Source organism: Pholcus phalangioides, unplaced genomic scaffold (genome assembly GCF_987345545.1).
Source record: "Pholcus phalangioides strain wild (caught in Gottingen) unplaced genomic scaffold, Ppha-v1.0 ptg000020l_1, whole genome shotgun sequence".
Classification (NCBI taxonomy): domain Eukaryota; kingdom Metazoa; phylum Arthropoda; class Arachnida; order Araneae; family Pholcidae; genus Pholcus; species Pholcus phalangioides.
The window spans coordinates 3,600,748-3,727,128 of record NW_028301613.1 but is presented as its reverse complement, the minus strand read 5'-3'; the positions used below and the strand labels follow the sequence as shown (position 1 = coordinate 3,727,128).

General features: G+C 41.0%; 5 protein-coding genes across 6 annotated transcripts; 3 read left to right on the top strand and 2 right to left on the bottom strand.

The window, feature by feature from the left end:
* Positions 1 to 4,932: 4,932 nt before the first annotated feature.
* On the bottom strand, positions 4,933 to 7,355 carry LOC149070768 (uncharacterized). The gene has a single exon (XM_089248518.1). The coding sequence runs from the start codon at positions 7,239 to 7,241 to the stop codon at positions 5,058 to 5,060; it is 2,184 nt and encodes a 727-aa protein (XP_089104644.1). The 5' UTR covers positions 7,242 to 7,355; the 3' UTR covers positions 4,933 to 5,057.
* A 20,583-nt stretch (positions 7,356 to 27,938) lies between these two features.
* On the bottom strand, positions 27,939 to 35,211 carry LOC149070767 (uncharacterized). Its single transcript, XM_089248699.1, has 2 exons — positions 35,038 to 35,211; positions 27,939 to 28,470 (listed from the first exon to the last, which is right to left on the bottom strand). The coding sequence occupies exon 2, from the start codon at positions 28,464 to 28,466 to the stop codon at positions 28,086 to 28,088; it is 381 nt and encodes a 126-aa protein (XP_089104825.1). The 5' UTR covers positions 28,467 to 28,470; positions 35,038 to 35,211; the 3' UTR covers positions 27,939 to 28,085.
* Positions 35,212 to 41,646: 6,435 nt separating this feature from the next.
* On the top strand, positions 41,647 to 57,437 carry LOC149070766 (uncharacterized). Its single transcript, XM_089248653.1, has 4 exons — positions 41,647 to 41,797; positions 52,226 to 52,515; positions 54,651 to 55,060; positions 56,475 to 57,437. The coding sequence occupies exons 2-4, from the start codon at positions 52,228 to 52,230 to the stop codon at positions 56,620 to 56,622; spliced, it is 846 nt and encodes a 281-aa protein (XP_089104779.1). The 5' UTR covers positions 41,647 to 41,797; positions 52,226 to 52,227; the 3' UTR covers positions 56,623 to 57,437.
* A 4,876-nt stretch (positions 57,438 to 62,313) lies between these two features.
* Positions 62,314 to 85,920, top strand: LOC149070765 (uncharacterized). Of its 2 annotated transcripts, none has more exons than XM_089248726.1 (3): positions 62,314 to 62,919; positions 79,319 to 79,873; positions 83,941 to 85,920. In XM_089248726.1, exons 2-3 carry the CDS (start codon positions 79,329 to 79,331, stop codon positions 84,149 to 84,151), a joined length of 756 nt encoding a protein of 251 aa, XP_089104852.1. In that variant the 5' UTR covers positions 62,314 to 62,919; positions 79,319 to 79,328; the 3' UTR covers positions 84,152 to 85,920. The 2 variants fall into 2 exon arrangements, with proteins under 2 accessions (XP_089104852.1, XP_089104851.1); XM_089248725.1 differs by lacking the exon at positions 62,314 to 62,919 and adding an exon at positions 75,412 to 75,576.
* Positions 85,921 to 97,142: 11,222 nt separating this feature from the next.
* Positions 97,143 to 116,147, top strand: LOC149070764 (uncharacterized). Its single transcript, XM_089248696.1, has 3 exons — positions 97,143 to 97,213; positions 110,636 to 111,268; positions 115,685 to 116,147. The coding sequence occupies exons 2-3, from the start codon at positions 110,655 to 110,657 to the stop codon at positions 115,914 to 115,916; spliced, it is 846 nt and encodes a 281-aa protein (XP_089104822.1). The 5' UTR covers positions 97,143 to 97,213; positions 110,636 to 110,654; the 3' UTR covers positions 115,917 to 116,147.
* Positions 116,148 to 126,381: the final 10,234 nt, after the last annotated feature.

The window sequence follows — 126,381 nt, the reverse complement described above, 5'->3', positions numbered from 1 at the left end:
AATCGGTGATTATGCATAATCACTGATTTACCAGTTTTCCCGTAACGTTAATGGGTAAAAAATTGTTTAGAATGAAATATTCTAGAGACATTCAACATCCTAGTAATAAAAAAAAAGTTGAATTTTAACAATGTGAATACAGCCCCTATACTGTGCTGATTCACTTATAGGAATGAATAAAAGAAAGTAGAAATATAAGGGACATGGTTGTGCGTAAATGTCACCAAATTGCACTGCGGCGAAAATGATTCCTTGTGAAAAACTAATATGGAAAAGTGTTTTTCGTTTTTTGATCGGACGAATATTAAGTGAGTTATAAGCTTTTAAAATTTGGTGACGTGTCATTTTTCTAACGGTCAGTTATATGCCAAACACCGAACGAAAGTACATTTCTCCGCCAGTAGCGGGTTGTCACTTCTTAAAAATGAACTGAAATATTCAATCCAATTAAAAGCCAAGTTCAGCCTTCTTCCATCACGATTGGCGCTTTTACTCTTAATGCAGTGTGATAGTATAACCTCAATGTTACGTGTAATTACGTATTGGGTTCATTCACTATATTGGCAAATTTATCACCAAATTTTTAAAGTGTTAGCCAAATGATAGCTACTTGAAATTTTTTTTAACCAAATCAACACTTTTTTGCCAAAATGTGGTAATTTGTTTTTTTCACTATCAAGTCAACATTTTTTGGGGAACGTGCATACAGCGCGTTGTGATTACTACGCGATCGTTTTATACGCTGCCGTTTTAATCAGCTTACATATTGATCAATTAAACAGGACAATATTTTTTGAGTTATTTTAAAATCTCATCGAAACACAGCCACGTGTAATAAACTTCAAAGAAGATTGCAAAAATGGTAGTTTGACGAAGGTGACTTGTGAAATCACTAAAATAATAACAACGCTTCGATGCAGAAATATTTATGTGGCATTTCATAGTGAGGTGAATCTCGGACTTTGATTTATGATCACCCGTTAGAATTTTATGAATTTTAAAGTTTGAAAAAATTTAAAAATTTTCAAAAATATGAGAAAATGTTCAATATTTGTTTCAAAAAATACTAGGGCTAACTTCGAAATCCGAAGTTCATTTTACGCCAAGTTATACATTTGGTGAATTTGGCCGGATTTTTAAGTGACGTCATCAATTTTTAAAGCGTTATATCTCATTAATTATGGGTCAGATCAAAAAACGGAAAACACTTTTCCATATTAGTTTTTCACAAGGAATCACGTGTGTAATTATTGGGCGGTCGATAGTGACCACCCTGTATATTTATTTTACTGTGCTTTGTAGAAGAAGTTCAAAATGAAACAGGTTAATATTTGAAAATAATTGTATTTAATGAAATACGATGAATATTGTGATGAAAAAAATGAATACGCGATTCTAAAATTTTTCACCTTGAAATTGAAAAAAAAAAATTCAATAACGACGCTCAATAACAGGGAAAATTTAATTTGATGTAAAATTTAAATTAAATTAAATTTTTTCAATCGATTCAAAAATTTGTTAAATAAACGTAAGGAACACTGGATGTGCGAAAGTGATCATACAAAATATAAACATAATTGAATGAATTCCGAAATAAAAAAATGATAAATTATGAAGAACAACTATATAAAACTGATAGGCATGACATTAATAATGTACAGAAATACAGAGAGTATAAAAAATTGGATACCCTGCTGAAATAAAAATCAAATTCGTCGAAGAAAGATATTTTCAAAATGAATTTACCTCTTAAATGAGGTAGAAACAATAGAAAACAATGGAGATTAGTGAACATGATTGTTAAGGGACATCGTCCCCGGGTTGTTTTACCAGAATCCCTAAATGATGTTGAATTCACTGAGGATTTCAATCATTATTTCCATCAACACAGTTGAAAACATTTCTCCCGATCTAGATGTACACATGAAACATATTACACATTCCGAAAGAGATTCAATGGTATTCAGCACAATCAATGATAAAAAAAATTACAAATGGCAATAAATAGTTTGGATAATAATAAAGCATGTGGTTATGATTGTATTACTGCAAAGATGTTAAAAATAGTGTATAATATCATTCTAGATTCTTGCTCTATCGTGTAAACCCTTTATGTATTAGAAGGGAAATTTGTGCAAAAATTCAAATACGCAATTGCAAATGCCATCTATAAGGCCAGAAATAAAAATAATTAAACTAATTTTCGTCCCATTTCGATTTTGCCCATATTCTCAAAAGTAATCACATCAGTTGTTAGAAAATGTATACAGTAGAACCTCTCGATTATGGACACGCATGGGACTAAAAATTTTGTCCGCTATTGGGGAGGTACGATATACAATATAGCCTCGTTTATACGACTTTCACATTTAAACGACGTTTGGCTTCAGTCGCAATTGGTTCCAATGTATATGATGTATGTAAAAATGATACGACGGTCTCATTTGTCAATCATTAATCGTCTCTATAAGGAAAGTTTGGTCAAATTTCACTTTTACTGGTGATTAAGCACACAATTTCCAAACAAAGTTTGATTATATATGGAAAAATTTATAATCTTTTTTCACTTCGTTAAAACCATTAATCATTTTTACCCGTACGTGGTACGTGCTCTACACATATTTCGCAATGAAAATTAAATTAAAATAAGTGTTAAGAAGAAATTGACGTTCATAACAACATTATCAGTCTTGTAATGGTGGTTTTCATCACACATAAAAACATGTGCAAACGAAACCCACATTACCGTTCGGAATCGGCATCCTGGACCGCAGTTATGTTCAGTTAATCAAGTAATTAATTGACGGATTATCATATTCACCAATACCAGCAATATATTGCAATACGCTTGGGATTATACATAATGAACGTTGTGAATATGATGAATTCCCGATATATGGTCAAAAATTCACAAATTAGAGTTTGAAAAAAAAAATTAGTTAGTCTAATTTTACTGTCCGTTATAGAGAGTGTCTGTTAACGAAGACTGAAATACATTAAAGCTCTATTCCACGGGACCGGGGATCCGAAGAGTGTCCGTTAATGGAGGTTCTACTGTATATATATACACTGAAGTGTCTGAAAGTGACACTGAAATGTCTGGGATTTAGGTGGCCAGCGGAAGTATCTAAAGTCAGAAGAGTGTTCCTGAAGCCACTTTGTAGCAATTCTGGACGTGTGAGGTGTCGCATTGTCCCGCTGAAATTTCCCAAGTCCGTCGGAATGCACAATGGACACGAATGGGTGTAGGTGATCAGATAGGATGCTTACGTACCTGTCAGAGTCGTATCAGAGCCAAAAAAACTGGTACTCCTGCCTAATATCGTGTAGGGTCCCCGCGAGCACGCAGAAGTGCCGCAACACGACGTGGCATGGACTCGACTAATGTCTGAAGTAGTGCTGGAGGTAATTGACACCATGAATCCTGCAGGGCTGTCCATAAATCCGTAGGAGTAAGAGGGGGTGGAGATCTCTTCTGAACAGCACGTTGCAAGGCATCCCAGATATGTTCAATAATGTTCATGTCTGGGGATTTAGGTGGCCAGCGGAAGTGTCTAAAGTCAGAAGAGTGTTCCTGGAGCCACTTTGTAGCAATTCTGGACGTGTGAGGTGTCGCATTGTCCTGCTGAAATTGCCCAAGTCCGTCGGAATGCACAATGGACATGAATGGGTGCAGGTGATCAGACAGGATGCTTACGTACCTGTCAGAGCCGTATCTAGACGTATCAGGGATCCCATATCACGCCAACTGCACACGCCCCATACCATTACAGAGCTTCCACCAGCTTGAACAGTCCCCTGTTGACATGTAGGGTCCATGGATTCATGAGGTTGTCTCCATACCCGTACACGTCCATCAGCTCGAAGCAATTGGAACCGAGACTCGTCAGACCAGGCAACGTGTTTCCAGTCCTCAACAGTCCAATGTCGGTGTTGTCGGGCCCAGGCGAGGCGTAAAGCTTTGTGTCGTGCAGTCATCAAGGGTACACGAGTGGGCCTTCGGCTCCGAAAGCCCATATCGATGATGTTTCGTCGAATGGTTCGCGCGCTGACACTTGTTGATGGCCCAGCATTGAAATCTGCAGCAATTTGCGGAAGGGTTGCACGTCTGTCACGTTTAATGATTCTCATCAGTCGTCCCGTTCTTGCATGATCTTTTTCCGGCCGCAACGATGTCGTAGATTTAATTTTTTACCGGGTTCCCGATATTCACGGTACACTCGTGAAATGGTCGTACGTGAAAATCCAAATTTCATCGCTACCTCGGAGATGCTACGTCGTTCCCATCTCTCGTGCGCCGACTATAACACCACGTTCAAACTCACTTAAATCTCGATAACCTGTCATTGTAGCAGCAGTAACCGATCTAACAACTATGCCAGACACTTGTTGTGTTATATAGGCGTTGCCGACCGCAATTAATATAATATCTTTTCAGCTGCAGCATAACCAATTTATTCGAAATTCGAGTGAAAAATGTTTCGACATTTACGTGCAATTAACTCAAATCCACAACAATCACATTCCAAACATTAACAACTCCCATAAATTCTGAAAATAGTGAGAATTTATTAAACATTTTTAACAAATTCCATGTCAATGCATACAAAAAAAAGCACTGCAAATAAAAATATAAACTTATTTCAGACTATGCGCATTTATCAGAAATATAAAAGAATAATATATCGCGGATATTTATATACGCGATTGGAATCTCAATAAAAACAATTGTCCGAGTTTATTGGAAACACGTGAGAATTAATAAGAAAAGCATTTGCGTTCATTCTTTGAATTTTAAATCGAAATATCTGGTTTTGAATTCATATCTGAATGTGAATGCGGTTGAAAGCTACAATATCTGCCGAAGTAATGAGCGATGGAACAAAAAAAATAAGATATGAACGAGGAAAATTAATCAGATAAACTCATGAGTGATCATGATTGGACCATATTTGACTTGGAAGTGCGAGGGTGAAGTTTTCTTTTCTGCTAAATCAGCTATTTTGCGTCACGCTCGTGATTCTTTTCACATGTGTGGACTTTAGTACGATGATATTTTAAACCCGCAGTATCTTTGAACCTGTTACCACAAACTTCGCACTCATAGGTTTTTCACCCGTGTGAACTCTCGAGTGCTTTTTCAAATCTTGACTCTGATTAAACCTTTTACCACAAGTTTCACACTCATACGGTTTTTCATCCATGTGAACACTTGAGTGCTTTTTCAAATATTCACTCCGAGTGAACCTTTTACCACAAGTTTCACACTCATACGGTTTTTCACCCGTGTGAACTCTTGAGTGCTTTTTCAAATTTTCACTCTGAGTGAACCTTTTACCACAAGTTTCACACTCATACGGTTTTTCGCCCGTGTGAACCCATGAGTGATTTTTCAAATCTTCCCTCCGAGTAAACCGTTTACCACAAGTTTCACACTCATACGGTCTTTCACCCGTGTGAACCCGTGAGTGCTTTTTCAAATCTTCAATCCGAGTAAACCTTATACCACAAGTTTCACACTCATACGGTTTTTCACCCGTGTGAACCCGTGAGTGCTTTTTCAAATCTGCACTCCGAGTAAACCTTTTACCACAAGTTTCACACTCATACGGTTTTTCACCCGTGTGAACTCTTGAGTGCTTTTTCAAATTTTCACTCTGAGTGAACCTTTTACCACAAGTTTCACACTCATACGGTTTTTCACCCGTGTGAACTCTTAAGTGCCTTTTCAAATCTTCCCTCCGAGTAAACCTTATACCACAAGTTTCACACTCATACGGTCTTTCACCCGTGTGAACCCGTGAGTGCTTTTTCAAATCTTCACTCCGAGTAAACCTTATACCACAAGTTTCACACTCATACGGTCTTTCACCCGTGTGAACCCGTGAGTGATTTTTCAAATCTTTACTCCGAGTAAACCTTATACCACAAGTTTCACACTCATACGGTCTTTCACCCGTGTGAACCCGTGAGTGCTTTTTCAAATCTTCACTCCGAGTAAACCTTATACCACAAGTTTCACACTCATACGGTTTTTCACCCGTGTGAACCCGTGAGTGCTTTTTCAAATCTCCACTCCGAGTGAACCGTTTACCACAAATTTCACACTCATACGGTGTTTCACATGTGTGAATTTTCCTGTGTGTCTTCAAACTCGAAATACGTGTAAACCTTTTACCACAAGTTTCACACTCATACGGTTTTTCACCCGTGTGAACACTTGAGTGGCTCCTCAAATGTTGATTCTGGGTAAACCTTTTACCACAAACTTCGCACTCATACAGTTTTTTGCCCGTGTGAATTTTTGCGTGTTTCTTCAAACTCGAAATTTGTGTAAACCTTTTACGACAAGTTACACCCTCATACGGTTTTTCACCCGTGTGAACTCTTGAGTGCCTTTTCAAATCTTGACTCTGAGTAAAGCTTTTACCACGAGCTTTAAACACATAAGATTTTTCAGATTTTTCACACATGTGAATTCTTGAGTTCGTCTTGAAATTCATACTCCATGTAAATCTTTTACCACTAACTTCACGCTCGAAGGGCTTTACACCTGTGTTGACATATTTTTGTGAAATCGTATTCGGAAACCCTGCACACTTCTTACCAGAAACATCGCACTCGTATGGTTTTTCACCAGAATGTAGTTTCTTGTGCATCTCTAAACTCCTTTCCTGTGCAAACTTCCCACCAGAAATATCACACTCATATGGCTTTTCACTTGCGCGGACTCTTTTGTGACTGTTTAAAGTCCCAATTTGCGTAAACCTCTTATCAAAAACACCACATTTATACGGTGTATCTCCAGTATGAGTTCGTGTATGGATCTCTAGCTTCCAGGGCTTTGAAAAAATCTTACCACAAACATCACATTCATGTGACTTCAGCCTAGTGTGACCCTTTTTATATAGTCGGAACTTTTGATCGCACGAAAACTTATTACAGCGAAGATCACACTCATGTGGTTTTCTCACAACGAGAGTTTTTCGAATGCTCGTATTTGAATCAGACAGCTGTGGGACAGTCTTACTGCATATGTCACTTTCGCGTGGTTTTTCATCGGTGTGGATGCTATTACTGATTGGATTGACATTTGTTTCATTTGGTTTTGGTGCTGTAGATGACTGCTCATCCTCCTCATCTGATGAAAACCACGTCGTCATGAAGGACATGTCACTCGAATCATTTTCACATTCCTTGCCCGGGTTGTACTTTAGCACCAGTGATGGTAAGTGTTCCATATTAGTGGACTAAAAAATGACCGTAAGCAAAGGTGGTTCTGAAGACAGGAAAATGGAATCCGTTACTTGTCTGAAGTTCTCAGCGAAGTTGATATTTTACGAAACATCAATTCAATATATAATTCCATTCGAAGTATCGATCTCTTCATCAAATGTCGTTTCAAGAAAAAAGCCTCGTTGAAGCTCTTTAAGGACCTAGTGGATAAGAGAAGAAAATCATCTTATTGGTAATGCAGACAAGAATGTATAGCGGAACCTTACATAAAAAGACTCTCAGACTTTATAGGAGGTTTGGGATCAGAATTTCCAATTAAATGAATAATGCTCAAAGGTGGTTTTACTAGTTCTTAAGGGGCCGTTCAAGTATTACGTAAGAAAATTTTTAGCCATTTTTGACACCCTTTACCCCCTTGTCAGCAAAACACTGACCCCCCCCCTCCCCCTCCTTGTCAGCAAAATTTCGTCATCAGCTCTGCCCCTCTGAATCCTAACGCATATTAGTGGAATCAGAGACGTACACGGTGGGGGAGGGCATAGGGGGACTCGGCCCCCCCCCCTCTCACGATTAAAAATTTATTTTTTAATGCAAAAAAAAAAATTTAATTGGAATTTCAGAAGGAAATACCTTTATATGTTATTATAATCAATTTCTGTTAATTTCAATGTTATTTGAAGGCTATGAACGCAAAATTTATCTTTAATAAATTCATTGCGACCTACCCTCTAAGCCATACAATGATAACTCGTATACAGACCCTTGGCCCGCAGACCAAATATGGCAACGGGGGGGGGGGGTTATCTGATGCGGCCTGCCCTCCTCAAACCTAATTTTGTAAAAAATAAACTAAGCGGCACATCTACACATCTTTTAAGTGTACCGCGGCACATTTCAGATCACTTAAATGACCCGGGACACACTTCCAAAACACTTAAGCGATCCTTAGCACATTTAGAGATCCCTTGAGTGACATGTCACGTAGTTTTAGAGCACTTAAGTGGCCCCCAGTGCGGTTCTACATCACTCATGTTACACGCGGCCCATTCTCAGATTATTTAAGTGATCCGCGGCATATAATGACGGATCACTTGAGTGATTTGCGGCACAGTTCCAGAGAACTTAAGCGGCCCCGGACACATTTCCAGATCACTTGGATCTGCGAAAAATGTAGTGTAGATGGGCCCAAGCGTTAAGACGGCACTGGTTGGCAGGGACCACCTGTTTCTCCAGATGCCGTTGTCTTTACTCTTTGGATAAAATAAGCGAGAGAGGGGCCCCACAGTGGTTTAGGCTTGCATGTTTTATCCATTGTATCTTGAATGCAAAGAAAACTCAGCAGAGAGAAAGGGTTACGCGATTTCTCGGCTAATAAAGATGGATTCAAACAATGAGGAATAATGTTTGCACATAATCAACATAAAACGGAGGAGCTGGAAGAACCTTACAGGAAATTCAAAAAATAACTTTTGCTACATGCGGCAATGACGTCACGAGCACAGATTGCAAAAATAAAGCTTCAAAATCATTGAAAGATTTAGTTACGGATAAGGTAGAGATAACGGAACATATATATCGATACTCAACAGTTTTTTAAACTATGAGTATTTACCTCAACTCATAGAGTGTGAAGTGTAATGAATGAATAATTACAACGTTGTGTGTAAACCTGTTGCTCTCCCTGCGGAGAGACTTTTTAACGAGGGGATCGCCTCGAAGTTGGGAACCGCAGAAAACCAACTTCAGCCGATCACCACTGCGGCGAGGGTGGGGGTTTGAACCCTCGCGATGCAAGTTCGTCACTGTGTCCGCTCGAACACCACAGCGGCACTTAAGCGATCTGTAAAATCTGCTTAGTTAATTTTTACAAAATTCGGTTTGGGGTGGGAGGAGGAGCAAGGCCAGGTTTGGTCCGCGGGCCAAGGGTTTATCATATATGGCTTAGACGGTGAGTCGCAATGAATTTCTTAAAAAAAAAGCCTTTCAGTTCTGGAAATAGCATTGAAATTAACAGAAATTGATAATAATAACTAGGGCTCGGGTTTTCTCGCCCCTAAATATGAGACGTCGTTGCTGATCAGCAAATTCCGGTTCTTTTAACCTATCAGCAATGACGTTTCATTTCTAGGACATAAAAATTTGAGCCCTAATAATAACATGTAAAGGTGTTTTCTTTCGAAATTTCAATTTTTTTAAATTTTGTTTTCCATCAAAAAACTAAATTTTTGATAGTCGGGAGGAGGAGGGGGGGTAAACGAGCCTCCCCCTCCGCGTACGTCTCTCATCCCACCAATATGCGTTAGGAGGCAAAGGGCAGAGCTGGTGACGAATTTTGCTGCCGAAGGGGGGGGGGGTCAAAAATAGATACAAATTTGCTGAGTTTGTCTCTGACTTTGACGTGCGAAGGGAGGGTTCATTTTCCAAGGAGGGGAAACAAACGGGGGCGAAAAAGGGGAAGAAAAAAACTCGCTAAAATAGCGCAAAAGATTTTACCGAAAGAAGATAAAAATGGAATCGCCCGTGTCGCGTGACGTTTCATGACGTAGCCAGAGGCCAACTCAGCGTTGGTGCACAATACTTGAACGGCCCCTTGACATAAAAACAATATTTCATAGCCCGCAAGTGAACATTTTGACAGGGGGGGGGGGGGGTAGAGTAGTGCGTTGCATTGTTTATCATATATTATTGGGGGGGGGGGAACTCAACCTCCTCGCAAAATTTATTTGAAGCGCAAGTGGCCTCAGCCTCCCCCCCCCCCCATAGGCTCTGCACCTATGGTTAGAGAATTTTTTCTTCTATATGAAAATGATCAGGCTGCTACAGAGTGCCTTCTTGCCCATGATGAATTATAATATTTTCCAAATAATATACTTCTTTAAAATTTATAAAATTATATAAAATTTATTAAAATATACAGAAAAAATTAAAATGTCACTTTGATGAATTATTCATAAAAATTTACGACTTCAATATTAAGAAATGAAAAGTTATTGAAAGATCGCTAGAGATTAGAAATGTTGAGAGATGTAAAGTTTTGAAGATGCCCTCAGAGAGACGCATGCGCAGAGAGAGATACGCTCTGACTACGCACATGCGCACCACCTCAGAATATTCCTGCATAAAATGAAGGAAGAAAAATGGCTTACCCGTAATAACGTATGGAGTCGTAAATCCTCTTTTTCTGGAAGCGAATCTGTCCAAGAATCGATCGATAATCTGTTCAATGAAGTCCATTCAGTGATAAAACTGGAATTACAAATCGCGCATCAGCCACGTCTGTAAACAAAAGACTAACGCGGCTGGCTGACACAATGGCGGTAATTACTTCTTCAGCCAAACCTTGCAGCTTCAACAACGTAACTTGGCACGCCTCTTTTTTTATTTCGTAAGGTATACTAGCGTCATCTTGTGACGAAATTAACTACTTCAAAGGAAATTTCTCATAGAGAAGAGTGAAACTCTTTCTCATTCAACGCCATCTATATTTGCTAGACTTCAGTATGTCATGAGGATGAATCACAAAATGCCAAAAATATTATTTCTAACAAAAATTTTTCAAAACTTTCTTGATTTCAAATAAAAATATTTGCTCATTGGAACCCCCCCCCCTCCCCATTTTTACAGTCCTAGAGAATTCCGTGAGTTTCGCAGACCTAAGAATGTACTTTTGATGGTCAAGACCGGACATGAAAGGCCTGTAAATATTTTGTGAATAATAACCGTCTTCACTCTAGTTATCATTTTCGGTGGAAGTATGTAAACCGAAGAGCCAAAAAAACTGGTAAAGGCATACGTATGCAAATAAAGAGATATGGAACCAATCAGAGTACGGCGCTGCGGTCTGCAACGCCTATATAACACAACAAGTGTCTGGCATAGTTGTTAGATCGGTTACTGCTGCAAACAATGGCAGGTTATCGAGATTTAAGTGAGTTTGAACGTGGTGTTATTCATAGTCGGCGCACGAAGATGGGACATAGCATCTCCGAGATAGCGATGAAATTTGGATTTTCACGCGTGTACCGTGAATATCGGGAATCCGGTAAAAAATTAAATCTACGACATCGCTGCGTCCGGAAAAAGATCATGCAAGAACGGGACGACTGACGAGAATCATTAAACGTGACAGACGTGCAACCCTTCCGCAAATTGCTGCAGATTTCAATGCTGGGCCATCAACAAGTGTCAGCGTGCGAACCATTCAACGAAACATCATCGAAATGGGCTTTCGGAGCCAAAGGCCCACTCGTGTTCCCTTGATGACTGCACGACACAAAGCTTTACGCCTCGCCTGGGCCCGACAACACCGACATTGGACTGGAAACACGTTGCCTGGTCTGACGAGTCTCGGTTCCAATTGCTTCGAGCTGATGGACATGTACGGGTACGGAGACAACCTCATGAATCCATGGACCCTACATGTCAACAGGGGACTGTTCAAGCTGGTGTGATGGTAAGGGGCGTGTGCAGTTGGCGTGATATGGGACCCCTGATACATCTAGATACGACTCTGACAGGTGACAGGTACGTAAGCATCCTGTCTGATCACCTGCACTCATTCATGTCCATTGTGCATTCCGACGGACTTGGACAATTGCAGCAGGACAATGCCGCACCCCACACGTCCAGAATTGCTACAAAGTGGCTCCAGGAACACTCTTCTGACTTTAAACACTTCCGCTGGCCACCTAAATCCCCAGACGTGAACATTATTGAACATATCTGGGATGCCTTGCAACGTGCTGTTTAGAAGAGATCTCCATCCCCCCCCCCTTACTCCTACGGATTTATGGACAGCCCTGCAGGATTCATGGTGTCAATTACCTCCAGCACTACTTCAGACATTAGTCGAGTCTATGCCACGTCGTGTTGCGGCACTTCTGCGGGCTCGCGGGGGGCCCTACACGATATTAGGCAGGTATACCAGTTTTTTTGGCTCTTCTTTTCCATGACTTTTCCATAGCATAGGCGGAGATAGACTTGAAAGTCTGGGGGCCACGATGATGATGTCAATTCATATATGCATATATACATTAGATCAGTCATCTTCAATTTTGATGCTGGGGGGCAATGCTCCCCCCCCCCTGTTTTTTTGTCCCAAGATTTTCCAGGTTTTTCCTGATTTCTTGTTTTTTCATCTTTGCCAGTCCTGGGTACTCATCGTAGAAACACGAGCTTGGGAAGTTGTTTGATCTCTTTAGGCTCCGATGTTTCCTTGATTTTCCCAAAGTCAATGAAGGCGTTCTGAAAAGTTAGGCCCTTGTTACACGCTTTGGAAGACGTGTCATTAGCTTTTAGTAGAGAGCTATAGTCGTCTCCGATGCTATCGAAGAAGTTTTCCATCGACTGGACATGTTCTGCTATGGCCTTCTGCGATTGAAATTCCTCTATGAGCTTATGCCAACCAATGTTATCTGGTTTTGCCAGAATTTCGTCAAAAAAACACACTGGGATAATTTTAATTTCGTTTGAAAGGGCCATAACGCGAAAAGTTTATAAGAAAACACTGCTAAAGTTAGGGAAAAAGAGGTACATGGGTCCAGCTGAGTACGGCCCGTGAAGCTGGCATGAGGAGCAGAATATTTGCGTTTCTATCACCATGGGTGTCTGGCGACGTAATTAGTAAAGAAGAGATAAAGCAGAACCTATACGTGACCAACAACATTTTATTATACATACACAATTATTTTACACAACCATTAATCAAAAGTACAAATTTGAATTAACACAGCCATAGTATTCAATTTTTTTTGTTTAATTTCAAACATCTGTTCAGATGTCTCTGATTACTCAGTTTTTTCATGGAGTAATACCTTTATATAGTTTTCTTGTGATCTATAACGTTTTCAAAATATGTTCAGTAGAGGTCACTAAAATCAAAAGCTTTCATTGCAAGCGCCATCTATTGAGAAAACTTTGAGGTATGAGAAATACATTCTACACTAATTTCTAACCACTTAGTGTGATTACTAGAGCCCGGATTATATGCACTAAAAAAGTGGTAAAATATGCTCTAAACATATGTAAATATGCACTTAAAAATGCAAAAATATGCAGTTAAACATACAAAAATATGAAGTTAAAAATGCAAAAATATGCAGTTAAATAATGCAAAAATATGAAGTTAAAAATGCAAAATATGCAGTTAAAAATGCTATAATACAAATAGTGGATTTAAAATACCAAAATATGCATTAAACACCCCAGAATATACACTAGAAATCTTGAAAAAGTAAAAAAATTTGAAATATGTACAAAAAATGCGAAAATATGCTTTTAAAAAAATTGCCATGAAAAAAAAGGAAGCAGATGTGTTTTTAAAATGCATCTTTTCTATTTCTTGGTGCATGCGTATTTCATTTACATAATAAATATCCCCTAACATACTGTAATAATCTACCGCATATATGCAAATAACTTCTACATATTTTTTATTCGGGCATTTTTTACTTTTCAGTCTGTTGTAGCTGCTCAATAACGGAAATACCAGTAACAAAAGAATTTCGAAAATTTTTCTAAAAAAAATTTAATACTTTGACGTGTCTCTACAAATAGCCCCTTTACAATAAAACGGTTAATATTCGTAAAATGCTTTACAAATATGTACTAACCACTAAATATCACCTGCCGGAAAAATAACCGATGTTATGAAAATTGAAAATATTATGAACAATAGTTATTAAGAAAATTGAGTGAGCTTATATAAACCTTCAAAAATATGCACTTATACTGAAAATTTTGTGCATTTATATGCATTATTGCTAAAAGAAGCCAAAATATGCAAATGCATATGCTCATATGTATTCGCATATAATCCGGGCTCTAGTGATTACCGATTTTGCACGAAAAGTCAAGCCGTGGTTCGTTGGATGAGAGGATTCCCCCCGTGTCATTGGTGTAGTATTTTACTACCTTGACATTAAGATATGGCGCTACAATGCTCTTGTGACCATTGCTTGCAGAAAATCTATTCGGGAAAAGAGGGAAACATTCTTCGATCCGGGCAGGGGCGGGGAGGGGGTGATCGCCCCTTCCAACAGCCTTCAAAAAATAGGCGATGGAGGCGATCGCCCCTCCCAAGAGCCTTCAAGCAAATATAATTCCGGTTACTCTTTTTTTTTCTTTATTAATCCTTAATTTCTTTTTTCTTCCTTGTTTTCCTCAAATTTCCTTTCCCTGAAATTTTGCGTACCCTAGGAAGTGTGACCTTAAGTTTTCTTCGGGTGAGATAAGGTCTCAAGACAATAATAGCAACCATAGCTCTGGGAAGGGCAGTTGCCTAGGTTCTGTAAGAGGATTCCATTCGGCCGTCACGATGCAATTCCCCCCTAGCGCCTAAAGCCGGGTTTTCCTAGGAGTGGAATATCTGCGCAGTGTGCAGCGTAAAAACGATGATTGGTTAAAAACTGGAAATTCAGGTTATTTTGACCAATCAGAGTTTTCACGCTGCACGCGCTGTAGAAACCCGCTCCTAGGAAAACCCGGCTTTAGAGCACATAAGAGCAAACGTACAATAATCTTCAGTTCAAAAATGAACACATCAAAAAATTTCATCAAATCGAGATTCGAGCCCCAGATTCTGTAGGGGACGGACGTGTTTCTGAACGCTCCGACTAGGGAGCCATTTTCTTTTCTTCCTGTCTTTTTAGGTACCTATCATGGCAAGGACCAAGAAGAAGCCGAGACAAGCCGCTTCTAAGCCAGCGCCTGCTCCCGTGAAGCAATACAACTGCTACTTACACCATGGTGCTTTCTCAAAGCACTCCATTGAATGGTTAAAATACTTCGCGGAAGTGGACTCTACTCGGCGGAATTGGAATCTACGTACTCGAAAGGATGTTTGGTCTGACCCTCACCTCCAGTGCCAAGCAGTAAACCTACTGGGCGACCACGCCAAGGACACTAAATCATGGATCGACAAAGAGATTCGATGTGAACTTGAGCGAGCCTTCATTGAACTGGTCAATGATCATACCCGTCATAGCTACTGCGAAGACCTGGTCGTCAAACTCAAGGACTTAGAGGGAACCCCTGCATCCTTTACGAGGACAAACCTCTCTCCCAAATCCTCACGAACCAGGCTCAGCCTGATCCGCCCGAGGTCAGCTCTTCTCTTTTCAGATCCTCTGAACCAGGTGCTAATATTCCAGCACCTGAGGAAATCGCAGTTGACCTAACGACAACCAGAGAAGCAGATCCAAAAATCCAGACAGCTCCAGAGGTGCTACGGGAGGAGATCCGTCCCGTCCCGTATGCTTCTCACGAAGGACACATGGTAACAGCTGATATGGACTTTGTCAATCCCGAGACAGCCTCGTCAACCTCGCCCGGATGTGATTCTCCATCCGAAAATGATACGCCTCCCCTCATTGGCCAAGCCGAACCCACCAGCCAATCAGGTCAAACATCGAAGAAATGGTCCATCTCCATCGAAAGTAGAGGAAATTGGATTGGAACGGACATTCACCTCTCGAGAATTTGCTCCGATTCTTTTTCAGCTACTATCATTGATGACCAGATTGGAAATCCAATTTCAGTCAGAAAGTGATCTTCTCCTGGCCCGGACCTGGCTTTAAAAGGAAGGGCAGCTAAAGATGCCCAAAGAAAAAAGATCCAGCTTTTTCTCGATCCTTCTCCGGGGTCTTGAAAAGAAAGCCCGTGCCCAGGACATTGAAACAGCTCTCGAAACTTTGGGTTTCACGACCAAAAAAATCGAACTGTTCAAAAAATCCAATCACACCAAATCTGGAGTTTGGAAGATTTCCCTTCCCAAGAACGAGGAAAACAGAAAAATCTTCCAAATCAGGTCTCTTCATCACCTAGAAGTCCCAGTGGAACGCTACGTGAGGAACTTCCACACTTTTCAGTGTCACCGGTGTCTTGGATTCTCGCACTTTGCGGCCTCCTGCATCCTGCCTTTTAGATGCGTCAAGTGCACGGAGTCCCATGAACCGGGGCTATGCCGTAAGGTGCGGGGAACCGATCCCCCGGAGTGTGCTCTATGTACAGGCCCCCATCCAGCCAACTTCAGAAAATGCCCCGTATTCCTAGACATTCAGTCCCAGAAAAAAAAAGAGAGACTCATCAACCACGAAAAGAACTTTCCCATTCCATCCTTGTCCTTCTCCAGGAGTAACCGGCCATCCAAGGAGTCCGCTCTCCCGAAGGAGGTCCTAAAAAACTTTGCTTTTTTTCAGAAGTCCAAAGAACGTTCTCTTCCAGCGGTGAGTGCCAAGGCACCCCCCGGCCTAAGGGTCACGGGGCCTCCACCGGCCAGCCTGCCGCCAGCTCTGAGTCCAAACACCGTCTCATCTGCCAGCTCAAGAAGTGAACCGAGATCTCTAGCCACAGTCATATCGGACTTTTCTCATACCGTCGGCATCATGGCAGCTGACAACATCATAGACGGCATTGCTCTCGAGGAACTTCGTGCTTTCTACCAACAGGCAGAACGACTGAAGAAAAGATGGTCACCTGAGATAACTTAGGCCTATTCTGAGTTATCTAACTTCCTTTATTTTCCTGGTATCCCCTTTCCAAAAAAAACCAATAATCTCTTCAAAAAAACCTAATAATCCAAAAAAAAAAAAAAAAAAAACTTTTCCATTTTTTAACTAACATTTACTTTATTTTCTAACACTTTTCCCTATCGTCTAGGAACCTTGTCTTCCAAATTTCCGAATAAGATGAATCATCCATTTTCAGCCCGTCTTTCCCTCCCCCCTTTTTTTTGGCTTCATCCGTTTCAGTTAAACCAGCGCCATCTTTAGCTATAGAGAAGCTATCCAGACCAGACCAGAATTAAATTTTGGCTGATTCCCAGCCCTTATGGGCCGCCTGTCAGCATACAAACCGGCCATGAAGGCCTATGAACAAAAAGAGTATATATTGTTTGTGTAAAGAATTATGTTGTGCATGTTGTGTTTGTGCTTGATTTGAAAAAGTCCAATCGGTCATGGTCTGTCTATTCCAACACACTCATTGCCACCACAAAGCATCACCAAGGGAGAAGGTCCGTTCGATCGTAACATCCGTTCTGGGTGAAAAGGGGTAAAAAACATCACATAGGTGTCGTGTGACGCAAAAAAAAAACCCCTTTCAATTTTGTCATCAAAGTTCAAAAAGCATACATGGAAGTTCTGTTCAAGTATTCAGTGCAGTGCCTTCAGAAAAAATTTTCCCATGCAATCAAAAATTCGACGAACATATCCAGGTTGTTATTTATGTTCATTTTCTCGAAAATGTCCAAGTATGAAAAGTCCAATTCTCACTTCTTTTATTTTTTCGACAGTTTCATCAATAAGGTGATTAAATGCGATTAAGAAAAACGAAAAATACGACTAAATATGGGTAAATGCAGAGAAAAAGTTCTATCAGGACACAAAATACAATTGTGTGCAGTTGCTGGCTCCTTAAATTTACAAACTACAGAGATGAAAATGAAAAGTATGTACAATATTTACAATAATGCTCCTTTCTGAGAAATAACTTGTGTTGTCTTATAGCAACTCCCAGTCCAAGTGCATTCATTATCCATCTAGGTTTCTCTATTTGTCCTTAGGATCCCTATGTCGTAATTCACTATTTCTTTGAAAATTTCCCTTTTGACTAAATTTCTCCCACGCATTCAAAACATGTGCCGCCATCTAGCGGGGGATATACGTAATCAAAGAATTTTTCAATAGAAATGTATGCATTACTGCATTAATTTTTTTTTTTTTTTTTTTTGCAAAAATTCTTTTGTTTGATGAACTGGGTGCAGGTGATCAGGCAGGATGCTTACGTACCTGTCACCTGTCAGAGTCGTATCTAGACGTATCAGGGGTCCCACCCATATTACGCCAACTGCACACTCCCCATACCATTACAGAGCCTCCACCAGCTTGAACAGTCCCCTGTTGACATGTAGGGTCCATGGATTCATGAGGTCCTTCCCTTCCCTTCACCGGGGGTCCCCAAGGGACCCCCAGCCCTTATGTTGGCTAATGGCCCAACTTAAGGGCCAGTCACCATCGTTAAAATCTGAGTCTGGTCTGTGGTGCCCCAAAATTTTTCAAGTCATCAGATCTACATAAAGAATTGGGTATCGAGTCAGTATTCAAGTTCATCAAGAGGACTTCAAGAAATTTTTACGAGAAACTTGAAAACTCAAATTCGCATCATCTCAGCGAAATAGCAAGATACAATGAATATGAGAGACTGACTCATCTCAGACCAAAGAATATATTGCTGAATCAATATAGAAAAGAGTTCTGAAATCCACTCAAATAGGGAAGTAAGTATTTCAGAATATTTCTTGTATATATTATAAATAGTACTTAAAACATTAGCCACCTTATAATTGGCCAGTAGAATTTCTTATTTGATATAAAATTTGCATTTTGTTAGAAGTTTTGTAATTAAAATTGAATTATTGCAATTGATGAAGATTGATTTTAGGTAGTACAAGAAATGTACATATTACTGGTGTACAATATTTTTAGTTAATAGTATGAGATTAATTACTATGGAATGTTGTGTCTTTTATTTTCCATATATAGAGAACATATATTCTTTTCTTTAGTGGTAAGAAAGTTAATTACTATATTATCTAAGTTTATTTTATTTTCACATATAGAAAAGATATGTATTTTTTGATTTGATAATTTATCGTAGATTTTGATAATAAGAAAATAAGGACAGATTTGGATTGAAAACATTGTCTAGAGGGAAAAAAAAAACAACCATGATTGTTTAGGAATGATGCTACAATAATGATTGACCGATCCTGCGTAATGGTTGAAGAAGATTTGAAAATCTGAGGGCTGGAAGAAGATTTTGAAAATCTGAGGGCTGCGATTATCTGGGGGGGGGGGGAAGGGGGGGTGTGGATGGGTAAAATTGAATAAGAATATAACGTAAGGTCTAATTTAAAATTTTTTCACGTTAATAGTGAAAACCCATGATGAAGGAGATGTAGATCTAAAATTTAAATATTATTTGATCTGGCGCGCTCTGTATCACTTGTTCACGGTCACTGTTGGCGCTGTGGCTATTTTCTGCAATCTGTTTCTTTTCGTTTTAATTTAGTTTAACACCAAAAGAATTGGATTCCATGCCATTTCTAGAAAATAAGGACAAATGTCAAATAACTGACTGACGATGAAAATAAGGACAAATGATGATGGTAGGATGTGGTAGTGGGAAAAATGCAGCTCTTTACCAAAAAAAAATTCTCTCTTCAAATGAACCACGGTCACGGCTTTATTTTTCATGCAGCTTTGGTAATGGAGGTTTTTATAAATTACCTTCACCAGAGATCATCTTGATGTGTAAAACGCTATTACCCTCTAAAGAGAAGTCCTTTAAAATGTATTTCTCATGGACTTCAAATTATTCTCTCTAGATGGCGCACGAAAGAAAAATAGCTATTTTTAACTGCCATCTATTGATTCCACTTTGAAAACTTTATGGATCACGTGAAATGTTACTATATGAAAACTGGAAGCAATCTAACATTTCTAAACCATCATTTTAGAAATAAAAAAGTGTACGTAAATCCAAATTTAGTTGTGATTGATTGTTGCGGAAGATAAATATCTATATATAATAAATTATCACTTGCGATCGGTCTATCAATATAGGAAGACTTGCCATCTCCTGGTGGAGGCCTAAGCGTTGTGGAATCAAGTAGAGCCTTGCACTTGGTCAATGGAGATTGCATCATTGCCGGGCTCCTTATTGTGAGGAAGTGAAAAAAAATCAGCGTCAATGAAATGACACTGATCTGAAATGCGAAAAAAGAACAAATATCTTTCGAGTACCGCTAGGGAGGCGGCATAGAAACCTCCCAGCGAAGAAACTAAAATGCACAAAGGCAGGCACAGGAACCGTTCCCCATGGGGGAAAATGGACAAACGTGCTAACGCTCAATATCTGTGGACACAGTGAATAACAAACACACATGAACTGTGCTGCTGCGTTGAAAAACTGTGTCAACGCAAGAATAAAATGTGCCTGGACCGAGACCACCTCACGAAACTTAAAAAAAAAACCACCCCTCTCCCCCCAAATCAGCCCAACAAATGACGCGCTGACACCTACCTTCTCTGAGGAAAAGCATGACCATTTATAGTGCATAATTATAGTGACTCGTGATAATTCTCTTTCAGTTGTGGATATGGCATTTTGCCTGAAGTAATCTGTTAAACGAGCTTAGAGTCCCGATTTTGACTTAAATTTCTACACATACAGCTACACACACTATTCATCACACACACTTTACACAACAAAATAGGCCAAGTACTTCTTGTGCCCACTGCTAAGACCGGTAGAACGGCCATCAAAAATTGTGCCGCGGGACCGGCGAATCAAGTTCCGCTCAGCTCAGCAAAAGCTACTTGAAGAATCCTTTCCTTGGTCACGCTTCACCGCAGGTTGTTGACGTATCGCATCGTCGTCTGCTTCACTTAGTATTTAAACACTAACATCTGAGGTTGTGCCGTCGCTTTACTTGCAAATTCAAGAATTGTTAAAGCCAAGAACCATTAATCGTAATCGGAAAAAAAATTTCTACTCCCAATTCATACACGCACTTACACCGTATACATACATTACTCGTCTTTCTCTTCGCCAGGGGACGCAAGTGCCCCCAGCCTGTATGATAGATGGCCCGCGTTAAGGGCCAGGCATCCCCTTAAAATTCTAATTCTGGTTCTAGCTCTGCTCTGTTATTTGCGGATCACCATTGTTAAACCACCGTGTGAATTTTTGAAAGTTCACGTGGAATAGTAATTAGAGATGGGTAAAGCGGTTCGTGCACGGTTCTCGATAGAGTTGATCTAAAGTCCCTTTTACACGAGCACTTCGAAATTTTGCAATTATTTTTCTCCTTCATCCCCTGATTCAGTGGTCATAGGCATTCTAGAGCTATTCTTTGGTGGTTTAATCTAGAGCACCATACAATATATATTTAGTTTAGACTCAATATCGTGTAAAATATATGTGTAGGTATCGGGGGTAGGGACACCAAAACTATTCAAGTGCTTAGGGCTTTCAAACGTCTTAATCCGGCCCTGAGTGAACGCCGTACGTAGATAACGCTGTTTTATAACATTATTTAGTTTCAAAAGTTCAAAAAAAATTAAAATTTAAAAAATAAATATTTAAAATAATTTTAAATATTCAAATTTTAAATAATTTTAGATACTTAAATTTTTTAAATAATTTTAAAAATTAAAAAAAATAAATTTTTTTAGTTAAATTTAAAGTTATTAAAGTATTTAGTCAATTAAAAATATTCGTAATAAATTACAGAATTTCTTATAATTTTGCGCCCTTCAGTTCCCGGTGTTGGCGGGTTTTATTGTATAAAATTCAATTTCAACGAAATTTTGAAAACAGTGAAAATTTTTTCATCTCTGGAAAATTCTTTCATAACGAATTCATAAGTCTGGGGGGGGGGGGGCAAGGTCATTATTGCTGGGGAGCGCACGATGATGATAATTTCAGCTCATATATACAGATAAAGATACAACTATCACAGAAGGAAAAAAATACACTGCAAGCCTAAACCATTGTGGGTCTCTCTCTTGCTTATTTATATTTATCTGGAGAGACACTGAAGGGGCGTCTGGAGGAACAGCCTCTGCTGTGGGGGAGAAGATGGCGTTGGTGTGGGTGAAAAAGAGGGTATTACTTATGTCAACACCCTGTATTGGAATTCAGAAACCACCCATATCCTACGAATCACTCATGCGGCCCGGAGCACATTTACAGATCGCTTTTGTGATCCGTGGCATATTTACAAATTACTCGAGTAGGCCGCGAGACAGTTTCAGAGAAAAATCGCAACTTTACTAATTTTCAGGAATTTGAATGACTAATTAATTAACTAATTATGATTTCAATCAGCATCAGGATAGCAAATTTTAAAATATCAGAAAATTCACAATTTTACAAATTTTTACTAATTTAAATGACTAATTAATTAACTAATTATGATTTTAATTAACATCAGGATCGTTATGATTAATAAATGGCATGCTTTCAAATTTATGAAAATGAGAAAATTCACAATTTTACAAATTTTCTTAAAAGTTGCTAAATTTCAGCATTTACCAAAGTGCTTGGTGAAAGTACGAAGTGTATTCGTTTACAAGCGTTTTTCGTCCTTTTACCGTAACATATATCTATATAAATTATATATAATATAAATATATATATATATATATGATATACATTATACCGTGCCAAAGGCGAAATTATTTTCGGCATGCGCGAAAGTGTCGGGACCCTTCGTCCGTCTAAGATTCGAAATTGTTTTCGGCACTTGAGCATCTGTCGCGACCCTCCGTCCGTGCCAAAGGCGAAATTATTTTCGGCATGTGCGAAAGTGTCGGGACCCTTCGTCCGTCTAAGATTCGAAATTGTTTTCGGCACGTGAGCATCTGTCGCGACCCTCCGTCCGTGCCAAAGGCGAAATTATTTTCGGCATGTGCGAAAGTGTCGGGACCCTTCGTCCGTCTAAGATTCGAAATTGTTTTCGGCACTTGAGCATCTGTCGCGACCCTCCGTCCGTGCCAAAGGCGAAATTATTTTCGGCATGTGCGAAAGTGTCGGGACCCTTCGTCCGTCTAAGATTCGAAATTGTTTTCGGCACGTGAGCATCTGTCGCGACCCTCCGTCCGTGCCAAAGGCGAAATTATTTTCGGCATGTGCGAAAGTGTCGGGACCCTTCGTCCGTCTAAGATTCGAAATTGTTTTCGGCACTTGAGCATCTGTCGCGACCCTCCGTCCGTGCCAAAGGCGAAATTATTTTCGGCATGTGCGAAAGTGTCGGGACCCTTCGTCCGTCTAAGATTCGAAATTGTTTTCGGCACGTGAGCATCTGTCGCGACCCTCCGTCCGTGCCAAAGGCGAAATTATTTTCGGCATGTGCGAAAGTGTCGGGACCCTTCGTCCGTCTCAGAGGCGAAATTGTTTTCGGCACGTGAGCATCTGTCGCGACCCTCCGTCCGTGCCAAAGGCGAAATTATTTTCGGCATGCGCGAAAGTGTCGGGACCCTTCGTCCGTCTAAGATTCGAAATTGTTTTCGGCACTTGAGCATCTGTCGCGACCCTCCGTCCGTGCCAAAGGCGAAATTATTTTCGGCATGTGCGAAAGTGTCGGGACCCTTCGTCCGTCTCAGATTCGAAATTGTTTTCGGCACGTGAGCATCTGTCGCGACCCTCCGTCCGTGCCAAAGGCGAAATTATTTTCGGCATGTGCGAAAGTGTCGGGACCCTTCGTCCGTCTAAGATTCGAAATTGTTTTCGGCACTTGAGCATCTGTCGCGACCCTCCGTCCGTGCCAAAGGCGAAATTATTTTCGGCATGTGCGAAAGTGTCGGGACCCTTCGTCCGTCTAAGATTCGAAATTGTTTTCGGCACGTGAGCATCTGTCGCGACCCTCCGTCCGTGCCAAAGGCGAAATTATTTTCGGCATGTGCGAAAGTGTCGGGACCCTTCGTCCGTCTAAGATTCGAAATTGTTTTCGGCACTTGAGCATCTGTCGCGACCCTCCGTCCGTGCCAAAGGCGAAATTATTTTCGGCATGTGCGAAAGTGTCGGGACCCTTCGTCCGTCTAAGATTCGAAATTGTTTTCGGCACGTGAGCATCTGTCGCGACCCTCCGTCCGTGCCAAAGGCGAAATTATTTTCGGCATGTGCGAAAGTGTCGGGACCCTTCGTCCGTCTCAGATTCGAAATTGTTTTCGGCACGTGAGCATCTGTCGCGACCCTCCGTCCGTGCCAAAGGCGAAATTATTTTCGGCATGCGCGAAAGTGTCGGGACCCTTCGTCCGTCTAAGATTCGAAATTGTTTTCGGCACTTGAGCATCTGTCGCGACCCTCCGTCCGTGCCAAAGGCGAAATTATTTTCGGCATGTGCGAAAGTTTCGGGACCCTTCGTCCGTCTAAGATTCGAAATTGTTTTCGGCACTTGAGCATCTGTCGCGACCCTCCGTCCGTGCCAAAGGCGAAATTATTTTCGGCATGTGCGAAAGTGTCGGGACCCTTCGTCCGTCTAAGATTCGAAATTGTTTTCGGCACGTGAGCATCTGTCGCGACCCTCCGTCCGTGCCAAAGGCGAAATTATTTTCGGCATGTGCGAAAGTGTCGGGACCCTTCGTCCGTCTAAGATTCGAAATTGTTTTCGGCACTTGAGCATCTGTCGCGACCCTCCGTCCGTGCCAAAGGCGAAATTATTTTCGGCATGTGCGAAAGTGTCGGGACCCTTCGTCCGTCTAAGATTCGAAATTGTTTTCGGCACGTGAGCATCTGTCGCGACCCTCCGTCCGTGCCAAAGGCGAAATTATTTTCGGCATGTGCGAAAGTGTCGGGACCCTTCGTCCGTCTCAGATTCGAAATTGTTTTCGGCACGTGAGCATCTGTCGCGACCCTCCGTCCGTGCCAAAGGCGAAATTATTTTCGGCATGTGCGAAAGTGTCGGGACCCTTCGTCCGTCTAAGATTCGAAATTGTTTTCGGCACTTGAGCATCTGTCGCGACCCTCCGTCCGTGCCAAAGGCGAAATTATTTTCGGCATGTGCGAAAGTGTCGGGACCCTTCGTCCGTCTAAGATTCGAAATTGTTTTCGGCACGTGAGCATCTGTCGCGACCCTCCGTCCGTGCCAAAGGCGAAATTATTTTCGGCATGTGCGAAAGTGTCGGGACCCTTCGTCCGTCTAAGATTCGAAATTGTTTTCGGCACTTGAGCATCTGTCGCGACCCTCCGTCCGTGCCAAAGGCGAAATTATTTTCGGCATGTGCGAAAGTGTCGGGACCCTTCGTCCGTCTAAGATTCGAAATTGTTTTCGGCACGTGAGCATCTGTCGCGACCCTCCGTCCGTGCCAAAGGCGAAATTATTTTCGGCATGTGCGAAAGTGTCGGGACCCTTCGTCCGTCTCAGATTCGAAATTGTTTTCGGCACGTGAGCATCTGTCGCGACCCTCCGTCCGTGCCAAAGGCGAAATTATTTTCGGCATGCGCGAAAGTGTCGGGACCCTTCGTCCGTCTAAGATTCGAAATTGTTTTCGGCACTTGAGCATCTGTCGCGACCCTCCGTCCGTGCCAAAGGCGAAATTATTTTCGGCATGTGCGAAAGTTTCGGGACCCTTCGTCCGTCTAAGATTCGAAATTGTTTTCGGCACTTGACCATCTGTCGCGACCCTCCGTCCGTGCCAAAGGCGAAATTATTTTCGGCATGTGCGAAAGTGTCGGGACCCTTCGTCCGTCTAAGATTCGAAATTGTTTTCGGCACGTGAGCATCTGTCGCGACCCTCCGTCCGTGCCAAAGGCGAAATTATTTTCGGCATGTGCGAAAGTGTCGGGACCCTTCGTCCGTCTAAGATTCGAAATTGTTTTCGGCACTTGAGCATCTGTCGCGACCCTCCGTCCGTGCCAAAGGCGAAATTATTTTCGGCATGTGCGAAAGTGTCGGGACCCTTCGTCCGTCTAAGATTCGAAATTGTTTTCGGCACGTGAGCATCTGTCGCGACCCTCCGTCCGTGCCAAAGGCGAAATTATTTTCGGCATGTGCGAAAGTGTCGGGACCCTTCGTCCGTCTCAGATTCGAAATTGTTTTCGGCACGTGAGCATCTGTCGCGACCCTCCGTCCGTGCCAAAGGCGAAATTATTTTCGGCATGCGCGAAAGTGTCGGGACCCTTCGTCCGTCTAAGATTCGAAATTGTTTTCGGCACTTGAGCATCTGTCGCGACCCTCCGTCCGTGCCAAAGGCGAAATTATTTTCGGCATGTGCGAAAGTGTCGGGACCCTTCGTCCGTCTCAGATTCGAAATTGTTTTCGGCACGTGAAGCCGGGTTTTCCTAGGAATAGGTTTGTTGCACAGCGTGAACCGAATTAGACTATTTCGCGCCGACAGAACCGTGTTACATAATCACGTTACGCGTTTGTGTTTTCCTAGCGAGGCGCATCAGATCAGGGCTATATAAAATAAATGGCTTTGGCATCAGCTACTCTGTCGTCTGCATGCTCCGGTTTGAAGGGAAGGAAAAGAAAACACACAAGAGTGAAGAGAATATCGGCAAAACCGCGGCGCACGGCGCATTTGACTACTCCAGAAGCAGTCGGCCAATCACGCCCGACGTAAAGCGCTGTCGTCATGCGTATTGCGCTCTGTAGGAAAACAGTCATGCTGGTTTTCTTACTGGTGAGTGGACGGCGTGTCGCGCTGGGCGAATCACGTTGCGCGCGGCAACGTGAAACCTGCTCCTAGGAAAACCCGGCTTGAGCATCTGTCGTCCGTGCCAAAGGTGAAATTGTTTTCGTCATGTGCGAAACTGTCGGGACCCTTCGTCCTTCTCAGAAGCGAAATTTCTTTCGGCACTTGCGAACCTCTCGGGACCCTCGGCTCCCTTTGAATCATGCTTTCTTCTCATGACCCCCCTGTCTTATAAAGGGCACGCCCCCCCCCCCCTGTTTTGTTCTCATCCAGCGAGACTACTTATTGGATTGAATTTATTCAAAATGATCCAAAATTTTATAAATTAGGGCGATGCGGATCCCAGAGCCAAATTAAATGTTAAAAAAATGGTCTGTCCCGTAAATATAGGAGGATTTGACTACTCCAGAAGCAGTCGGCCAATCACGCCCGACGTAAAGCGCTGTCGTCATGCGTATTGCGCTCTGTCGGAAAACAGTCATGCTGGTTTTCTTACTGGTGAGTGGACGGCGTGTCGCGCTGGGCGAATCACGTTGCGCGCGGCACAGGAAACCTGCTCCTAGGAAAACCCCTGCACAATAAATCTCCCCTCCAAACATATCCCCTAGATTTGCTCCTACCCTGAGCTAGAGTTCAGTGAGCTTGTGCTTCTTGTAGGAATTTTACTCGGGGCCGTTTCAACATCAGAAGTACTTAGTCAAAGTGATGCCTCAGTGGGGCCCGTACTTGTCTGCAAGTAAAGGTTGACATGTTTGCCAACTTACTCGAAAATTAGTAGTACCAGATCTCATCACATACGTCTTCTATGGGTATAGGTCCCCGGGTCATGCCCGGATCAGTCACGCTTTGAGACGGAGCAGGTTCTACGGGCAGCTCTGCTCGATTCTGAAAGTATAGTCACATTTTTTTCCACCATAGCCCCCTCCCAGGATGCTTCGTATCCTCACAGCCGAATGATTTTTCCAGCTCTCTGTGGCACCCTAGCCACTCTTCGTAGCTCCCTTTTGATCTTAATTTCACCCGTGCCCTCCCCCTAGAATATCCCAGTACCACAAGAGGGGCCATGTGGTCCCCGGTTGAGAACCAATGCATACTTAACGTGCTTAGTACGTATGATTTGATACTTGATATAGTATATGAATTTTTGTTGAAAAATGAAATTTCTTCCATAAATTGCTCGCCATATATGATTTTTTTTCTTCTTAAAGGGTGTCCCAGAACTGTAGCTCAAAAAATGAGCGGGAGTGATCAAATACGCTGGGAAAATGTCACGGGTGTTCGTATGATTTTGTTCATCTCATGGGCGGAGACATGGGAGATCATTGCACCCCCCCCCCCCTACAAAGGTGGAGTCAACTGATCAATGTATATGTGTGTATATATGAATTCACATCATCATCATCCCTCCCCCCCAGACTTTCAAGTCCATCTCCGCCTATAGGCTCACCTCCTGTAGATTCGCGTAGTGAGAGACTCAAAACTGAACACAGAGATCGTAAATACTATAGAAAGACACTTTATTGATTATCTATAAATGAGCTAGCGATTAAAAATACCCGATAAATATACATATATATTCTTTGGTGCCATTAAAGTTACAGCCGATAACCTTCTACGAATTTTCCAGTTGCCCAGTCTGCCTACTGATCAGCCGATCCCGTGCCTGGAGAGTGGTGCCACGCTTCCGTCGGGCATCCTGTAACCGACCAACGTCTGCTGGACTGGAGATCTCTTGCCGACCATGGCGTACAGAGGGGCCAGCACCAGGTCCAGAAGGCTCTTCTCCCACTCGGCCCTCATGACGCGCAGCACGGCCGCGGCGTGCTGGACGTACGACTGCCTGGCCGCGTCGAAGTACATGGCGTGCCGCAGCTTGAACCCGATGTCTTCGTACGGAGGCGGATCGAACGTCGACCTTTGTGGGAAATGCCACTCCCTGTGCGGGAAGTACCAGTACGGGAAGCCCAGTCCAGCCGGAATGCGCAGGCACGCCAGCAGTACCAGCGCAGGAGCTACGCGCAGGGTCATCGACCTGTGAGAAAGAAGAGATCGGTAATCACTTACATAGTTATGACATGAACTTACATAGTTGTTGGTTGGCCATATTTTCCCGAGAAAGGTACGGAAATCGGTATCCCAAGCACGAGAAATCGCAGTTGTCGCCAAAAGAGAGCAGACTGGCTATTTGCAGCTGGAATCACAAAATAAAAATCGACAATGGCGGCAAATGAAGCTCTACTACAAATCGCAGTGGATTCATATTAATTCCAAGGAAAAAAAAAGAACGTTCAAACATGAGGCAAACATGTGAGATGAATATGTTTATAGCGTAATTGTCATTATCAATGTTATTATCATATTTATAGCATAATCTATACATATAAAATTGATTTTCTGCGTGTGTATGTTCTCTATACCAATCTGCAATTTTCGATCGATCGTCGCCAAACTTTGCATATATACCAAACGGGATCCGACTTGAACGATATAGGTTACTTTAAAAGTTCGTCAGAGCAGGGCAAGTGCCCCAAATGGGCAAAAAACTGTCGGGCAACAATGGTTTTTGAGCCTCAATAATCACTTTCCGAACGTTTATTTTGGTTCCCTAGCAATGCATTTCAGACGTGTATATGCCTTTACAATGGTTTGGCCCTTCTCTAATCTTGTTAGCATATGTATAATAGTTCAAGCCTTTATAATGGTTTGCCACATTTTCAATACTCTCAGTAATGAGGCTTTTGGAATAGACGTCATAATCATCATCAGCATCGCTTTGAGGGTCAGGAAAAGGGTGATCCTCATAGAAATCAGTGTTAAAATTGCCGATTTTACTGCAGAAATGGGGAAATTTAGTGAGGGGGGGGGGTTGCCTGCCACATCAGTAATTTTAAAAATTGTATTAAGTTTTCCATTTCTGAAATATTGAGTTCGCTTAGAGATATACGATGCCTAGGAGATTAAATATGAAGTAATTAGCCGGGCCTACTTTTGAGTTGGACATTCATGCAATGGCATTGATTTCAACTTCTTATTTACATCTTCTCAAGCATGAAAATTAATGTCTCCGTATTGTTTTTTGATATTCAACTGCATAAATTGATATTGTAGGAAAACAGTCATGCTGCTTTTCTTATTGGTGAGTGGACAGCGTGTCGCGCTGGGCCATTCACGTTGCGCACGACACAGGAAACATGGTCTTAGGAAAACCTGGCTTAAGCCGTCGAGTATTCCTAGGAGCAGGTTTTCTGTGCCGTTCGCAAAGTGAATCTCGTAGCGCGACACGTCGTCCACTCACCAATAAGAAAAGCAGTATGACTGTTTTCCTACAGAGCGCAATACGGCTCACGGCAGCGCTTTACGGGTGGCGTGATTGGCGGACTGCTCCTGGAGGAGTCAAATGCGTCACGCGCTGTGCGTTTCACCGATCTTCTCTTCATTTTTTTGTTGTGTTTTTTTTCCTCCCCTTCAAACCGGAAATGCAGGCGACAGCTGCGGCATCAGCTACTCTGATCAATATAGCCACCCTGATCTGATGCACCACGCTAGGAAAACACAAACGAGTAGCGTGATTATGTAACACGTTTCTGCCGACGCGAAAATATGTATTTCCGTTCACGCTGCGCAAAACACCTATTTCTAGGAAAACCGGGCTTTAAAGATGAAACGTCGATTCGTGGATTTTTATGGCCCAAAAGTGAAACGTCAATCAGGATTTTGAAACGTTGATTCGAATTTATATGACATTTAAATGTGAAACATCGATTCGGATTTTTATGACCCACAGCAGAAATGTCGATTCGGATTTTTATGACCCGAAGACGAAACGTCGATTCGGATTTGTATGACATCAAACGTGAAACGTCGATTCGGATTTTTATGACATCAAACGTGAAACGTCGATTCGGATTTTTATGACCCACAGCAGAAATGTCGATTCGGATTTTTATGACGCACAGCAGAAACGTCGATTCGGAATTTTATGACATTAAACGTGAAACGTCGATTCGGATTTTTATGCCCCAAAGCAGAAATGTCGATTCGGATTTTTATGACCCAAAGCAGAAATGTCGATTCGGATTTTTATGACCCACAGCAGAAATGTCGATTCGGATTTTTATGACATTAAACGTAAAACGTCGATTCGGATTTTTATGACCCAAAGACGAAATGTCGATTCGGATTTTTATGACCCACAGCAGAAATGTCGATTCGGATTTTTATGACATCAAACATGAAACGTCGATTCGGATTTTTATGACCCAAAGCAGAAATGTCGATTCGGATTTTTATGACCCACAGCAGAAATGTCGATTCGGATTTTTATGACCCACAGCAGAAATGTCGATTCTGATTTTTATGACGCACAGCAGAAACGTCGATTCGGAATTTTATGACATTAAACGTGAAACGTCGATTCGGATTTTTATGACCCACAGCAGAAATGTCGATTCGGATTTTTATGACCCACAGCAGAAATGTCGATTCGGATTTTTATGACCCAAAGCAGAAATGTCGATTCGGATTTTTATGACCCACAGCAGAAATGTCGATTCGGATTTTTATGACCCACAGTAGAAATTTCGATTCGGATTTTTATGACATTAAATGTGAAACATCGATTCGGATTTTTATGACATTAAATGTGAAACATCGATTCGGATTTTTATGACATTAAATGTGAAACATCGATTCGGATTTTTATGACATTAAATGTGAAACATCGATTCGGATTTTTATGACATTAAATGTGAAACATCGATTCGGATTTTTATGACATTAAATGTGAAACATTGATTCGGATTTTTATGACGCACAGCAGAAATTTCGATTCGGAATTTTTTGACATTAAACGTGAAACGTCGATTCGGATTTTTATGACCACAGCAGAAATGTCGATTCGGATTTTTATGACATTAAATGTGAAACATCGATTCGGATTTTTATGACATTAAATGTGAAACATCGATTCGGATTTTTATGATCCCCAGATGAAATGTTTAAGGCTCGAAGACGAAACGTTGATTCGGACTTTTATGCCCCGAAGACGAAACAAATGAACATTTGCCGTGGCCCTCACAGGGGGTATACCCGATAAGCTTCCGAGTCAGGGACCCCGTTTCATTTTGGGGGCCCTGGATGAATTTCATTCCCTTATGTTGTTTAACATTGTAGAATTTGCAACAGCGGAAGCCAGAGATAAATCCAGTCTGGGTCCCCCACTAAAAATCTGCGTATTGGGTCCCCGTTACTGGATGTGGAGCCCTCGATTTTATTCGTTTTAAAATTGATAAAAACAAAAAATTTTCGCGGCCTCTCACAGGGGATGGAGATGTCTGAGAAGCCTCCTGGTCGAGGTCCTGTCAGGCATCTTAAACCAGTTGCTCGCGAGCACCACGATGCTCCCTGAAACATGCAGAGTGCTCGATGCTCGTGTCCGATTTCATGCTCGCGAGCACTTGACCAAATTTAAAATTAAGCAGCTTGTACAAATTGCATTCAAGGATTGAAATCAATCCTGATCTCAAGCATTTGTATGTCGAACTTGCCGTAAGGGTGCTCTTCTTTTGATGATAGATACAGGCAGTGCTCGCGACTAGAAAAAAGGCTGAACACCTCTGACATGATTCATGTTTCCACTCTTTTGATGATTCAAACGTTTACACATGCTCTAAGGAACCATTTCAGTGAGCGACCAAAGAAGTGACCTAGAGCGTGTGCAATATGTGAGTGACCAAAACAGTGACTAAATCAAGCATTTGAGCGACTAAATGACTAAAAGAGTGACTTATCGAATGTGTGAGCATGGGAGTGACTAAAAGAGTGACTTGGAGACAAGGGTGTACTTGGTGGGGGAGCAGGGGGGTGGGAGCACGCAGGGCCAATTCAAGAGCATCATGGGCCCCCGGGCCAAGTGGTTTTTCTGAGGCCCCTACCTTGCAAATTCTAGAAAATTTCAACCGGACCTCATTTTTGTTAGGGCCCCGGGGCAGTGCCCGGGTGTGCCCTTGCGTTAATACGGCACTGGGAGCACGCGGGTCATAGCACAAGGTGGCGAGTTCGAGGAAAAAGTCGTAAAAAGAAATTCGACTAGAATGGAGCGAAAGGGTGGCAAAATTCGTGTAGCCCGCAGGCGACAAAGCCCTTAATGGGCGCGAGTCATGGTCGATATTTGAAGGAGGGGGGGGGGGGATTTACGAGATAAATGTCTATCAGTTCCATTCGTCCCGTAATTTACGGGACGGAGAGTATGATTTTCATATTGTTTTAGCTCTTAGGGAGGCGATGGATCTGCACTTGCAGGGACACAACTAGATACTTTGTCAGCAGGGGCAAGCACGCATTTTGGACATCCCCCCCCACCCCGTCCAGCATCCAGGACAAAAAAAACTGCTGCCCCCCCTCACCAGTTGCGACCCTGGATACCTACTCTGTAGGTAATCCTTTGATCGCTCACAGACTTTCACACACACTCTATTCATACTTTTGGTGTCTAACTCACGGGGTTATTCACACTCTGGGGCACTTCCATGCCCTTACATACTCTCTAGGTCACATACATCCTCTTTAAGTTACTCACTGACTTAACCCCTTATTCTCTCTAGGTCATATACTACTAGGTCACATACTAGGTCACATCCTCTTTAAGTCACTCACTGACTTAACCCCCCTATTCTATAGGTCACATACATCCTCGTGAAGTCACTCGCTGACTTAACCCCCTTATTCTATAGGTCACATACACCCTCTTCAAGTCACTCACTGACTTAACCCCCCCCTATTCTATAGGTCACGTACATCCTCTTTAAGTCACTCGCTGACTTAACCCCTTACTCTCTAGGTCACATACATCCTCTTCAAGTCACTCACTGACTTAACCCCTCATTCTCTAGGCCCCTCTTTAAATTACTCACTGACCTGGCGAATTGCTCTCTAAGTCTCTCTTATGGTCGCTCACATGCTTGCATACTCTCGGGTTCCCTCTTTCGATAGCTCACATGCTTGTACACTGTTCTTAATCACCCACTCGATGCATTCCATGCCACTTTTTTGATTATTCCACACGCTTGCACACTCCATAGGCCATTCTTTCGGTAACTCAATACATAATAACATGGTTACTCGCTCTATAAGTCACCCCCAAATTTACCCACTCTCTGGGTCACTCTCGTGATTGCTCTTATGCTTACAAACTCTCTAGGTCACTCGTGTTGTTGCTCATTTCTCTGCATAATCTCTTCGTCACTCTTGTGGTCATCGCATACTCGCAAACTCTCTAGGTTATTCATTCTTATGGTCATTAACTGACGTGGTTAATGCTGCAACTAGAAACATTGTCATCTGGCGCATATTGCGCCCCCACAGCCTAGCGCCAGGGGGCATGAGACCCATCTGCTACCCCCACCCCAGTTACGGCCCTGTGCACTTGGGATCTATCCCGTAAATCTGGGCATAATTTTTCTCGCCCTTCTCCCATTTTAGTCTAACTCTATTGACTCAAATTTGTAGCCCTGTGTCATAGACTCTTGCCCCCCCCCTCCGCCCCCTGTAAATACACCTATGTCACCTAGGTCGCACTTATGGTTACTAACACGCTCATACACTGTTTTGGTATGCATACTTGAACACGTCCCAAGTCACTATTTTGGTCACTCTAAGCTGGTCCCTTGATCTCTAGGTTTACTACCTTGCTCCTACACTCCTTAGATCACTTTTTTTGGGTCACTCACTGACCTGGTGTCTTGATCTCTTGATCAACCCAACGCTCACATCTCCTTCGGTTACTTTTTGGTCGCTTATTGACGTAGTCTCTCGCTCTCGAGGTCACTCTTCTGGTCATTCACATGCTTACAAACTGTTTTAGTCACTCTTTTGGGCATCCACATGCTTACACACTGTTTTGGTCACTCACATGCTTACACACTGTTTTGGTCACTCACATGCTTATACACTGTTTTGGTCACTCACATGCTTACGCACTGGTTTGGTCACTCACATGCTTACGCACTGGTTTGGTCACTAACATGCTCACGCCGCACCGTTTCGATCAATCTTTGGGTCATTCACATGGTTACACAATATTTTGATCACTCACTCACTGGCCCGGTCCCTTAATGTCCAGGTCACTCTCACGCTCAAACACTCTCTAGGCCACTTCTTTGGTCGGTCACTGATCTCGTCCCTCGCTCACTCTTTTGGTCACTCACTGAAACGTTCTCTGTTCTCTTGGTTCATTCTTTTGATCCCTCAACGCGCTTGCATACTCTTGTTCGCTCACATGCCTGCAAGCCCTGTAGGTCACTCACTGCCATAGTCCCCTCTCTCTCTCTTTAGGCAGAGGCGAACATGGTTTCCACCACTTGTGGGCGCGCTTTACTCATTCTAATAATTTCCTTTACTACTCATTCCTCAAATTTGCCGCCCCTCCGGACTTCCACCTTGGAGGCCAGCTGGGCCCCCCCCCCTCCCCTGTAAATACGCATCTGGTGTGCGGCCCACAAAATATTCTGGTTCAACATATGGCGTTGCCCCCCACCCCCATATCCCACCAAGCTATAATTATTAATTATGTAATATTAAAAATTAAAATAACTCAACTTACGATCACTTGTGGTCAAGCTTCCGACGACATTAGGCCGCCGGCCCTCCAAACACTGCCATAATCGATCCACGTGTTGACGTCAATATTCACACAACCAAATGAACAAACAAGAGTGTGTGGGGGGGCCTAGAAATGTTGTCTGGCAACCGTTGGCAACGATCTTCTTCTTTTTGCATGAAACGAACGGGTTAGATGAAGAACAACAACAACAAAAAAAGCTTGTAAAGATGCGGCCTTTGCCAGGCCTAAAGGGTATTAAACAGAGAGAGAGATGCTCTTTGACACACTTCCTGTTAAAAAAGAAAAGAAAATGATGTTTTTGGCCTAGTGACCTTCGGCCGGAATTCCCCCCCCCCCCTTCCTTCTTCATCATAGGCATCAAAGGCCTAAGCCAGTTTAGCTCTTTCAATTATATATATATATAAAAGGCCGTAGATCTCTAGGCGGTGAGTCAGTTTCTTTTTTGGTGTTTTTTTTGTTTTTTTTTTTGGCGTTCTAGGCTTACTTTGGCCTTTATTAATGCGCTATTAATTATGCACTTCGAGCGTTACGTAGAGGTTAGGCCCGACCGATGGGCTCATTATGCGCAGCGTGCATTCATTCTCTCCGTCAAATCCCGGAAGAGTTGAAATGACGATTCCGGTCATTTTTGTATCTTTATTATGATTTCCGGGGGCGCCTGAAGCCTTTTGCGGGCCACTGTTTTTTGATCGCATGATATGCCACCTATCGACAACATTTTCCAATTACTTTTTCTTCTTTCTCCTTCTCTTTCGTGAGAGTGTCTGGCCAACACCCCCTCTTATCTATAGGGGATATTGGTCTGGCCCCCAAAAGCCTAGGAGCCCCCCCCCCTAGAATGTGGGGGGGGGCGGCATGCCCTTTCCCCCGACCGAATAAAAACACGCAAAATCCTTCTCTATGTAATATTTTTATTAGGATAACCAATCACTACCCACCCAACTTGGCCACCATGTAATGACCTGATTGTTTGTTTTAAGTGCCCTCTGGAAATACTTAAGAGGCTTGTGAAGCCCCTACATCAGAGGTCTCCAACCTTTCAGACACCGCGGGCCACTTTGAAATTGCCGGAGAAGCCCACGGGTCGCCAACTCGCACTCAGGTATTCATAATTGTTAGAAGAATCCACACACACACACACGGGATCCGGAAATTTCACTTCCGACATTTCGCCCCCTGAAATTTCGCCCTGACATACATTTTACCTGCCCTGACCCTATAAGTATAAGTGTTTGAATGATACGTGAGTGGCCATATGTGAGAGAGAGAGAGACTGTATGAGTGACCAAGTAAGTATGCAATTGACAGCATGAGTGAGTGACCAAGTAAGCATGCAATTGACAGCATGAGTGAGTGACCAAGTAAGCATGCAATTGACAGCATGAGTGAGTGACCAGGTAAGCATGCAATTGACAGCATGAGTGAGTGACCAGGTAAGCACGCAATTGACAGCATGAGTGAGTGACCAGGTAAGCACGCAATTGACAGCATGAGTGAGTGACCAGGTAAGCACGCAATTGACAGCATGAGTGAGTGACCAGGTAAGCACGCAATTGACAGCATGAGTGAGTGACCAAGTAAGCACGCAATTGACAGCATGAGTGAGTGACCAAGTAAGCATGCAATTGACCGCATGAGTGAGTGACCGTATGAATGACCAAGTGAGTGGCCGTATAAATGACCAATTGGGTGACCGTATGACCGTCACTCACTCGGTCATTCACACGGTCGTGTGCTTGGTCACTGCTCATACTTGGTCAAGGCAGGTGAAATGTCAGGGGGTTAGATGTCCAACTCATACGGTCACTCGCTTGGTGACTCACATGGTCAGGACAGGCGAAATGTCGGGGATATATGTCCAGCTCACTTGATTGATCACTCATGCGGTCACTCACATAATCATTCACGTGGTAGCTAATACGGCAAAGGCAGGGCGAAACGTCGGAGATTTGCTGATTCCCCCCCCCCCAGCATCCATGCAAGGCTTGAACAACCCTAATAGTGCGTAGAAATATTTTTCAAGTTTTATGGAAGAATTTTTATAAAACTTTTATAGTTCGGCCTTAAACTATGAAAGTTTGATGAAAGATCTTTTACGAAACTTGAAAAAAAAGAACCGTTAAGCCTATTGATTAAACAGACGTGCTTATTGATTGCATTTTTCAAGTTTTATGAACGAACTTTTATCAAACTTTTATAGGTCTGATGACCGGTATTGCACTATAAAAGTTTTACAGAAAGTTCTTTTACAAAACAAAAAAATTCATACAATAAGCTGGTTGGTCACACTCGCGTCAATGTAACCAAAACACTCGTTCGTTGCATTTTCAAGTTTTATAAAACTTTGATAAAAGATCTTTACCAAAACTTGAAAAAAATTTTTTTTCTTTTGTAAAATATATTTTATACATATAGAAAAATTGGAAAAAACAGCCAATTGATTACATTCGCTCGAATCCAACCGATACGCTTCTTAGTTGCATTTTACAAGTTTTATAAAATAAATTTTATCAAACTTTTACAGTGTAATCCCGGCCTTATAGAGAAATAAAGAATAAAAAACTAACACAAAAATTACGTTTTTCTTAGTGTTGCTGTGGTTTTATAGATGGCGCCACGAATTTTTCCCATTCCCATGCTTCAATTCCAAAGGCCGATTCAATGAATGAGATTGAACTGACCATATATCCTTTAGAAACATACGGGACATCACCAAAACTGATGCCAAAGTTGAGTGAAGTTCCCAAATACTTCCTCACACACTGATAAATAGCTATTTAATAACAGCGTTACTGCTATTGCAGTGGTGGATTAAAATGAACTACTCCACGAATGCTATGCCAGTTTATAATTACAAGTATATGTAGGCTGACCATATTGTCTCGAGAGAAATACGGGAAATTGGGATTCCAAATAAAGGTAAAATACGGGACATCGCCAAAAGTGAACAAAGTTGCCAAAAATTGCTGGAATTACGGAAAATAGCAATGGCGGGAAACGAAGCGTTACTGCACATTGCAGTAGATTAATTAAACTGAATTGCTCGAAATAAAACGTTCACCAAGACAAATATGGCAGATTAATGTTCTTATTTATAGTTGCAATTATCATAATATAATTTATGAGTTGTTAAATAATTTCAATCTTTGACTTCAGTAAAGAATAAAAATCCAAGCAGGCGTCGTGTAAAAAACGGGAAAAACCGGGACACTTTTGCCGAAAAAGTCGGGACGGCCGGAAACCGGGACAGTCCCGGGAAATACGGGGCGTATGGGCACCCTAAATATGTGAGAAGAGTGTTCTTATTTGTAGTTATCGTAATATAATTTATGAGTTGACAAAAATGATTCAACAATTGATTTCAACAAAGAATAAAAAGTCGAGTAGGCTCAGTTAAAAATACGTGAACAACTGGGACATTTCCCCAAAAAACAGTCAGGACGGCCGAAACCACGTGAATGTCCCAGGAAATTTGGGACGTATGGCCACCCTAGACATGACAGAGATTTTTGTCCCTTAAATCTTTCAAAATCGGACATCGGGGTTGGTTAACACTTGCATAATAAAAACACGCGGGGGACGCTTCTTAAAAATTCATTCATTGCGACCCACCCTCTAAACCACAAATGCCAAACTTATGGCCCACGGGCCAAATGTGTCCCTCCGGAATATCTGATATAGTCCGCCACCACCTCAATCCCAATTTTAGTAGAAATGAACTAAGCGGCCCATTTACAGATCGCTTAGTTAAAAATACGTGAACATTTCAGAAATGTATGAAAAAACATTTCATACATTTTCAGAACACTCGAGTGTTCCTGTAGCACGTTCACGGACCACTTAAGTGACCCGAGAAATATCTAGAGATCTCTTGAGGTGACTCACGGCGCAGTTCCAGAACACTTAAGATGTCTGTGGCACATTTAGCGATCTCTTATGTGGAGTGCGGCACAGTTCTAGAGCACTTAAGCGGCCCGCAGGGCAGTTCTACATCATTCAAGTTACCCGCGGGATATTCCCAGATTGTTTAAATGATCAGTGGCATAGTTACAGATCATTTGAGTGACGCGCGACACAGTTCCAGAGCACTTAAGCGGCCCGCTACACATTTCTAGATCGCTTGAGCAGCCCGGACACATTTCTAGATCGCTTGAGCAGCCCGGACACATTTCCAGCTCACGTGAAGGATCAGTGGGGGCATTTAGAGATCGCTAAAGTGATTGATTCTATAGGGGACTTATCAATAGGAAGAATATGTTCATTCAGATGCCCATAAACTAGCGAAAGGTTCTTCTCGATTTTGGTACGCCCAGTAGGATGCCATTAAGAATATCTCATATTTTTAATAAAGGGTGGATGATGACGTAAGCATTATTCATCATCCCCCCCCCCCCGTCATCAAAAGTCAGCAAACCCGGAAACCCCCTCCCCCCCACCAGTAGATGCTGACGTAATACTTGAATGACCCCTTACGAAGGAACAAAGTCGTCAAGCAGGTGCTAATATTGCGGTAGAACTCCCAACGCTGCCGCAATATTAGCACCTGTAAACGGGGCTATTGAGAAAACGTAGGCCACCTGTGTACCCACGTGAAGTAAGTTGCCTAGAGAGATACGTAGTTTGCTTGTGTACACCTGTAAAATATGTAAGGACTCTTACGGGCCCATGGAGATGCACAGGACGCTTCTGTATCCTCGTGAAATATGTAGGACCCTTATGTGTCCGTAAAGATGCGTAGGTTGTGTACCTCAGTGAAATACGGGATCAAAAATGGCCGAAATAAACAGGCAAAAAGCACTAAAAATTCCAATAATAGGCACCAAAAAAGACAATTTATGGTAGGAAGAAAAAATAACCAGAAACTATAATGTACCCCACCCACGTTTTTCAATCCCATCATGCTCCTTCCCGATGAGGGAGAACCTTACAGAACCCTTTCGTCCCATCGAAAACGGACGTCATATTGGGAAGGTCGTCATACCGAAAGTAAAACATACATGATAGTAGTTCTGTGAAAATATTTAGGACTTATCCCACCGGTCATTGTAATGGAATGGTCGTTATAACGAGCGTCTCGACTGCAATTATCATTTCTGTAGTTGAAACATAGCTGCCTTGTTCTATTGTTGTAAAAAAATTTTAACTTTTATATATATGTATATTACCACACATGCGGGACTTCTTCAAACGCGGGGCCCTGTTCAGCCTCACATGTCGCACACCCCCCTCCCCGAGGGCGAGTCTGGTAAATTTAATCGAATACTAAACATGTATGTAAAATAAATAGACATGGTTGTTTTCAGTTCATTTCTGATGTAAAAACAAAACCAAAACATGGGGGTCCAGGGCCCTGTCTGCTCCTACCCCACCCCCTCCTTGTGTGTGCCATGACGTCAACTGAAAACCTCTCGGTCGACTATACACATGTCATGCAGTCCCCAATTTCCTTGGCGAAACATGTTATGTGAAGCATTTGGAGAAACAAATTTCTCATTTTCCTCTGTTTTTCTAACACGGGCTGCGGTTCGTCCGAAACAAAATCATTCACGTCTAACACCATCCCGTCAAAGCGAAGTAAATGCACGACAACACCAAGTTCCCTATCACTTATTCACGTTTAAATGGGGCTGTGGTGGTGGTGGTGGGGGGGGGGAAGACAATTATTTTGTTCTCGGTGCTTGAAATATCTAAGTTTTACAGATTATGGCCTGCAAAATTCACTAATATAAACTTAAAACTGTGTCGGAATAGGCATTTATGGCAGGAAAATTTCAAAGGGAACAAACACAGTTCGTTTTTACCAAAAAAGTTCGAAGAAATAGGCAAAAAATTTATTTTTTTGACATTTGAGGCATTATTGGCATGATTTTGAGATTTTGACATGATTTTGAGATTTTGACATGATTTTGAGATTTTGACATTTTGACATTTATGGCATTTTGCCTAAACTTCTGGGCTCTACCTATAGAAGAGATGCATAGGTCACTTTCGTACCCTCATGGGAATTCGTGAAGCATAGAGAGATGCGTAGTCACGCAAGCCAACTATACTTGCGTGTACATACTTAGTCGACATATCTACGCCCATCTCAGTCGAAATTGATAATTTTGAAGCAACACCTTAGGCAGCATCCCCCATAAAACAAAGCCACCACCACCAGCCCCAGAACATAGTCCTCGATCTGTCCCCCCAAGGGGACTTAATGCGGTTGGACAGACGAAAAATTACAGTTGGATAGACCCCAGAAAAACAGCAGAGAAGATTCGACCTTCAAATTTCGTATGGAACGAGGTCGCTGGCGGAAAACGATAATAAGTTTTCTTTCTCCCTCAATAGTGAAAACCCCGACGGTATAATAGAGAACGTATATAATCGTTCCTTTTCTGAAGCGAAAATGTGGAGAAATCTGATGTTGTCCCGCATAAAAATGATGCGAACGTGTTTTGATACCCTTGATTTTCGTTTCTGTAACCCCGTTTTTCTTTCATCTCTCACTCTTATTAGAGATAGATAGATAGATGTCTGGTGGTGAATGAACATCTTAGAGGAAAACTTCGCATCCTTCCTTGAGGGGATGGGGTCCATGGATGGAAAAACGAAACTGGGTCGAGTCTTCCCCTCGAATGGAGAAAACGGGTCCGAAGTTCCGGATTATAAAAGCGATGGTCACTGGTTTCCTTAGTGGGTCAACGTGTCAATCTCGAATGCGTCAAGGTCGGCCTATGCTCTCTGTGCGAAGGTAAGTTCGATTTCGAATTTGTCTATTGATTATATTGCTTTAAAAAAAAAAAGTTTCGTCTGTGTGTGTGTGTGGGGTAGGCCCGGTAGGTGGAGGTAAACTATCCGTGGAGATGGACCGGAACTGTGTGCGGGGTTGTTGGGAATTCCATTTGGATGAGATCAGTGAAAGTTACGCTGGGCGTTCGAGAATAACATCAGTATGGATTCGTTTTTGGTACGTCACCATACTCTACACCAGTGTTTCCCAAAGTGGGCAATTTCGCTCCGGGGACCGATAGAAGCTATGGGTATAACATGGGATCCTATGGGTTTGCTTGAGTTGGGGGGCGTTGAGAGAAAAAAAAAATTCTGAAGAAGGGGCGATGGAACAAAAAGTTTGAGAAACTGTTCTGCACTTGATAGATAGACTAACTGCTCTACGCACGTTCGATAAGGCTCATGGCCACCTTTTCAAACGCAGGGCCCATTCACGGGATGGTTAATTTTCACCGACATTACATTAGCAAACGCAGGGTTCTTTGGCGGGACGCGTAGTTTCCGTTGAGATTCCTCACCAAAAAATCTGGCCATCATTTATCCAGCGTGTGAAACAGCCACTGCCTCGTTTGGTCCTGTTTAACCATGCTATGCCACTGCTTTGACTGTTGTTTTGAATCGAGTATACAGCGTGTGAGTCCATGTTCCACCCACTGTGAAAAATCAATGCCAGAAGTCTTCAAGGTTATGACTCAATACCGACGAATTTTCATTTAAAAAAAGTGTCGGTTCGAACACGCACACACTCATTTCGCTTTCGATCAAACTTGACCAACCCCGGCAGCCATCTTGCGCAAAAGCTTTTTTCATTTCCAATTTCTCATGGAGAATATTTTTGGAAACCCTTACCATTAATAGGATGCTCAACTACCTCCAGCAACGTCAATCTGCGATTTTCCGTGACAATACCAACGACTTTTTTTTAATGATTTCCAAGGTGGAGGCCTAAACCGGGCACCCAGAATGCTCTTCTTTTTTTTTCATTGGATGTGCAGGCATTTTCGAAATAACTGCCCCATCCCAAACTTGAAACGACGCCAAAAGATAAACTACAAACCTCTTTGTGATCTAAGTCAGTGATGCGCAAACCGAGGGTCGCGCACCACTGGGGGGGGGGGGGGGAGTCGCGAGCGATTCTCCAAAATAAAAACTTTTTTTTATTTAAAAATATGGCAAAACTAAAGAATGCCTTTATTCAGCTGAGCTAATCACCGTACAATGTAATTTCCTCAAATTCTACTCGCACAATAATCAATGTATCGGCTCCGTCGTGCCAGAATCACCAATGTGCAATATCCTTGCAAAAAAAAATTAACGTGGGGAATGACGTTTGAATGTTTACTCTACCCATGTTACTCTATGGAAGTTATTTTCCTAAGATGTTTTGTAACATGTGTTTCAATAAGGACACGTGCGTTTCAGGCACAACTTAGATAGCCAAACAAAGTATCCAAACAGCTAATAAAAAACGGGGGAAATTTGTACATACGTGCTTCTGACATGCGCGGACAGTATCAAGTTTTCACATGGTGACTTGGAGAGAATCACCGATTTCTCAAAATTGTACATTTCTTAAAAATGAAAAATACCGAATATATAATGATAAGTAATATGTGAATATGCGGGGGAAAATTTGTCTACCTTTTTTATCAACAATTTTTTCTTAATGGTCGATTTCAAGCGTAGAATCATTTTGAAATTGGGGACGATTCTTTCTTAATCACCCTGTATACGAAAATCAAGGACCGTACACTCTCGCTACACTTTCATCCTGCATAAGGGCCACTAAGTACATCAAAACACAAAGTAATCTATGATATTACAAAAAAAATTAATTATGTTTGGACCAGGGGCGTAGCCAGAAATTTCGTTCGGGGGGGGGGGGGACCAAAGTGACAGAACAATGGATTTGGCCATCTTTTTCCCTTTTTTCGGTCATTTTCTCACATTTCGGGGGGGGACCAGACCCCCAAGTCCCCCCCCCCCCTGGCAACGCCCTTGGTTTGGACGCCAATATCGCCTAGTTAAAATCGAAAACAAGCGTTCGGGACAGCACATGTGTACTGGCAAAAAAATCGAAATGTCCCGGCAAATCGGGACATATGGTCACCTTATGTAGGAGTCGCTGACAAATTTTTTTGGTCAAAAGGGGGTTCGTGTTTCAAAAAGTTTCGTAACCACTGCTCCAAGTCACAGGTTTTCAAAAAAAAACCATACTTCTAAATGACTACGTATAATTGTCTGAAAACCTAACTAAAATAAATTCTGAATTAATGGAAAGACAATTTTTTAGAATGAATGAAAATTCAGAATCAATCCAAGGGCGGATATACGGGGGGCGGGGCACGCCCCCCAGCTTCAAAGGTGAAGTCGACTGATCTAATGTATATATGTATAGATGAGCTGAAATCATCATCGTCGTGCCCCCAGCAATAATGACAACGTCCCCCAGACTTCCAAGTCTATCTCCGCCTATGAATCAATCAAAGAAATTATTTCAGAATAAACCAAAGAAATTATTTCAGAATAAACCAAAGAAATTATTTCAGAATAAACCAAAGAAATTATTTCAGAATAAACCAAAGAAATTATTTCAGAATAAACCAAAGAAATTATTTCAGAATAAACCAAAGAAATTATTTCAGAATAAACCAAAGAAATTATTTCAGAATCTTCAGGAAAATCAGAATTACCCAAAGATATCATTTCAGAAGGATTATTCAAAATTAATCAGAGGAATTATTTTTAAATCAATTGAAGAAATTATTTCTAAATCATTTGCAATTTCAATCGCAATGAAAATTCAGAATTAATCTAAGAAATGATTTTAGAATCGCAATGAAAATTCAGAATTAATCTAAGAAATGATTTTAGAATCGCAATGAAAATTCAGAATTAATCTAAGAAATGATTTTAGAATCGCAATGAAAATTCAGAATTAATCTAAGAAATGATTTCAGAATTAATCTAAGAAATGATTTCAGAATTAATCTAAGAAATGATTTCAGAATTAATCTAAGAAATGATTTCAGAATTAATCTAAGAAATGATTTCAGAATCGCAATGAAAATTCAGAATTAATCTAAGAAATGATTTTAGAATCGCAATGAAAATTCAGAATTAATCTAAGAAATGATTTTAGAATCGCAATGAAAATTCAGAATTAATCTAAGAAATGATTTCAGAATTAATCTAAGAAATGATTTCAGAATTAATCTAAGAAATGATTTCAGAATTAATCTAAGAAATGATTTCAGAATTAATCTAAGAAATGATTTCAGAATTAATCTAAGAAATGATTCCAGAATCGCAATGAAAATTCAGAATTAATCTAAGAAATGGTTTCAGAATTAATGTAAGAAATGATTTCAGAATTAATCCAAGAAATGATTTCAGAATTAATATAAGAAATGATTCAGAATCTAAGAAATGATTTCAGAATCGCAATGAAAATTCAGAATTAATCTAAGAAATGATTTCAGAATCGCAATGAAAATTCAGAATTAATCTAAGAAATGATTTCAGAATTAATATAAGAAATGATTTCAGAATTTCAATGAAAATTCAGAATTAATCTAAGAAATGATTTCAGAATTAATATAAGAAATGATTTCAGAATTAATTTAAGAAATGATTTCAGAATTTCAATGAAAATTCAGAATTAATCTAAGAAATGATTTCAGAATTAATCTAAGAAATGATTTCAGAATTAATCTAAGAAATGATTTCAGAATTAATCTATGAAATGATTTCAGAATTAATCTAAGAAATGATTTCAGAATCGCAATGAAAATTCAGAATTAATCTAAGAAATGGTTTCAGAATTAATCTAAGAAATGATTTCAGAATTAATCCAAGAAATGATTTCAGAATTAATATAAGAAATGATTCAGAATCTAAGAAATGATTTCAGAATCGCAATGAAAATTCAGAATTAATCTAAGAAATGATTTCAGAATCGCAATGAAAATTCAGAATTAATCTAAGAAATGATTCAGAATCTAAGAAATGATTTCAGAATCGCAATGAAAATTCAGAATTAATCTAAGAAATGATTTCAGAATCGCAATGAAAATTCAGAATTAATCTAAGAAATGATTTCAGAATCGCAATGAAAATTCAGAATTAATCTAAGAAATGATTTCAGAATCGCAATGAAAATTCAGAATTAATCTAAGAAATGATTTCAGAATTAATATAAGAAATGATTTCAGAATTAATATAAGAAATGATTTCAGAATTAATATAAGAAATGATTTCAGAATTAATATAAGAAATGATTTCAGAATCAATATAAGAAATGATTTCAGAATTAATATAAGAAATGATTTCAGAATTAATCTAAGAAATGATTTCAGAATCGCAATGAAAATTCAGAATTAATCTAAGAAATGATTTCAGAATCGCAATGAAAATTCAGAATTAATCTAAGAAATGATTTCAGAATCGCAATGAAAATTCAGAATTAATCTAAGAAATGATTTCAGAATCGCAATGAAAATTCAGAATTAATCTAAGAAATGATTTCAGAATTAATATAAGAAATGATTTCAGAATTAATATAAGAAATGATTTCAGAATTAATATAAGAAATGATTTCAGAATTAATATAAGAAATGATTTCAGAATTAATATAAGAAATGATTTCAGAATTAATATAAGAAATGATTTCAGAATTAATATAAGAAATGATTTCAGAATTAATATAAGAAATGATTTCAGAATTAATATAAGAAATGATTTCAGAATTAATATAAGAAATGATTTCAGAATTAATCTAAGAAATGATTTCAGAATTTCAATGAAAATCAAAAGGAATGATTTCAGAATTTTAAGAAGTTTTAGAATATCGTAATGGAAAATTCAGGATCAACGGAAGCTTTTTTAGTAACTTTCGTTCCCTGTTTGATCCGGGATCTGCGCCCAGGGTCCCAGTGACCCGCCCAACCGTTACAAGACAACCCTGCTCGTGGTGCGGGGGGGGGGGGGAAGATCATGAATAATTCACAATCTCACATGGAAACCGATCGGCACACATACCGGGCCAACTGCATCAAAAGTGATCGATCAGCCCGCGGGCAATAAATGCCTCAATAAAGGAAAGAGTCATCGTCTCTCTCAGAAAACCGAAACAAGTTTCTGTTTCTGTTCGTCTGGGCAAAAACAAAAAAGGAAAGAAGGTCAAGGTGCCCATTGGAGTTCGTCGAACCCTTCGAGAGAGAGAGAGAAGCGAGGGCTCTTTCGGTGACGGTCACGCAGCTGTAATGAAACGCTCACGTAACATAACATAACGCTTACGGCATGTCAATTAGTGGGGGTTCTTAACGCAATCCGTTATCTGGAACTGGACTTCCCGAGAACCCTTTAAATATTCATATCTTCGCTGATTATGCGGCCTTAAATTAGGCGATGGTTCCGGTGGATTAGGCCAAGGCCTCGCCGACATTATCATCGGCGTTCTCGCCCGTTTGCGGAACCGACCTCATGTACAGCTGTGGAGTCCAAAACTTCCGTAATGCAACAAACCCCTTCTATGGAAGTACAGTGCAACTTCGGTTAACGAGCTTAATTCGTTCCGCCAACGTGCTCGTTATCCGAATAGCTCGTTATTCGAATCAAACAAACTTCCCCCATAGGAAATAATAGGAACTCGGATAATTCGTTCCACATCTATTCATTCGTATAAAAATGACTAATAAAAAAACGGCATTCAATCAATAATCAAACACAATAATAATTATACGCAATTCGATAAGATATGCAAAATGTAAATAACGTCATAAATAAACATACAAAATACAATAATGTTTACAAATTAATTTATTCCATGAGACGAGAGAGAGGATTACTATCGTTTGGAACAGCGGTTCTCAGCCGGGGCTCCGTGTGCACTTCCCAGGGGCTCCGCGGCCACTCGAGGATAATAAAATAAATCAATAAATTTCATAATTAAACAAAAAAAAAGTGGCCTAAAGGGGGTATTGCCTACACTAAAAGCTAAATAATACACTAAAACGGGCTCCTCGAGTTAAACAGGGCTCCGCCATACAAATTATACACTGAAAAGGGCTCCGCTAGTCAAAAAAAGTTGAGAACCGCTGGTTTAGAACATTGTTTCCCAACCTTTTTTGTCCCATCTCGCCCCCTTCTTCAGAAATTTTCATCTCCCATCGCCTCCCCCCCCCCCTTAACGCAATGTAACCCATAGGATCCTATGTTATACCCGTAGCTTCCACCGCCTCCCTGGAACTTTCCATCGCTCCCAAGGGGGGCGTTAACGCCCACGCTGGGAATCACTGATTTAGGACGATTTAAAGACTCACATTGTTGTTTGCAAACGTATTCGCGCGTTTTGCTTGAATTTCGGAAAAAGAACCTTATCCAATGACACTTGCTTTTGCCTCTTTTTTTAGGATTTCTGGGAAATGGGAAATTGCAGTGTTCGTTGGAGAGATTGCACATTGCTTGCACATTGCTACAGCTTTATTTGGGTGGTTCTTTTTCTACAGAGGTTTGCACAGGTTTCCACACATTCTACACATCTCTCTAATCTCATTTTATGTGAGGAAATACTTACTTCTGTCTTCCTCAGCTGAGATAACTTCCATAAACTCTTGCTGGTGCGTTCATGAGAGACCCATCACTTTATATACCGTAAACTTCTAGACATTTTCCATCACCAGTTCTTGAATGTCATCCTCATGCACCTGCAGTCCATGGTTTTCCCCAAGCACATAATCTCTTCTACAAGTAGTGGCTCTTGTTCATGAGCAAACCCTCCTCAAAGTCACGTTCAATAATACAATCACCCCACAGTTTTCTCCAAGTAAAATGTAAAAAAATCTTCGAGCGCATGTACGCATAGCTGCAATGCTACATGTAGTTCCGCATCGTAAATATTCACACTCTCGCACGCGTGTTAATTTTCCGAGTGAGGCACGCTTACCAGAGAGACTTTAGGGGAGCATATTACCCACAATTCCATAACACATGTGTGGGCGAAAGCAAAAAAAAACCATCAGCCCAGTTGTGATGACGTGAAAATAAATAAAACAAATAGCAAAATTTTTGCACGTAATGCAATTCATCGCTCGTAAACAGAGTCGCCTAAATGGGCCATTTTGGGCCCGAAGGTGGAAGCTAAATGTAAATTCTTGCACGGGGCACAGTAACGGCTGGTTACGGCACTCGGCGTACGTACCTGTTTGAAAGGCGTAAGAAGACTGCGTATCCCCTAAAGATGAAGTAGCCCGTGTGTCCACAAAAATGAAATAGCTTGTGTATCCCTAGAAATGCGTAAGAAGCCGGCGTATCCGTGGAAAAATGATTCTTCACAGCTTAAGCCCGGTGGGGTCACCAAGAGCACTCGTGGCTCTCGAGCAAGTCTATGTCCCTCTGTGCAGGGGCGTAGCCAGAAATTTCGTTCGGGGGGGGGGCCACTTTCATTTTGGGGGGGGGGACCAAACCTGACAAAACAATGGATTTGGCCATCTTTTAACCTTTTTTCGGTCATTTTCTCACATTTCGGGGGGGGGGGACCAGACCCCCAAGTCCCCCCCCCCCCTCGCTACGCCCTTGCCTCTGTGAGTATGGTCTCCAAAACCTGGCAGCATACTCCAATCCAGGACGCACCCACTAAACAACGGAAAAGTAGAAGGATCACTTTGGGACAACGCGAACAGACGTTCTTAAGAATGAAACCGAGCATTTTCTATTCGATTTTTTTTGACCCGCCGCCTAACAATGTTCAGGGTTTTCTGAACATTATTCAGCGGAAATGGGAAAGCCTTATCAATGACTCATGCTCTCTGAACACGAAGCGTGCGAAGCCTACATATTTCCAAAGATGCTCAAAAACCCTGCGTATCCCCTACGAAATGCTTAACAGGTAGACGCATCCGCAGAAATGCAACAAAAAAGTTACGTACTCTTATAAAAAATGCGTTGAAGGCTTAGGGCCCGTTCAAGTATTACGTCATCATCGATGGAGGGGAAGGGGGTTCCCGATTTGCAAACTTTGGATGACAAGTGTGGGGGGGGGGGTTTGGATAATGCTTACGTCATCAACCACGATTTATGAAAGTATGAAATCTTTTTAATGACATCTTACTCGGTGCCCCAAAAACGAGAAAAACCTTTCGATGGTTTGTGGGCAATTGAAGTGACATCCCTCCTATTCATGAGCGCCCTACTGAGCCACTTTAGTGATCTCTAAATTTTTCGCGGATCTAAGTGCTCTGGAACTGCGCCACGCATCACTCAAGTGATCCGTAATTACATGCAACGGATCACTTAAATAATCTCAGAATGTGCCGCGGGTAACATGGGTTACACATAACCGCGGGAACCGCACTGGGGGGGGGACCACTTAAGTGCTCTAAAACTACGTCACATGTCACTCAAGGGATCTCTAAATTTGTCACGGAGCGCTCAAGTGGCCGCTTATTTGCTCTGGAATTGTACCACGGGACACTTAAGCGATCTGTAAATTTGCCGCTTAGTTCATTTTTACAAAATTAGGTTTGAGGAGGGCGGGCCGCATCAGATGACCCATAGGGCCATATTTGGTCCACGGGCCTTTATGCGATTTATCATTATATGGCTTAGAGCAGTGTTTCTTAAACTTTTTTTGCCCGTGGCCCCCTTTGAACCACGTGTTTTTTTCTCGTGGCTCCCATGTCTCATGCTCCCATGCTCCCCCCAGAACCTTCGACGAAGATTCTGGGTAAAGCAAGATCCTTTATACGTATTGGATTTTTCAGTGAATTTATACTGAACGAAAATTTTGCAAATAAGATTGACCTCCAGACCCACTGGCCTAGAATTTATTGAGCTCCCCGCTAGTCCGAGTTCTAGATTCAGAGCCGTTTCAACATCATGGGCCCCCTAGGTAAAGTGATGCTATGGTAGTCCCAGTGCCGTCTTAACGCATGGGTCCACCGGGCACGGCCCGGAGGCCTCAAGAGAAGTGGGGCCTCACAAAAATGTGATCCGGCTAAAATTTTCTAGAATTTACCAAGTACTAGAAAAAGGACTTGGCCTGGGGGCCGATGATGCTCTTAAGACGGCCCTGGGTAGTCTCACACTCAAGTGGAAATAAACAGCCTACATATTCCCTACTTATTTTCAAAATTTATTGTACTATACAAAATATCATGAAGTGGGGTCACTTATGGACATGAGACCCCCCCCCCCCTCAAAGAGTGGGACTGACAGAGCTGCAGCCCGTGGATGGGGGGAAGGGAACCCGATATGGTTTTCATCATTTTTTGTTTTTTCACACTGTAAACTTGATATACAGGGGCCTGCGAAAAACCCCCATCCTAGGGAACCTGCTGCAGAATGTAGGCGTGGAGGCCCGGGTGGGTCCATGCCCTAAAATGGCCCTGGTTTCATGGGTAGTTCCGTTGGATCCTGTAAGGGTCCGGTCAGTAATATAAAAGCTTTATTTCTTCATTTCTTCACACCTTAATTTTTCTTCTCAGTTCTCTGGAGCCCTCCGAACCACCTGTCACGGACCCCTTTCTCAATTTTCTTCCGCGGCTCTCCCCCTTCAAGTGTCCCAGTACCACTAGGGGGGTTCTTATGGGGGTTTCAATGCAAAAAATATACAGTATTTTGCATTGAAAAAAATACATTTTCGATCGTGGGGGGGGGGGGGGGCACGAGCCCCGCTATGCGCCTCCTCTTCCCCCCTGTTACGTCTCTGATCCCACCAATATGCGTTAGGTTTCAGACGGGCAGAGCTGATGACGAATTTTGCTGAAAGGGGGGGTCAAAAATGGCTGCAACTTTGCTGACGTAATACTTGAACGGTCCCTTATTACGCAACTTCTTGGAATGCGCAGATCACATACGTCACCTTTGAAGTGCGTAGAAGACCCACGCAATGCTGGGAAAGCGTAGAAAGCACAGCAAAACATAGTGAATCCAGGGGCCGACGACGCTACTGCATTTGGCAACGACAGGGGGTCGATGGAAGTCTCGGGGTGGGGGGGCCTATCTTTCTTTCTCAGTTTATACATGAGCTGAATGGACGAGTTAAACGCTTACGACGGGAACATTCATAAAAGTGCAACCTGGTTGCCCTCGGTTCACCAGGCATGGGGCCCATCCGGGCACGGCACGGGGCCTCATGAAAACGAGGTCTGGTTGAAATTTTCGAGATCAGTCATGTAAATTGATGGGTAGGCATTTTTAAACAGGTTGAGGGCCTCAGAAGAATCATTCTGCCCGGGAGGGGGGGGGGCACACATTGCTCTTAAGACGGCCCTTGGTTCACGAGGGACCCCCGTAATAGCATTTATTACGCAATTAACGTTGAGCACCATCTTGAACATCAAATGTGGTTTTTGATACTCTCATAATGATTTGCGTGTCCCGTTTCCAGAGATGCAAGGCTCACGGATAGCGACGTTGTTACTGGTGGCGGCCATCTTGTCGGCGAGTTCCCTGTTGGTCCGGACGCAAGGTGACGATGGACGAACGGGAGGAGCCAGTGGTGGCGACCCGCTGGACCTGTGGTCGGCCCTGCTGTCGCCAACCGAGTCCAGGCAACTCCTGCCGTCGCAGTTCTCGTTGGCGGCCACGAGGTTCATAGTTATGCTGCCGTTTCTGCCGCTGCTGTTCGCGGTGCCCGGGGCCACTGCCATAGCGATGCCTCTTGCCATGGCGATGCAGGTGAGTATCTGATGTACTTGACTGAGCTACACCAAGCGCGGATCCGGGGGGGGGGGCGATCGCTCCTCCCAAGTACCGAATAATATGGGGGGAGGGGAAAATTGTGTGTCCCATAAAATACGGGATGTCACAATTCGCATCTCCCGACACACAGTGCCGTTTAACGCATGGGCCCACCCGGGCACGGTCCGGGAGGCCTCAAGAGAAAAGGGGTCTTAGAAAAACCAGAAGTAGCTGAATTTTTCGGGAATTTGCCAGGTAGAGCCTCGGAAAAATCACTTGGCCCGGGGGCCCATGATGCTCTTAAGACGGCCCTGCCGACACATCGTCCCGGACCCGCGCCTGAGCTAAATACCAACTACCCGACTTACGAATACGATCCGTTTCGAACATGGTATAGAAGTTGAAATCACGCCAATTCGGTGATAACTCACGAATTTTTCCACTGATACCTTCAATATCACTGTTTTCCCCGAAGCCTTCAAAATAGTTAACGGTACTTTCTTTAAAAACCACTTCTTGTCCATTGGGGCCCAAATCTTGGTCTAAGGGGCTCCCACTTCGTCCTATCTATATGCTATATTACGAATTGGCACAAGCAAGCTCAAACAAACGCAGCTCTGCATAGGGCGAGAATTAGCCTCTTTTTCTCCCAGCGGTAGGGCCGTCTGGATGCATGAGGAGCCCATCCGGGTACGGTTTGGAGGCCCCAGGTGCACAGGGAGGGCCCCCGTGATAATGAGATTTGTCACTATGATTTTTAGAAAGTAAGCATGTGAATTATTAGGCTGGTGCTTTCAACAAAGTAGAATGCACTAGGTCACATTTCGCCCGAGGACCAAAACGCTTAAAGCGAACCCGGGAATGACCCCACATTCTAGATGGCAATGACCCGTGGCCCTTTGAATATCCCTGGGTCCGAAGCAAGGGCGTAGCGGGGGGGGGGACTTGGGGGTCTGGTCCCCACCCCCCGAAATGTGAGAAAATGACCGAAAAAAGGGAAAAAGATGGCCAAATCCATTGTTCTGTCACTTTGGTCCCTCCCCCCCCCGAACGAAATTTCTGGCTACGCCCCTGGTCCGAAGGGAGTCCGTACGAGATCCAGGTTGAGAAACATAGGCGCAGATGGAGCACATGAATAAATCTTATGCAGTATATATATCCCTCAAAAACACGTGAAAACGGGACGAAGATGGGAAGAGCAGGAAGAGTCTAGTTCTGGTCAAGTAATTTCTGGAAAATGTCGCCTAGTTCGATCATAGAGGAAGGGGAGGATTCGCCAATTATTTCGGGCTGTAACTCGAAAAGTCTGTAAGTCGGAGGATGGCTGTATTTGGTTCAAAACTGACAAATGTTTCCGTTCTGCTGAAGAATAAAATTTCTTTTCAATACGGTTACTACTATGTCCCGTATTTTATTTGCCGCCTTTTGAGGAACATTCCGGTGATTTGGCGTATTTTAGGCGTCCCGTCGTTTTTCGAACGTCCCGTTTTTCAATGAGGCTTACTTGAATTGCCGTTGGAATAAAATTTCTAGAACGTGCGTCGGGTAATTATGTATCTCGTATTTTACGGGACATTCTGTTAATTTGGTGTATTTTTAGCCGACCTGAACGTTTTAAACGTCCCCCCCCCCACAATTTTTTTTTCAGGAGGCTTACGAGTAAATTATCATTGGAATGAAATTTCTTAATTTGTATGTAGTCACGATATGTCCCGTTTTACGGGACATTCTGCTCATTCAGCTTATGTATAACCTCCCCGAATATTTTGAACGCCCTGTTCTTTCAGTCAGGCTTACTTGAATTCTCATTGGAATAACACACATATTTTACATGTGTATAGAGTAACCATATGTCCCTTATTTCACGGGATATTCAAGTGATTTAGTGTATTTTTAGCCGTCTCGATCATTTTAAACGTCCCGTTATTTTTCAACGAGGCGTACTTGAATTATCATTGGAATAAAATGTATTAAACGCATATAGCATAACTATATGTAATTTATTTTACGGGACATTAGTGTGTTTTTAGCTGTCCCAAACGTTTTAAGCGTCCCGTTTTTTTTTCCATGAAACTTACTTGAATTTTCACTGGGCCATCTTCAGCATACTGATTTGCATTTTTCCCCTCCAGGACAGGCTGAAAACTATAATACCAAACATGCCAAATCTTTTCTCGAGGCCACCACCTTCCGGGGGCATCGTCGTGGATGGTCCCGGCACGACGACGAAGGCGCCCAATAGATACCTCTTCAAGCGATCTCTGGACGAGCCCGAACTGGAAGCGGAAGAGCCGGAGCCGAAACCATCCGTGGAAAAACGCCAACGACCGAGATCGTTGCCACCGAAAGCCAGCGAGTTCATGTGGCACGCGGCCCACGAGATGTTCAAGCTGGGAGTCGGGGTCTTGTACCAACGGGACGAGGACATCGAGCAGCTCATGAGCGACGAGCCCGACTGCCGGAGACAGTCGGTATGCAGGTTCCAGCAGACCTACAACCCGAGGATCAGCAACAGGCTCCGCGCCATGATGGACACTCTGAGGTACGTTAAAATGGGTCCCGCAATGGCGCATTAACAGTGAATTTCTTGCCAAATCAAATGCCTTATAAATAAGACCGCTATAAGTCCCGTATTTTAAGTGAAATCCTACTAATTCAGACTGGATTTCTTTTATCTGTCCCGTTTTTTCTCCAACGAAGTTTATTTGCATTTTCAATGGCCCATCTTCAGTCAATCGCAAATAATTTCCTGTCAAATAAAATTTTTCCCACACTTCCCGTATTTATTATACGTCCCGTATTTTCAGCGAAGCTTGCTTGAATTCTCAATGGCCCATCAGCAATGAGTAAGAAGAAAAAATTTTCTTATACAAAGTGTCCCGTATTATTTGTATTTTCCCGTACATTCGGCTGCGTAATTTGTTCTAAATGTCCCGTTTTTTTTCCCAACAAACATTACTTAATTACCCACCGACAGTGAAACATTTGTAATCTCCTACCAAGTAAAAAAAAATATGTTTTTAGGGTCAGCATATAGGTTCTCTATTTTACGGGATAATCCGATAGTTTTTTAACTGTCTGGATTATTTGTTTACTGTCCCGTTTTTTTTTAAACGAAGCTCACTGGTATTTTCAGTGGCCCATAGACAGTGAATAATACGTAATCTCCGGTCAAATGGATTTAGGGTTACTACATATCCCGTATTTTACGGCGCATTCCAGTATATTACGGGATGGTTGAATGTCTGGATTTTATTTATACGTCCCGTTTCTTTCGGCAAAACTTTCTCGTCATTTTAATGACCTACTAATTGAATCACACATAATCTCCTGATGATTAAAATGTCTTACACACAGGGTTACTACACGTTCAAATTTCACGGGACATTCAGATATTTCTGCTTTTGTTGATACGTCCCGTTTTTCTTTCAACAAAGCTTACTTAAATTCTCGATGACCAATCGACCGTAAATCACGCATAATCGCCTGCTGAGTAAAATTTTCAATATACAGATTATAAGATTTCCATATGTCCCGTATTTCTGAATAACTAAACTATTTTGAATGTACCGTTTTTTCAACGGAGCTCACTTGAATTGCGTGCAGCCCATCGACAGTGAACCAGACGTATAATCTCCTGACAAATTAAAATTCCCTGTATGTCCCGTATTTTACCGTATTTTTTCTGTCCGGCTTACTTCAATTCTGAATGGTCCATTGAGGCAGTGAAAGAAAATCCCACGTAATCTTTTGCCAAACAAATTTATTGCTACGTATTTTACTCCGTATTTTACTGGTATTACGGTATTTCACCAGATTTTTGACTTCCCCGATTTTTTATAAATTTTTTTATATCCATTAACAACTTCACCGCTTACCATGCAAATGTCCCGTTTTTATATGAAACAAATATGGTCAACTTACTCATACCGGTTTTGTTCTGTCTATTTGTACAGGTTGGAAAACAAGGTGGATAAGCTCAATCTTTCGTCGATGACCTCGAATATCCTGAAGGATGCTCTGAAAGCATCACGGGCTGGACTCTCCGGTCAAGACTGTGCCAGAATGTACTCGAAGTGCTCTATCACAGTTCCGCCGAAATAACGTGATGACATGATTTTTTAGCATTAACCTGAAAGTACACATTTACCAAGTACGTATTAAACTGTCGCGTGCACCCTGGGTTCGTTCATGAGATGCACGAACACTTCAGACGTGCGCATTCCCGACGAAAGCTGGCTTCGATCCGACCACGTGACCGCGAGTATATATATATATATATATAGTCTGAACATCACCGGATGGTGGTGGCGTCATCTGTCGCGGTACAGAGCAGTATGGTTTAGACCAGGAGGTGGACAACTCTCTTCTGTTCGCGGGCCGACATAATGGTCAGCTATAGCGTCGCGGGCCGCATCGGTGGTGCAACTTCGGTGTATAAGCCGCTCCATTATTAATTGAATTAATTAAACCCAGATAGTTCAAATAATGATCACAAATGTAATTTTTACACGGTACTTTTACCACGTCGCGGGCCGCACAAAATCACTTCACGGGCCAGCTGCTGGCCACCCCTGGTTTAAGAGACCATAGTTTCCCAAAAACTTTTTATTCCATCGCCTCCCCTTCTCCAGAAGTTTTTATCTCTCATCGCCCCCAATTCAAGTCACCCCATAGGATCATATGTTAAATCCGTATCTTCTATCGACCCCTGGAATATTCCATCGCCCACCAATATTGCCCACTTTGGGAAACACCGGTTTAGACCGTTACGAAGCATTCTGTGGATATCATTCGCCAGATTCATAGAACGTTTTGGAAGTATATATTAATTTGAAGTGTAACAAAAATATATATAATGACGTGTTGTACAGTATTAGCATGTAATCGATTATTAAAACGTTGATCGTTGAAAAAGACTATGTGTGGATTTTCTCCATTGTGTAATTTACATGTCTTAGGGGGTCATTAAAGTATTACGTCAGCACCGAGGGGGTTTCTGATTTGCTGACTTTTGATGAGGGGGGGTTTGAAGGTTGCTTGCGTGATCAACCACCCTTTTTTGAAGATACGAAATATTTTAAGCTGCTGACGAAATTTTGTTGACAAGGGGGGAAGGGGAATCAGTGTTTTGCTGACTTTTGTTGACTAGGGGGGGAAGGGGACAGTGTTTTGCTGACAAGGGGGGAAGGGGGGTGTTTTAAGGTTTCTTACGTCATCAACCACCCTTTTTTGAAGATACGAAATATTTTAAGCTGCTGACGAAATTTTGCTGACAAGGGGGGAAGGGGAATCAGTGTTTTGCTGACTTTTGTTGACAAGGGGGGAAGGGGAATCAGTGTTTTGCTGACTTTTGTTGACTAGGGGGGAAGGGGATCAGTGTTTTGCTGACTTTTGTTGACAAGGGGGGAAGGGGATCAGTGTTTTGCTGACTTTTGTTGACTAAGGGGGAAGGGGATCAGTGTTTTGCTGACAAGGGGGGAAGGGGGGGGGGTGTTTTAAGGTTTCTTACGTCATCAACCACCCTTTTTTGAAGATACGAAATATTTTAAGCTGCTGACGAAATTTTGTTGACAAGGGGGGAAGGGGAATCAGTGTTTTGCTGACTTTTGTTGACTAGGGGGGAAGGGGACAGTGTTTTGCTGACAAGGGGGGAAGGGGGGTGTTTTAAGGTTTCTTACGTCATCAACCACCCTTTTTTGAAGATACGAAATATTTTAAGCTGCTGACGAAATTTTGCTGACAAGGGGGGAAGGGGAATCAGTGTTTTGCTGACTTTTGTTGACAAGGGGGGAAGGGGAATCAGTGTTTTGCTGACTTTTGTTGACAAGGGGGGAAGGGGATCAGTGTTTTGCTGACTTTTGTTGACTAAGGGGGAAGGGGATCAGTGTTTTGCTGACAAGGGGGGAAGGGGGGGGGGTGTTTTAAGGTTTCTTACGTCATCAACCACCCTTTTTTGAAGATACGAAATATTTTAAGCTGCTGACGAAATTTTGTTGACAAGGGGGGAAGGGGAATCAGTGTTTTGCTGACTTTTGTTGACTAGGGGGGAAGGGGAATCAGTGTTTTGCTGACTTTTGTTGACTAGGGGGGGAAGGGGACAGTGTTTTGCTGACAAGGGGGGAAGGGGGGTGTTTTAAGGTTTCTTACGTCATCAACCACCCTTTTTTGAAGATACGAAATATTTTAAGCTGCTGACGAAATTTTGCTGACAAGGGGGGGAAGGGGAATCAGTGTTTTGCTGACTTTTGTTGACTAGGGGGGAAGGGGATCAGTGTTTTGCTGACTTTTGTTGACAAGGGGGGAAGGGGATCAGTGTTTTGCTGACTTTTGTTGACTAAGGGGGAAGGGGATCATTGTTTTGCTGACAAGGGGGGAAGGGGGGGGTGTTTTAAGGTTTCTTACGTCATCAACCACCCTTTTTTGAAGATACGAAATATTTTAAGCTGCTGACGAAATTTTGTTGACAAGGGGGGAAGGGGAATCAGTGTTTTGCTGACTTTTGTTGACAAGGGGGGAAGGGGAATCAGTGTTTTGCTGACTTTTGTTGACAAGGGGGGAAGGGGAATCAGTGTTTTGCTGACTTTTGTTGACAAGGGGGGAAGGGGATCAGTGTTTTGCTGACTTTTGTTGACTAAGGGGGAAGGGGATCAGTGTTTTGCTGACAAGGGGGGAAGGGGGGGGGGTGTTTTAAGGTTTCTTACGTCATCAACCACCCTTTTTTGAAGATACGAAATATTTTAAGCTGCTGACGAAATTTTGTTGACAAGGGGGGAAGGGGAATCAGTGTTTTGCTGACTTTTGTTGACAAGGGGGGAAGGGGAATCAGTGTTTTGCTGACTTTTGTTGACTAGGGGGGGAAGGGGACAGTGTTTTGCTGACAAGGGGGGAAGGGGGGTGTTTTAAGGTTTCTTACGTCATCAACCACCCTTTTTTGAAGATACGAAATATTTTAAGCTGCTGACGAAATTTTGCTGACAAGGGGGGGAAGGGGAATCAGTGTTTTGCTGACTTTTGTTGACTAGGGGGGAAGGGGATCAGTGTTTTGCTGACTTTTGTTGACAAGGGGGGAAGGGGATCAGTGTTTTGCTGACTTTTGTTGACTAAGGGGGAAGGGGATCAGTGTTTTGCTGACAAGGGGGGAAGGGGGGGGGGTGTTTTAAGGTTTCTTACGTCATCAACCACCCTTTTTTGAAGATACGAAATATTTTAAGCTGCTGACGAAATTTTGTTGACAAGGGGGGAAGGGGAATCAGTGTTTTGCTGACTTTTGTTGACTAGGGGGGAAGGGGACAGTGTTTTGCTGACAAGGGGGGAAGGGGGGTGTTTTAAGGTTTCTTACGTCATCAACCACCCTTTTTTGAAGATACGAAATATTTTAAGCTGCTGACGAAATTTTGCTGACAAGGGGGGAAGGGGAATCAGTGTTTTGCTGACTTTTGTTGACAAGGGGGGAAGGGGAATCAGTGTTTTGCTGACTTTTGTTGACAAGGGGGGAAGGGGATCAGTGTTTTGCTGACTTTTGTTGACTAAGGGGGAAGGGGATCAGTGTTTTGCTGACAAGGGGGGAAGGGGGGGGGTGTTTTAAGGTTTCTTACGTCATCAACCACCCTTTTTTGAAGATACGAAATATTTTAAGCTGCTGACGAAATTTTGTTGACAAGGGGGGAAGGGGAATCAGTGTTTTGCTGACTTTTGTTGACTAGGGGGGGAAGGGGACAGTGTTTTGCTGACAAGGGGGGAAGGGGGGTGTTTTAAGGTTTCTTACGTCATCAACCACCCTTTTTTGAAGATACGAAATATTTTAAGCTGCTGACGAAATTTTGTTGACAAGGGGGGAAGGGGAATCAGTGTTTTGCTGACTTTTGTTGACTAGGGGGGGAAGGGGACAGTGTTTTGCTGACAAGGGGGGAAGGGGGGTGTTTTAAGGTTTCTTACGTCATCAACCACCCTTTTTTGAAGATACGAAATATTTTAAGCTGCTGACGAAATTTTGCTGACAAGGGGGGGAAGGGGAATCAGTGTTTTGCTGACTTTTGTTGACAAGGGTGGAAGGGGAATCAGTGTTTTGCTGACTTTTGTTGACAAGGGGGGAAGGGGATCAGTGTTTCGCTGACTTTTGTTGACAAAGGGGAAGGGGATCAGTGTTTTGCTGACTTTTGTTGACTAAGGGGGGAAGGGGATCAGTGTTTTGCTCACTTTTGTTGACTAGGGGGGAAGGGGATCAGTGTCTTGCTGACTTTTGTTAACTAGGGGGGAAGGGGAATCAGTGTTTTGCTGACTTTTGTTGACTAGGGGGGGAAGGGGACAGTGTTTTGCTGACAAGGGGGGAAGGGGGGTGTTTTAAGGTTTCTTACGTCATCAACCACCCTTTTTTGAAGATACGAAATATTTTAAGCTGCTGACGAAATTTTGCTGACAAGGGGGGGAAGGGGAATCAGTGTTTTGCTGACTTTTGTTGACAAGGGTGGAAGGGGAATCAGTGTTTTGCTGACTTTTGTTGACAAGGGGGGAAGGGGATCAGTGTTTCGCTGACTTTTGTTGACAAAGGGGAAGGGGATCAGTGTTTTGCTGACTTTTGTTGACTAAGGGGGGAAGGGGATCAGTGTTTTGCTGACAAGGGGGGGGGGGTGTTTTAAGGTTTCTTACGTCATCAACCACCCTTTTTTGAAGATACGAAATATTTTAAGCTGCTGACGAAATTTTGCTGACAAGGGGGAAGGGGAATCAGTGTTTTGCTGACTTTTGTTGACAAGGGGGGAAGGGGAATCAGTGTTTTGCTCACTTTTGTTGACTAGGGGGGAAGGGGATCAGTGTCTTGCTGACTTTTGTTAACTAGGGGGGAAGGGGATCAGTGTTTTGCTGACGAGGGGGGAAGGGGGGGGGTGTTTTAAGGTTTCTTACGTCATCAACCACCCTTTTTTGAAGATACGAAATATTTTAAGCTGCTGACGAAATTTTGCTGACAAGGAGGGAAGGGGAATCAGTGTTTTGCTGACTTTTGTTGACAAGGGGGGAAGGGGAATCAGTGTTTTGCTGACTTTTGTTGACTAGGGGGGAAGGAGATCAGTGTTTTGCTGACTTTTGTTGACAAGGGGGGAAGGGGATCAGTGTTTTGCTGACAAGGGGGGAAGGGGGGGTGTTTTAAGGTTTCTTACGTCATCAACCACCCTTTTTTGAAGATACGAAATATTTTAAGCTGCTGACGAAATTTTGCGGACAAGGGGGGGGGGATCAGTGTTTTGTCCGAATTCCATACCGAACAAAAAAACACATTTATCTTAAGTGTTTTAGAAATTTTTATATCACCCTAAAAAACACCCCAAAAGCACACGCGTTCAGCATCAAAGAAACACCGTGACTACTACATCAAGAGGGAAAAGTGCCCAAAAAAGAAAACGGCATTTTTACGGGGCGTAAAAGCCGTCGTTAAAAAAACAACAGTTCCGAAACACCGTAACCCTTTTCCATAACGAGGAGTCTTGAATAAACGTGCCACTATTTGCACGATTCCCGTTAAAACAAAATCCTCGACCTTGCCGATGTCCGGTCATTGCCGTGTTTACACACGCTCGCAAAATACAAAAAGCCGGTTCTTTCTCCTCTCAAATTTGCCGCCCCGAAATACTAACCGTTCCACGTAACAAAGAAGAAGGAGGACCTCTGGTCACGTGTTCGGGAGGTCACGATGGGAAAAAACCTCCTTCACAAAAGTAAAGTAAGCTGGTTAACTGGGTCTTGTTCTTCAAGAACCCGTGACGGCTGATCAAGTCGTTTCTTCTCATTCACCTTTTTTTTCTTATGTATTCCATCTTGAAGGAGGGGGCAATTACGTCAGCCATTATACCATGACGGAGAGGGGGGTGAAACATATTTATCAATATGAATATGAACTTGACCGACCAAACAGCAGACACTTTTGTCGATTCCTGCATATTCAGGAAGTGAATCGTTGCCATCCCTTTTTATTCCTCTCTTCTTTTTGGTGCCATCACCCGGTGTCTTTTTCATCATGATGTGATACAAGTTGGATCTCATTTGCGTTCACGAAACACTCTCTGGATTCCCTTAAGGTGGAGGATTAAGGTCTAATATATCCATTTTAATTTGGTTCTTTTTTGGTTCTTCTGTTGCGTGTGAAACGACGCAAGACAATTGATGGATTTGGTTTCTGTCGTTCTTCTGGGTCTCTTTTTTTGTTTTTCGGGGATGAACGAGTAGAAAAACGGGACTGACACTGAGTTATTCTTGTTTATCGTATTCGGGAGGTTTTGTCAGTGTTGTCAGTAGGGCAGTCCTCCTCTACAGCGAGAAAAAAAACTGTTGCTGTTGCGGATTTCTGAAAAGGCATTGATTGAGAGAGGAGTTTGGATTCTGGAACTCTCTTCCTTCATTGAAAAGGTATGTTGCAAAAGTTTTTCGTTTCTTTTTCGTTTTGTGTGTATCGCGATTTTATACAAGGATTGTAAGTTTCGGAATCGTTGTATTAACTGTTTTCTTGATGTATCTTTGCGGCATCTGATTTTATAAACATTACTTCAAGAAAAATGGATTTAAGGGGGCCGTTCAAGTATTTACGTAAGCAAGTTTTTAGCCATTTTTGACCCCCCCCCCTCCTTGTCAGCAAAATTTCGTCGTCAGCTCTGCCCCTCTGAATCCTAACGCATATTGGTGGGATCAGAGACGTACACCGGGTTGGCATGGGGGGGGGGGGGTCGTGATCCCCTCCCCCCCGACGATCAAAAATTTATTTTTTAATTGAAATTTCGGAAGAAAATACTTTTATATGGTATTATAATCAATTTTTCTGTTAATTTCAATGTTATTTGAAGGCTGTGAACTCAAAATTAATCTTTAATAAATTCATTGCGACCCCCACCCTCTAAGCCATACAATGATAAATCGTATAAAGACCCTTGGCCCGCCAACCAAATATGGCCCTGGGGGTTTTCTGACGCGGCCTGCCCTCCTGAAACCTAATTTTGTAAAAATGAACTAAGCGTCAAATTTACAGATTGCTTAAGTGTCCCGTGGTACGATTCCAGAGCATTTAAGCGTCCCGTGGCACATTTTCAGATCACTTAAATGACTCGGGACACAGTTCCAGAACACTTAAGCGATCCGTGACACATTTACAGATCCCTTGAGTGACATGTGACGTAGATTTAGAGTACTTAAGTGGCCCCCGGTGCGGTTCTACATCACTCAAGTTACCCGCGGCACATTCCCAGATTATTTAAGTGATCCGCGGCATATAAGTATGAATCACTTGATTGATGCGTGGCACAGTTCCAGAGCACTTATACGGCCCGGACAGATTTCCAAAGCACTTGAAGGATCCGCCAAACACTTAGAGATCACTAAAGTGGATCTGTAGGGGACTTATTTATTACGCAGGATATTAGTTCAGGTGCCCACAAACTACCGAAAGGTTTTGCTCGTTTTTTTTGGCGCACCGAAGTAAGATGCAATTAAGAATATTTCATATGTTCATTAAGGGTGGTTAATGACGTAAGCATCATCCAAAAGTCAGCAAATCGGAACATCCCCCCGTCCCCCCATCGATGCTGACGTAATACTTGAATGGCCCCTAATAAGTAATGAGGTTAGTGGCGGTGCACGAAAATTTTGAATTTTACATAACTTTAAATTTTTTGCGTTTAACACTACGTAAGGATTTTTGTTATACCTGCACAAAAAAAGGTATTTTATACGTAAAAAAGGTATTTTAATAATACTGTAATTATATATATGCGTAGATAATGTTCAGATTTTCGGCAAAATGTGTTCCTTTCCTCAAAATTATGTTCTTTGTCAGAGGGGTCATTCAAGTATTACGTCATCATCGATCGGGGGAGGGGGGAAAGGGGTTTCCGATTTGCTGACTTTTGATGACACAAGGGGGGAAAGGGGTTTGGATAATGCTTACATCATCAACCACCCTTTATAGAAATATGAAGTATTCTTAGTGGCATCTTACTCCGCGCGCCAAAAACTAGAAAAAAAAAACCTTTCGGTAGTTTGTGGGCACCTGAACTAATATCCTCCGTAATAAATAAGTCCCCTACAGATCCACTTTAGTGATTTCTAAGTGTTTGGCGGATCCTTCAAGTACTTTGGAAATCTGTCCGGGCCGCTTAAATGCTCTGGAACTGTGCCACGCATCCCTCAAATGATCTATAATTATGTCGCGGATCGCTTAAGTAATTAGGGAATGTGTCGTGGGGGATAACTTCGGTGATGTAGAACTACACTGGGGGCCGCTTAAGTGCTTAGAAAAAAATATTGTTCGAAATTCGACACCCTAAGAGGATCATAAGGGGGGTGGTTCAAAGGTTATGCAGAGAAATCACGCCAAACCGAAACAGCTGAAATGAAAAATATGAAATTTGGTCGGCATTTTTTCAAAATTCAACCCCTAAGCGGGTTCAAAGGTTATATGGTGCAATCTCGGCGCAGCGTCGAAACCACTGAAGCTACAAATATGAAATTTGTGTTTAGTATTACATTTTATAATGTAGGCCCCCACTAAGACTGGATTTCTGAAAATTCAACCCCTAAGGGGATCATGACAGTTTCAATTATTGTAATGGGGGGGGGGGGATCATCACCGAGTAATTTCTAAATTACCAAATCCACGCGAGCGAATCCCTTGGTAACAACAGCTAGCAATAGTATATATAAAGGTATTTTTCTTCCGAAATTTTAATTTTAAAAAAAATATTTTTCGCATTAAAAATAGGAGGAATCGGGACGCTCGTGCCCCCCCCCCCCCCGTCTATGATCCCAATATGCGTAAGGAGGTCTGACGAAATTTCGCTGATAACGGGTAGGGAGGGTCAAAAAAAGGCTAAAAATCTTCTGACGTAAATCGAATCTCAGTGGGTGCCTACATTATAAAATGTAATACTAACCACAAACACAAATTTCATATTTGTAGCTTCAGCGGTTTCGGCGCGGCGCCAAGATTGCTCCATATAACCTCTGAACCGCCTTATGACCCGCCCCTAAGAGGTTGATGAGTCTTTACATCATAAAATAAAACTAATGACTAAATTTCATATTTATAGCTTCAGTGATAAGATTGCACCATACAACCTTTGAACCCGCTTAGAGGTTGAACGCTCCCCCCCCCCCCGAACACATTTCAACGACGACCTGTAAAGGCTCCGGTTCCATACAATGCATGCGTATCGACACAAATTCCGTAGGAATTTAGGCATTAGAGGGCAACCAGAATGAGAGAAAAATAATCCCACCCGCACTGTGTTAACGAAAACAGAGTTCGTTTCTAAAACACTCGCCACCAGGAGAGCCAATGAATATAAATTAGATCCAAAGCTCGTTTTACCGTGTTTGCGTTGATTGAATCGAGTTTTTCTTCATTGCTCTCCCTCTCTCTGGTGGGCGTTGGTTACCTCAGGAGGGAAAAACGGCCAGGTATCGAGAATCCGGTATAATATTTACACTTGTTGGGATATGGATGACATGTTAAGACATTGCTTTAGAGGGAAAATAAAAAAAACGCATTGCTGACAACGTATTTGCTGATGGACAATATACTCTCACTTGTGCTGCCTGAAGGTCCACGGGGGTCTTGTTGAAAAAGGTGAAATCAGAAAGTCACCTTTAGCATGTGGATATCGAGCGCCCTCTCGTCGTGAAATGTTTGCAGGAACACCCACGATCTCTCTCTCTCTCTTCCCATAATCCATCATCCTTTATTGAAGACAATGAGCCATTAATCAAAACCCGGCTTGAATATGTCCAAGATCGAAGGCGTTGGATATTCCAGGCTGTCAGAAGGATTTCGATCGAATTACCCTTCCTTGAAGTACACGGTCGAGTCCCCTCCTTGTGACCACCTCTTACTTTTGGCATCGGCTGCGTCTAGCTAATCATGGGATACAACATCAAATCCGAAGTGAATTGAAATGTATTTATTTCACATGAAAAAAAGCGTTAAACAGGTACAGTATTCTGAATTTTCATGAAGACCTGAAACTATTTCTCTCATTAGTTCCAATTTTTTTTATCGATTCAGAAACTATTTCCTCAAATTTATTCTGAAAATCATTAATTCTGATTTTTCACCAATTCTGAAACTAATCCTCTCATTAATTCTGAAACTATTCCTCTCATTAATTCTGAAACTATTCCTCTCGTTAATTCTGGAGCAATTTCTCTAATTAATTCTGGAGCAATTTCTCTAATTAATTCTGAAACTACTTCTCTAATTAATTCTGAAACTATTCCTCTCATTAATTCTGGAGCAATTTCTCTAATTAATTCTGAAACTATTTATCGCATTGATTCTGAAACTATTTATCGCATTGATTCTGAAACTATTCCTCTCATTAATTCTGGGGCAATTCCTCTAATTAATTCTGAAACTACTTTCCTAATTAATTCTGAAACTACTTCTCTAATTAATTCTGAAACTATTCCTATCATTAATTCTGAAACTATTCCTATCATTAATTCTGAAACTATTTATCGCATTGATTCTGAAACTATTTATCGCATTAATTCTGGAGCAATTTCTCTAATTAATTCCGAAACTATTTCTCTAATTAATTCTGAAACTATTTATCGCATTGATTCTGAAACTATTTATCGCATTGATTCTGAAACTATTTATCGCATTAATTCTGCAGCAATTTCTCTAATTAATTCTGAAACTATTTCTCTCATTAATTCTGAAGCAATTTCTCTAATTAATTCTGAAACTATTTCTCACATTAATTCTGAAACTATTTCTCACATTAATTCTGAAACTATTTCTCACATTAATTCTGGAGCAATTTCTCTAGTTAATTCTGAAACTACTTTTCTAATTAATACTGAAACTACTTCTCTAATTAATTCTGAAACTATTTATCGCATTGATTCTGAAACTATTTATCGCATTAATTCTGGAGCAATTTCTCTAATTAATTCTGAAACTATTTCTCTCATTAATTCTGAAGCAATTTCTCTAATTAATTCTGAAACTATTTCTCACATTAATTCTGAAACTATTTCTCACATTAATTCTGAAACTATTTCTCACATTAATTCTGGAGCCATTTCTCTAGTTAATTCTGAAACTACTTTTCTACTTAATACTGAAACTACTTCTCTAATTAATTCTGAAACTACTTTCCTAATTAATTCTGAAACTACTTCTCTAATTAATTCTGAAACTATTCCTATCATTAATTCTGAAACTATTCCTATCATTAATTCTGAAACTATTTATCGCATTGATTCTGAAACTATTTATCGCATTAATTCTGGAGCAATTTCTCTAATTAATTCCGAAACTATTTCTCTAATTAATTCTGAAACTATTTATCGCATTGATTCTGAAACTATTTATCGCATTGATTCTGAAACTATTTATCGCATTAATTCTGCAGCAATTTCTCTAATTAATTCTGAAACTATTTCTCTCATTAATTCTGAAGCAATTTCTCTAATTAATTCTGAAACTATTTCTCACATTAATTCTGAAACTATTTCTCACATTAATTCTGAAACTATTTCTCACATTAATTCTGAAACTATTTCTCACATTAATTCTGGAGCAATTTCTCTAGTTAATTCTGAAACTACTTTTCTAATTAATACTGAAACTACTTCTCTAATTAATTCTGAAACTATTTATCGCATTGATTCTGAAACTATTTATCGCATTAATTCTGGAGCAATTTCTCTAATTAATTCTGAAACTATTTCTCTCATTAATTCTGAAGCAATTTCTCTAATTAATTCTGAAACTATTTCTCACATTAATTCTGAAACTATTTCTCACATTAATTCTGAAACTATTTCTCACATTAATTCTGGAGCCATTTCTCTAGTTAATTCTGAAACTACTTTTCTACTTAATACTGAAACTACTTCTCTAATTAATTCTGAAACTATTTCTAGCATTAATTCCGAAACTATTTCTAGCATTAATTCCGAAACTATTTCTCTAATTAATTCTGAAACTATTTCTCTAATTAATTCTGAAACTATTTATGGCATTGATTCTGAAACTATTTATCGCATTGATTCTGAAACTATTTATCGCATTGATTCTGAAACTATTTATCGCATTGATTCTGAAACTACACCTCTCATTAATTCTGGAGCAATTTCTCTAATTAATTCTGAAACTACTTTTCTAATTAATTCTGAAACTACTTCTCTAATTAATTCTGAAACTACTTCTCTAATTAATTCCGAAACTATTTCTCTAATTAATTCTGAAACTATTTATCGCATTGATTCTGAAACTATTTATCGCATTGATTCTGAAACTATTTATCGCATTAATTCTGGAGCAATTTCTCTAATTAATTCTGAAACTATTTCTCTCATTAATTCTGAAGCAATTTCTCTAATTAATTCTGAAACTATTTCTCACATTAATTCTGAAACTATTTCTCACATTAATTCTGAAACTATTTCTCACATTAATTCTGGAGCCATTTCTCTAGTTAATTCTGAAACTACTTTTCTACTTAATACTGAAACTACTTCTCTAATTAATTCTGAAACTATTTCTAGCATTAATTCCGAAACTATTTCTAGCATTAATTCAGAAACTATTTCTCTAATTAATTCTGAAACTATTTCTCTAATTAATTCTGAAACTATTTATGGCATTGATTCTGAAACTATTTATCGCATTGATTCTGAAACTATTTATCGCATTGATTCTGAAACTATTTATCGCATTGATTCTGAAACTATACCTCTCATTAATTCTGGAGCAATTTCTCTAATTAATTCTGAAACTACTTTTCTAATTAATTCTGAAACTACTTCTCTAATTAATTCTGAAACTACTTCTCTAATTAATTCCGAAACTATTTCTCTAATTAATTCTGAAACTATTTATCGCATTGATTCTGAAACTATTTATCGCATTGATTCTGAAACTATTTATCGCATTAATTCTGGAGCAATTTCTCTAATTAATTCTGAAACTATTTCTCTCATTAATTCTGAAGCAATTTCTCTAATTAATTCTGAAACTATTTCTCACATTAATTCTGAAACTATTTCTCACATTAATTCTGAAACTATTTCTCACATTAATTCTGGAGCCATTTCTCTAGTTAATTCTGAAACTACTTTTCTAATTAATTCTGAAACTACTTTTCTAATTAATTCTGAAACTATTTCTAGCATTAATTCCCAAACTATTTCTCTAATTAATTCTGAAACTATTTATCGCATTGATTCTGAAACTATTTATCGCATTGATTCTGAAACTATTTATCGCATTAATTCTGGAGCAATTTCTCTAATTAATTCTGAAACTATTTCTCTCATTAATTCTGAAGCAACTTCTCTAATTAATTCTGAAACTATTTCTCACATTAATTCTGAAACTATTTCTCACATTAATTCTGAAACTATATCTCACATTAATTCTGGAGCAATTTCTCTAGTTAATTCTGAAACTACTTTTCTAATTAATACTGAAACTACTTCTCTAATTAATTCTGAAACTATTTCTAGCATTAATTCCGAAACTATTTCTCTAATTAATTCTGAAACTATTTATCGCATTGATTCTGAAACTATTTATCGCATTAATTCTGGAGCAATTTCTCTAATTAATTCTGAAACTATTTCTCTCATTAATTCTGAAGCAATTTCTCTAATTAATTCTGAAACTATTTCTCACATTAATTCTGAAACTATTTCTCACATTAATTCTGGAGCCATTTCTCTAGTTAATTCTGAAACTACTTTTCTACTTAATACTGAAACTACTTCTCTAATTAATTCTGAAACTATTTCTAGCATTAATTCAGAAACTATTTCTCTAATTAATTCTGAAACTATTTCTCTAATTAATTCTGAAACTATTTATGGCATTGATTCTGAAACTATTTATCGCATTGATTCTGAAACTATTTATCGCATTGATTCTGAAACTATTTATCGCATTGATTCTGAAACTATACCTCTCATTAATTCTGGAGCAATTTCTCTAATTAATTCTGAAACTACTTTTCTAATTAATTCTGAAACTACTTCTCTAATTAATTCTGAAACTACTTCTCTAATTAATTCCGAAACTATTTCTCTAATTAATTCTGAAACTATTTATCGCATTGATTCTGAAACTATTTATCGCATTGATTCTGAAACTATTTATCGCATTAATTCTGGAGCAATTTCTCTAATTAATTCTGAAACTATTTCTCTCATTAATTCTGAAGCAATTTCTCTAATTAATTCTGAAACTATTTCTCACATTAATTCTGAAACTATTTCTCACATTAATTCTGAAACTATTTCTCACATTAATTCTGGAGCCATTTCTCTAGTTAATTCTGAAACTACTTTTCTAATTAATTCTGAAACTACTTTTCTAATTAATTCTGAAACTATTTCTAGCATTAATTCCGAAACTATTTCTCTAATTAATTCTGAAACTATTTATCGCATTGATTCTGAAACTATTTATCGCATTAATTCTGGAGCAATTTCTCTAATTAATTCTGAAACTATTTCTCTCATTAATTCTGAAGCAACTTCTCTAATTAATTCTGAAACTATTTCTCACATTAATTCTGAAACTATTTCTCACATTAATTCTGAAACTATTTCTCACATTAATTCTGGAGCCAATTCTCTAGTTAATTCTGAAACTACTTTTCTAATTAATTCTGAAACTACTTTTCTAATTAATTCTGAAACTATTTCTAGCATTAATTCCGAAACTATTTCTCTAATTAATTCTGAAACTATTTATCGCATTGATTCTGAAACTATTTATCGCATTAATTCTGGAGCAATTTCTCTAATTAATTCTGAAACTATTTCTCTCATTAATTCTGAAGCAACTTCTCTAATTAATTCTGAAACTATTTCTCACATTAATTCTGAAACTATTTCTCACATTAATTCTGAAACTATATCTCACATTAATTCTGGAGCAATTTCTCTAGTTAATTCTGAAACTACTTTTCTAATTAATACTGAAACTACTTCTCTAATTAATTCTGAAACTATTTCTAGCATTAATTCCGAAACTATTTCTCTAATTAATTCTGAAACTATTTATCGCATTGATTCTGAAACTATTTATCGCATTAATTCTGGAGCAATTTCTCTAATTAATTCTGAAACTATTTCTCTCATTAATTCTGAAGCAATTTCTCTAATTAATTCTGAAACTATTTCTCACATTAATTCTGAAACTATTTCTCACATTAATTCTGGAGCCATTTCTCTAGTTAATTCTGAAACTACTTTTCTACTTAATACTGAAACTACTTCTCTAATTAATTCTGAAACTATTTCTAGCATTAATTCCGAAACTATTTCTAGCATTAATTCCGAAACTATTTCTCTAATTAATTCTGAAACTATTTATCGCATTGATTCTGAAACTATTTATCGCATTGATTCTGAAACTATTTATCGCATTAATTCTGGAGCAATTTCTCTAATTAATTCTGAAACTATTTCTCTCATTAATTCTGAAACTATTTCTCACATTAATTCTGAAACTATTTCTCACATTAATTCTGAAACTATTTCTCTCATTAATTCTGAAGCAATTTCTCTAATTAATTCTGAAACTATTTCTCTAATTAATTCTGAAACTACTTCTCTAATTAATTCTGAAACTATTTATTGCATTGATTCTGAAACTATTTATCGCATTGATTCTGAAACTATTTATCGCATTGATTCTGAAACTATTTATCGCATTGATTCTGAAACTATTTATCGCATTGATTCTGAAACTATTCCTCTCATTAATTCTTGAGCAATTTCTCTAATTAATTCTGAAACTACTTTCCTAATTAATTCTGAAACTACTTCTCTAATTAATTCTGAAACTATTCCTCTCATTAATTCTGGAGCAATTTCTCTAGTTAATTCTGAAACTACTTTTCTGATTAATTCTGAAACTATTTCTAGCATTAATTCCGAAACTATTTCTCTAATTAATTCTGAAACTATTTATCGCATTAATTCTGGAGCAATTTCTCTAATTAATTCTGAAACTATTTCTCTCATTAATTCTGAAGCAATTTCTCTAATTAATTCTGAAACTATTTCTCACATTAATTCTGAAACTATTTCTCACATTAATTCTGAAACTATTTCTCACATTAATTCTGGAGCAATTTCTCTAGTTAATTCTGAAACTACTTTTCTAATTAATACTGAAACTACTTCTCTAATTAATTCTGAAACTATTTCTAGCATTAATTCCGAAACTATTTCTCTAATTAATTCTGAAACTATTTATCGCATTGATTCTGAAACTATTTATCGCATTAATTCTGGAGCAATTTCTCTAATTAATTCTGAAACTATTTCTCTAATTAATTCTGAAACTATTTATCGCATTGATTCTGAAACTATTTATCGCATTGATTCTGAAACTATTTATCGCATTGATTCTGAAACTATTTATCGCATTAATTCTGGAGCAATTTCTCTAATTAATTCTGAAACTATTTCTCACATTAATTCTGAAACTATTTCTCTAATTAATTCTGAAACTATTTCTCACATTATTTCTGAAACTATTTCTCTAATTAATTCTGAAACTATTTCTCTAATTAATTCTGAAACTATTTATCGCATTGATTCTGGAGCAATTTCTCTCATTAATTCTGAAGCCATTCCTCTAATTAATTAGTTAAATTGTTAACAGAATTAATTTTCAAAATTAATTTTCAGAATTTATCAATTGATTAATCAATTCTGAAACATCAGAAATTTCTATCAGTTCTGAAACTATTCCCTTCTCATTAATTCTGAAATAATTTCTCTCTCATCAATTCCCCGAAACCTTTCCATCTCACGAATTTCAAAAAGCGTTAGCTTCACTTTTTTTTTAACCATCAATTTTATTTTCGCTTCCTTCTAATTCGATTCTATCGCCATTGTGCAATTTATTTTATTTTTGTCTTGTTTTAGGTCCCTCACAGTAAGGGAGTGGGTGCAAAACCTTTTTAGCCAAATATGCGGTATTTCTGTTGCCCGCGGGCCAGAAAGGTATACATAAAGACTGACCCGTATTTTACATGATACTCCCGTACCTTTTGGCCTTCCCAACCTCATGATAATTATGGCTCTATCATAATTATAGTCGAATGATTATATTATTCATCTCACATATTTGGCGATTTTTCAGCAATTTTTAACGGTAGTTGGTAACTTTAATAGGTTTGACGATTTTTTTTATTTTATTTTGGCCTTCACAACTGGCAACTTCTCGCTCGCCTTTAAAAATTCTTTGGCTGTAATCGGCAACTTTACTCGCCTTTGACATTTGTTTTTTTCTGGCTGTAAATGGCAACTTCACTTGCCGTGACAACTTTTTTTGATGTGATATCCGGTATTTTTGTGAAAGAAATAGAATTAGCCCCAAGCATTTTTATCGTGTTGAGTATGTTTTTGGGCTTTCCTACCGGAACAACTTACGCGGGCCGGATAGAACCTCTTGGCGAGCCGCATTTAGCCCGTGGGTCGGATGTCATGGGCAGAGATACTGGGGCGCGTGAGGATGCCCCCCCCCCCAGCGTCAAAGGTAGAGTCGACTAATCTAATGTATATATGTATTTATGAATTGACATCATCATCATCGTGCCTCCCCCCCCCCCAGCAATAATGACCCTGCCCCCCCGCCAGACTTCCAAGTCTATCTCCGCCTATGCCGGAGGTTGTGCATCCCTGTTGTTCTAAAGCGTTTTTGTCCATTTCATAATCATGCAGTATATGTCAAAATTTCCCTTCTACGATACAGTCAATACGAAAGTAGTAAAGTGGACTGCATTTTGTAGACAGTCAGATCAGTCACATCTACAAATACAGTCAATTCCCGTTTTAACGAATACCGTTATAGCGAAAAAACCTCGTTGTAACGAAAACTTTCCTAATTAAGCTAAGTTTGCATAGGAACAATGTTAAAACTATGGAATTCTTTTATAACGAAATTTTTTGTTATTACGAAGTGATTTCTCCGGTCCCTTGGAGTTCGTTATAACGGGATCGACTGTATTTGAAGCTCAATGTTTCGTGGCAGATGGCAGCACTACACATAACAAGCATTACAGAGAAACAACAAAAACTTCACGTCAGGTTTCACTACACGTACACGCACTTCCCGCATGTACAGATTCGTTGGGGGGTTCCGCGGGGGGGGGGGGGGTGGGCGGGGTGCATGTGTGGTGTAGTAGTAGTAGTAGTAGGTAGGGCCTCCAAAAAATGGCTCGGGGATCCATGATGTTCTTAAGTCAGCCACCTCGTTGGGCAATTTGCCTGTTGTGGCGTTGTATTTGTATACCTTGGACCAGAACAAATATAAATTCCCCCAAGCTAAGTTTGCATAGGAGCAATGTTAAAAATATGGAATTCTTTTATAACGAAATTTTTTGTTATTACGAAGTGAATTCTCCCGTCCCTTGGAGTTCGTTATAACGGGATCGACTGCATTTGAAGCTCAATCCCCCCACCTCCAACTCAATAAGACGACCCTGTCCGCATACCTTGGACCAAAACAAATATAACTGAGTAAATATCATATATCTCCGTTTTCTGTGTCAATAAGTGAAATAATAGGGTTATAAGGACAGTTTGTGTCTCTGTTATACTTTCCATTCATCATCACCTGGAAGAAAAAAACAAGAAGTAGCCATTGTAGACTGGACACTGAAGAAGAGAAAGCGTCGGTTCTGAGCTCGATCTAGTTCTCAGCATTTCCTTAATAGAGAAGAAAACTCGTTCGTTTCACTGTCGAAGACCTCGTGACCTTTCGTTTTTTATTTTCTGGTTAGAGAAATGGTTTCCTTCTCCAAGTATCTCTCAATGGCTTCCTACCACCATTTTCTATATAAATTGGATATCGAGTGAAACGGTTCGTTTATTCGACGTTTAAATCGGGGCCGTGGTCCACAACAGCCGCGATGAACATGGAGCAAGCATTCGCATGGTAGCGCATAATGAGTGACGCTATTATCTCGGACTGGAATCTACCCAGGCTGGTGTCAGGACCCTACATTGACAATTATAATAAATGGCGATGGTATCCGTAGTAGTGAGGTAACTAGAAAACGTTGTTGCTGTCTTTTGATTGTCGTGTTGAGTACTTTACAGTTTGTTTGTTTTTCCTGCTGTATTGCGTCCAAAAATGAACGCATTTTTGATAAACGATTTCGTATTGGAATCGATTATATTCAAATAGTAATCGAAATCGTTACGAGTATTGAATTTATTAATGTATGGTGATTTTTAATTACAGCGGAACAAAAATAGCATTTTTACTTAAAGTCGGTTTCCCCCCCCCCAACTGAACTGAATATTCTGTTAGGGGTCATTCAAGTATTGCGTCAGCATCGATAGGGGGGAGGGGGTTTCCGATTTGCTGACTTTTGATGACGGGAGGGGGTGTTGGATGATGCTTACGTCATCAACCACCCTTTTATGAAAATTATGGAAATATTCTTAATGGCGTCTTACTTGGCGCGCCAAAAACGGGAAAAAAAAACCTTTCGATAGTTATTGGGCACCTGAACTAACATTCTTCCTATTCATATATAAGTCCCCAACAGAACCATTTCAGGGATATCTAAATATTTCACGGACCCTTCAGGTACTCAGGAAATGTGTCCGGACTGCTTAAGTGCTATGGAAAATTTTCCGGGCCGCTTAAGTGCTCTGGAACTGTGTAACGCATCACTCAAATGATCCGTAATTATGCCACGGATCACTTAAATAATCTGGGAATGTTCCGCGGGTAACTTCAGTGATGTAGAGCCGGAATTGGGGGCCGCTTAAGTGCTCGAAAACTGTGCCACATGTCACTCAAGGTTTCTCTAAATGGGCCACGATCGTTTAAGAGTTCTGGAACTGTGTCGCGGGTTACTTAAGTGATCTTAGAATGTGAAAGTGATCTTTGAGGCCTACTTCAGTGATCTGGCCACGGGCTACTTAAATGCTCTGGAATTGTGCCACGGGGTCATTTAAGCGCGGTCTGCAAATGTGCCGCTCAGTTCAGTTTTACAAAATTGGGTTTCAGGGGGCAAGCCACATCAGATAACCATCAGGAGCACATTTGGTCAGCGCGTCATGGGTTTACCATATAAAATGGCTGAAAGGGCGGGTCGCAAATGAATTTCTTAAAAATAAATTTTGAGTTCTTAGCCCTCAAATAGCATTGAGTCACTCGCATTCACTCATATCTTTATTTTTATTATAGCACAAAACTGAAAAGAAATGATACGAGATGAAGCGAGGAAAGAAACTTCTACTAGCCTTGCGGGGTATCGAACCCATGTCCTCTCACTGGACGGGTGAGCGCCCTAGACCGCAGGACTACCCCGTTCAGCGCACGCGAGCTCTAAGGAAAGAGGATTCGTTGGCTTTGTAGTCTAGTGCAAATCCAATCATTACCGGACTACTAGAGTCGAAAAGCCGGGAAAAGCAGTGGATTGGCTTAGAAAAATAAGCCGCCCGAGCGGAGTACGGGCAAAATCAGGGGAGTCCTCTTACGCAGAGCCCGAACGATCGGGTAAAACTATTAAGCCAGTGCTTCGCAACCTTTCTGAACCCCAAGGACCAGTAAAATGTCTGACACAATATCAACGGACCACTCGCGTCCCGTATTACGGAACATTTCAGTATTTTTAGTGGTTGTGGATTTCTCTTCATACATTTGTCCCGTTTTTTCAGTGATGTTTAAATTATTCAAATTCATAATGTCACTTAATAAACAGCGTTTTTATAACTTGTGCCAATTTTGGGTAGAAATACATCCCACAATTGCCAAGTTAAACCTTCTTTTTCCTCAATTTTTCGGCAATTTTGACTACAATTTGGGGATTTTGCTGAGTTACGTATTTTACGGCAATCGGGTCATTTGAATGTTATTTTTTCAAAATTTTGTTCACTGCGATTTTTAGCAATCTTTTATTTCTCCACCCTTCACCCCTTTTGCAGCAATTAGCAAATTTGTCGTGAATGGCATTTTTGGGCTGCGAATTAGTGATGTCCCGTATTTAGGATCGCAATTTCCCGCATTTTCCTTAATGAAGTACAATGAACCTATGTATGAAGGTAAAACTTTTATTTGTGAATTCATATGGTTATATCACCTTAACATCCAATTTCAACAATTGAATAATTCCCCATCCAATTAGAATTGAATTATCAAGTCTGCCTGTAGACCCACCTTTGGTCCGCGGATTATAGGTTGAGAAACGCCGTGTTATAAGTGGTTAAAAATTCCATCTGCGCAACACCATGGTGAAAGTGGAAATCTTGGTCTTGGACGTGAGAGAATCTGTGGGTGTCTACCCCGCTTCTTTATTTGTGAAGGATTTCCAAGGATGGTGTCTGTTAAGAAGAGGAGGCAATCAATGTATGAGGCAGAGCAATCTTTTTCTAGTCGCCCGAGCACTGCCTGCACCCATAATCAAAAAGAAGAGCACTCCTTTGGCAGATGAATGCATGAAATCAAGATGGTTTCAATCCTTGCATGCGATATGTACAAGGCGTTTAATTGGAACGATGATCAAGTGCTCGCGAGCACGAAATCAGACACGAGCATCGAGCACTCTGGGCGTTTCTGGGAGCACTGCGGTGATCGCGAGTAACGGGTTGAAGATGCCTGTTGTGAAGGATACGTTAGTTGATTATCTATCTAATCGGGATGTGCAGCGGATGACACACAGCGTGCCCTTTGGACTTTTGCACCAGCGAGTTCGCACATTGTCAACATAATCTGCGAGTGGCTGCCGCGAGCCAGCTTCATTTGCGAAGGGGTTTTTCTGGGTAACGGTTGCCCAGGGCAAGGAAGATGGCGAAAATCTGCTGGCGGCGAGTGCCAAAGAGGATACCAGGTCATCCCCGTACATTATCTCGGTAATTTATGACCCGTTACATTTCCTGGACAACCATTTCTGTGGCAGATCTTTCGTCAAGATCCAAGTACCCACGGTGTGTTATTTGAGAAGCTTCCGGATTCTCTCCGCCAGGGAAATGGAATGCTACAGGGTGAGGCATGTTGCCAAAAGTGCCGGATGCCGACAGGTCCTAACGCAGGGGTTCTTAACCTAGGGGTCCGCGGACCCCTTGCTGGTCTCCGGAAAGCCTTCAAGATGTCCCTGAGCTTGGGTGAGAAAACCATTATTTACTCATGATTGAGTAAATAATGGTCATCATCATTGCATACTGAATGTTATTCTGTATACAAGGGGTCCGTAACATTCACTTTATTGATGCAAGGAATCCACGGCCTTCATTTGAACGATACAAGGGATCTGCAGTCATAAGTTTATCGATACAAGAGATCCGCAGCCTTTATGTTATCGATACAAGGGTTTATGGACTTCAATTTATCGATACTATGTTTTCATGGCTTTCGTTTTACCCATAAAAGGAGATTCATGGTCTTAATTTCATCGATACAAGGAGGACCGGGGCCTTTATCGATACAAGAGATCCGCAGTCTTCGTGTTATCACACGAAGGCTGCGGATACACGGATTCATGGATTTCATTTTATTGGTCCGTGGTTTTAATGTTATCGACACAGCTGTCATTTTAGTACTGGAATATATCTCCGAAGTCACCCAAGTCCCCATGGGACAAAGTGCTCTAATCACTTTGCGCTGCAGAGCCTGGGTGTGTCACGGTATGAGAGCCCCGTGGAACGCAAAAGATTGGGAGGATCCCCTGATCTATGAGTGACATTTGCTGTAAACTTTTTGTTCCCGATGAACATAAACGGCAACGAACTGTTTTCGCTACCTTGTACTACAATTCAGTGCTATATTCTTTTGCAGATCCCCCGCCATGATTTCCAGCGTGATCAAAGTCCTTCTCGTCGGCCTGTCCACGGTCTTCATCGCTCCATCCGCAAGTGACCAGTCGCCGAACCGTGACCAGTCGCCTTCAAACGCCGTGGCAGTCCTACCAGCCGAGGCCAGGAACTTCTACCCGTTCTTCGAGAGAGCTGCCAGAATGGGCGCGCTGGCGCGGTTCAGCCCGACCCTGCCGGACCTGGTGATGTACGGTCTGGCCGGGATACCGATATGGAGAGCTTTCCAGTACGTCGCGCCGCTGATCCTCAGGCGCGGACAGAACCTCGGCGGCGGCGGCAACAAGAACAAGAGACCCAAGAAGGATTCCGTGTCGCACATGTCGCACAGGCGCACAAGGAGGGACCTGAAGTACGTCAAGGAGCTGCTGGAACTGCTCTTGGCCGTCGAGAGGACGCTCGAGGAACAAGGCGTCACGGAACCTCAGTGCCAGCTGAAGGCGACTTGTGATATATACCGGAGGAACTCCGCCAACGACATCGGCACCGTGACGAGTCGGAACTTCATCAAACTGGTCAAGTAAGTAATATTTCAATTTTTATGGATAAGGTTGTCGAAAGCAAACACTACCAACAACTCAGAGGGCTGGGAAGGGCCCATGGGGATCCAATGATTCCTCCATGTGGTACATCGCATAGCCTGCGCTGAGCGGTACACATTAAACCAACGTTGCTCAACACATGGTCCGCAGGCAGACTTGACAATCAAATCCATAGTTTCCCAACCTTTTTTGTCACATCTCCCACTTCTTCATAAATTTTTTTCTCCCATCGCCCCCCAACGAAATCTAACCCATAGAATCCTATGTTATATCCGTAGCTTCTACCGCCCCTCCCCCAGGGGGCGATTGCGCCAACGTTGGGAATCACTGATCTAATAGAATGAAATATTATTCAATTGTTGTAATTTGTATTGCTAATGTTCATATATGTGTGGGTTCTAGGCGCTTAGCATAAGGAGGTTTACTTCATCAAGGAAAGTTCTGGGAATTACGAGCTTAAATACGGAATATCACTGATTGTAGCCAAAAGATGTACTTTATGCCAAATTTGCTAATTTCTGTAAAAATGAATGGGTGGGGCAAAATAAAGGGCTGCTTCAAATCAAAGAAACAAAAATATATTTGACGAAACAAAACAATCAAATTAATAGATGACCATATTCCATTCAGGAAAAATAAGGGGAACCGGGATCTTTTAGATACGGTAAAATACGGGACGTCACCATTTGTCATCAGAAACGTTGCTATAAGTCGGCAAAATTCTTAATTGCAGTTAAAATCACTGAAAAATCGGGGGGGGGGGACTTTGTACCCGACAAATACGTAAGATGAATATTTTTATTTATACCCATAATTATATTACAGTCGAATCGCGTTATAAAGAACTCCAAGAGACCGGCCAAATCACTTCGTTATAACGAAATTTTGTTATGAAGGAATTTCAGGTTTTTTGCACATTGTTCTTATGCAAACTTATCTGAAGGGATTTCAAAAGTGTTCGTTAAAACGAGATTTTCGCTATAACGCTATTCGTTAGAACGGGATTCGACTGTATAGTAACCACGAAAACGTTCTTTATTCACAATTTTGGTAAACTTTGAGAAATTCAACGAGCACCGCTAGAAAAACTCGAGAAATGCATAAGACAATTCGGAACAACTGAAAATACTGAATGTCCCGTATTACGGGACCACACGAGGTGGTCCGCGGCAAATGTTTCCAGATATTTCACTGGTCCCTGGGTTCAGAAAGGTTGGGAAAAAATCCTGCCTAAAACCATTTGTCCCAGTGTTCAATTTTACAGACAACAATTTAACAATTTCTTGAAAAGATTTTTTCTTTTTTTATATATATATATATAGATTTCTCTGCTTTCAGTGTTTTCTTTGGAAGGGGCTTGATCATGGGTCCCCATAAGTTTAGGGGTAAACTGTTATATACTGGCAGCATTAAAGATGTGACAAACCATTGTAAAGGCATATATGCATGTCTGAAACGCATTGTTAGGGAACCACGGTAACCAGAGTAAACATTCCGAAAGTGACTGTTGGGGGGCCCAGGAACCATTGTTGGCCGACGGTTTTGTTTTTTTTTTTTGCCCATTTCGGGCATATGCCCAGTTCTGACGAACTTTTAAAGTAGCCTACGATTCAATCCCGATCTTGTTTGGTGTATATGCAAAATTTGGCGACGATCGGTCTAAAATTGTAAATTTGTCCGTGTGAAAATCAGGGCGTCAAGTAGGTTGATACCTGCCACTGCTGCTAACTGGCCTTGCGCTTTGTTGATGCTCCGACTTCTTTCTGGCATAAAAAGTAGGTTTCTTTTCTGGCATAGAAGTGGCGCCACCTTTTGTGCAGATAAGAGAAAATAAACACGTCATCAAGGGTGTGCGCGCAGGCACCCTCCTTTCCCAGTTTTCGAATCTAGCAACCCTACGCACAAAAAAGCGTGAGGGGGTGCGCCATCTATATGGACAAGAGCGAACTACAAAAATCATTGATGTAAAACAAAATTGATAAAAGTTGGAAAATTACTGAAAAAAAATGGTTCCACATGATTAGATTCCGAAAAAAATGATACAGAACTGATTGAAAGTAACAATCGATGAAAATTCACAATTGATGAAATTAAAGAGTTGAAATAAATCATTAAAGAATTGATGAAAATTTTCAATTGATGAAAATCCAAAATTAATGAAATAAATCATTAAAGAATTGATGAAAATCCAAAATTAATGAAATAAATCATTAAAGAATTGATGAAAATCCAAAATTAATGAAATAAATCATTAAAGAATTGATGAAAATCCAAAATTAATGAAATAAATCATTAAAGAATTGATGAAAATCCAAAATTAATGAAATAAATCATTAAAGAATTGATGAAAATCCAAAATTAATGAAATAAATCATTAAAGAATTGATGAAAATTCAAAATGAATGAAACAAATCATTAAAGAATTGATGAAATAAATCATTAAAGAATTGATGAAATAAATCATTAAAGAATTGATGAAATAAATCATTAAAGAATTGATGAAATAAATCATTAAAGAATTGATGAAAATTCAAAATTAATGAAATAAATCTTTCACAGCATTGATGAAAACTGAAAATTAATTAAAATTTAAAAAATTGTGAAAATTCCCAAAAAAAAATTAACATTCAAATTTGATAAAAATTCTGAAGTGATTAAAAACTCTGGATTGATAAAAATTCATAAAAATTATGAAGGAAATAATTCATTAGCTAAAGAAAATTCACAGTTGATTCAAATACATTATTAACGGCGCAAATCATTCCAGAATTAATGAAAATTCAGATTCAATGTAATAAATTGATGAAGTGTTTATGAATCATAATCATCATTGTAAATTTAAAATTAATGAAAAAAATTGTTCAAGAATCGATAAAACTTCAGAATTGTCGAAAGTTTAAAATTCATGAAAGAAAACATTTAAGAATTTATGAAAATTTAAAATTAATGAAAGGAATCGCTACACGATTGGTGAAAATTCATTCACAATTTATTTATGGAAATTTAAAACGAATATAAAAAAATCAGAGTTAATGAAAATTTCTAATGGATGAAAATTTTCTTACAATGAAACACAAAATTCCAGAAAATTTGGAACTAATGACAGAACTGAATCAATTAAAATCGATAATTAATGAAAACTTAAATTTTATTAAAAAATCTAAGTTGATAAGATTTTAAAATTGATCATAATTTTAAATTTTTGAAAAAAAATATCCAGAAAATTAAAAAATTGGTAAAAGAAAAATTACAGAACTATTCAGAATTAATGAAAGAAATAATGACTAATGAAAATCTATGGTTATAAGAAAAACTCAAAAAATTAATGAAACAAATCAGTTTAGAATTAAAGAAATCATTTGAGATTTAAACAAAATTCAGAACTGGCAAAAGTCAGTATTGATTAAAATTTAAAATTAATGGAAAAAACCATTTCAGAATTGATGAAAATTCAAAATTAATGAGAGAAATCGGAATCAATGAAAAAATGAGAATTGGTGAAAATATCGGAATGATGGAAAAAAATTATAATTAATGAAAAAATCAGAATTGCTGGAAAAATCAGAATTAATGAAAAAAATTTGAATTAATGAAAAAATCAGAATTTCTGGAAAAATCAGAATTAATGAAAAACTCGGAATTGCTGAAAAAAAATCAGAATTAATGAAAAAATTTGAATTAATGAAAAAATCAGAATTGCTGGAAAAATCAGAATTAATGAAAAACTCGGAATTGCTGAAAAAAAAAATCAGAATTAATGAAAAAATTTGAATTAATGAAAAAATCAGAATTAATGAAAAAATTTGAATTAATGAAAAAATTTGAATTAATGAAAAAATCAGAATTGCTGGAAAAATCAGAATTAATGAAAAACTCGGAATTGCTGAAAATGAAAAAATCAGAATGAATGAAAATTCTGACGAAAGAAATAATTTTGGAATTAATGAAAATTTTCGGAACTCACACAGAAATATAATTTTCCCACTACCTCTCTCATGAAATCAATATCGATTCTCATAATTCTCTCATGATTTTTTTTTTCCAGTGAGATGAGACGAGAGATCCAGAACCCGAGGATCGAGCCGCTAGCGAAGTACGTGTACGAGTACTATGAGGAAGCGGCGGAACGGGGCGAGGAGCAGTGCGACTGCGCACAGATGTACCCGGAATGCCTACAATCCTCGGACTACTTCACGAGGAACAAGAAAGGCAAGATCAAACAGCGGCCCATCAATCCCTATCACCGATACATCTAATGAATCAATGCTACACATTGGATGAGGATGCTGGACATTCATTTTGCGTACAGTGCGTACAGGCTACACACTGTACGCGCCGGGTGATCAAAAAGTCAGAAAAGACATTCAAATTCAACAAATCTCGAACCAATGAAGCTAAAAAAGGTCCTGTTTGCATAGGTGGCAATGAAGCCGGGTTTATTGTCAAAAAAACCCACATTAGTTCGTTTTTTGACTAACAGATGGCGCTGCAGCTGTTTGGTCTAGTTGTCGCTGTGCTTCCGTGTGGGTGGGTCTCTCGTGAGGATCCACCATTATCAAACACATACACTTGGAACACACATGCGTGGATGCAGAGGGAGGGGGGGCGATAGGAGCGATTGCCCTTCTCAAGAGTGAAAAAATGAGAGAGGGGATTTCTGTCCCGTAAAAATACGGGACGCTTTGGCAAAGTTCTGTTGTCTTCCTCTACTACATTTGTAGCTGATGATGTTTGCTTCGCCTTCATTTTAGGCTCATGGGCGGAGATAGACATGAATGGCTGAGGGGGAGAGGCACGACAATGAAAGCTGGTGGGGGCCCATGATGATGATGATGATGCTAATTCATATAATGACCAGCCGGCTCCGTCATTGACGCTCGGGGTGCATTGCCCCCCTCCGCTACGTCGCCCTCCGGTATCTCCACCCATGTCTAGGCTGAAGACGTCTTCATTCACTGCTGAAGATATCCGCTTCATATGTAGCTGGAAATGTCGCTTCGGCTTCATTCGGCATTGATGGTGTCTGCGTTGGCTCCGTTCATTGCTGAAAATATCTGCATATATAGGCCAGGGGTTCTCAAACCGTGCCAGCCTTCACGAGGGGCGCCGCAGAGCGGTGGCCAAACAAATGTTTTTCGAAGAAATTCTTTGTTAAACTGCTCTGGGGAGCAGCGGATAAGCGTTTATTAGGGTAAGGGGGCGCCGCGAGCGGAAAAGGGTCGGAAACCTCTGGGCCAAAGCTTCATTCACATCTGAAGATGTCTTCTGCCTCGGCTCATACGCGGAACCGGGAGAGGGGCGATGGAGCAATCACCCCCTCCAAGAGACCCCCTCCGCTAAGAGTACAATTCGCCCCTCCCAACATATCGCCCTAGATCCGCGCCTTGAACCAATTCGTCAGAAATTTCATTACGAGGTGCATATGTGGTTAAGTAGTAGTAGTAGTTTGTCTAGCTATGAGCTAGAACTTCATTATTTTAAAAAGAGCAAATCTGCATAATACCTTATTTACAACCCGACAGCGCCATCTGTTAGTAATAAAACGAACTAATCTCTCTCTCTCTCTTTTTTTAAAGTTCTTGACAATAAATCCGGTTTCGTAGCTGCACTTTCTGTGCAAACAGATCCTTAGTTCGCAAATTATACTGAATTTTCAAGTTTTCCCTTCACTTTTGGATCACCCGGTACATACAAAGACATTGGATTATGAAGAACTGGATATTATTATTTATTAGTTTTTTGCCTTTTTTTTGTCTCTCCCCCGAATGTGTTCATTTCGCCGGTTTCATGCAGATGCGGATACAATGAAAGCTGCATCGTATGTACTGTGTGTCCCGAAAAAAAGTTAGGTCTCGTCTCAACAGATGTCGCGCTATCGAAAAAGTAAAAGCGAACAGGATGATGTATCTCTGAGGAATTGAGCAGGACTTATTTTTTTTTCTTCCTCCATTTGCAATTGTATGTACATCAGTACAATATTCAATAAAATACATATTTATGTACGAAAATAAAACTATAAATTCAATTCTGGTGTGTATAGGAGTTTAATCATATTATTGTAGAACTGGACCGAACAACAAAATACGCAGTAGAATCTTCACTATCCGGCTCGCGACTTGTCTCTTGGCGCAGTGACGTCGCCAGGTCAAAGGAGCTGTCGCCAAACGTCGCCAAGGTTGTTGCCAATTTGGCGGTATTTACAGAGGAATGCGTTGATTTACATTTTTTTTACAGAAGATAATGACGATTTGCCGGCGAAAAATGGCATAATAAATGATGAATGAGACCTATTTACATAATTTTTTCGAAACAACATTATCACATACTCTTGGACTTCCATTTTCCAGTGATAATTTCTCAAACCGTACTGTACATAGCATAACTGTACACTACATAGCAATCATTCACATTATGTATATGCTGCCGCCGTAGCCCGAAGCTGGCCGGCCCAGTTGAACGTCCCAATGTCCGAATTTCGCGCTCTCGCTGGGCTTTGGCAAGGCCACCCCCCCCCCCCCACTTCCTCTATGTCGATCTCTCCTATATATGAATCGCTAACATATCGATATTCATAGATTCCTTTGATCGTTACGGTTGTCATAGCTAACCAGGGTTAGCCAGCGGGCCCGTCATTTCAACCTTTTTCGGGGGGAGGGGGGGGATGCAGGCCCATCCCCCCCCCCCCATGCCTTTCCCCTGGAAATGTCTCGTGTGCTCAATGTGAGGTAGGTATGAGAGGGTGGATTAAGCTTACTTAATTTTGCTGACGGAAGGGGGGGGGGTCAAAAGTGGCTGAAATTCGCTGGCGTAATACTTGAATGCCCCCCCCCCCCAGGTAAGCAACCAGGCGAACGGCTTAACTTCGGAGGGGTTTACGGAAAATTCACTGACTCGAGTCAGTCAGCCAATAAGTGAGCGAGAAATGGCCGAGTGAGTGAATCAGTAAATGATACGGTAGTAAATCAGTAAATGATACGGTAGTAAATCAGTGAGCGACAGTAGTTAATGTTGGTGAGTGAGCAAACTAGCGAGTGGGTGACAGAGTAAGTGACCCAGTGGTAAACTGAGTGATCTAGTGTGCGAGTGAGAGAATGAGTGGCCTAGCGATCTAGTGAGTGAGCGAGTGAGCTTAGTGATCTAGTGAGTGAGCGGGTAAGAGAATGAGTGATCTACTGAGTGAGCGAGTGAGAGAATAAGTGGCCTAGTGAGTATGTGCGTGGCCTCGTGATTGAGCGCGTGAGACAGAGTGAGCGACATAGTCAGTGGGTGAGAGAGTGACAGAGAGAACGACCAGATGAGTTAGTGATAGCATGAGCGACCTAGTCAAGGAACAACAGAGCGAGCGACCAGGTGATTGAGTGTATAACAGAGCAAGCAACCTAGGAGTTGATGATAGAGTGGACGACCTAGCGAGTGACCGAGAGTCACCTCACTTGATTGAGATCAAGTGAGTGACCGGCCTACTGAGAGAGTGGTCGAGTGACATAGTGAGTGACCAGGTGGGTGAGTGATATAATGAGCAATCTTTTGAGAGAGCGAGATAATTTTGAGTTATAATGGGGGGCGGGAGAGGACATTGGAGCCTCGTGCTTTCCCCCCCACCCATGCGAACTTCTCGCATGTGCATTTGGAGGAGGCGGCAGAGCTGGCGAAATTTCGCTTACAAGAAGGAAGGGAGGGTCAGAAAATGGCTAAAAATCTGCTGACGTAAGCGGCCCCCGTTCGGATGAAGGTGGTTTTTCTGTGGTTCCCAACTTCGAGGCGCGGATGCGAGCCGATCTCCCCGTTAGAAAGACTCGTCGCACGCCTACAAACGATACAAATACTTAATCGTTACTTCATTTTTGAAATAGAGATGGCAGCACTGGAAAAATCCCACATAACGCTAGAGAGGCACTCAGACTGTTGGGCACACGCTCACACTACCAGCACAACTCACTCGGTAGTGAATTGCCCATCGCGATAGTCCGGAGCTGTGCTCGGTTTCAAATAAAAAGACAGAAAGCCACACCTCCTAGGCAAAGTGGTACGGAAGCTTCCCAAGCATTTATGGGCACCTGCGCATCCACAGAGGATGAGCGCGAGCTTTTTTTTTTTCACGCATTTTAAGATGAATCTGGGGGCGGGGGGATGGGTAAAGACCCTGCGGGTAATCGAGTGCTAGAGAGAACGTCCTCCATTGTAAACGAGGAGCTAGAGCAAGGAACCGCGGGCTAAACATTTCCAAGGTAAAAGAGCGGTTTAGACCGGCTTGGAGCCAAGAAAAGGGAGAGGGGCGAGGAGAGATTTGGTTTGATTCCTCCCTTCTAGATTCAATTCAGCAGCATGATTTAGGGGAAAACAATGGGGTTCTGTCCCCCGTGGAAATACGGGACACTGGGTAACCGCACGACTTTGTACTCCCGCATGAGTCAACGAGTCAACCCTTCCTCTCCGAACACATTGCACTGGATGGCCGCCCGTTTCCGGGACGCGGAAGTTTCGTCTACGACATTTTCCCCCCCCCCTCCCCCAGATATTGCGCACCAGACATTTTAACGTGATGAGCGTGGGGGAGGGGGAGCACGAGCTCCCTATCCCCCCCCCCCCCGTGTACGTCCCTGATCCCACCAATATGCGTTAGGATTCAGAGGGGGGGGGCAGAGCTGATGACGAAATTTTTCTGACAAGGGGGGGGGGGCCAAAAATGGCTAAAAATTTTGCTTACGTAATACTTGAACGGCCCCTTTTTAACATTCCCTCTATTGTTCTTAATACCATGGTAAAAGTCTCCTCGGCACCACCTTGTATCACTTTAGTCGCCTAATGCCTGCACATTTTGGCCTTTTTTAGCATTAATGCATAAAAATATAAGAATTTTCACAATAAGTGCATGTTTGTGAAAGTTTATTTAAGCGTAATCACTTTCTTTATTGGTCTTTCAAATAAATATCGCTAATAATACAGTACAAATACACAAATACAAATACAAATACAAATACAACGCCACAACAGGCAAAATGCCCAACGAGGTGGCTGATAAAAATATGCCCATAAAAATATGGTTGTCATATGTTTCAAAAATACAGCAACCCAATTAACACAAATTACAAACAATATATACACATGATAAAATATTATACAATGCCCATAAAGAATACTTATGGTTGTCTTATTCTAAGAATGGATAGCTTCTCGATTTACCCCAACATGTTTATCGTATTTCTTTTTAAACGTGTCAATTGTGTTACAATTTACTACCTCCGGGGGTAAGCTATTCCATTTATTAACAACCCTATTGGAGAAAAATTCCCTGCGACACCATAACCTTGCATTGTCCCTCACCAATCGATACTGGTGTCCCCTTGTAAAAGCAGTCGATTGGCGGTGTACTAAAAGTTCATGGTCCATCCTATCCATCCCATTGAAAATTTTGAACACTTCGATCATATCTCCTCGACACCTGCGTTCATCCAATGTAAACATATTCAAAAAATGAAGTCTTTCTTCATAACTCAAGCCCTGTGTGCCAATAAGGACACGCGTAGCTCTTCTCTGCACCCCTTCAACCAAGTCTATGTCCCTCTGTAGGTATGGTCTCCAAAACCTTACAGCATACTCCAGTCCAGGACGAACTAAGCCTCGAAAAAGCGGAAGAATGACTTTAGGAGAACGCGAAGAGACCTTTTTGAAAATGAGACCAAGCATTCTATTCGATTTTTTGACAACCGCTGAACAATGTTCAGAAAACTTAAGTCGCTCGTCAATGAGAATTCCCAAATCGGTGACTCTAGTTGCATCCGGGATAGTGACACCATTCAACTCGTAAGAGAACCGTGGGTTGTTCGAACCAAAATGAGCGACCATGCACTTATCTACGCTAAACGTCATGCTCCATTCATTTGCCCATGCTGCAATCTTGTTTAAGTTGGTCTGGAGCAACTCCCTATCGCTTTCATTCCCGATTACCCCCATTAGCTTCACATCATCTGCGAATTTGCTAGTAATTCCATCGATACCCTGATCGAGTTTATCGATAAAAAGTGAAAAAAGTATGGGGCCAAGGACACTTCCCTGAGGAACTCCACTTGTGACGTCTGTCCAACCAGAGAATTCCCCGTTCACCATAACTCGTTGCGACCTATCTCTTAACCACGATTCTATCCAATTCAGCAAGTTGCCCCCTATTCCAATCTCGTGTAAACGCTTCAAGAGTTTGCCATGTTGGACCCGATCGAATGCCTTCTGGAAATCAAGGTAAACAACGTCGACATTTTTGCTCTTACCCAAAGCCATAGTCACGTAATCATAGAAGCAAAGGAGGTTAGTTACACATGACTTCCCCTTCCTGAACCCATGCTGATTATCCGACAATACATTATTCTCGTCTATCCACTTCACAAACTGCCTTTTGATGATAATTTCCAAAATTTTCGAGAGGGAGCTCGTCAAACTCACTGGACGATAATTAGACACCACTTCTCTACTACCCTTCTTAAATATCGGAACAACGTTAGCCAGTTTCCAATCTCTCGGGACGATACCCTCAGCAACACTACTCCTGTATATCTGTGCGACTGGCCCCAACAATTCATTAGCACCTTCCCTGAGAACCCTGGGATAGATATCATCTGGTCCTGGTGCTTTGCTTGCACATACATTTCTTAGCAGATTTAGGACCTCCACGTCTTCCACTTGAATATCGTTGAGCGTTTTATTACCCCATGCAACACCCGTATATCGAATATCATTATCTCCATTAAAAACCGACGCGAAAAAGTCATTGAAAGCACTACACATGCCTACATTGCTCTCTACTTTTGAGCCTCCTATCGAGAGGGGGCCAACTGTCCCCTTACATCCATTATTGACGTATCGAAAAAATGATTTTGGGTCAGAGCCAATGTTATCTGCCAACCTAGATTCAACTTGCTTTTTACTATCCCTTATCGCTTTCTTCAACAGTCTTCTTTTATCAGTAAACAATGATAGGTCACCTCGTCCACTTTTATACTCTCTGAATGCTCTTTTCTTTTCAAGATAAAGGTTCCGCACGCTATCCGGGAACCATAGAGGGTGTGATGTACAAACACGCTTTTTTCGAACAAAGGGTATGACGTCGTGCAAAACAGAGGACAGCTTCGTACTAAATTCTTCCCATTGACTTACCACCCCTACTGATTCCAACCGGTCTTTGAAAACTTCCGCTAACCTTCTTCGCAAAACATCAAAGTTAGTTCTCCGAAAACAAGGAACCAGTCTTTTGTTATCAACCTTACCCGAGGAAAAGTTACAGAGAAATCTGACGATACGATGATCACTGGAAGAAAACTCTTCCCCCACCGAAACATGTTCAACTAGATCCTCAGAACTAGTAAGAACTAAATCCAAAATAGCAGTACCCCTAGTGGCTTCTGATACATGCTGATACAAAAAATTTTCGAGCACCAACTTAAGAAAGTCTCTTTCATACTGATTTCCAGATGAAAGGTTCTCCCAATCAATACCCGGGTAATTGAAATCCCCTAGTATGAGAACCCTCTTTCGCTTACACATGTAGGAAATTTCATCATGCATTTTGGCGATATAGTTTTGATCCCCCTTCGGTCTTTTGTTCTCAAGTTCAACCCATATGGTTTCAATATCACTTCTCTGCACGTTACACTCTCTAGCCTTCAAACATGATTTCACGTATATCAACACTCCACCCCCTTTCCTATCAGATCTATTTCTCAAAAAAGTATCGTATCCGGAGATGTGTAAGAAAGATTCATCCCCATCGTTTGCCCAAGATTCTGTAATGGCTATAAGATCCAAGTCCTCCACAACTATCATAGTTTCTAAAAAATCTTTCTTGTTACAATACAATACAAATACAAATACAACACCACAACAGGCAAAATGCCCAACGAGGTGGCTGATAAAAAGATGCCCATAAAAATATGGTTGTCATATGTTTCAAAAATACAGCAACCCAATTAAAAATGCAATTAACACAAATTACAAACAATATATACACATGATAAAATATTATACAATGCCCATAAAGAATACTTATGGTTGTCTTATTCTAAGAATGGATAGCTTCCCGATTTACCCCAACATGTTTATCGTATTTCTTTTTAAACGTGTCAATTGTGTTACAATTTACTACCTCCGGGGGTAAGCTATTCCATTTATTAACAACCCTATTGGAGAAAAATTCCCTGCGACACCATAACCTTGCATTGTCCCTCACCAATCGATACTGGTGTCCCCTTGTAAAAGCAGTCGATTGGCGGTGTACTAAAAGTTCATGGTCCATCCTATCCATCCCATTGAAAATTTTGAACACTTCGATCATATCTCCTCGACACCTGCGTTCATCCAATGTAAACATATTCAAAAAATGAAGTCTTTCTTCATAACTCAAGCCCTGTGTGCCAATAAGGACACGCGTAGCTCTTCTCTGCACCCCTTCAACCAAGTCTATGTCCCTCTGTAGGTATGGTCTCCAAAACCTTACAGCATACTCCAGTCCAGGACGAACTAAGCCTCGAAAAAGCGGAAGAATGACTTTAGGAGAACGCGAAGAGACCTTTTTGAAAATGAGACCAAGCATTCTATTCGATTTTTTGACAACCGCTGAACAATGTTCAGAAAACTTAAGTCGCTCGTCAATGAGAATTCCCAAATCGGTGACTCTAGTTGCATCCGGGATAGTGACACCATTCAACTCGTAAGAGAACAAGCTCCTGGCATTTATTAACACACATTTTAATTTGCCCGGTGGTTTGTTGTCAATCGAGAAGCCATCCAAGTCAGAGGTGGGTAATTCCCCGTCAATACTGTTGTGATTATCATTAACTAACCCGCATTCCCGACTACGTGGTCTGGGAGTAAAAAACCTGACCTAAGACTATCGTAAACCTCCCAGACCCCTCTCTTATTTAGATGGATCCCATCCGAACGAAGCCACCTATCGGTAAATGCGGGAAGCTCCAAGAACGTGACCCCAAGTGAGGAGCAAATGTCCTTCAGGCCTATATTGAATTGGTGGATCCTACTCCTATATCCCCTACTACCCCTTGGCAGCACTGGAATCACTGCCACATCTGAACCCCCCTCCCTAGCGGATAATAGTAAATCCCGGTATTCTGACAGAGACTCACTAATATTCGCTCCTACCTGATTTGTTCCCACCCACAGAATCACCCGCAAGGGCAACTTTCGGCGATGAAAAACGTCTCGAACGTTGCCAATCTTCCCCCCAGGAAGACAACAGCGCTCGAAACCCCGAAAATCCCTACACACTCGGTTCCCAAGTTCCCTAACCATAGAATCGCCGATGATTAAACCCCTATCACTATCCCCCTCTACCTCATCCACGACCACCCATTCGCCCTCTAAAATGTCGTTGTTCGTGGAGATTGCTTCTTCATCAACAGGTGGCTCGACGACCAGAGGGTCCGTTATAACCGGACCCTCTAGCACCCTAACTTTTTCCCGTAAAGCTTCGACCTCGTGTTCCAGCCTTTTTCTATCCAAGCACCCTTTACAATTGAAACTATCAGCTACTATACCCCTAGACCAGGGAAACCTCCCGTCGCAAGCTCTACACAACACTAGTCGAGGTCGAGGCATACTAACACTATTGCTAAAGCTAGATAATAATAATAATACTTAACAATACGAAAATGAGAAACGTTAACTGGAAATTAAAATAATGTAAAATACATTACTATGCAAAATATACGTAAGAGATTATACGAAAAAATTACGTAAAGTAGAATGCTCAGCACTAAATCACGAAGAATAAAATAAATATGTATATAAAGAATACAACACCCTCTAAAAAAAGTATTAAGCTACGAAGTACAATTTATACTTATTAGAATTAGCTAACTATCTCAAAACACTAACACTACAACAATAGGCCCAAATGGAAGGAAAACAACGTTATTGAGAGTACCCGGGAAAAAGTATACACTGTTTGCTAACACTAACGTCCAAAAACCTACGAACTTATATCAAAGAAGCGAGCGAACCTGGCGAAAAAACAACGAAAATGAAATGCGAACGAGAAAAATAAATATAAGTCGATCGAAAATACACAACGAAAATTTAAAATAAATGAGAGCAATATAATAAAAAAAAAAAACCACTTATCTCACAATCCAACGTGCGCTAAAAAAAAAGAAAATCACCGCAGAATATGACCCAACAATAAACAACACGCTAAGTAAAACTCACGAGAACGAAGAAAAACACAAAGAAAGACACAAAATGGCGCACTGGCGTGTCGGTGAGCGGAGCGCGATAATAGCACGTCCGTTCCCAACGACGGCGAAGACGATAAAACCTCTATTTTGCGTTCACCGGCGGGATTAAAAAAAAATCCGTCCGTAATGGTGGGTGTCCGTTGATCAGGGACATGAAATGAATACCGTTATACAAAAGGGGGGGAAAGTATTATTTGACCGTAAAAGAAGGGTGACCCGCATCTCAGGGAGTGTCCGTTAAGAGGGGGGGCGTGTTTTCACTGTATTTTTAGAACACCGGGTTTTTCTGCCGCAGGTGGAATTTAGTGGATTAATAGAGATGTTCCGTATTTTCCAAATATCAAGTGTTTTATTATTAAGGCTATTTCTGGAGATATGTCAAAAGCGTTCAGTTTTGTTGCCGGTGTTTCGTTACTTGAGCAGCTACAACAGACTAGAAATCAAAAATGCCAAAAATGCTAAATATTAGAAAATATGTAGAAGTTTTTTTGCGTACGCAGGTTATATGAGGAGATTTTTTTTTTTTTTTTTCTGTAAATGAATATGCACTACTGCTATTTATTTTAAAAGCATATCTGTGCTTTTTTTGTATGGTGATTTTTTTTGAATGCATATTTTCTCATTTTTGATAATTCTTGGCGCTTTTTTTTATGATGTTTTTAGTATATATTTTGGATTTTAATGCGGGTTTTTGCATTTTTGGGTGCGTATTTTAGCATTTTTACGTGCATATTCCGGAATTTCAAGTGCATATTTTGGCATTTCAAGTGCATATTTCGGAATTTCAAGTGCATATTTCGGAATTTCAAGTGCATATTTCGGAATTTCAAGTGTTCAAGTGCATATTTCGGAATTTCAAGTGCATATTTCGGAATTTCAAGTGCATATTTCGGAATTTCAAGTGTTCAAGTGCATATTTCGGAATTTCAAGTGCATATTTCGGAATTTCAAGTGCATATTTCGCAATTTCAAGTGCATATTTTGGCATTTTTAAGTGCATATTTGCATATTTTTATAGCATATTTCGCGTCACTTTTTAGTGCCTATAATCCGGGCTCTAATGATAACTTAACTAATTCTTCTTCCTTTGCATTACTTCTGTTTCCTCTCGAAATGACTTTTCAAGGCTTGCTTCCAATCTGTGTCTGCGATATCCCTTCTCAGGAAGAGATTTCCTCTATATAAATAGAGTTCCCAATCTGTTTGCGCGCGGTTTGATTTTTACTATTAGGTTCAAGTTCTTTAATTTTTCGATCTTTCTCGAGAATTTCATGACGTAACCGAGTGTATTTCCTTTTGTCTCTTTTTCAAAAAAGTTCCTTAACTTGTTTATCCTCAATAAATGCAGCTGTCTCCTTCTTAAAATTCTGTATTTGTGTACTGTGTTTTTTCCAATTCCTTTCTAATTTCATCTATTATCTGTTGCTGATATTCCCTCTCCATTATCCGAACGTCTCCTATTGGAACCAAGTCTGTGTTCACATGTAATGCTGCAATTTTAGCCTCATCCAATCGTTTGTGGAGATCTCTGTTGTGTGATTTCCGTTTCGCACTGACACCTGCCGGCAGTTGGCCCTCCCGGGCTGGGAATCGGCTCAAAATTCAATTCTGGACTGGTTCTAAAGTCCTCTTTAAAACCTCTATATATGCTTTCAATTCAGTTTTCTCCCCTAGTAGCCTAGCTACATTTGTTTCGCAATCTTTACATTTGTGCCTAGTTTCTCTGTGCTTCTCTTGTTCATCTCTGAAAAGTATGGATCTTTCAAATTCTTCCTCTCTTTCTGTCTTGTCAGCCCAGGATCTACCATTAGTCTCCTTCGATTCTTTAACCTGATTCTGCAAGTGTTCTTTCACCTTCCTAACTTTTGTTAATTCCCTTTCTTGATCGCCACGTGCCACTGATACTTTCCTAAATTCTTCTAATACCTCTTTCATCTTCTCGTGAAGAAAACCCTTTGTCAATTTAGACACGTGTGCCATTGCCTGGACTTGGTCCTCAAACTTTTTCACCTTGTTTACCGCACCAGTTCGAGTCCCCATACCTTTCTCACTCCGTCTATCTCCTGAATCTACCTTTTCAGCCATTCTAAAATTCCGTCGGGTGTACTGCCGTTCCGACTAGCGCCTACCTGCCCCGTTAGCTGGTCTTAAGACCGCCCGGCCCAAACCAGGAGGAGGTGGGGGAAGGCCTCCCTACGTGTGTTCCAATCTAATTTTTTAGTTTCCGTGATCTCTCTTAAGTCTTAAAAATAAAATATTCCACAGAATTCATTTTTTTCCAACTCTAGATGCTCACCCAACAATGCTTGGAATACAGATGTGGCGCTTGGGCCGGCAAAGTGTCCGTAAACCTATCTCTATGCTATGGCAAGGAAGTTGCTACGGGGGCCAAAAGTTTAAGAACCGCTAAGATGTACGTAGCCTATATTTTTCCGGAGATGGATGGAGCTAATTGTGTTAATATGAATACAAATGAAATTGAAAACTAAAGTAGCTCATACAAAGGGTAGGACACAGATGAGCGATTCGGCAATGCAAGGTGAATGCGTAGTACGACGTCTCTAAAGCACATTAATGTCACTTGCTCGACAGATCTGCGTGACATTCAATGACCACAGCCAGGCAGAACCGGAGCAAAAGAAAACCGATCCACACACAATGCCTACGAGAAGTCTCACCGCGTGCAGAAATTCAGTGGAGAATCTCTGCACGGATTCTCGCACGAACAACAACAACCAGATGATACTTCACGGGTTCAGCGCCCACGGCTGGATGCCCCCGTGTGGCCAAATGGATGAATGAATAAGAAAGACGACCGAACGAGAAAAGGCGTTCTTCCGTTTCCGAGTCCCCCCCCCCCACCCCGTCCTTTGTACGCGCTCATCACGGTGTTGATGATGACCTTCCGGATCGAACCCGAGACGCTCTCTTCCAGAAGACAATAGAAGCCTCGGCTGGGTACCGGGACATAAATACCCGGGGCCGGAACGGCTGAGACGTTTTGTTGCGGCATATTTCGCTCGGACGTCTTCGAACGGATATCAATCCTGGCACGAGCGACGGTTCCGACAAGTTTTGGTGAGTACCTCTTTGAAATTTTGTTGATGCCTCCTCCTCCTCCCCCCCCCTTGTGGTCCTAGGATATTCTAGGGGGCCACGAGAGAAAATCAGAAGAAAGGTGATCCAAGACAGGTGGTGAAGGGAGTCACAGAGAGCTGTGAAGACAAAAAAAAGCTTTAGAAGTGAAACATGGTTGAAAAATATTACGACTTTCAGAATCCATCAGATCCGTCCATAGAACCAGGAGCATTTTAACCCTTGGGTCAATGTGGGCATGACCCGGGTCTTCATGTCGATAATGGAGATATGGGATCTGGTACTATATGATTTTCATATGTAAGCTGTTACTTCCATCTAAGTATGGAGGGCCGCCAGAGCAACGTTTGATGTGTTGGGAGGGTCGATTTATCGTGCAGGTTCGTTGGATCGTCCCGTATTTCACACAGACCAATTTTTACAGTATAATTTGACTCCTGGGGGAGATGATAACCCACCATTTGAATCTGTGCCTAGCCAGGATTCCAGAGATTGATCTGATTTACTAAAATTTCATTCATAATAAAAAAAAATAGAAAGTATCTCACTCTTGGATGAGGGTAGAGGGGGCCGTGGGGATAGGACAGGGGCCCCACGAGAAAAAAATCTGATCCATAGGGGGAGCTGAAAAAAATTTAAGAAACATTGCTGTGTATAATATGCTACTGAGCGGCATTTTCCGTAATTCTCCGCTTCGAGTACCGGATAAAATTTGTGCGACTTACGCTCCTTACTTGAATAACACACTGTATTTTTCATCACTTTACTGTTCTTATTTTTTCATTTACCCCAACCCTTCACGTACATCTATGGGAGGGGGGGGTGCTTTTTCGTACTCTTAGGCCTTCCTCGCGTGGGAATAGTCATGTTGCTTGGGTACCAGAAGGCTTGGTATCCAAGCGACACGACATGTGTATTTTTATTGCGTCCCTCAGACGAGGGAGGATATTGGAATAATGATAGCTTTCCTCGCGTGGATTTGTGGTAATCCGAAAATTACTCGGCGATGACCACCCCCCCCCCCCTTGAGGCCTGAATTCTGAGAAATCCCATCAGTGTAATTATAAAATATAATTATACTCAGTAATAATATCTTGGTTAAATATAATACTGACCAAATTTCTTATTTATAGCTTCAGAGGGTTCCGCTCGGCCATGATTGCCCCCACGTGACCTTAGACTTCCACCCTTTCGAGGTTGAATTTTGAAAAATCCCTTCTTAGTGAGTCTTTACGTCCATGAAATAAAACTACTGACCAAATTTCATATTTCTAGCTTCAGCGGTTGCGCCTCGGCGATGATGAATCAGTCAGGGCATGTTATATTATACTAGCTACAACACCCGGTTTTCTTGAACTACTGGGAGGACTGAAAAAGTGGCAAACCATTACAAAGGAATGAACTATAATACTGGCAGCATTAAAGAAATAAGAAACCATTATAAAGGCATACATGCATGTCTGAAACGCATTGTTTGAGAACCACGGTAACCAGAGTAAACATTCCGAAAGTGACTGTTGGGGGCTCAGGAACTATTGTTGCCCCGACGGACTTTCGCCCTGCTCTGACGAACTTTTAAAGTAGCGTACGGTTCAATCCCGGTGCTGTTTGGTTGGTATATATGAAAAATTTGGCGAAGAGATCGGTCTAAAATTGTAGATTTGTATAAAGAACAAACATACTTTCACATTTATATATAAGAATAGCCATAATACTCGGTGCTGCCCGGGTTTTCTTCAATTGCTGGGAGGATTGAAAAAATGGTAAACCTTATAAAGGAATAAACTGTTGTACATATTATCACAAAAAAATGAGTAACTTTGCCTGGTTTTACCGTTGTTCTTCCATTCGTTTCTTCAAGTTTCATGATCTCTTCTATCTTCAAGAAATTTGACTTCCATACAATATTCCAGCCAACAAATATACTCACCTTTTCCCATCTGAAAGATCCTATCTCACCCTCCAAAGAATCTGGTATCTACTTCATCCCATGCAAGAATTGTGAAAATGGATATATTGGCCAAACTAGAAGAAATCTAAATATTCGAGTTCTCGAACACCGAAAGCATGTTGAGAAGGGACGGACGGATAATTCGGCTATTGCCCAACACTGCTGGCAACATTCACATCATTTTGATTTTGACAAAGCGTTTGTTTTTAAAAAAGCAACACACAATTCGGAATTGAATTTTCTCGAGGGATACTTCATCAGAACATGCCAGAATTTCCTCGTTAATGATGGAAGAAACACACCACCTATTTCGTCAGCTTGGACAGGCTTTATTAACCTCAGTCGTGACAAAACTTTCAACACTTTACAACAGATGGCTCCCCAATTCGCATCCAAAGACCACTCGGACGCAGCAAATACAAAGGCGAACTCTTCGGACGACCAGACGTAAACATCACTCTTTCACGACTCATTCGTGTGAATTCTCACCACGAAGTCCTGATGACGGCTCTCCATTGAAGAGCCGAAACGCGTCGACCATTCGACCAATTGAATTTATTTGTCTTAAAAACGTGGCAATTTTTGTATAAATGTTGTACATATACTGGCAGCATTAGAGATGTGACAAACCATTGTAAAGGCATATACATGTCTAGAGCATATTGTTTGAGAACCACGGTAACCAAAGTAAACATTCAGAAAGGGATTGTTTGAGCCAAGAAACCATTGTTGCCAACAGTTTTTTTTTTGCCCATTTGGGGCACTTGCCTTACTCTGACGAACTTTTAAGTAGCCTACTGTTGGTTTGAACCGTAGGCTACTGGCCATGTTTTGTATATATGCAAAATTTGGCGACGATCGGTCTCTAAAATTGTAAGATTTGTATAAAAAAAAAACAAGCATACATACATACTTTAACATTTATATATGACTAGCAAATATACCCGGTGCTGCCCGGGTTTGCTATTTTTTTCAATCCTCCCACTAATTGAAGAAAACCCGGGCAATGCCGGGTATTACGGCTAGTAGAATATAAAACTTGCCATATTTGATATTTATGACTTCAGCGATTTCGGCTGTGACGATTGCTCCATGTGACCTTTGAATTCCCCCCTCCCCCGTCCCAGGGGGTTGAATTTTGAAAAATCCCTTCTTACCGAGTCTATACATTACAATACAAAAACACTGACCGAATTTCATATTTGTGGTTTCAGCGGTTTCGACTCGGCCTGATTTCTGCATACGACTTACCCTTCCCCCCGTTTAACCCCCTTATGGAGCCGAATTTAAAAAAAAAAAAAAACCTTCTTAGTGAGTCTTTACGTCATGAAGTGAAACTACTGACCAAATTTCATATTTATAGCTTCAGAGGTTTCGTCTCGGCGATGACGAATCAGTGAATCAGGACATGTTATATTTTTATGTTTGCAATTGAATGAAATATTTTTTGAACACATTTTCGAAAAATCGGGTTCGAGGTTGGTGTGAGACCCGTTTAGCTCATAAACTCTAGATCAGTGATTCCCAACGTGGGCGTTAACGCCCCCTTGGGGGCGATGGAAAGTTCCGGGGGGGGGGGTGGTAGAAGCTACGAGTATAACATAGGATCCTATGGGTTAGATTGCATTGTGGGGCGATGGGAGAAAAAAATTTCTGGAGAAGGGGAGGCGATGGAATAAAAAGTTTTTGGGAAACTATTCTCTAGATAGTTTTCCTTTGAGCTCCAAATAGTGAAAGGTCCTTGTGTTGGTAAAACGTGCACGATGTTCCCTTAACGGGCCTCATATCTTTTAACATGGTGAAAAATTATGCTCTAGGAGAAATATCATTAAAAATACTATTTAACCATCGATTTAATCCAAATTTTTTTTACACATGTTTTTGATAGCATGTGCTATCTTATGCTTGTAGAAAGTTTTACGCATATCTTAGGTACTTAATTCTTTGTAAATTTTCAAAAAAAAAATGCATTAAAAACAGCTTGCGCACATGATAAATTACCATGACGTCAATGTAATTGAATAAAAATTGATTAAAAATAAAGGAAACTGTTCCGTTCATGAAATGAAGCAAGAAAAAAAGGTTGAGATTTTTTTCAATTTATTTATTTATACAATATTGATTGGCCGAGGCCTATACAAGAGGATGCGGAATTATATATGGCAAAAGTGTCGATTGATGGTACGAGAAAATTCGGAAATCGTAGTGCAATCTACAATATTTGATGGTAGGTTGTTCCAGTCGATAATAGTTCTTGGGAAAAAGCTAAATTTGTAACAATGTGAAGAGGCAAAGATAGGCTGTAATTTTTTGGAATGATTGAGTTGAGTCTAACAGAGAAATGTGAAGGTTGGATTAGAATATTGGATGTGTCAATATTAAAAACCCCATGGAGGAGTTTGTAAAGAAGAGTTAAACGAGAGATAAGTCGAAGAGAGGAGAGCGGTTGGCTATTGAGTTGTCGCTTGAGTTCCGTTATGGAGACAGATGAAGACCAACAGTTAAAAATGAAACGAGTGGACTTATTTTGGATAGATTCTAATTTGTCCATGTTGGTTTGGGTGTGAGGGTCCCAGGCTTCACAGGCATAGGACAGGGAGAATATATGTTTGGTAGCACAAGTGACGAACATGACGAGTGGAGTATTTTAGGTTACGGCGAAGGAAAAACAGTTTTTGGACACATTTATTAAAGATATAATCAACGTGAAGGTTCCAGCGGAGATCGGAAGAGATTATAATGCCCAGGTAAAAGCCCAGGTTTAATTGTATTAAATAACAGTTACATTCTCAAAAATTACACTACCCAAGAGGCAAATACTGGGGTTATAATCATGAGAAAAAAAAAATCAAAAACTGATACAAACTTTTCATGGGGGGGGGGGGAAATATATATATATATCTTTTATCTTCTATATATATAAAATTGATTTTCTGTGTGTGTGTCTGTGTGTGTATGTTCTCTATACAAATCTACAATTTTAGATCGATCGTCGCCAAATTTTGCATATATACCAAATGGGACCCGATTTGAACGATAGGCTACTTTAAAATTTCGTCAGACCAGGGCAAATGCCCCAAATGGGCAAAAAACTGTCCGCAACAATGGTTTTTGGGCCTCAACAATCACTTTCCGAAAGTTTACTTTGGTTACCGTGGTTCCCTAGCGATGAGTTTCAGACGTGTATATGCCTTTACAATGGTTTGTCACTTCTTTAATCCTGTTAGTATATGTATAATAGTTTATGCCTTTATAATGGTTTGCCACTTTTTCAATACTCTCAGTAATGAGGCTTTTTGAATAGACGTCATAATCATCATCAGCATCGCTTTGAAAGTCAGGAAAAGGGTGATCCTCATAGAAATCAGTGCTAAAATTGTCGATTTTACTGTAGAAATGCGGAAATTAGTGGGATTTTCCGCGCCATCAATAATTTTAAAAATTGTATTGAATTCTCAATTTTTGAAATATTGAGGTCGCTTAGAGATATATGAAGCCCAGGAGATTAAAAATGAAGTAATTAGCCGGACCTACTTTTGAGTTAGACATTCATGCAATAACATTGATTTCACCTTTTTATTTACATCTTCTCAAGCATGAAAATTAATGTCTTCGTATCGTCTCTTAACATTCAACTGCATTAATTCATAGTTTAGGATGTTTTAAAATGAATTATGGGCCCGTAAAGTACATCGAAGAAATTCCACAGCTTTAATCAAGCATTTTTGAAAGCTGAAACAGGCAGAGATGGATAACTTGAAGTTCAGGGGGAGGGAATCGAAATACCTAGCACCCATCAAAAAAAAGGGGGGAGGGGACTATCCATTTCTACGTTTCTTTAAATTTAGATTTGTTTATTTCATGAAGTCGCTCAGGAAGTCGCCATATTGGTTAACTTGGACACGGTTTGCATGTCCCTCAAAGAAAGAGGGAAATATCACGTGATCCAAACAGCCTCATGGAAGAAAACCCGGGCAGCGCCGGGTATTATAGCTAGTATATATATAAAATTGATTTTCTGTGTGTCTGTGTGTGTGTGAGTATGTTCTCTATACAAATCTACAATTTTAGATCGATCGTCGCCAAATTTTGCATATATACCAAATGGAACCCGACTTGAACGATAGGCTACTTTAAAATTTCGTCAGACCAGGGCAAATGCCCCAAATGGGCAAAAAACTGTCCGGCAACAATGGTTTTTGGGCCTCAACAATCACTTTCCGAACGTTTACTTTGGTTACCGTGGTTCCCTAGCGATGAGTTTCAGACGCGTATATGCCTTTACAATGGTTTGTCACTTCTTTAATGCTGCCAGTTATGTATAATAGTTTATGCCTTTATAATGGTTTGCCACATTTTCAATACTCTCAGTAATGAGGCTTTTTGAATAGACGTCATAATCATCACCATCATCGCTTTGAGGGTCAGGAAAAGGGTGATCCTCATAGAAATCACTATTAAAATTGCCGATTTAACTGCATAAATACGGAAATTTAGTGGGGGGGGGAAGGTTTCCTGCCACATCAATAATTTTAAAAATTAAATTGATTTCTCGATTTTTGAAATATGGAATTCACTTGGAGATACGAAGCCCAGAAAATTAAAAATATGAATAATTTGCCGGATCTACTTTTGAGTTGGATATCCATGTAATGACATTGATTTCAACTTTTTATTTATATCTTCTCAATCATGAAAATTAATGTCTCCGTATTGTCTTTTGATATTTATTTGCATAAATTGATATAGTTTAGGATGTTTTTAAAATTAGTTATGGGCCCCGTAAAGTGCATCGAAAAAATTCCACAGCTTTAATTAAGCATTTTTGGAAACAGGCAGAGATGGATAACTTGAAGTTCAGGGGGAGGGAATCGAAATACCTAACACCCATAAAAAAAGGGGGGGGGACTATTCATTTCTATGTGTCTTTAAATTTAGATTTATTTCTTTCATGAGTCGCGCAGGACGTCGCCATATTGGTTAACTTAGACACGGTTTGCATGTCCCTCAAAGAAAGAGGGAGATATCACGTGTTTCTAACAGCCTCATTGAAGAAAACCCGGGCAGCGCCGGGTATTATAGCTAGTTATACATAAAATAGATTTTCTGTCTGTCTGTCTGTGTGTGTGTATGTTCTCTATACAAATCTACAATTTTAGACCGATCGTCGCCAAATTTTGCATATATACGAAATGGGACACGACTTGAACGATAGGCTACTTTAAAATTTCGTCAGACCAGGGCAAATGCCCCAAATGGGCAAAAAACTGTCCGCAACAATGGTTTTTGGGCCTCAACAATCACTTTCCGAACGTTTACTTTGGTTACCGTGGTTCCCTAGCGATGAGTTTCAGACGTGTATATGCCTTTACAATGGTTTGTCACTTCTTTAATCCTGTTAGTATATGTATAATAGTTTATGCCTTTATAATGGTTTGCCACTTTTTCAATACTCTCAGTAATGAGGCTTTTTGAATAGACGTCATAATCATCATCAGCATCGCTTTTGAAAGTCAGGAAAAGGGTGATCCTCATAGAAATCAGTGCTAAAATTGTCGATTTTACTGTAGAAATGCGGAAATTAGTGGGATTTTCCGCGCCATCAATAATTTTAAAAATTGTATTGAATTCTCAATTTTTGAAATATTGAGGTCGCTTAGAGATATATGAAGCCCAGGAGATTAAAAATGAAGTAATTAGCCGGACCTACTTTTGAGTTGGGCATTCATGCAATAACATTGATTTTAACTCTTTATTTATATCTTCTCAAGCATGAAAATTAATGTCTCCGTATTGTCTTTTGATATTCAACTGCATAATTTCATATGGTTTAGGTTGTTTTAAAATTAATTATGGGACCGTAAAGTACATCGAAGAAATTCCACAGCTTTAATTAAGCATTTTTGAAGCACAAACAAACAAATACATAACTTAAAGTTCAGTGGGGGGGGGGGGGATCGAAATACCTAGCGTCCCTTAAAAAAAGGAAAAAATATATATATTCATTTCTATGTTTCTTTAAATCTAGATTTGTTTATTTCATGAAGTCACGCTGGAAGTCGCCATATTGGTTAACTTAGACACGGTTTGTATGTCCCTCAAGAAAGAAAGAGGGAGATATCACGTGATCCAAAAAAGCCTCATTGAAGAAACCCCGGGCAGCGCCGGGTATTATAGCTAGTATATATATATGAATTCAAACACACAAATAATCATAAATACAAAAACAAGTTAATTAGTAGTACAAATATCCTGAAATTAAACAGTAAATCATTATGTTGAAGTAAAAAAGAAAATAAAAGGGGGGGGGGAAGAAATGTATATACATGTACATATTGTGGCTGACTTTCGGAGTGTGCTACTTCAATTAGACATTAAAAGTTCAAGGGAGAGAGTTTTGCAGTTACTGAAGTATGTGAAAATAAATTTCAATATCGTTTACTGAGTGAAGATATTCTTTAAGCTTTCTTTTGAAATGAGGCAGATATTAGTAGTTGTTTGCATTTCATATGGTATTGAATAGAAGAACCTTGGCGCTATGAAAATGAAGTGTTTTTGCAAAATATCTCTGTGTGCATGTGGTATAGGAGAAATACAATTTGGTCTACGTGGATTTACTGTAGTGCGCATGGGCAAATGGTAGTTTTTTTTGTACAGAGTAATTGTAGCTTTAAGCAAGTACAGCTGCCGAACGGTTAAAACGTTAGCATTACGAAAAAGAATATTAGACTGGGTGTTATAGTTATTATATATTAGTCGAATTACTTTCTTTTGTAGATTAATTATAGGACGAACATTACTATTGTAATCTCCACCATATATACAATATACGTGTGATTGAAACCACGAAAAATACAAATTTCTGATAAACACTTTGTTAACGTGACTTTTGAGATGAAAAAACTTGAAAATCATGTACCTCAATTTATTATGCAGAAAGTTTACGCGTGATTTACCATTTTAAATTATTATCGAAATATAGACCGAGATATTTAATACTCTTGAAAGCTTTAAGACAGTTACATGATCAACACAGTTACATGAACATGAAGTGAAATTACATTGGTTTGTATGGTATATCAATTGAATAGGGTCAGGAGGATTATCTCTTAGGGAAAATTTCATGTATTCGCTCTTTTCAATATTAATTTCCAGATTATTAATACGAAATCAATTCCGAATTTTTAAAAGATCGTCATTTAGTTTTTGGTTCAATAACCTCCAGTGGATCGTTACTTGCATACATTATCACCGTATCATCAGCGAAGCAGATAATTCTACCAAAAATATCAATTTCACAAAAGTCATTTATGAATATTTTAAACAATAAGGGACCTAAAACCGAGCCCTGAGGGACTCCTCTTTTAATTAACAAAGGAGAACTATAGATTTCATTGACTCAATCTTATTTAAAATCAAATTTTAAAATTTAAATTCCAAATTTTTTTGTAAATTAAAACATAATTTTAAATGAGATTGAGTCAATTAAATCTCAATCTTTTGCTTCATTTCATGAATTGAACATTTCCTTTGTATTTATTCAATTACATTGATGTCATGGTATTTTATCGTGCGCTCAAGATGTTTTTGATGCATTTTTTTGAAAAAATTTACAAAGAATTAAGTATCTAAGATATGTAAAATGTTATAGATACTTAAAATTTTACATATTTGTAAAGCATAGGATAGCACATACAATCAAAAACATGTGTAAAAAATTGGGAATAAATCGATGGTATTACACTATAAAAGTTTAATAAAAGTACTATTATAAAACTCAAAAAATTCAACCAATAAAGCTCATAGGTTACATTCGAGCAAATGAAACTGATAATCTTATTGGTGGCATTTTTCAAGTTTTATAAAATCCCTTTTATAAAACTTGAAAAATCTAACCAATAAGGTCATTGGTTACATTCTAGAAAATACAACCGTTGACCTTATTGGCTGCATTTTTCAAGTTTTGTAATAGTACTTTTATCAAACTTTTATAGTGTAATACCGGCCTTAGGAAAGTTCTTTCATAAAACTTAAAAATTCTACCATTAAGCGTATTGGTTACATTCGAGCAAATGTAAACGGTGGTGGTTTTTTTACGAGTTTTATAAAAGAACTTTCCTGAAACTTTCATTTTGCGATTCCGGCTAACCAATGAATGCCGTTTGTCATAGGCCGGGATTACACTATAAACGTTTTGTAAAAGCTTTGATAAAACTTGACAAATGCAACGAATAAGCGTATCGGTTGCATTCGAGCGAGTGTAACCAATCGGTTTATTGGTTGTTTTCTTTCAAGGCTTGTAAAAGATCTTTGTCAAACTTTTACAGTTTAATCCCAGCTACAACCGGTGCAGTTCAACGCTGAGCACCGAATGAAGCGCGACGAGTATTTTCGGTGGGCATGAACACAATTCCTCGTTCGATCCTGAAAAAGTCTAAACCGAACTTTCCGTTTACTTTGAACGCGATGGTATTCCCTAAAGCAGGGGTGGCCAACCCGCGACACGCGTGCAACAAGTGGCACGCCATGGTGTCAGGAGTGGCACGCGAACGTTTTTTAAAAATTAAAGAAATTCTCTATATATATCCCATTTTTCAATGAAAGAAATTCTCTCCAACTCTTTAAACAACCCTTTTCTGATGTAAATGATAGGCTTCCAACACTATCTCTCTCTTGTACGCTGCCAACCCTATATTTAGTATGGTAGGCACTCTTAAAATAATGACTGCGATGACCTTTTATTCAATGCGTTTTCTGCTCGGGTTTCATTTTCGGGGCATAGTTGCAGGCATAGACTAAAGATATGAATTCTAACTCTGTGGTTGCAGGGCATCCTAGGTGTACGAGATTCAGGATCGTCCACATGAGGACACATGCATGATTACATTGTATATCCACGAATTCTTAGGGTGTGGGGGGGGGGGGGAGCTAAGCCCACTTACATAGTTTATTGGGGGGGGGGGGCTCAAGCCGGGTCAGTTCTCAGGTTCCGATGTCTATGTACAGCATTGTATAGGTAAGATGAACTTCTACCGATATACGTAGGCCACACATACACAATCTGCATTGCGATAATCGGATTTACGACTGGAAAATAAAAATAATAAACAACTCAAAACACAGATAAACAAACTGAACATTTTTGGGGCCGTTCAAGTATTACGTAAGCAAAATTTTAGCCATTTTTTGACCCCCCCCCCCCCCTCGTCAGCAAAATTTCGTCATCAGCTCTGCCCCCTGTGAATCCTAACGCATATTGGTGGGATCAGAGACGTACACGGGGGAGGGGGCACAGGGGGGCACGAGCCCCCCCCCCCCCCCCCCCCCACAATCCAAAATTTATTTTTTAATGCAAAAATATATTTTTTTAATAGAAATTTCGGAAGAAAATACCTTTATATGTTAATATAATCAATTTCTGTTAATTTCAATGTCATTTGAAGGCTATGAACGCAAAGTTTATCTTTAATAGATTCATTGCGACCGATCTACCCTCTAAGCCATGCAATGATAAATCGCATAAAGGCCCTAGGCCCGCGGACCAAATATGGCACCGGGGGTTTATCTGATGCGGCCTGCCCTCCTCAAACCTAATTTTGTAAAAAAAAAATGAACTAAGCGGCACATCTACAGATCGCTTAAGTGTCCCGAGGTGAAATTCCAGAACACTTAAGCGATCCGTGACCCATTTAGAGACCCCCTTGAGTGACATGTGACGTAGTTTTAGAGCACTTAAGTGCCCCCCCCCCCCAGTGCGGTTCTACATAACTCAAGTTACCCGCGGCACATTCTCAGATTATTTAAGTGATCCGCGGCATATAATTACGGATCTCTTGAGGGATGCGTGGCACAGTTCCAGAGCACTTAACCGACCCGGACACATTTCCAGATCACTTGGACCCGCGAAAAATTTAGAGATCACTAAAGTGGCTCTGTAGGGCACTTACCAATAGGGGGGGGGGTGTTACTTCAAGTGCCCACAAACACTATCGAAAGGTTTTTCTCGTTTTTGGCGCACCGAGTAAGATGCCATTAAAAATATTTCATACCTTCATAAAGGGTGGTTGATGACGTAAGCATCATCCGAACCCCCCGCCCCCATCCCGCGTCATCAAAATTCAGCAAATCGGGAACTCCTCCCCCCCCCCCATCGATGATGACGTAATACCTTTGCGGAAATTGGAGGACGATCGAACAATAGCTTTGAGAAACATGAATAATCCTTTCACCTAAGCTCCCAAAAGCTGCGCACTTTTGCCTGCAGTTTCCATAAAAAAAAACCTGCACGCACTTTATTTGAACTCAGAAATTCAGCAATCGCTTTCCATTGCACCGAAAATCTGCGCGCACTGCCCTTCCGTTCATACAATCTGCATCAGGGGTCATTCAAGTATTACTTCATCATCGATGGGGAGGGAGGGAGGGAGGGGGGGGTTTTTCCGATTTGCTGACTTGTGATGACGAGGGGGGGGCGGGGGTGTTTGGATAATGCTTACGTCATCAACCACCCTTTATGAAAGTATGAAATATTTTTAATGGCATCTTACTCGGTTAATAAGTAAGTGACATTCCCCCTTCTATTGATAAGTGCCCTGCCGAGCCACTTTAGTGATCTCTAAAATTTTTCGCGGATCCAAGTGATCTGGAAATGGGCACGAGTCGCTTAAGTGCTCCGGAACTGTGCCGCGCATCCCTCAAGAGATTCCGTAATTATATGCCGCGGATCACTTAAATAATCTGAGAATGTGCCGCGGGTAACTTGAGTGATGTAGAACCGCACTGGGGCCACTTAAGTACTCTAAATCTACGTCACATGTCACCCAAGGGGTCTCTAAATGTGTCACGGATCGCTTAAGTGTTCTGGAACTGTGTCACGGGTCATTTAAGTGATATGAAAATGTACCACGGGCCGCTTAAATGTTCTGGAATTGTACCACGGGACACGTAAGCGACCTGTAGATGTGCCGCATAGTTCTTTTTTTTTTTTTTACAACATTAGGTTTGAGGAGGGCAGGCCGCATCAGATAACCCCCGGGGCCATATTTCGTCTGCGGGCGAAAGCCTTTACGTGATTTATCATTGTATGGCTTAGAGAATGGGTCGCAATGAATTCAATAAAGATAAATTTTGAGTTCATAGCCTTTAAACAACATTGAAATTAACAGAAATTGATTATAATAGCAGGGGGGCACGAGCCTCCCCATGCCCCCCCCCCCCCCGAGTACGTCTCTGATCCCACCAATATGCGTTAGGATTCAGAGGGGCAGAGCTGACGACGAAATTTTGCTGACATGGGGGGGGGGGAAGGGGGTCAGAGTTTTGCTGAAGGCGTGGATTAAAAATAGCTAAAAATTTGCTTACGTAATACTTTAACGGCCCCCTTCAGCTTCACCTGCAATCTTCACTCTCTCTCCAATTTTAGACTTTCCTGATAAGGCTTTTTTCTTTTTCAGAAACAAATCACCTTCAGCCATGATTCTAACGCAACTGGTGTTTCTGATCGTGTCTATCCTGCATGGCAAATACGTCACGTCTTCAGTCGAAGAAATCTCGGACCAACAACAAATCGGACCCGAGTCCACAGTCATCACCACCAACTCCTCCCTCGGGTCTCCAGACGCCAAACGGAGCCAGGGTCTACTCTCGTCCCCGAACGGCCCACTGAACCCGAACTACTTCTCCGCTCTGGCCAACCTAATGAACTTCGGAGGAGTGTCCGCACCGCCGGGCTCGACAGTCGGAGGACTGAGGACCGTCATGATGAGCGGGATGCTGTACGGCCTGACCTTACTCCCGGCCGCGTTCATGGCCCTGGGTGGGAACAATATGTTCGCGAGCCCGCTCATGTCTTCGCTGGGACTCAACAGGAGGGCCATGGACGACACCAGCTCGGCCAGTCTCCCGATGTTATCCGAGAGCCAGACCAGGAAGCTACTGAAGATGCTGCAGTCGGCTTTCAGGCAGTGGGGCATCGCCGACGAAGACTGCAAGATGCTTTTCGTGTGCCAGATGTACAGGCAGGTCACGAATGACGGCGTCACACCGGACCTGGAATTATTCCGCGAAGCTCTCCTTCATATACTGGAGTAAGTACAGACAAATCTGAATGTTGAAAAGGGGTCCTTCATGACAAATAAAGTATAATATCATTACACAAATATTTATCATCGCAATAACGGCTAATTTGCACATTGTGTCCGTGCGTACGTGTGTGTTTTCACAAAAAGTATTGAACCAAAGCTACTGATAATGCCACCGGAGAAGTATGCAGATATTCAGTGTCGAATACGTAAGCGTACACGTGCGTGTGGGCGGAGATGTGACCACGAAGGGGATGATAAGGGCACGAGGCCCTTTCCACGATCCGTGTGCTTGTACTCCTTGGCACAATGAGTAGCCACAAACGTATAGATGGCGGAATGAGATGGAGAATCGTCGGTAGATTGGAGGCAGGCCAATCACAAGTGCAGGTGGCTACAGAGTTCGATGTTACGCCCAGTGTCGCCTGCAATTTGTGGGAACAGTTTCAGGACACTGGATCCACATCGTGAAGACCTGGACAAGGTCGTCGAAGATTTTCGGCGCGGCGCCACAGGACTGCTACAGCATCACAGCTCTCACTTGAGCTGCATGCTGCCACTGGAACTCGAGTTTCACGGTTTACTGTTGCCCGAAGGTTTCGTGAGAGAGGGCTTTATGTTAGAAGACCCGCTGTTTGCGTTCCGCTAACTGCAGCACATAAGAGAGCGCGTTTAGCACGTCAGCCTTGGACCAGACTTCAGTGGAGCACCGTGCTATACACAGATGAGTCGAGATTCAGCCTGGACACTGATTCTCGACGCACACTCATCTGGAGAAAGCCTGGTACCCGATACCATCCCACCCACCTCAGGGAAATGGACCACTATGATAGTGGTGTCATGGTCTGGACAGGAATCATGTTAGACGGCCGCACACCCCTCCGTGTGTTTGGCAGAGGATCCGTGACTGCTAGAAGGTGTAGAGAGTAGATCTTATAGCCCTATGTTCGACTTTTCAGGGGCGCAGTTGGCCCTCTGGTCCTGTTGATGGACGACAACGCTCGTCCACATCGGGCTCACCTGGTCATCTGGATCATCATTCACCAGATATCTGGAAAGTGAAGATATTCGGCGTATGGACTGGCCAGCCAGATCTCCTGACCTAAACCCTACAGAACATGTCTGGGACGCTCTTGGGAGGGCAATTGCATCCTCGCGCCACCCCCCCCCCCCCCGAGAACCATCCCGGGACTGAAAACTGCCTTTGCTGCAGAAATCTGTTAGAAATTCTGTAGAGAAATGTGTGTACGAGGTGCATGTACTATTGAGTAATGGTAGCCCCCCACGCATTTCAAAGAATGTGCAAGTCTAGCGGAGGAACAGCCCCCCCCCCCCCACGGATTTGTGAAAAAATGCACAGGCCTGCTACTCATTTCCGGGTGTAAGTATGCATATCCATGCGTAAGCAAGCTTGGTACTCATTTGTAGGGTTGTGCATACATACCTTACTAATACTACTACTGAACTACACATGCAACTCATAAACATGTCCTGCAGAAATTTCTAAGAAACTGTCGCATGCTGGAATGTGCTGTCGATGTGTTGTGTACGTTTATGTGATGTTTGTTCCTGAGAAATGCGTGTTAGGTGTTCAAGAAGCACTGCCATCTGTCTTGTCAAATGATAAGTAACAACTCTGCAGGTTATTTTACCTGTACGTAATATGCATAAAGCACACATTACGTATAGACAGTGGCGTATTTACGGGGGAGACTTAGCGGGCTATAGCACATGGCGGCAAGTTTAGAAGGGTGGCAAATTTGAGGAATGAGTGGGCTAATAAAATTACTAGAATGGGTCGAAGGGTCGCAAAATTTGTATAACCACAATCCACCTCCACCGAGACAGTAAAGACTAGGCCATTGAGTGACCTAGAGAGTATGCAAGCACGTGAGTGATCAGAAGAGTGACCTAGAGAGTGTGAAAGCATGCGAATGACCAAAAGAGAGATCTAGAGCGCGTGCAAGCACGGAATGACAAAAATATGAAATAGAGCATGTGTAAACGTGTCTGTAAATGATAAAAAGCAAAAGAATGACCCCAAAAAAACAAGGAAACATGTCACTGATCGACCAAAAGAGTTGCCTGAAGCGTGTGAAAGTATGTGAGTGACCGTAACAGTGCGCAATCATGTGAGTGACCAAAACAGTGCGCAAACATGTGAATGACTGAAACAGTGACTTAGAGAGTGACCAAAAGTGTGAATTAGAGACACGGGTGTACTTGCAGGAGTTGGGGGGGGGGAGCCAAGTGGGTATAGGATGGCGAACTCAAGCAAAAGGTAGCCATGAAAATTAGACTAGAATGGGAGAAAGGCGGCAAAATTCGTGTAGCCCTCAGGCGGAAAAAAACCATAAATGCGCCTCTGCTATAATCAGTGTGCTAGCCACCAAAACCCATTTCTTAAGGTGCTGACGCATCCACTACATTATCAGTAGGGTACTGGAAGCAGGGGTGGGAAGTGACAAAGTCCATTTCGGAGCAGCAAAATTCAGGATCGGAGCAGTTTTGGAGCAGCAAAATATAGGATTTGGAGCAGATATTTATAAATTGGAGCAGTGAAATTAACAAGAATATTTTCGTTAACCCTCACCCCTTTTCAAAATAAAACAACTGCACTGTTTTTTGTCATGAAACATCTTTTCATCAGCTTGTTTTTGTTTTTGGCGTTTCAGGCTTTCGACGCCTTGTTTGAAAGAGCGGCTGTCATAAAATTTTTCGCACCAGTCTATTTAAGATGAATTTCGCTTACTGAGAGCACTATTTGCTGTCTGGAACCGCAGCAGTTCCAATGGGCTAAAAATTCTCCAAGTTTTCAAATTCTCAACGTTCGGAAGAATCGACACGATGTTTGGCGATTCAACGCTCGTCATCTGGCGAGATTGACGACTGGACACTCATTATTTGGCGATATTGGCGATTCAACACTCATTATTTGGCGACTTGACATTCGTTATTTGGCGACTTGACATTCGTTATTTGGCGACTTGACATTCGTTATTTGGCGATTTAACACTCGTTATTTGGCAACATTGGCGATTTAACGCTGGTTATTCGGTTCTGTATTAGTTTCTAAATTAGCATTTGTAATTCGGCGGAAATGCTCTTTTACTCGCAGAATGAAATTGTTTTCACGAAACATCGGGATTTGACGCAATGACGATTCGTGTCCGGAAAATTCACCGCCATGCAATTCATCGCTAGGAAAATTCATTGCCGGAAAATTCACCGACAACAGTTCGATGCGAGTTAGCGTGGGAGTGAGCGATTGAGTTACACTGAGCTAGGAGTGAGTGAGTGACCTAATGAGTGTGTGAGTGACCTACTGAGTATGTGAGTGAGTGACCTACTGAGGATGTGAGTAAGTGACCTAGTAATTGAATGAGTGAGTGACCTAGTGAGTATGTGAGTGAGTGATCTACTGAGTATGTGAGTAAGTGATCTAATAATTGAATGAGTGAGTGACCTAGTGAGTATGTGAGTGATTAAGTGATTGAGCGAGTGACCTAGTGAGTAAATGAGTGAGTGAATTAGTTTTAACCTAGTAGTGTCACAAATGATTAAAAAATCTGATTGTTCCAAGTTATATTGTATATATTACAATATCGACCTAATGGCATATTTATAGCTTCAGCGGTTTCGGCTCGGCGATGACGAATGAGTCTCAGGACATGTTATTTTATATGCAGTATATACGTAGATGTAGACACGCACTAAAACGGGATTTCTGAAAGTTCATCACCCATGGGGATCATGAGGTGTTAAAGTGTGGTATAGGGGGAATCATTGCTGAGTAAATCTAAGATTGCAGAATCCACACCAATGAAGTCGCTGGTAACAGCTAGTTCATCATAAAAAAATAATCCATTGCTTACTGATGATCAACAATGTTTTTTATAATATCAAAGTGATAACAGGACATGATTTTAAGCATTAGGAAGTAAATTCATCGCGTATCCACTTACTTCATTATCTTTTAATTCTCTGTTATTATTGCTTTTAACGTAACGCAGTTCTCGGAAAGAATCGTTTCGCGGCAAAGCAGGAACAAAAAATTTTTTTGGCGTCCTTTCCGAAATTCCGGGCATACTGAAGCGAAATTCGCCATTTTGGCGCGGAAAAATACGAAAATACACTATTGGAGCAGGATGGCGCAAGGTGTTAATTTTGGCGCAGTGCGGCGCAGAGCTCCCACCCCTGTGAAAGCAAGAAACCACTGCACTTTTTTAATATTTTGCACACAAAAAAAAGCATTTTTCTGCTTTTGCTGCTCAGTCACACACTCCTAAGGGTGTTTGCAATTTAACAATGCCGAGATTGAGATCACACAAGATCAATGAAATTAAATTACTAAGATTCCATGATTATTCATGTCTTACGTGCCTCGTTATTATGTTGTGTCTAACAATATTTTCTCGGTAGGAGAGGCGGAGGACAACGTCCAGCCGGCAAGACCGTCAGGAACTTGCTTCTCGCGTACGAGCATTACTTCGACGCAGCGAGGTTCGGGATGGACATGGACGAATGCGAGCAGAGATATCCCAAGTGTCCCCTCAGTCTGCATTCCAAGAAGAAGAAGGGGAAAGGCGGCAAGAAGGACAAGGCCTCCAACAAGAGCAACCAGGTGACCGCTAACAAGAGAGAGACGTGGTAAATCGCAACGGATCCTCGTCTCTGGTGCGTACACGTGTCGTCTTATCTCTCTATACCGCCTAGCGAGCGTCACCTCTCTCTCTCTCTCTCTACCATCGACAAGAATCACCTATTTATTGAACATTTGTCTCATATTGTGTTTGCGCTGTTCGAAGCTTGGTGTACAACTCCTGGCAAATGTACGCTGCTACTGATGATTTGCCCTTGTGTGTAATTTTTTGTACTATTCTCTATTAATAAAACATATTCGATTGTTGGTGAAAGAACTTTAAATAATGGCGGATAGCGGTTGCGCAGAACTCGACGAGATCGAATAGAAACTTAGGATACTCAAGAGAGGGTCTTCCAGAGCTCAAGAGATCGGCCAGATTCACCAGCTAATTAATTAGCATCCTGAGGACGACGCAGTGGGCCAACACCATTTATAAAACAAGGCGTCCGCACGGAGCTCGTGACGTCACTGAAGAAGTCCATTTTACCGATTGCCATTGGATATAGCAGGCCGACGCATGCGATAGCTTTACCTTTTTTTTTTGCAATACATCCAATGGCAATAGGAGAAATGTCCTTCTTCATAGACGTCACAAGCTTCGTGCGGAGGCCTTGTGCTATAGGTGGTGTTGAGTGGGCTCACAAAGGGAGCCTCTGTCTGTTCCGATTGGTTCACTCTTTTTGCTCAAGAGAGCCAGCCCAAAGGATACGATACCCAAGGCAAGAGAACCACAGACCATTTAAAAAATGCACGCAACCTCTCCATTACCAAGGCAGTATTATGTTTCCTTCATAACATATTTTTTTAATATCCCAGAAATTCATTTTCTCCTGCACCATAAAGATTTCTTCTCTGGCAATTCAACTTTCCCCATGCGATCTGAGACAAACAAAATTTTTCACAGCAATTCCCATCCTCCACACGAATTTTCTGAGAACACCTTACTGGCATGGTTTTCCGCAAGTACACCGAAGAGCCAAAAAAACTGGTACACCTGCCTAATATCGTGTTGGGGCCCCGCGAGCACGCAGAAGTGCCGCAACACGACGTGGCATGGACTCGTCTAATGTCTGAAGTAGTGCTGGAGGTAATTGACACCATGAATCCTGCAGGGCTGTCCATAAATCCGTAGGAGTAAGAGGGGGTGGGGATCTCTTCTGAACAGCACGTTGCAAGGCATCCGCCGTACTCTGATCGGTTCCATATCTCTTTATTTGCATACGCATGCCTGTACCAGTTTTTTTGGCTCTTCAGTTTATATGGGTGCACAAACTGTTCACCTCATGGGCCACTTGAGATCTGAACAACTATTTTTGAGGGGCACATTAAAGTTTACTTTCATAAGCCTAACTAGTATTTTGACGAAGGCAGTTCAAAAGCTGAACAACTTCGGATGTTGCTCTTCTAGAAAAACAGAAACATGAATATTATTTTCAATATATTTTATTCCAGTAGACACAGATGCATTTTTTTGTGAAAAAATTTCTTTCAAAAATTTCAACATTTGTAACATTCTTTAGAATGACTGGAATCCATTCGATTCACAACCAAAATTAAAAATTCTATTCAAATAAAAAACGCACAGAAATATTCGAATTCATATCATTAACAATACACATTGTTACTTTCGCATTTAAAAAAAAACCAATACTTTAACATCACAAATGCTATTCAAATCCTTGATCCTAAGGAAAACCAAATGCAGGTATCGTTCGCGCGCGGGAAACATGAAAAAACCATCATAAAGTAAATCATCGAAAAAATATTCATTCAAACACACATGTACTGAAATCAAACCTTAAGCCGGGTTTTCCTAGGAGCAGGTTTTCACGCTGCACACGGCGCAAAAGTTCTATTCTCAGGAAAACCCGGCGTTACATAATCGGGGAACGTTATACTACTTCGTTCAAAAAGTTCCAAGTTTTATTTTATTACGCGAGAATGAATACAAATATAGAAACCTGTAGAATACTTCTACAACTAGCTTCTTCCCATTGATATTGCGAAATGTGACTTTTTCCTCGGATAAAGAGCTTGCATAAGGGGCAACGATTCTCTTGTTCCGAAAACGTGCAGCGACGAAGGTGCCGAAGGATGTGACAAAAAAAAAAAAGCTTCAATCTGCATTCACATCTTTATATGAACAAAGGCTAATAAGCGTAAATGTTTACCACCCGTGCGAATGAAACGTCAAAAGACAAAAACTTTCTGTCACGTCGGTCCAAAAAACCGTAAAAACTCTTTGAACTTCACTAAACAGGTTCTCTTTTTTACTTGGTGTTTCTTCGAAGTAACTACCCAGTGCAATTACGCATATTATTGTTCATACAAAGGCGTAGATACGGATTGCAGGCTTTTTTTTTTCCTCACATCCTCCGGCGCCTTCGTCGCTACACTTCTTCGGAACCACAGAATCGTTGCGTTCCTTATCCGAGAAAAAAGTAACATGGGGGGGCAAGATCAATGGGAAAAAGCTGGTTGTAAAGTAGCAGAATGTGATGTTTCAACAGGTAATCTGACACCAGGAGGGACCTGTGAGCCGACGCGTTGGTGTGATGGAGCACCCACGATTTCCAAAGATCTGGTCGGTTGCATCTCACCGAATCATCTTCCGTAGTGAAATTAGTTCCGAAACTTTTTGAACGTAGTAGTAAAAGCATAAAAGATTATACATCATAGGTGTGATCAAAGAAAGGGTGACGAGAGGAAACATATACAGCCCAATTTGTAAGCCTGGGTCCACACCGGCCACAGAATGTGATTCTGAGAAAAACAAAAATGCACAGAAATCTTCGAATTCATATCATTAACAATACACATTGTTACTTTCACATTAAAAAAGTAAAACCAATACTTTAACATCACAAATGCTATTTAAATCCTTGATTCTAAGGAAAATCAAATGTATCCTTCGCGCGGAAAACATGAAAAAACATAATAAAGTAAATCATCGAAAAAATATTCATTTTGGTGAGTGGAGAAAAAACCGGTTTCTGAGGGGTGGCTACGCAAATTCGACCATTAAAATAGCCCAGGCTGTGCTAGCCACACATCAAAACCGGTTTTTCCCATGCGTTGAAGCGCTGTAGCGCCGCGGGTGTGGTGTTAAGAGGTGTTTTACACTGTGCGAGATTTCGTACGCATCGCATGGAATTATGGATTTCGAAGGTGAAGTCTCTCTCCTCAATATGATGAAGCATGAATATTGGTTGTCCATCCAGTTTACTCTACCAGCTCAGTATGGTGACCTATTTTGATGAACAACGAAGAAGTCGGCGACGATCTTAAGATGACCAAGCAGTCGCGCTGACTGGACAAAGGTGCACAAACAAGTCACTTATAAATGCTAAGGGAATTTATATCGTCGCCTTTTCTTTTGATCAACTCCCCAACATGTTTCTATCTTTCATGTGTCGACTTGACCCAGTTCCTACACACAACGATCAATTTTTCTTGACCACATAACAAACTTATGTTTTATACACGTTATGTTGTTTTTGCACACACTTTATATCCACGTGATGAGTCTGGATTCGTATGCTATCGAAGAAGACTGTTATGGCTGAAGACTCCTTTCTTCCTTTGAAACCAGGCCCAGGCCCAAGACGATCGGATTCTTTCGATGTTGACTGCGACGACAGTTTCTCATTACTTGCTGAACCTATGGGAAGCTCAACTCTCGTTAGGATCCTTTGCTGCTTGTCAACATTTGGAACCGTTGAGGGTCTTCCTTCGCAAACGGAACAATCTTGCGGCATCTGGGAGGTATGAATACGCTCGTGCACTCGCAAAGCATGTTGGTATCGATATGCTTTATTGCAAACGACGCATTGGTAAGGCCTTTCTCCGGTGTGGATCCTCCCATGAATCTGTAAAACACATCGATACGTAAAGGACTTGCTACAAATGACACATTTGTATGGCCTTTCTCCTGTATGAATCTTTTCGTGAGTCTTCAAATTGCATTTTTGAGTAAACTTTTTTCTGCAAACAGCACATTCAAAGCGCCTTTCGTGAGCTTCCAGATCGCTCGATTGTGAAAAATGTGAACGATCGTGTGGCATCTGGGAAGCGTGAATATGCTCGTGCTCTCGCAAAGCATATTGGTACCGATACGCTTTATTGCAAACGACGCATTCATAAGGCTTTTCTCCGGTGTGAATTCTTCCGTGAGTATGTAGCACAGATTGATACTTAAAAGACTTGCTACAAATGAAACATTTGTAGGGTCTCTCTTCAGTGTGAATCCTTTCGTGTGGCTTTAAACGGCTCCCTTCTGCAAAACTTTTTCCACACGTATCACATTCAATGGATTCTTTTCTACACTGACTTTTTTTATGTCTGATGAAGCAACCATATGTTGAAAATTTTCTACAGCAAATGTCACATTCGAAGCAATTTTTTTTGGTGTGAACTCTTGCGTGTCTTGGATAAGTCCTCTCGTGGGATTTCAAATTGCTCGATTGCGCAAACCTTTTCTTGCAAATGAAACATTCATATGGTTTCTCTCCGGTGTGAATCCTTTCGTGAATGCGTAGAGTAGATTGATGCGAGAAGGTCTTGCCGCAAGTGAAGCATTTGTAAGGTTTCTCCCCAGTGTGAATCCTTTCGTGTGTCTTCACACCGCTCCTTTGTCTAAAACGTTTACCGCAAATATTACATTCAAAAGATTTTTCTCCACAAAGATTTATTTTATGTCTGAGGAAGCTGGCATGTCTCGAAAATCTTTGGCAGCAAATTTCACATTCGAAGCTCTTGTTTCTAGTGTGGATTCTTTCATGCTTGGTAAGAGCTATCTGCCCAGGAAATGATTCACAACAAGCGGTAAATCCGTAAGTCTTTTTTTCACTTTGGACCCTCTCATGTATTTTAAGTTTTACCGACTGTGAAACCTTTTCACTCTGAGCTCCGCATCCTTCAGGTTTATTTTTTACCGGACTACTTTTGTCAGTGAGCGAATGGGATCGATTACAAACATCGCATTTCTTGGGTTTTTCTTCTGAGGAAATCCTCTTGCATCTGTTTAATTCGATCAACTGCGGAAACTTTCTACTACAAACAGGAGGTCTATGAGATTTCTCCCTAGTATGAACCCCTTTATGGCTTTTCAAGTGATCAGATCTTGAAAATATTTTAGTACAAATGTCACAGTTGAAACTTTTTTCTGCTGTGTGAATTCTTTTGTGCCTGTTCAGACATGGCATTTCAATGAATGCCTTTTTGCAAACATTACATTTATACGGTCTATCTTTTGAATGAACTTTTCTGTGCCTGACTAAACAACTCTTAAATCCGAATTTTCTGTCGCAAACTTCACAGTTGAATGGCTTTTCCGTAGAATGATCCTTCTTATGACGATTTAAGCCTTCTTGATGCCGTCCCTTTTTACTGCAAACTTCATATTCGTGACTCTTTCCAACAGTGTGTTTCATCCCGTGCAATTTTAGCCCATATGAATTTGTAAATCCTTTATTGCAAATGATGCATTCAAAGGGTTTCTCTTCAGTGTGGACCCTCTTGTGTCGGTTCAAGTGGTCATTCCTCGAAAACCTTCTACAGCATAGAACACACTCATACGGTTTTTCTCCGGTGTGGATCCTCTTGTGCATATTCAGACGATATTTGCTTAGGAATCTTTTGTCACAAACGTCGCAAACTTGTTCTTTCTCGTTAGATTTCTCGAACCTTTTTTTATGTTTGTTCGTTACTGTCTCCTTCCCATTTGCTTCAGGACTCTTTGCTCCGTCTTTTGTGGAACTCGCATCTGATTCAGCTGAGGATACCGTTGCCATTTTGGCCATGACTCAAACGTTAGATTCGGGTCAACTGTACAGGTAAATGAAGCTTAACCGAAAGAAACCTGAATGCACAAAATATTGAGCTCTACCAAGTTCGACCTCCACCGGTGCAGTTTAATCAAGGCTCAGTTGGTGTAAGCACCTGCCGTAAACAAAAAAGTAAATGAACTTCGCTTTAATTTTAATCATATCCGTTATAATAGACAAGTTTTACATTCAGCTATGTATCGACAGAGTTTTTCTCTCCGTTGTTTTCTCATAAACTAAAAGAGACTTACGACATTTTGCCACTGTCCAAAAATTAACGAACAACACTCCGAAATGTAAAGAACGCATTGGGAACATTTTGCTATCTCTGCACACAAATTTTGTAGAGGTTTCAATTCACACAATCCACAATTTTAAAATAAATAACATTGCTTGAAAGAAAATGATCAGAGGAAGAAAAAAAAAATCCATAGACGGTTTTTATGATCACGTTCATCATCACTGAATCGGGCTTTCACGATGCAAAACGATCACAATATGAGTACTACTGACAGGGTCGGAACTGTGGGGGGGGGGGGGAGGAGACAAAAAGAGGCAACTGCCTCGGGCAGCAAACTTTAGGGGGGGCAGAAAATTGCAGTTTGAACAAAAACACTGTTGTAATCGAACTTTACAGTGTAAGGGGGCGCTGTTCCCATCAAAATACAGTAAAACTTGTCTATGACGACACTCTAGGGATATTAGAAAAAATATTGTTATAGACAGGTTATCGTTGTACTCAGTTTGAGCATTTGCGGTCAAGTAAGTAGTGGTAATCAATCTTTGGTAGCCGCAATCAAGATTCCGGCTTTCAGTGTCCCTGGTTGTAATGCATAATGTGACCATAATAATAGGTCGTCTGAATAAGAAAAGCAAGAGAAGGCCTCAAAGTTAGCGAAGAAACTGAGGAATACCTACTATGTTGCATCAAGTTAGTTCACTACAATCTGCAGAATGCCGGCAGAGTTGATGCTTCCAAATTCGGAAGGGGGAGCAAAATCACGTTTCTTTCCCCCCCCCCCCCAAAAAAATCCTAGTTGTGACCTTGACTGCTAGTGCAGAATAATCGTGGCAATGTCTGCCGTTTTTGCACGCCAGAATGTTACATCTGATTGATAACCAATTATCTATATCCGTGAACAAGGCGCAAGTAAACACTGGAGCCGAATCTACAAATACTTACATGCACCTCGTACACATTCTTCTTCTTCGGAATTTCTACCGAATCGGCACATGCCGGAATGTGTCGCCTTAATGTATCTGTTGCAGATTTGCGCTTGTTTCGTGCTCATGTTGCCATCTGTCTTCCGTTTTTTGAAGTAAACATGGAAATGCTTGAATATTCATGTTATGTTAGTATCGTGTTGCAGCTCTGCCTGGTCTCTGCGGAGAGACTTTTTTAAATGGGAGACCGGCTCGCATTCGCTCCTCAAAGCTGGAAAACTGCAGAAAACCAACTTAGCCGACCACCACTGCACTGGTGCAGTGTTACGCAACTGCTACACACGTATAACCCGATTTTGAGATGTTGATAACACAGCGGGGGCGATATTAATGATTTCCCGCAGCCACACTCCAAAATCGGGTTTTGCGTGAGTAGCAGCTGCATAACGCTACTGGTCTGGACCAGCACTCACTAGAGATAGAAGGCCTCGGCACGCTGCTCGTGACGTCAGCAAGTAGCCCATTTGCCCTCAGAATATTCAGGGTAAAAAATCCCCTGCTCGTGCCGGTATCAGCACTGTGCGGAAAAGAAATGATCTGGCTCAGAATTGGTGATTCTATATGCCCGGACGTGCCAACTTTTGGAATCCAGAAATCCGGAGATTCTCCCGAGTCCCGAGGGCCCCCCCCGTCGCTCAAATCAAATTTAGACCCGATCAAATTTTTTCGCAAAATTATTTTTGAAAAAACAAAAAATTGCATCGAATAAGAAGACCCCCCCCCCCTCCCCCCATCCAGGCAGGTTCTGCATTGTCCCTGAGCAGAAAATAACTCAATGTCAGTCTTTGCATGCATAAAAGAGAAATCACATCTATATACTGTTCATAAAACATAAGTGTTTCCTTTTGTGGATGCTATAAGTGATTGATAATCTTGGGTAAACGAACTGTTAAAAGCAGTTTTATATTTTCTTTCCGACGACATATTTAATCACAGCAAACATGGCTGTTAATGGAGTACAATAATGATTATACAGGAATTTCGGCAACCAAGGTCATACTCCTGATAAATAATTGCCGATAGACGCTACAAAGTCACCTCTTTGCCAGTTGCTTAACAATAGATTCATAAACATGCATGGGAGATACACTATTCATAAACATTCGTCTCTCAGACGAACATATTATATTGATGATTTTTGTTTTATAGAATGCAAGGAGCAATAAAACACACTTTAAATCTGAAAAGTTGTGTATTAATAGGGTGACCATACGTCCCATATTTCTCGGACAGTCCAGGATTTTTCTGGTTTTTTTTACCGTCCCGACTTTTTAGCGAAAGTGTCCCGGTTTTTCACACGCAGCTTAGTTGAATTTTTATTTTTTTATTGAAAGCAAGAATGAAATTATTTTCCCAGTCATAAATTATATTATGATAATTACAATTATAAATAAGAATATAAATCTCTCACATTTGTCTCGGTGAACGTTAAATTTCATGGAATTCGTTTAAATCCACTGCAATTTGCATTGCAATAATGCCGTATTTCCCGCCATTTTCATTGCTACGTAATTTCTACAATCGTAATTTTTGGCGATAATTGGCGACGTCCCGTATTTCGAATCCCAATTTCCCGTATATCTTTCGAGAACATATGGTCAGCCTATTTATTAATCATTAGTTTTCTGAAATGAAAATTAACACTATGGTTATTCCAAGCAATCGACACATAATAAACCGCGGTGATCCATACACATGAATTTTTTACATTGGGTACAACAGAACCTTGTCATGATCTTGTCATGTCAGAACCTTGTGTTTGATCAGCGAAAGAAGTTTCACCAAGAACTTCTGCAATTTTGCACCCGTTCTACAATCGCAGCACTATTCATAAACATTCGTCTGTGGGGCGACCTACTCACTGTAACTCCATTAGCGTAAAGCCGGGTTTTCCTAGGAGCAGGTTTCCTGTGCCGCGCGCAACGTGATTCGCCCAGCGCGACACGCCGTCCACTCACCAGTAAGCAGCGTGACTGCTTTCCTACAGAGCGCAATACGCCTGACGACAGCACTTTACGTCGGGCGTGATTGGCCGACAGCTTCTGGAGGAGTCAAATGCGTCGTGCGCCGCGGTTTTGCCGATATTCTCTTCACTCTTGTGTGTTTTCTTTTCCTTCCGTTCAAACCGGAGCATGCAGACGACAGAGTAGCTGATGCCGAAGCCATATACTTTATATAGCCGTCCTAATCTGATGCGCCTCGCTAAGAAAACACAAACGCATAGCGTGATTATGTAACTCGTTTCTGTCGGCGCGAAATAGTCTAATTCGGTTCACGGTGCGCAACAAACCTATTCCTAGAAAAACCCGGCTTAAGTGCACTCTGATAAGCGACAGGCGCAATACTAGTTATTGAACGATCTAGGAAGGTACCTAGAAGTTCAGCTTTCTATCTCTTTCACTTTAAAAGTTACAAGTGTTTACGTATTTTGCGCAGTCTGTTGTGAGACGAATGTTTATGAATCTAGGGTTAAATGCGATCACCAATACTTTTCTTTTTTTTATGGCTGCTCGACAGGAGTGACCACGGCTGCCCTCTATGGGCGTTTTTCTCTAACGATGACGGTAGTCACTGACGGCCACGACAACGTGCAATCTCGCGAAAAATCCGGAAAGACCAATCCGGAGAGCAGGAGGAAGGGTTACCATACCAGACTAGAATGGAATTTTGAGCCCGATGCCCATCCTTTTTGGGACAACTGTCGGCATACGAATTGGCAAGTAAGGCCTATGAAGGAGGGGGGGGGGAGAGAAAAGGAGGACTTTAGAAGAAGACGGTGAGAAAGGAGAAAAAGAAATGATAAAATTGGTCTGTCAGGCTAAACAAAACCAGAGAGTTTTGCCGACACAGCCATAGCTTCCTAAGAAACAATATCAATCTCAACAAGAATTTCCACCAAGGTCACATATATAAGGGGAAAAAATCAAACTTCTGTTCATAGGGTACCAGAACGTGATGTGAGAAATACAATAGCACCAAGAAAATCCACTGGAGAATATTTTTATACAATGAGAAAATAGAATAAACAAGGAAGAAATCTAATATTTATACAAGCAAGGGATTTATTAGATAATAACAAATCCCAATCCAAATGAAAAATTTGGATTGTCCGGAGTCTCCCGCCTAAATCCGGAGAGTTGGCAGGTCTGTATGCCCCCCACATCCAATCACCCTGCGGTATTTGTGAGCCAACCAGAAAGATTCTACGCCAAAATAAGAAGCGAACGAAATAGGATGCTGCGGGTTCAAAATGTGGCAAACTTATGACATGGTAGTTTTAATGACGTTACAGATGATCTTGGCAACCCGTGCGGAGGCCTTCTATCTCTAGGAGGTGCTGCTTAAACACGGCATGGATATGCATACAAAGCAGAGCTGCTTTCACATTAGCAAGCCAAATTTGCGATATAATCACTCGTGACGCA

Coding starts and splice junctions, on each gene's coding strand:
- LOC149070768 (XM_089248518.1), bottom strand. CDS start 7,241: ATGGAACACTTACCATCACTGGTGCTAAAGTACAACCCGGGCAAGGAA.
- LOC149070767 (XM_089248699.1), bottom strand. CDS start 28,466: ATGACCCTGCGCGTAGCTCCTGCGCTGGTACTGCTGGCGTGCCTGCGC.
- LOC149070766 (XM_089248653.1), top strand. CDS start 52,228: ATGCAAGGCTCACGGATAGCGACGTTGTTACTGGTGGCGGCCATCTTG. Junction 52,516..54,650: donor CTCTTGCCATGGCGATGCAG/GTGAGTATCTGA, acceptor TTTCCCCTCCAG/GACAGGCTGAAAACTATAAT. Junction 55,061..56,474: donor GCCATGATGGACACTCTGAG/GTACGTTAAAAT, acceptor CTATTTGTACAG/GTTGGAAAACAAGGTGGATA.
- LOC149070765 (XM_089248725.1), top strand. CDS start 75,551: ATGGCGATGGTATCCGTAGTAGTGAG. Junction 75,577..79,318: donor ATGGTATCCGTAGTAGTGAG/GTAACTAGAAAA, acceptor ATTCTTTTGCAG/ATCCCCCGCCATGATTTCCA. Junction 79,874..83,940: donor AACTTCATCAAACTGGTCAA/GTAAGTAATATT, acceptor TTTTTTTTCCAG/TGAGATGAGACGAGAGATCC.
- LOC149070764 (XM_089248696.1), top strand. CDS start 110,655: ATGATTCTAACGCAACTGGTGTTTCTGATCGTGTCTATCCTGCATGGC. Junction 111,269..115,684: donor GCTCTCCTTCATATACTGGA/GTAAGTACAGAC, acceptor TTTTCTCGGTAG/GAGAGGCGGAGGACAACGTC.